This window comes from Prinia subflava, chromosome 1 (genome assembly GCF_021018805.1).
Source record: "Prinia subflava isolate CZ2003 ecotype Zambia chromosome 1, Cam_Psub_1.2, whole genome shotgun sequence".
Taxonomy (NCBI): domain Eukaryota; kingdom Metazoa; phylum Chordata; class Aves; order Passeriformes; family Cisticolidae; genus Prinia; species Prinia subflava.
This window is the reverse complement of record NC_086247.1, coordinates 136,127,539-136,271,717: the sequence shown is the minus strand read 5'-3', so window position 1 is coordinate 136,271,717 and position 144,179 is coordinate 136,127,539. Positions and strand designations below refer to the sequence as shown.

General features: G+C 42.6%; 3 protein-coding genes across 8 annotated transcripts; all 3 read right to left on the bottom strand.

The window, feature by feature from the left end:
- Nucleotides 1-14,211: 14,211 nt before the first annotated feature.
- PTF1A (pancreas associated transcription factor 1a) lies at nucleotides 14,212-16,249 on the bottom strand. Its single transcript, XM_063421011.1, has 2 exons — nucleotides 15,490-16,249; nucleotides 14,212-15,374 (listed from the first exon to the last, which is right to left on the bottom strand). Exons 1-2 carry the CDS (start codon nucleotides 16,112-16,114, stop codon nucleotides 15,172-15,174), a joined length of 828 nt encoding a protein of 275 aa, XP_063277081.1. The 5' UTR covers nucleotides 16,115-16,249; the 3' UTR covers nucleotides 14,212-15,171.
- A 22,784-nt stretch (nucleotides 16,250-39,033) lies between these two features.
- MSRB2 (methionine sulfoxide reductase B2) lies at nucleotides 39,034-49,189 on the bottom strand. 2 transcript variants are annotated; one of them, XM_063413784.1, is made up of 6 exons: nucleotides 48,947-49,189; nucleotides 48,704-48,854; nucleotides 47,642-47,748; nucleotides 46,593-46,669; nucleotides 42,532-42,679; nucleotides 39,034-40,073 (listed from the first exon to the last, which is right to left on the bottom strand). In XM_063413784.1, exons 1-6 carry the CDS (start codon nucleotides 49,028-49,030, stop codon nucleotides 39,966-39,968), a joined length of 675 nt encoding a protein of 224 aa, XP_063269854.1. In that variant the 5' UTR covers nucleotides 49,031-49,189; the 3' UTR covers nucleotides 39,034-39,965. The 2 variants fall into 2 exon arrangements, with proteins under 2 accessions (XP_063269854.1, XP_063269864.1); XM_063413794.1 differs by having other exon boundaries at nucleotides 48,704-48,868; nucleotides 48,947-49,105.
- A 10,869-nt stretch (nucleotides 49,190-60,058) lies between these two features.
- Nucleotides 60,059-125,575, bottom strand: ARMC3 (armadillo repeat containing 3). 5 transcript variants are annotated; one of them, XM_063413772.1, is made up of 19 exons: nucleotides 124,226-125,575; nucleotides 113,082-113,127; nucleotides 104,911-105,028; nucleotides 102,807-102,932; nucleotides 101,678-101,746; nucleotides 101,169-101,344; nucleotides 99,638-99,832; nucleotides 98,838-99,021; nucleotides 93,431-93,583; nucleotides 93,201-93,306; nucleotides 81,255-81,504; nucleotides 79,980-80,116; nucleotides 76,434-76,602; nucleotides 75,481-75,581; nucleotides 71,339-71,407; nucleotides 65,902-66,099; nucleotides 63,366-63,528; nucleotides 61,781-61,906; nucleotides 60,059-60,369 (listed from the first exon to the last, which is right to left on the bottom strand). In XM_063413772.1, exons 2-19 carry the CDS (start codon nucleotides 113,124-113,126, stop codon nucleotides 60,259-60,261), a joined length of 2,496 nt encoding a protein of 831 aa, XP_063269842.1. In that variant the 5' UTR covers nucleotide 113,127; nucleotides 124,226-125,575; the 3' UTR covers nucleotides 60,059-60,258. The 5 variants fall into 5 exon arrangements, with proteins under 5 accessions (XP_063269842.1, XP_063269807.1, XP_063269815.1 ...); XM_063413737.1 differs by lacking the exon at nucleotides 60,059-60,369 and having other exon boundaries at nucleotides 61,665-61,906; nucleotides 124,226-125,560; XM_063413745.1 differs by lacking the exons at nucleotides 60,059-60,369; nucleotides 124,226-125,575 and adding an exon at nucleotides 117,699-117,753 and having other exon boundaries at nucleotides 61,665-61,906.
- Between the last annotated feature and the right edge of the window lie 18,604 nt (nucleotides 125,576-144,179).

The window sequence follows — 144,179 nt, the reverse complement described above, 5'->3', positions numbered from 1 at the left end:
TGCCAGCTTATGGAACTATTATGGACATCACTTCAGAAATTTTCACATAGTGAACTTAATGTGAATTTCCTTCCTAAAAGGGTGAAATTCATCACTTTGGTGACACTTGCAAACAGTGAGGAAGTGAGAACAGTTTTGGTGCTTCATGTCAAAGCATCAGTGAAATCATCTCTTGGTTGTATCCAGATAGATCCCATAGATAAATCCAGAGACTTCTGTATACCAATTAATTGTAGTACAATTAATTGCAGTAAATCCCAGGAATGTTAATTGCTTAGAATTGTTTTCAGCTTGGGAAAATATTCTTAAAATGAGAAAATAACAGTGTTTTAATGCATAAGGGTTTTTTCTGTGAATAAGTTTGCTGATGTTTAATGAAATAAATAATTACTTAAGCAAAGAAATGAAAAAACAGAGGCTTAGGAATGTATGATAATATAAATCAAGTAATTTTAGGAAGTGAATTGTTTCTTTTATCTATTCTTGAAGTTCCTGAAATTAGTATTCAAGTGGTGCATCACTTCCCCCAATTGTCTACCTCAACATCCCTGTTTAATAATACATAAGATTTATAGTAAAGATAATTGACTTTATCAGCTTCAATATAGGTTCTTTGTTTCCATACAAATATATTTTTATTTAAAATGTAGTATGTAGCACCTTAAACCTTTTAAAGGTATAGGAGAAAATCATATGCTAACATCCTGTAAACTAGAATACTTTATAAATGCTTAGAAAACATATTTAACCCCTTTATCTTAGACAGGTTCCAGCTTGTACACGTGCCCCCACCTTATCTATAGGGGTTTTTTTCCAATAGAACTTTCTCAATTCTTTGCTCCTTTTGTAAAGCAGTTACAAATATGAGCTGTAAGCACAGCCCTGCTGGGCACACGTACCCAGGTGTAAGGTTCTGCTGTGGAGGAGGCTCTTTCAGGGCTCCCAGGAGTTACTGCTCGCTGGAAAAGCACAATACACCTGAGTGGGTGGTGCATGACAATAGCAGAGGCAGGGAAAGTTAAATCAGCAGAAATAAATGAGGTGCCAACTATAAAACATGGTCTTAAAGTTTCCTACCTCGCTCCCGTCCCGAAGTTAACTTCGTGTCAGGGAATTCGCCAGGCCTACCCTGCTGCTGGGCAAAGCGGGACGTGGTGATTGCACCTTGCTCTGAAAGTTTCAGCACGAAAAACTGAGTTGTAAAGATGTGGTGGGGGCCATTGGCAGCAGCGGGAAGAAGACGCTGGTGGGCTGCGACCCTCGTTCAACCCTGCTTGCGGCCCCGGCCCGGCACGGCCACCCGGCACCGCGGAGCCACTGTGGGCACGGAATGGGCACAGCGCTGGCACGGAGCAGGCATGGAGCAGGCTTGGAGCGGGCACAGAGCGGGCACAGCAAGGGCACAGCAAGGGCACAGAGTAGGCACGGAGCGGGCGCGGAGCGGGCACAGGCGGGCACGGAGTGGGCACAGCACGGGCACAGCGCAGGCACAGAGCGGGCACAGCGCGGGCACAGTGCGGGCACGGAGCGGGCACAGAGCGGGCACGGAGCGGGCACAGAGCGGGCACGGAGCGGGCACAGCGCGGACACAGAGCGGGCACAGAGCGGGCACGGAGCGGGCACAGCACGGGCACAGCGCAGGCACAGAGCGGGCACAGAGCGGGCACAGCGCGGGCACAGCGCAGGCACAGAGCGGGCACGGAGCGGGCACAGAGCGGGCACAGAGCGGGCACGGAGCGGGCACGGAGCGGGCACAGATGGGCACGGAGCGGGCACGGAGCGAGCACAGTGTGGGCACAGAGCAGGCACGGAGCGGGCACAGAGCGGGCACGGAGCGGGCACAGGCGGGCACAGAGCGGGCACAGAGCGGGCACAGAGCAGGCACAGAGCAGGCACGGAGCGGGCACGGAGCGGGCACGGAGCGGGCACAGAGCAGGCACAGAGCAGGCACAGAGCAGGCACGGAGCGGGCACGGAGCGGGCACGGAGCGGGCACGGAGCGGGCACAGGCGGGCACGGAGCGGGCACAGAGCGGGCACAGAATGGGCACAGATGGGCACGGAACGGGCACAGAGCGGGCACGCAGCGGGCACAGAGCAGGCATGGAGTGGACACAGAGGGGAGGGCAGCCGGCTCCTCTCGGGCTGTGCCACTGCAGAGCTGCTGGGACCCACAGCAAGCTCGAGAAATCACTGTGGGATTTTGCCAGCTTTTGAGGGTGGCCCCAAACATTTCTTGTAGCTATTTAAAAGTGTTATTGACAGTAATATTCCGTTACTAATAGCTTGATAAATCTATCGGACTCTGTGCTTCAGCTTCCTCATACATAATTTCCTCCTCATGGGTTTAAGCTGAGAGTTTGTCTGTGGATTTTTTTTTTTACTCTGATTGCATACATTGCAGCATTTTTTAAAAAATGTACATAGAGTAACTTGGATTCCATAGCCTAGGAAATTCTGAAAATCTGCCCCTCAAAGCACCTCTCGAGGTGAGATCCTTCAGTCTTGTAGGATGGGAAAGAGCTCCACTAGATTCCATCATACCTTTACATGATAATCCATAAAAGTAGCTGTAAAGTTATTCTGTCCAGGCCCACTACCTGTAAATTGGATTCATAATCAGCACTGTAACTATGAGTAGAAAACTCAAAGCAGCTGTAAACTATCTTTCATTTAAACTTACATCTGCCATTTCAAAATGATGCTGCAGAGAGATCCACCTTTAGGAATGGCAGAAGGAAGAGAGGTGAAGTTTTGCCACAGTATTTACTCTCTTCCTTGTTTAAAGATGATAAAACCGAACACCTACAAACATCTATGCTTGCCTTTGTATAGCATCCAGTGCTGTTGATTTTTATGTACTCAGGGAGAGTTTTCTCACAGTCTGGTGTTTGCATCTATTGACTTTGTAATCTATAGACGGACTCTTAATGAGCAGAAAAGACAAGAATCTCAGATATAAAGCCTTAGAATAACAGTGGGCCTTTACAGCTTGTCAGTAGGAGAAAGCTCAAACATAAATATCTGATTTACAGAAGTAACACAACTTATTTTGATAGATTACATTGTTTCTGTTTCAAATTACTCTGTCAATCGAGAAGGAAGAGGTTAAGAGGTCATATTTTTAAAAAAATGTTTGAAAGGGTTCTTTCAAGGGATTTTTCATAAATTGCACCTCCGTAATTAATTGCTTATTTGTGATATTTCAGAACTTCTTTGTCTCACAAACATGCTGATTTTATAAAATGTTGCTTTACAAATCCCCTCAACAGACAGGAACAGGACCAAACCCCCTACGTGGACTGAAATGTCATGATTTGCACCACACAGTAGTTCCTGACATGTCATCGTCACATCTTCATTTCAAGTTTGATCTTTTTCCCTTGTTGGGTGAGGCTTTGTTGCTGTTTTGACCTGTTTCGCTTGGGAATGGATCATGCGAAAACGACACGGGCTTTTTAAGCAGAAGTGAGATCAAGGCTGAGAACGGCCTGTGTTGAAAACTTTTAGATCAGTGGTTCGACAGCAAGAGATAGGGAAGGAGAAAGGTTAGGGTGTAAAGTGGTGAAGCAAAGATCCCCCTGGCTACAGTGGGGCTTAACTTCATTCTTGAGTATCCACTCAACGCCCTGGGCGAGCCTATCTGCTGAAGACGGAGCCTTTTTTTTCTCCCGTGCCCTTTCCGCGTCACCGTCCCCGCGGTGGCACCCACGGCCGGGGAGGACACCGGGGGGACACACTCAGCGCCCAAGGGTGCTCGCCCTCCCTGCCGCCCCTGGGCTGGGGTGCGCTCCGTGGGGATGCGGAGGGGCCCCGCTGAGCCTCTGGCCGTGCCGTGGGCCGGGACACCGAGCCCAGGCGGGGCGCAGAGCCGGGTCACACGGGCACCTCCTGCCTCGGGGAGAGCGCTCGGGGGTCCGTGGGCGGCTTTGCCCGGAGAGGAGGCGCCGGGGGCCGTGGCCGGTCCCTCGTCCGCCCCGTCCAGCGCAGCGCGGGAGGCGGCGGCGCTGGTGCCGCGACACGGCGGCGGGGTTTGTCCGCAGGGTGGGGTGAGTTTGTCCTAGCGTGGGGTGAGTTTGTCCTAGCGTGGGGTGAGTTTGTCCGTGGCGTGTGACACGAGCAGCGCCCTCCACACGCGTGGGGCGGCGAGGCCTGAGAGGAGCGGCCGCTTGGCCCCGGAGCTGGCCCTGCCCGCTGCACCTTCGCTTTTCCAAGGGCTCCATTCCCCGGCAGCCGGCAACAGGAATAAATTACAAAGCCGCACTTAATGTTAGTGACTCTTTAAATGGAATTTTTCATTCAAACTTTGTCATTAAAATAGAAAGGCCTTTTGGTTGTGACCATACAGGCATAATAAATTGTATATGTTTGCGATACTGAATGAATCTTGCCCATATGCTGCACTGCAAGGCTACATGAATGAAGCATTTACCAAATCAGGCCCACCACATTAAACAGAAAAACAATCTTTATTCATGGTAACTTATCAGTTTCAATTAATCAACCTCAACAATAGAAATTCTGATGTGTTCAAGCAACTTGAAAGCAATAGGTCATCTCCAGGGCAGCCATGTTGTGTCTTTGTGCCTATGGCTTCAAACAAAGCAACATCTCCAATAAATGTACATCCCCACACACAGATGTGTGACTATATCTGTATAAACATCCAGGCGCGCTGAAGGCCCTGGTGTACGTACGGCTGTACGTAGAAGTGTTTCGCTTTTTGTCATACAAAAAGTAATTGTTTTCCAGTATTTTTTCTCTTTTTTTGGAGCTCCACAAGTTTAAACAAAAGAAAAGAAATTTCCATTGGATGACCATCCTTTCAGTTTCTCTGCTGCTATGTGAATAGCATTGTGCAAACCATTCCAATGGTATTGAAAAGGGGTAACCATTGGTTTGATTTGGTTACACGGTTTCGTAAAGAGCTCCCTCCCACTGCCTTAGGGTCTGTGAAAGGTCTGTGACCTGTTTAGAACTGCCAAGTGAAATGTCATGTCGCCCCTCCCAAATGGGAGTATCTGCATTCATTTGATCAGTATAAAAAATGATTGGGGATGGCGAGATCAGGGCTTTTGAATTGCAATTTATAGCAGTTTACAAAAATGCACATTGTTGGAAAAGAAAACATGGAAGTGTTTCTTTCTAAATTGCATTACCTGTGAAATGTCATTAGTCTTTTTAGGATATTGCATCCTATTTTTTATGATCTCAGAGAGATATTTAAATGAAGAACTTGAGTGTTTGCTTGAGATACGAAGGCACAGCGCACTACCTACAGCACCTGCTAAGTTTTGCCATCAGCAGCTGGAGGAAATGTTTCCCCATTCCTCTCCAGCTTGCGTCCATAGTTCTGCTGTCATCACTTGGTGGTACCGTGTATTTCGTCAGATCTTGTCATTTTAGTGCAATGACAGGAGGCTGCTGCTTTCTGGGAGGGTGGTTTGTTCATGTCCAGGGCTCAGCATCCTCCTACCTCCCGCCGGGCTCTTTGACCACCGCCGCCTTGTCCGGAGACGGCTCCGCCGAGCGCTTAATTTGTTCCTCTTGCGATTGCCCGCACCTGAAAAGAAGCAAAACCAAAGCAAACGAAATAGCAACGAAAAACGAAGGGTCGGTTGCATTAATTCAAAACTACCCTTCCTTCAATGTGTCGTCTCTCACGCCACCCCCGGGGGCTGCGCCCTTAGTGCGCCCAGCCCGGTGCTTGGGGGCGCGCTCCGGAGCAGCGCCGTGGGCTGGGGCTGGGCACGGTCCCTTCTCCGCGCCGTGCCCGTCACAGGCCCCACAGCCCCAGCACTGCCAGGGGAATGTCAGCGCTGCTGCCACGGGGCACAGAAGGGACCAGACGGGTGGGGCTGCTCTGCCAGCGGAGTGGGACAGAGAGAGGTGCGGGGGCAGAGGGCAGCGGGGGACACGGCTGTGTCGGAGGCAAAGGCGAGGGGTGAAGGACCCGGGTCTGCCCGGGACGGCGGGTGCCCTTGGCTGTGCTCCAGCCAGGCCCCGGGGGCGGGGGCGGGCAGGGATGCTGGGGCAGGAGCCGGGGGCTGCTCCTTCTCCTGCAGGTGCCGAGTCGAAGGGTGAAGCTCTCCCTCATGAGCTCTACCTCTCACCTTCCAGGTGCTCCGCTGCCAGCAGCGCAGGGGGTGGCGGCTTGCTCTGAAAAGAGTACCCCGCCCTCCAGGCCAGCGGCCGGGTCACCCTGGGACTCCTCTTCCCTGGCCCAGACCGAGCTAAACGCTGAGCGAGCCAAACCGAGCTAAAGGTGATACCTCAGTACCACTGAGCGAGCTAAACCGAGCTAAAGGTGATACCTCAGTACCACTGAGCGAGCCAAACCGAGCTAAAGGTGATACCTCAGTACCACCGAGAGCCTCGGAGCGGCGGCGGCCGGACGCCACGTTGCCGTGAGAAGCCCTGGCAGGTGGTGGCAGGCACAGAGTGCTGCCAGAGCAGTGTCCCTGTGTCTTCTTGGGCCGATCCGGCCCCGGGGACGAGGGGAGATGGAGTGTCCTCGCCCAAGGACAGTTGGACGTCAAGTTCCGCAGCCAGGGAAGGAAGTGGTTAGGGCACCAAACCTGCCAGAGTTCAACAAGCGTTTGGACAATGGCGTCAGGCACATGATGTGATTTTTGGGGTTGCCCTGTTCAGAGGCAGGAGGTGGACTTCTATGACCTTTGTGGGTCCCTTCCAATACAGTATTTTCTATGATTGTATGACCATGTTCACTGGGTCCTGCACAGATGCTCTTTGTAGCTGTCACCCAAGGCCAAAACGTTAAAACGGGACTGATAAATTATTAGGAGTAAAAGCCTTGAGCGGCTTAATTGGGAAAAGCAGTCCTGGTTCCAACCAATGTCCGTACAATTGCACACTGCAGTCCACCATTATTCGAGCTTCATCTACTATGCACTATATACCACCGTCTCCAAAGGATTGTTGCCCTAGAAACTTGTTTTAAATCTCCAGCTATATATCAACACCTTGTTTTAGCAGTCCTTGGCTGAATTACAGTTACACAGTTTGGCGCTTCTTTCAAATTTCCTCCCATCAGTTTGGCCAAAGAAAGGAATTTTTCTCCTTTAGAAATGAATTGGCTTAATTAGTAAGTAGATTAATGGCAATTGCTGGTGAGTTGGTTTCCAGCAGAGTTTCACCAGAGAGGGTTAATCGGAGTCAGGTCTGGAATCTTTCCCAGAACTGGCTGCCAGCCATTTCCGTCAACCAATCAACCCCGTAAACAAACGCGCCATCCGCTGAAATAGAGTTTATTTCTTAATGTCATCCCGCTGGAGTCATTTCCCTAAACAGCCGCCACCTCGCCATGGGTTTGAAATGGATCGCCCTGAACTCGGGTCTTCTAATTTTTAGTGATTTCCTTAAATACTTGGAAGCGTTTCTCAGGCGAAAAAAAAAAATTTGTCGGGCGCATCGGCATTCAATAAACAAGTAAACTGCTTTCAACAGCCTATGGCTGAGATTTTTCCCTTCTAGGAAGCTTATAATTCGAGGCAAAACCAGTTAACATAACAGGGCGATTCAAAACTCTTTTCCAAAGCCACTGTCTCAAACGTGGGGCAAGCAAGAAAAACATCAGCATTGACTTTGACATCTTTTTCAGCCTTTCCACTTATTTTTTTTCTATACCGATACAAAGTATTCATACTTCGACTTGCAGCTGCATTAGTCTTGCAAAAAAAAAAAAAAAAAAAAAAATCCCTGCTGAGAAATGCATATAATAGGAAAAACAGATCGGCTGGACAGCAGCGTAATTAATGCCAGAAAGGGCTGAGGCCGGTTTCATAGTTTGTCTTTTGAGGATATCAAGACGAGACCTGGTGAAAAATGACGCATGCTTTAACATTTCAGAAAGCTGGCAACTAGCAGCGCTCCCCCCCCTCCACCCCTCCTTTTTTTTAACTTTATGCCTCTGAACAAAAGGGGTCGGCAGAACTAGCTAGGTTGTAATGAGTTCTGTGTCCCTAGCACATTAAGTGCATCATGGAAACATATTGTATCGAAATAGTTTGGAGGAGAATACTGGGGATGAAAGAGAAAGGGTGCTTTGATCAGCTCCCTGGGGTCCTGAGTGCGCGCAGACCGACTTGCAAGGACTTATTCAGCTCCAGCGAGACACACTTACAACGCCATTCAAAGAAATTTGCATATCTGTAATTTATCACATTTGTCCCTAACATTTTTGCAAGGTAAATAAAAGTTGGCTGAATAAAAAATATCAATCATCACAGGGCGAGGGAGAGAGGGAGCCGGGAGCAGGGCGAAGTGTTTGTTTAACCAGACGCAGTTTGGAAAACTTTTGCTGAACGCGGGGTAAAAGTCACCCCGAAGCGTTTTGCAGTTTATTTCAAGGCGGTGACCGAGCTTGTGACCGCAACCGCAGCTCCGCGCCCCGGCCCAGCCCGGCACGGCTCGACCCGGACCCCCAGGGCCCGGAGCTCCGGCATCCGCGCCGCCACCAGCCCTGGCGCAGCACCGAGCAGCACCCCGGTCCCCGGGCCCGCGCCTCGGCCCCGCGGGTCCCCGGAGAGAGGGCTGGCAGAGGGGAAGGGGCGAGGCACAAACAGAACGCCGCAAAGGGTCCCAGCGAGGGCCTTGTTCAGCTTCGGCCGGCGGCGACCGCACCGCCACCGGCATCTTCAACTTGACCTTGGCGAGGGGTCCGCGCCTTCGCCTCATCTGTCACCCGCGCCCGGTGACAGTGATGCATTTCATGCATTGTCGGGCAGGGCACGGCGAGAGCCGTCGGGGACGGGACGGGACGGGCTGGCTGCGGAGCGGGTGCGGTCTGTCCGGGAGGTGGCGGGGAACAAAAGTTATAGCGAGACGTCTGCGCGGCTAATTCCGTGAAAGGCGCGTCCCGGTCCCCCCGCGGGAAGGTCAGTGTCGCGGGCTGCGCTCCGCCGAGGGGGGGCCACAGTGCTCCGCGCATCCCCGACCCCGTACTCCCCACGCCGGCCGGCACGATCGGTCCAAGCACGTCCCGAGGGCCCCGTGTTTTCCCCTGTTTCCCAAAACTGTCATTCCGAGCCCACCGGAGCCGGTCGGGCACGAGAGATGCTCTCCGAGCCGCTTTCAGACTACAGGGGCTCCCCCCACTCGCCCCAACGCGCCTCGAGGCGCTTCTCGCTTCAGCGGCAAGGGGCAGTTCCCCGTGGGATGGCCTGAGTGGGGGTCGGCGCCGTCGGGGGTGCCCACCTCGCCCTGGGGTGTCCCCGCCCGCCAGGGTCCGAGCCGCGGCTCCTGCCCGGGACATCTTTCTGCCCATGGCCGGAGCGCGGGGGCTGGCGCCGTGAGCGGCGGCTCTGAATCGGTCTCGGCCCCCGGTGAACTCGGCGGCCTGTGCAGCCGTCGGAGCGCTCGGCGGAGATATTTCCCAGGACGGGAAGCCGCCTTCATCCGCCCGGGGGGTGCGGAGCTCCTCCACAGAGGCGTCCCCTCCGCCCGGTCCTCTGCCCGCGCCCCGGAACGGCGGAGGGCTCGCTGCCCCGCCGGGGCGCGGGGCGCTGGAGGCGGATGCTCCCGCCCGTGCGACCCCGCCGCGTTGCCAGTCCTCGGGGAGCGGACAGCCTCCGCCCGGCGGGGTCGGAGGCTCGGTCCGCGCCGTTCCAACTGAAAATCCCGGGGCGGCGAGGATCAGGGGGACCGGGGCTGCCGTGGTCAGTCCGGGCAGGACCGGGAAGAGCCTCTTGGCACCCCGGTAATGTCCTGCGGGGCGCCGCAGCGGGGCTGGCGCGGAGGGGCCGGGCCTCCCCTGCCTTCTCCAAGCCGCTCGGCGCTCCAGGTTGCGCAGAGCGGGTGCACGGGGAAAGCGGGGATCCGCGCCCATCCGGGGCGGCAGGCGGAGGCTGGGGACGCGGGGACCTGGGCGGGCAGGGGGCGGGCGCTCCCGCGGGTCCCCCGGGCGCCGGCTCCCGGCCGCCCGGTCGGGTATCGCGCCCGCAGACGCAGAGTGGAGCGCTGCCTCCGGAGCCGGCGCCGCCGCCCCAGGGGCCGCCCGGGGGGAGCCCTGCTCCTTCCGGCGTGGCCGCCGCCAGACGTGGCCCCGCGGCGCGACGCGACGGCTCCTGGCGGGGCTCCCCCCGGGGCCGCCCCCGGCGCGGCCGCCGCACAGGGGCGGCGCCGCCCTCGCCCGCGAGGGCGCCCGACAGCCGGGCCCCCTCTTGGAGACCTCCATGCGCAACGCGGGCCGGCGGGCAGGAGAGCCACGCCGCCGCCGTCCGCCGCCGCTCGCCGGAGCCCCGACGGCGGCGGGTCCGCACCGGGGGCCGCGGCCGGGAGCCTCCCCCGGCCCGGGGCCGCCCCGCCCGCCCCGTCCCGGCCGCGGCGGCGGCGCGGGGAGCGGCGGGGCGCACGTGCGCCCGCGCGGGGCCGGCCCGCGGCGAGGCGCGCGGCGGCGCGGGGCGCGGGGGCGGCGCGGGCCCGGGGCGGGCGCGCGGGGGGAGCGGCGCGGGGGGCGCGCGGCGGCGCGCGGGGCACGGACACCCCCCCGAGCCCCGGGACCGGCCCCGGGCGCGGCGGCGGCGGCGCGCTCGTCCCCGCCGGGCGGTCTCCGGAGAGGCCAGCGGCGGCCGGGCGCGCCTCGCCTGCAGCCGGAGCCATTCATTCCCCGCCCCTTTGTTCGCCCTGAGAGTAACGCTGTGAATTAAAAGAAATGACAATATTTCGTATCTGCTCGCCCGGCCAGGAGAAGGGCCCTTGAGCCTGGCAAAAATCAGGCGGATCATTCATCGTGCCACCCCGCACCTGTGGGCTTGGCATTGAAAACCCCGCGGACCTCTTCCTATTCAACTTAATTATTCCCCTAAGACGCACAATGGTTGAAATGGAGCAGGTTGGAGTCTGTTTATTGGTCGTAAATGTTTTTCTGAAGATCTTCTGAATCTCATTGTTAGCTCGTTGTTTGAGGCTGCCCTCTTTCTTTCAGACGAGAGTAGCCTTGGACTTTTCAATTTTCAATCGTAACATCTGCTTAATCGTACGGATCAAAATATGGAGACACAAAACATATGTAATGGTTGATTTGTTAAATCCTGGTAATGAGTTATTAACAAGGGAAAACAATAGGGCAGGATGGTGAGAGCCTTATGGTAACAGAGTCACTTTATGCAACGCCTGACGTTTCCCTTCTTGATAAATGGAACTAAGGTCTGAGCGCCAGGTGATAGCAAGAAAATCAATGTCTTTAAGGGCCGGCACTGAGACTTTTTTTCTATGTGAAAAATTAGGAGACATAAAATTTAATTGGCTGATCAGGGGAAAGCAGTGGTCTTAAGTTTAATTGCCAGTAGGCTTAGCGAGGGAGACAAAACAAGATTTGGGCCTGTTTGTTTGCTTGCATCCCAGCGCCGAGTCCAAGTGTATCGTTGAAAATGTGTTTTATTATAACACATGTCATGCTTTACAGTTCCCATATTGTGTAAAGACAATAGTTAATGGTACATTAAAGACAAGCAAACCATGCCAACACGTCTTGGACACATTGTAAGGGCCTCTCTCTTTGCTCGCTTTAGGCAGCTGCAGTCCAGGACCCAGAAGCACAAAAAGAACAAGTTTGAAATACCAGGTGCATCCGAGAGAACCACGACAGGGATTGATATGTTATAGCCCAGGACATGAACCTAGCAATAAAGATATCATTGCGATTGTTTGCGGCTTCCACGCCATGTAAAGCCGGAGGCGCCGGAGCAGGCTGCTTTCTGGCAGCAGAGGCTCTGCCTCCCCGGGCTCCCCCGGCGCCCTCCGCCAAACCCGAGCACCTGTTGGCCAGACCCCGGCCCCGTCGTGGGAATCGCCTCCCGCCCACGCTTCCAGGTCTCGGCAGCGCGGTTTGTTGTGGAGTTATTTAGGACCATTCCCACCGGCTGCGGGATGCTTTGGAAAGCGGGAGGTTTACCAGGGGACACTCAACTGGTGTTTGTTCGACCTCGCAGCTGGTACTCGGTGCCAGCGAGAGATGCGTGAATGAAAGAGGGATGAGATCCCGGGCTCGGGAGGCTTCACGCCCCGCGCCTCGCAGGGCGCTCACCCGACTGCCGGCAGATGAGAGGCCCTGGGAACCGCGGCGGGACGGGTTCACAGTGCCCACGGCAGCCCCTGCCTGCGCACAGCTCTGCCTAGAAGTCACGCACGCCTTCCCATCCCTTTGCTGCCTGTGCAGGGGAGCGGTCTGATCCTTCCCTTCCTTTGGGTGGGGGGCTTGTTGGTTTTTGGGTTTTGTTTGTTGTTTTGGTTTTTCGGGTTTGGTTTTTATGTTGTTGTTGTTGGGGTTTAGGGTTTTTGTTTTGCGGTTTCTTTGTTTTTGGAGGGGTTTTTGTGGAGGATGGTCGGTTTCGGTAATTAGGTTATCTTTACACCTGAGGCATCCCGAGTGATGCTGGTTCGGGAAGCACAGCATCAGCCCGTACACCAAGAATCCGCACCTCCCTCCTGTGACACTGCGGGAAGGGAACTGCCTGAAAGTGCCTCTGACACTCCCTCTTACCCCAAGCGGGGCTGGGGGATTCCCCCCCCCCCTTTGTTCCCTTCCACCCTGCTTTCCAGCTCCTGCGGGGCTCCGGGGAGCGGCGGAGGGAGGCGGGACAGTCCCGGCTCCCGAGCGGGCCTCGCCCGCCCCCCCCGGGGCGCCGTCGGGGCAGCGCGGGCGCGGAGGGCTGGCCCCACAGGAGCCGCCAGGGGTTCCAGGAGTGCAGCGGGGGCTCTGGGAGCGGGGCAGGGAGGCGGGGAGCCGCTGCCCACGGGGCCTCGGGGGGCAGCGCTAGAGGGGGCAGCTCACGGCCGCGGGGAGGGGGGGCAGGCGGCTGGGAACGGGGTTGCGTGGCTGTCAGTCACGCCTTCCCCACGCTGGGCCGTACCGCGCTGAGCCGTGCTCCCCACCAGCAAATCCCCCAAAGCTGCCGCAAAAGCTGCGAGCCGGCGTTGTGGGAGCCGTCGGGTCCCGCCGGGTCCCTCTGGGCCGGGGGACCTGCACAGGCGGTTCCCTCCTGCCCTGTGCGGCGGATTTTGTCGCAGGAGCGCGGCGCTGGGGTGAATGGATGATGAGTCAGTCAAAAGGAGCTGTCAGTCTCTTTGAAGATTGCGTTTAAAGGGACTTGCCAAGTCAAGACGGGAGAGTGACAAGATAGAGACCCTGGTGCTTTACATGCGAAGGCCGGCTCTTCCGCTTCATCTGCACCATACTAAAGGATGTGTTGAAGCATTGAATCACAAAAAAGTGGCACGCCAAAGAAAAGGTGCCACATAACAATGATTGTAGTGTTTTAATTGTGGAGGATCGCATCACCAAAGCCAATTGAGACGAACGAGACTATACACAGAAGGAAACGGTACAACACTTCCATAACTTATAATTAAACTGAAGTCCGACTAACATTTGACTTTCTAATGAGTGTAATGAGATTACATGCCTGATGGAAGCATTTGTGAAAAAGCGACTTTCTGTGTTTAATGAGGTCCTAATACAGGACAAGATCGAATTATAGGTCGGCTCTTTTTCTCTCAAAGAGCCCCGTTTAAGTTCAATGACACCGGTGCCGCCCTCCTGCCGCCGGACGGGGCGAGGCTTGCTGCCGGTCAGCCCCGCTGCAGTCCGGAATCGCACGAAAAGTGAGCAAATAAATAAGCAATGACACCCCCACTCAGCTCCCGCCCCGGCCCAGCCTCGGCGTGTTTGTGTGTGTAAGTAGCTCCTCTAATTGCTATTGGAATAGATCCATGCCATCCGCGCTAGGGAACTAAATGTGTTTAACTAGGTTAATGCAATTAGCATGCATGCAACATATTGCTCCCACTTCGCGGCAGTTTTGGGAAAAAAAAAAAAAAAAAAAAAAAAAAAAGGAGAGGGAGAGATGTACAGTATATGATGAGTTATAATTATACTTCGGCTCACCCGGGCCGTTCCCATCCGCCTGAGCACCGCGCGGGGACAGCTCCGCTCCGGCCGCGGGCCGGGCTGGGCATCTGGGACTCTGCCGGGGGCTGAGCCGTCGGGGTTGAGCCGCGGGTGCCACGGGAAAATCAGCACCTGCGGCGTCGGGCCGAGCCCCCCGCCCCAGCCCCGGGCCGCCCCCCCGCTCCCACCGAGAGCACTTGCAGCCCCCGGCCCGACCGGCCCCTGCCGCCCCCACCCCTCGCCCCCGGGCAGGTGCAGCCCAGCCGTCCCTTCCGCAGCCGGGCACGCTGAGCTGGGGCTACCAGAGCGATTCTACCACCAGTTGCACGATGGCTTTGCCATCCCCCTATCCCCGCCCCCAGCGGCAGCCCCGGGGCGAAGAGCACGGGGGCTCTTTCCCAGCCGTGGCTGCTGAGAGAACCGCGGAAGGGTAGGGGCAGCCGGCAGAGCCCCAAGCCTGGCCGGTCCCCAGCCTCGTCCTTCCCTCCCTGGCAACTTTCAGGAACAGCTCTGTGCGGCCCCGGATAGCGCACCCATTCCCAGGGCGGCGGGATGGGGGCAACAAGGCTGGCGACACAGCCAGCAAGGTTTGTGTTTGGGGGCTCGGAGCTTCCAGCTGGAAACCACAAGCAATGCTGAGACACTGAAAGGAGGGGACCTTCTAGAGATAGACAAAGACATCAGTTGGAAGCACTTCAGGAGAGGACGTCAAAAGGGGTGGAGAGAAGGCGAAAGTGTCTCCTCGCCCGTCGCCGTCCCCCCGGCGCTGTAAGAGCACCCGCGAACCTGCGATGGGGCAGAGTGGGGCCAGCATCTGGGACGAGGGTCTCACCCCGCCTGGGGACCAGTCCAGGCGTTCATTGCAAGGCTTCCTCGGGATGTGGCGGGGCTCTCGGAAGCCGCTTCCCACAAATACACTGCTCCACAACGTACAATTCGGGTTTATTATTAACAAACACAAGGAGAGTCCACGTGCGGCAATAAATTATTTTCACAGGTTCTGGCATATTTCCCTCATTATTAAAAAAGAAAAAAAAAGTGCTGGTGAAATAAACCTATTGCATATCTTAAAAAAAATCAAGATAAATTATATAAATTATACATTCAAAACAGACCATTCTACCTCATTGTCACTACTCCGTAATAAATAGATAAATAAAGTTGATTGCCCTTAGAGTCTGAATCTTAAATTACATTTATAATATAGGTCTCTACATACAGCATGTACAGAGCGGGCAGGGGCGGGGACCACCCGCGCGGCGCCTCACGCCACGTAGTCGAAGGGGGGCTCGTTCTCTATGTCGTTGACGGAGGGTTTGTTGTTCACCTTCCGCGGGTCCTCGGGGGTCCACACTTTGGCTGTCCGGATGATGTTTTGTTCCTTGAGCTGCTTTTCATCAGTCCACGACAGCGAGTGACCGGCCAGAGGGGGGAGTCCGTAGTCGGGGTCGCTCGGAGAGGGAGATCCTGGAGGGCAGGAGGGAAAAGGAAGGCAAGGGGTTATTGCTGGGGCCGGCATTCCTGCGGAGCGCGGTGCCGGGCCGCGCCGGGACGTACCGGGCGGTGCCGGCCCGCCACTTACTTGTGCCGCGGTGACAGATGATGATTTTCTTGGGCTGGCTGGGGCTCTCGCTGCTGGCGCTGCGCAGCGGCAGGTCGGACTGCACCAGTTCGCTGAGGAAGTTGATGTAGCCGATGGCCAGGCGCAGCGTGTCCACCTTGGAGAGGCGCTTCTCGTAGGGCAGGGTGGGGATGTGCGAGCGCAGCCCCTCGAAGGCGTCGTTGATGGACTGCATCCGCCGCCGCTCCCGCACGTTGGCGGCCTGGCGGAGCTGCTGCAGCTCCGCCTCGGAGCGCACCCGCCGCCGCCTCTTGGCCGAGCCCAGCGCCTGGAGCCGCCCCCCGGGGGACAGCAGCGCCGCGCCCGCCGCCCCGCAGCACTCGTAGGCGAAGCCGGGCGAGGCGGGGGACGGCGGGAAGGCGGCGGCCGGCGGCGGGCAGCGGTAGCCGCCCTCGGGGTCGCCGCCGTCGCGGTAGTACTCCTGCAGCTGCCGGCTGAGGAAATCCACGTCCGGCTCCAGCAGCCCGTCCGCGGCCAGCACGTCCCGCGGGGGCGGCTCGGAGAAAAAGTCCTCCTCGTCGAAGTAGGGGGGCGAGGAGAAGGAGTCCAGCCCCCCGGGGAAGTGCTCCAGCAGCACGGTCTCCATGCTGCTCCGGGTCCCGGCGCTGACGGGACGGGGCAGGAGGGCAGCCCCGCCGGGACGCGCCCGCAGCCGCAGTGGCCGGCGGGCTGGCCGAGCCGCCCGGCGGTGGCGGTGGCGGTGGCGGTGGCGGGCCCCGCCCGGCCCTGCCCTGCCCTGCCCTGCCCGCCGCGGTGTGGCGGGAGGCCGGGCCGCGCCGCCGCTCTCCGGGGAGGGCCCGGAGCCGCTGGCGCCGCGGGCCGGCACGCGAGGGGTCTTATAACGACATCCCCGGGCGCGTGCCGCCGGCCGCCGCCGCCAGCCAATCAGGGCGCGCCGGGGGGGCCGGGCCGCCCGCAGCGGGACCCCGCGGGGCGGGGGGGCGGGCGGGAGCCGCACGTCGGGAGCGGGGCCCGGAGCGCCTCGGCACCTGTCCGCCACCCAAACGCGCCCCTCGGCTTGGCACAGCCTCGCTCGCCGCACCGGGAAGCGTCGCCCCTGCGCAGCTTACCCCCGGCGCTTTTCTCGCTCCGCCGGGACCGCCAGTCCCCGGCGCCAGCAGAGCTGCTGTCAGAGCGGGCATAGCGGGAATCGATGGCGCGGGTTTTTTCCTGGCGTTCGAACTGAAGGCGATTCTATCGCAACATCAAAATACATCACGTCAGCTCTTGAGCCCGGCAGTGCATCGATTTTGACCTCATCGGTCCGCGTTGCGTTCTCCCTTTTCCCATTCCCGTTGCCCCTCTCCGGAGGAGCTCGCTCGACGGAGGCTCTGTTAATAATTCCCTAACAGACTCTCACTGATTAAAGCCTTAAAAATTCTCACTGGAGTGAAATGGATTACCCGCCAGATTAGGAGAGGATTATCTCTGTCATTAGCGCTGCAATAGTTTGTCCGGCAGAGTCTGTGGAGGTTTATCGAAAGTGACTTTCCAGCGTGCCACCAGCGCGGGCAGAGATCAAACTGCGCTTGGAAATGTACCCGGGTCTATCAGCAGGGCAAGACAGGGGCAGCTCCGGGAAGGTAATAAATGACCCGACTTCAAAGCCGCTGACATCGCCGTGATAACGCCAGGGAAACGCGTGAGTCACGGGAGGGAACAAAGAGCTTTGCAGGAACCACTTCTTGGAAAGTCCCACCTGCAGATAGACCACGCGAAAAAAACGAGAAGGGAAGGCGGAGACCTCTGCGCGAAGTCAGGAACGCTCCCACGCGTGGCTGTGGGGCTGCTCCCATCGTCCCGGGAAGGGGAAACTGAGGGGGTGTCCCGTTAGAGGGGCGATGCGACGGTAACGCCGTTCCAGGTTCAAGGCCACCCGCGGGGCTGGACCGGGGACCTCGGAAGCGACCGGGATAAGTGCGTCCGGACTCCTGTTTCTATTCACGCCCGCCATCCCTCAATCTCTCACCACGCACCTCTGTCAAGAGCCAGGCTTCTTGATACCCATCCCCTCAGCGCTGCGGGGTGCCCCCGACACTGCCGCTGCCCCAGGCTGAGCCAGCCCCGCTCCACGGGAGCCTTCCCGCCCCAGGCAGCTGCTCCAGCTTCCTCTGCCTCGTCAGCCCTTTGCCCCTCACGACTGTTTTCTGCACAGGCTGCCCCAAAACCGCCCGCAAGTCTTAGATGCGGTCTCACGAGCGCCGAGTGCGGGCAATAACTCCTTCCCTCGGTCCCCTGGGCTGTGATCGTGTTCACAGCGCTCAGAGCTGCTGCTGGCATTCGGTGCTCCCGGGGCACACGGCTGGCTTCCCCCCTGCTCGCTGCGCACCGTCGGCTGGTGGGGACCGCTCCGAGTGGCACCGAGCACGGCGGCCAGGAGCCCCCTCGGCTTTCCCAGCCGCAGCTTGGCAGAGGCATCGCTCTCCCTCGCATCAGCCTTCCCGAGCAGCCCTGTCCCGCTGAGCCGAAAGACCCACCTGGGAGAGTAAACACAGCTTCGGCATCACATGAACAGAGATGTTTTCCTTTCCCCGCCCCGGGGCTCCCCGGGGGATCACGCTGCCCTCTTACACTGCGACCATCCCTGTCCCTCCTTTGCCCTCCTCAGCGCTGGATGGGTTAAATGCTTGGCGACCCCACGGCAGCTTGGTGTGAGGCCCCGGTGGGAAGGCAGGGACTTGTGTCCAGCCCTGGAGAGACGGTGTAGTCCGGGAGAGCCCACGGCCACCCCTGCAGCCCCACGGCCCCCAGGAGCCGCCAGCTCATCCACAGCCGGTCCCACAGCCGTGCTTCTCTGTGGAGGTGCGATCCCCGCGCCCCGGTTTGTGTCACCTCCAGCAGCCCGGGCTCCAGGCCTGTGCAGACCAGAGGAACGCGGGCTCAGCTCGCATCCCTCTTGTTCCGCTGGGACATGACTGAACGCGAGGAGCCTGGTCCTTCCCCACCTTGCAACGCAGAAGAATCCCCTCTTTCGAAAGCAAATGGACTTGCGTGCAGCCGGGGAATGAGGGCTACAGGTGGAGCATCATAGCCAGAAGCACAAGTATCAATCTAACACATACCGTGCATCCCTCTCAAATCCACGTCACACCTACCTCAAAACACAGGGAAAATTAAGAAAGCAAACCCCTAGCAACGCTGAGGTGATTTCGGGAGAATTTGCTGGCTCTGTTTCCTCCTTTACATGCCCAAGGGGTCATCACCCCTTGGCGATTGTGCTTGCGAGTCCTTGCTCCTGCCACATTCTGGCTGCAGCCGGACACTCGAAAGCCGATGAGCAAACTGTGTCGGGTGGCCCCTGACACCACTGCTCCCGCTGGAGACCCGCAGCCCACTTTGCAAGGTTTCCCCCAGGTCAGACAGGCTAAGTGCCGCCACGTCCTGAGGGGGAGTACCACCCCCAAACAGGCTCTTTCCCCTAAAACCTCTGCCACCAGCCTTCTCCCAGGGCAGCATTGTGACCACGGCGTGTCCCTGTTCTCGAGAGCATGACAAGGCGTCAGGGTACCGGCACCTCGTTAACGCAGTGGTGAGTGGTTCCCGACAGCCTTAACTGAAGGTCTTGAGGGGTAAGAAAGTGGAGAAGAGGATCTCTCCTATTGATCCAAGAACAGCATATGCCCAGGGAGGTTGGGGAGCCCAGTTCATTTACCGTGCTAGTGTTCCCCCCTTTCCCAGGGCTGCCGGTGCCTGTTCAGTTCTGGCACACGATAGTACTACCCAGCCGGGGTGAGCCCTGCAGCACTAGGACACAAATGTCACACTGTGGAGGTGGCACGACACCACCGGGCCACAAAACACAGGCAGGTAGTCTGCGAAGTCAGTCTGTGCGGTCTGTCTGTCCCTGAGACGCAGGTCCGTCGGGACCGACGGCGAAGGGAGGGCGCTGCAAAGGGAAGCGGAGGGATATATTGAGAACCTACAGTTTCCAAAGTGCTGGGGGATCGGAGCTTGTCGTGAAACCGGTCAGACATAGCAGATCATTGGAAAATTTGGGAGCAGTGCCCTAGGGAGGAAAGCGATGCAGGGAGAACCCCACGACAGGCACGGCTAGCGCTCTGCCTGTGCGCTGGGGTGCGCAGGCAATGCAGCACCGCTCCCCGGCTCCTGAGCGCTCGGTGCGACACCCAGCAGAAGAGATTCCCTCGCTGTGCCGGACTCAGCCCTCGCCCCTGCGGCTGTGATGGCTTTAAAGATGAACGATTCCAATTTTGTACATTTGCCTTTGGAAAACGAGTACCGTCCTCGAAGGAACCATCTGAAATGCAGGAAGGTTCCTCTCGGGTCGCCTACGATATTACAAAAGGAAATCTGCAAAAACCAGGAACAAGTACAAGCAGAGCCTGGGCCGCGGCTTGGGCCGCACTTGGGCCACCACTGCCTGTGTCGCAGACTGTCTCCTTTCAATACTTGTCCAGCACGGATGTCTCACCTGGCCCCGGTTTGCTTTCGGGGGGACACCTCCCTGCACCGCTCTCCGGCAAGGAAAATGCGTGAACAGCATTTGACGCTTCGTTATTCCTGTTCATCGAGGGCAGTAACAAGTGTTAAGGGGGAGGGGGGAGGGGGAAGAGGCCGAGGGGCAACGAACGACACGCCAAAAGGCGCATCGCCCTTCCCTCAGAGACGATGACCACACGACAAATCTAGCTGGCAGCCACCTTCAAGGGAACCAGGACCCTCCAAAGGTCCAGAGGTAGGGCGGGACATGGGGCCGTGCCGGGCTGCCTAAGGAGTCTGGCCCACCAGCACCCGCTCCCGACACTCCGCGGGACCGCGCAAAGCCCCTCGCCGGGGGAATAAGGAGAGGGCGAGAACCTTACACTGAAGGTGTAAGGAGCACGCTCGGCTCTGACTCTGCTGGGGTGCTCGGCCCTGTGCGCGCCCCGGCCCAGTAAACCGAGCCCTCATCAAGAGATGGGGCCCGACCATGGCTCGAGAAGACCGTGAAGATCCCCTCCGTGGGCGGCGGTCCCCAGCACCACCGAGAGTCCACGGAGGCTCCTCTTCTACAGGGCAAGCAGCGCGCCTGGCCCGCCGCCACCGATCACTTCCCGTCGATAGATAGGCTTCCCCTCGAGGTCTCCTGGGGCTGGAACTGGGAAGGGAAGTGGGGGCAGCTGCTCGCCCCGGAGGTGCTGCAAAGGGCACGGCCTCCTGCTGTGTTCTGCACTTAGCACGACAGGATGCCAGACCCTGCTCACCGCCTGTCCCAGCGCCTGCCGCGCTGCGCACGTCGGGCCGGGCCCGAGGGTTCGGGTCCTGGCGGGCTTTGCGCCTCCCAAGGGCCTGCCCCGGGCCCCACGAACACCTTCGCACACCCATGTCCTGGCCGTCTTGGCGACGAGAGTCCCCCTTCGGGCACCCACGCAGGGACGCGGCGCGGGGCGCTGCTCCCGAGCCCCTCGGCGGGGGCTGAGCCGAACGGGAGAGGCGGCAGAGCTCGCCCTCGGTGCCTTTCCGCGCACCCGGAGCCCCGCGGGTGCTCCGGGAGGGGCGCGGGCCATGGCGGGAAGAGGCTGCCGGGCCCCCGCTGCCTCCGGGCCGCCCCAGCCGCAGGTGCCTCAGCTTTCACCTTCTGCCACTTCCACTCAGCAGCTGGGACATGGAAAATGGATAACAGGTGGAATTAAAGGGGCAGCAGTCCGAGGTGAAGGGGAGACACAGGTGAGGGGCGAAATCCGCACCCTTCACATCGCCTTTGAGTCCAGAGTCTTGTGAAGGAGCTCCAAACTCATGTGATATTCCAGAGTAACTAATCCTGTTAGCTAAAGCTGAGGCAAAACCTCAGGTACCCAGAAGTGCCTAGGTGTGTTTGGTTTCCCATCCAACTATTATTCCTATATTAACTGCATCATTTTCCTGGCTTCTTTTGTTGGTCCAATACCCTTCAAGGGGGTCATACCGCTGGAATGGGAAGACAAGTCAGGAGAGTTCCACCTTCATCCACGCAGGCTCTACCCAATATTCTTCCCAAATCTTCATACCCGCACTGTCAGTGTTTGGTTAAACAAGAAGTCTGGAGTCCATAAAGCCTCAGTGGAGCAAATTCCGAGTATGATCATTTTTCCCTCGAAATTATAAAACTCAGCAGCTCACCTGCTGGGATTCCTTGGCGTTCTGCACTTATTCAGAGTTGCAATGTTTGGTGGAGAAAGGAAGCCAGAGTATTTTAGAAGACGGGACCAGAGTTTGCCCAGTGTCCGCGCAAACGATATTTACCATGGAGGAAAAAAAAAAAAAAAAAAAAAAAAAAAAAAAAAAAAAAAAAAAAAAAAGCGCCCTCCTGAAATTCACGATTAAAAGTGGCACTTTATTGAGCAACTTCTAGGAATTTTTTACCACTGAAAGCATGATTGAAATCAAACATTGTTCAGTGCAGCCTTGGGGCATTGTGTTTTTCATGGTAATAAACTTTTACACAACTTTCCTGGTCCGAAGACGAGGCGAGGAGTCCCGCACGCCAGGCCCCAGGCAGGTCTGAGCTGCCAGGTACTGGAGACCCAAAACCACTTTGCAGAGACGCCTGCGGGAGCTGGTTTGCTTCCCGCGGGCCAGCAGAATCTCACCAGCCCACAGCATCCCCAGAGGCAGGTGCCCGGGACCCGGGCTGCTTTCCCGGCGCAGGGACCGGCGCAGGGGGTGCGGAGGGAGCAGAGCAGGCCGCGCCGAGCCCGCCCCTTCCCCCTCCACCACGTGAGGCCCACAAGTACGGCGGGGAAGGGCTCTCCCCCCTCGGCGTCGCTACCGGGGCGAGCGCGGCGCGGCGGGGCGGCGGCCCCACAAAGGCGGCGGGGCGGCCCCGGGCCCTGGCCCGCCCGGCGGAGGAGGCGGCACCTGCAGCCGGGGTCGGCCCGGCTGCGCGCCCTCCCCTCCGAGCCGGTACCTGGGCGCTGGGCTCGTAATGCACCATAGCGGGCCGCCTTTCAGGCTCTTTCAAACCGAGATCGCGGAGGTCACCGTGTCTACAAACCCCCCTCCTCCGGCCGCTCGGGCCGGGGTGCCAGTGCGGCAAGCTGGAGAGCAGGCACAGCCCATGGGAATCCCAACACTTGTGCCGCCGGCTCCCCCGGTCCGCCCTGCTCCCCCCTCCCCGTCCCGAGGAACCGCCGAATGTATCAAATGAGCTGCAATCGATCTGCGGGCACGGGGGAAAATCAAATTATATGGTGCGGCTGGGCGGCCGCGGCAGGCAAAAGGTGTGGGCGGGCTGCCGGCTTCCCTCCGCCGGAGAGCAGAGGGGCTGCCAGCGCCAGCCGCGCTCCCATCTCCTGCCTCTCCGTGCGGGGCCCTGAAAGAGCTCTCCGGCTGCGAGGGGCTCGCCCCAGCCCCGCTGAACGCCGTTCCCCTGCCGTACCTCCGTGCCCCGAGGGGCGCGGCAGCCCTTGGGCCGCGCTGCCGGCCTGCGCGCAGGTTCCGCGCCGTGCGGAAGCGCGACCGACTCCGGCAAAGCGCTGCGGGGAAACGGGATGGGGCGGGCGCAGCGAGGTTGTGTGTGAAAGGTCTTCCCTTCCCCTCCCTTCTCTTCTGGTGCCGGTTTCGGGTCTCTCCGAACTCCTCTCCCGGGCCTGGCAAAGGGAATCAGCCCCTCCCGCCATCGCTGCCACCGGGCCCGTCCCGCACCTGCGGATCCCGGGCATCGCCGCCCGCGGGAAGCCGCGCCCCGGCGAGGGGCGAGCCGGGCACCAGCCTGGACGGGCAGCACCTGCCGAAGCCGCGGGCTGTGAGCAGAGGGGCTTCAGACAGCGAGCTCGTACCTGAGCCCTCTTCTCGCCCTCCAGACGTGCGCAGGGGGACGGCTCCTCTTGGGAAAAGCCCCGCGCGGGCCCGGCGGTTGTCTGCGGGTCCATGGGAATCTGGCCACTTGTGCCGGCCGCAGCCGGGAGGGGGCTGTGCTTCCTTTACAAAAAGAGACACAATTAAGCAAAATGCTCAATGAACATTATAAATGATGTGCAATCGCCTCGCAGATTGCTTAGCAAATCAAATTATATGGTTGCTCACGGATGATTTCCATGTTCTTTTAAAACGCAAACAGGTACTTTCTGATTCGGGGGGGAGGAGTGTTGGTAGTTTTTTTTCCTAGACAAAACAACAACAAAAAAGCGCAGCGCTTTAAAATTGCGAAGCAATGCCACACGCTGAAAGGCGGCTGTGTGAATATTCACGTTCTTCTTTGTTCGCCCCTGAATTTCACAATAGCCCGGGAAGGGCACGTTCACCGCGCTCTTGTAAATTTACCAATCCTTGACTAAAACCGCCAGGCACCTGCTTGGCAAAGCACAAAGCTGCCTACGTTTCCACCAACAATTTACTGTTTCATCAGCTTCTAAACTGACCTATCAATAGCAAGGCTTAAAGTTAATATCATGTACGCCAGCGGAGATGGCCGGGCTGCTCCGCGGCTCTGCCGGCTCCTCCTGCGGGAGCTGCTCAGGTGCGAGCGGGGCGGCCCTGCCGGGCCCGGGGCTCCGGGAAGCCGGAGGAAAAGGCAGCCACGGAGCAGGGTGGGGGATGCCGGGCGGGTGCTGCGTTTGCAGGCGCGGGGACTCATTTAGTGCAGGGCACGGGCTCCTCTAAGGGGCCGTGACCGGCCAGAAGGCGTGGGCAGGCTGGGAGCAGGGGCTGGCTTCCCGGGCTGCCCAGAGCCCCGGTAGAACTCTCCCTGGTGCCCCTGCCCGCCCCCCGTCCGGGCTCTGTGGTGTCCCTCCCGTTCCCCCGTGGGGAATGTGTACAACAGGGCCACTGGAGGAAAGCAGTGTGTAAAAAGCACGTTTGATAAGGAGTCTCTTATCTTCCAAGATACAAAACCACGCAAGAGAAGGAGAAAGTGTTCCTTGAGACCGGGTCCTGACAACCCTGCTCTGACGCAGGATCCCTCATTTGAAACACTACACTAGACTGTGCTCACAAGAGCAAAAGGGTTCACTGAAACACAGCAGAGCAGGGCACAGCCGACGGAACGCCAGCGACTTGCGTTATGGTGTAAAAAAGGCAGTAAAGCTTCCCAACACCAGCTGGCAGGAGGCGCTGTGATTTGGCTTTAATTTTTTATTCCTGACAATTCCCAACAACTAAGAGTCCTATCCCAATGGATAACAGGGCACTTCTTCATTCTGTTAAGCACCTGTGTTATATCTCTTCCTAAACAAATCTCTTCATAAATAAAACCAGCTCTAGATTAAATAGAAATGAAGCTTTTCAGTCATTGAACTTTTGTGTTGGTTAGAGACTCCACTAATTTTCTATCCTTCTCCCTTGAATTCCTCATCCCTGGTTTATGCCCGTCTGTTCTGGTGTGGATGTTGGTTCCCATGAAAGATCTCAATCTCCATGGGATTTTCCCTTAGGTCTATATACACAGGTTCCTTCCCAGCTCTCACTTTGCCAGGGCAAGCAAAGCAAGCTCAGGATTGGACTCCCACTTTCTTTATCACCTTTCTCTGCCCTTTTCTTCATGTAAGTTAAAGTCCTGGGATGACCAGATCTGTAATGGTACACAGCTTCCAGGAGAGCTCTCACAGCTCCTTGGAGAATTGATGCCTTGGGAAGGTTGTCTTGAAACAGAGACTGAACAGAGCTAAAAAGTAAAGTAGGTATTTATTGAAAGGTTTTTAGGATCCACCTTGGGCAGGACAGGAGCCTGACTAGGGCTACACCCGAGGTGGACTAATAATGGTCACAAAATGGCTGACTGGTTACGAGATTTTACATTTTTATACGTTTTGGTTTTTTTGCATATCGGAGTTTAATTGTCCAATTACAGCTTCAGGTTGAGAGGTCTCGTCTTCCTTGTTTTTTCTCTTCAGTCCACCTTTGTTTATGTTGTTGGGCTGAAAGTTGTCCTTGGTCCTTAGCAGGAAAAGGATTTGTTTTGCCTACCTACTCTATGAAGAGAGCTTACCAGCACTTAATATGAGGCTTAGAACTACACCTGTAGGCAGCACCGAATCTGAAAATATGAAAGCTAAAGCCTAAGGCATCAGAATTATGTCGGAATTTGCCTTTCTGCCAAAATCCCTCACTTTGTACTGCAAGGGTTGTATTTACCGTTTTCATGGCCATGTTCCTTCAGTGGCTCATGACCACTTGGTCATTAACTAGTGACTCAAGGTCTTTTTCCTCCTCTTCCTGGCAAGGACTATCAAGACACAGCCCAGCACATGTTCTTAACATACGTCCCTAAAGGGCGACTTCTTAACACTGGATTTCTTTCCTTCTTTACCACTTTAATATTCACAGTCCTAGGCTTATTCTGATGATTTTTCAAGCCCCTTCCACACTGGGATGCCTTTCCTGCTCCATGACTGACAAATATTGTTTTCAATCCTTCTTTTGTTCTACAGTTCTTCCTGAAAATTTTTATGTTTTGTCCATAAGAACATTGAGATTACTATCCTGGGTCATGGCATAGATCCATGTATCCAAGAGTTCTTGATTTGTTACCCTCTCTCTCCCTTCCATGATCTTGTCTAATGGCTTTTAAAACTAAAATAATTTTATTAAAAATATTAGGTACTATTTAGTGGAGCTGAGTTTTAAATTGATGATTCCTGTCTTGGAAAGAGATACGGCTTAGAGATGCAGGAAAAACCAAAGGCTTAAAAGCACCTTAAGAGTCCATGTTCCTTAGGAATCTCCTGTCAGCTACCATCTAGCCTCACAAGTGCCTCTCACAAAAAATACTCTACATTGTTGACGTTTTGTTGAATAGTCTTGGCTGTAATATGATGTTAAAACCATTTTGATGACTTTTGACAAGAATGGCTGACCTGCCATGGTTGTTCAGTTCCAGGAAAGGATTTCTGCTGCAGATCCCTCAACCCCCACTTCTAAATGCAGTCATGTTTTTGTCCAGCCCAGATTTAGACATTTTTTTGGCTCCCTACTGAGCCTGCTGGGTCTCTCCTACATTCTTTGTTGATTACCTGCCTTTCACTCTACCGGGAGCCTTGGGGCTGTGTGCCCAACACCTACAGTTTAGGCATTGCAAAACCACATCTCTGCATCCATTTAGCCCTGAGGCTTTTATCTTTGGGGCAAATTATTAACCAAGTCAGGGACATGACAAACACCTACACAAGGAGATGCTGCATTTCCTTTGGAAGTTGTCCACACATTGAAAGTACTGCTTTACTTAGCCTGGTAGCTCTTCTCCAGTGCTCACTTTCCAGGAGGCATGGGAGAACATTGTTCATTCCACTCTATGAAAAACTTTCTCACAACAAGGATTGTTTTCTTGTCTCCTCTGAACAACCTTTTCCCAAGATTAAGCAAGTCCATATCCCTTCAAGCGTGCACTTTTTAAACATATTAACATTTTTATGATGTTTGCTGCTAATTTTCCTGTAGCATTTCTTCAAGTGTAGTGTTCAAAACAGGACACTGCCTCACCAGTGCCAAGTAGAGCAGAATAATTACCTCAGTGTTTTACCCAAAACACTGCTGTTAGTGCACCCTCGAATGACATTTGTTTTTCTGCATCTCCCATTTTGCCCAGTGCATGGTTCCCAACAGCCAGCTGATCCATTCCTGCACTACTGCTGCCCTATCAGTTATTCTTCATTTCACAAATCATGCATTTGATCTGTCTTTTCTCCCAAGGTTGCATTTTGTACTTGTCTTATTACAGTGCAGCTTATTGATTTCAGGCAAGCTCTCCAATCTGTGAAGATCAATGTGAGTCCCAATCCTGTTCTCCAAATCAACCTCTCCCAGCCAGTGCTCTCAGGATTTGAATTAAGTGCTCTCTTACCCTGTAGCCTATTTATTGTTGCAAACACTGGAGCTGCAACAGACACCTGAAGGATTGTACTTGGCACGTCCAGCTTTGGCAGTGAACTGTGGATGAGCACTTTTGTATGATTCAAACATTATATGCTCGCTCCAAGCCCTATTTTATTTAGATCTCATTAAATGGTTTTGTTTGTAAGAAGAGTAAAGGCTTTGGACACTAACGAAGTTGACATATATTGCATCTATGTCTTTATACACTTGGCTAGTTAGTCCTTCAAATAAGGACACTGAATTAATTTGAAGTGATATGTTGTTGATTAATCCATGCCAATATGTTTCACTGCCTTCTTATCACTTATGTGCTTACAAATTGATTAATAATTGACTCTCATTATCATGGTTACGCTGATGGATTTATACTTCCCAGGACCCTCTTTGCTCTTTTTTAGGCTTGTAAACACATGCCTCTGGCATCAATGTCCTCAAACGAGTCACTTAGGGTGTGAGTCCTCATTAACTTCATCGAGTCAAGAGCTGGACACTAATTAGGAGAGAGATTCAGTCCCTCACACTGAGCAATGACATACGAGGTTCAGTACTATGTTAAGTACTACAGTATCCAAAACTTGGGGCTTGCAAATAGGACACAGGATCAACAGGAGACCTGCCCCTTTCTGGGGGCTCAGCTGGAATTCCATGCAGGTTATCCATGTGGGATACCTGAGAACATTCAGAACAGAATGGGGCATCTGCATCTATGTTAAAGTAACTGCCCTTCTAAGTATAAGATGTTCATTAATAGTCAAGGGGAAAAGATGGGTACAACAAACCATGCTCAGGAGGGAACTTTTTTAAGGTGGGGTCTGGTGGCCATTGAAGATGACACTCTTGGTTCACTGGCAACAACAGGAACTGAAACAATTAACCTGCAAGTTAAAGGACTAGTATTTAGGCAGATACATGTTTCTCAAGGCATTCTGCCATTTAAATGATTCAGAAGCCTAGCAGGAGTTTTGCAGTATTCAAGCACCTTGCACTCAGTCTGGCCCATACTTAGTCTGGCTCATTTTTCAGCACTACTGAAGATATGCCATGTAGGAAGCTAATTACTTCAAAATACTTCTAGACCATCTTTACATGCTCATAGGTCTCTAACAACTACAAAGAGAATCTGCACTGTTTAGCTTGGGTGTTTTTGTTGGTTCAGAGGAGTCCAGGGTTTTATATCTCAGCCCTACCTACTGAGTGCAGAAAACAGCCTTTCACTCCCTGTCAGGTGAGGATAACCAGAGGAAAGCTTGCAGGGCACTCCGGTCTTTGGTGACAGAGCCACATGCACTCCAGGCAGATGCATTAAATAGTTCAGACTGTGAAACTGGGAATTTGCATGAGCTGGGGTAACACCTGCCTCCAAATCTACAGACAGGACACCGGTGGCAAGACATGCCTAACACAACAATATACAATACACATATGCAATAAATTTGAACACAGTAAATATCACAGCAGATGGCAGTTTAATTTTTTTTTTATAATATTTTTTTGTTACCGAAACTCTCAAGACCTCCTCTGGACATAGCAAGTCCCAAAGGTGTGTGAGCACTGCAAATGCCCTACATGGATACAGTCAGGCTCATCTGATGTACAAGGTCTTTATTATCAATTATAGCTTAATGAATGAATGAATAAATGATGCAGAATATGTGTGAGAAAGGGATAGCTTGAGAAAACAGCTTCTCCATCATCTGTGCCTTTATTTGCAAGCTGTCAGAAACCTGTAGGAAAAGTTCCACTGCCTGTATCTTACAGGCTGTTTGATTTAATCCATGCCTCCATTGGCTTCCCAATCAACAGAGCCAGCAAGGAGTTATCAGATCCATATGAGCTGCTGCAATTTCCCACCGCCACATGGGGACTGAACCTGAATTACCCTGGGCCACCTGTCCTCCCTCACCACTGCAATGTACAGTGGAGGGATTTAGGCCGTATTTGCAATCTTTTGTCTGCAGCCCCGTTGTTTGGGTGGGGCTGCACCTGTTCATGGTGATGGGAATCCCTTAATTACGGCTGTGGGACTGGGCAGCGAGAGCTGGCCCTGCCCACTGGCACACAAAGGCTCAGGGCAACGCGTGTGAATTCAGTGCCCTCTTTCTGCCGTGCCAGCATTCATTGCAAATCCTCCCTGGGTCTTCACGGCTCAGCTGCATTCCCAGGGCTTCTGCCTGGTGTTTCACACACCAGATTGTCCCCTCTTTAGAGGGCAGAGATGCTGCCTCCATTTTTTTTTTTTGATCCCTGGGGACTGCAATTATTTAGGAATAGCAGCCAAGAGACAATGACACATTTTAAGGTGTACTTTTGGTCATAACACTGCCAGGTCTTTACTGTTATCAGATGCAAATGGAGTTTACCTGTTGAACACATTCCCATTTCTTTGAAGGGTCGTGTATGTAACAATAGCTTGAGCCACCAGACACATCTAGGTTACACACTGTAAGGAGTCCTCAGAGATACTGTCATCCACGGTGTCAAAAGGGCTGGGGATGAACAGACCAAGAGCAGCCCTGCCCAGAAGGGCTTGGGGGTTCTGCTGGGTGAGAGGCTGGACACAATCCAGCCACCTGCAGTCACAGTCCAGAAAGCCAAACGTGTCCTGGGCTGCATCAAAAGCAGCGTGGGAAGCTGGCTGAGGGAGGGGATTCTGCCCCTCTATCCCGCTCTGGTGGGACCCCACCTGGGCTGCTGCATCCAGCTCTGGAGCCCCCAGCACAGGTAGGACATGGACCTGTTGGAGCCAGTCCAGAGGAGGCCACGAAGTGGATTAGAGGGATGGAGCACTTCTCCTATGAGCAAAGGCTAAGAAAATTTGGATTCTTCAGGCTGGAAAAGAGAAGACTGACTTAATTGTCACCTTCCAGTACCTAAAGGGAGCCTACAAGAAAGATGGAGAGAGAATCTTTACAGGGGCACCTAGTGCTAGGACAAGAGAGAATGGCTTTGAGAGTAGGTTTAGATTAACTTTATGAAGAAATTATTTACTGTAATCTAGTGAGGCACTGGAACAGGTTGCCCAGAGAAGTTGTGGATGCCCCATCTCTTGATGTGTACAAGGCTGAATGGGGCTTAGAACAACCTGGTGTAGTGAAGGGTGTTCCTGCCCATGACAGGAGAGTTGGATCCTTTAGGTCCCTTCAAACCCAAACCATTCTATGATTCTACGACCCTGATCTCTTCCTTCACTCATTCCAGTTATCCGCTGAAACCCCTGTGTGTGCCACCTGACTTCAGGGGGTACCTCATCCCCTTTCTCCCACGCCCTGTGCCTAGAATCACCATCTTTTGCTCCTTCTTCTCCTTCCCCGCCCAAGATTCGCCCCTGCTCATTTCAAATGTTACTGTCTCTCACCAAATGCCAGCAGAAAATATACTGATGGCATGGCCAGCCTCCGCTTTTTAATTCCAGAGGCAAATGCCCCACAGAGCTCTCAAGACTATAAATAAATTTGTACCTGGATTGCACTCCGGGGTAGAAGTGTGACCTGTTCAGAAGGAAACTATGATGTGCCTGACTGCAAAAATCGACCCAGCTTCCGTCAAGCGTGAGCACAGACATCCCCAAAACTCATAACACCGTGGTTTATTCCACCTTTTTCCAGGCCAGCTCCCCAAATTTCCCCAGGAGAAGCCGGCAGGGAGCGGAGCCTCGGGGCTCTGCCGCCACCTGGCGACGCGGCCGGAGCGGGGCGGGAGCGGCGCTGGGACGGCCCCGCCGCCCGGAGCCCCGCGGTACGGCCGGAGCAGCCCTGAGGAGCAGACAGAGGTTCTCTTCCTCTCTGGTTCTCACCGAGAAGGGCCTTTCATGTGCTGTGCTGCTGCCCGGGAGCCGCACGCCCGCGGCCGCAGCCCGGCTCGGCGGTGCCGCTCAGCCCCGCTGGTCCGGGGGGAGCCCGGGGCCGGACCCCAGTGAAGAGAAAAAGGGCCGGACCCCAGTGAAGAGAAAAAGGGCTGAAGGGGCGCTCCCTCCTTCTCATCACAGCACCCGGGCACCCCCTGCTCCCCTTGCTCCTTGGCAACGTGCAGATAAGGGAGCATCCCATCCCTCCACACCTTCTTTGAACCTGCTGTAACAGCCACGAGGATAACTAGGGTTGAGAGCCAGCTGTTGCGAGGCTTATATGACAAATGAGAGATTCAGATGTAAGATTGATAGTAATTAGATTGCCACCTGCTATCGCTTTAATCCGTATCCCGGATTTTTAATTGTTAAGGGGGGGGCAGTTGGCACATGAATACATGAGGACTATCTTGTAAGGCACAAAGCAATAGGATTGTATCCCAGACATCAAAATTAGGGCTGCCCATTTTTTGGGTTTAGCCTTCACTGTGAATTTTGACCTAATTTTTCAACATTTTCCTCCTGAGTTTTCTAGGATTTATGCACTCTGTCCTTCCATCCATCAATTTGTTCCTTTGTTTGTTTGTTGCAAATGCAGACAATTTCATTTTAGGCTTGGACAGCACTTTCCCATTTGGCTTCCTGACAACCTTCTGCATCAAGTGGGCTGCATTCACTGGCACTGTCTGATTTTCATCAGGTTCCTCTCTGAGGCCTGTTCCTCCTGGCTGTTACCCAGGTGAGCAGTTCTGCTGCAGTCTGTGATAATAGCTGTCAGTAATTAGTACTTAAACAGATTTGTAGGGTTGGGGCTTACTTCTCCTCCCCTGCTTTGGATAGCACCAATCTACTTTCAAGTCACGCTTCATCAGAAAAAGAGAACACCAAGAATTTTGAAAGGTTTGCTATCAGGTTCCACAAAGGGATATGCCTGGGAGGAACACATTGGTTTTGTTGGAGACAAACACAAAATAGACTATGATTTGCATAAGGAGCTGAGAGAGAACTGAATGAGGGGTCGAGGGAAGGGATTTCATTGACTTCAAAGAGTACTGGATCAGATTCATGCAGACCATCTGCAAGTTCTTTTGATGCACCAGCAAACTGGAGATAACAAGCCTCTCTTCTCTACATGCCCTGTGTAGCGCATTATGTGAAGAAGGACTTTGAGCCTGGCAATGGCACAAGCCACTCTTAGAAGACAAAGTAGGTCCATATAATGTTTGGGGAAGTTGTTTTTTTGGAGGTGATTGAATGCTGCAGCAGGTTTGAAAGCAAACATACCCTAGAGGTCACTGCAGAGCAGCCATTTGAGTGGCAACGTGTTTCCAGGGAAAATGATCAAAACACTTTGGAATATTAGATTTATTTGACGTGACTCTCAGTAGTTGTTGCTCATCTCTTTCCAAAACCACCCAGCCGTGTGCCCTACCTCCATGGAGCAGGATCCCCAAACTCTACCCTGATACCTTTCTCAGGCAGAATGTCATCTCCTTCATGCTACAGCTCCCACCTCATATTGCAGCCTACTCCTTCTACCACACCTCACCCCGTGGGGTCTTCCTGCAGAGGAGTGGCCCAATCTCATCATCCTGTCTGCCTCACATCTCCACAGCATGCACAGGCTGCCCCCCTCACCCTGCCATGGTTCCATCAAACAGCTTTGTTTGCCTTCCTCCATCCAGAAGAGTGGAGAAAGGTGGATCTATCCCTATCTGGTGGCAGATAGGGATAGGTCCTTGCAGCAGTTGCCACAGGCTGGGAAGTCATCACAAGGACAGCTGTACATCTCTGATCAGCTGTAGTTATCTGTAGAGAGGTGCTTAAGGGACTTTATTAAATACTATGGTGTGGGTGGAGTTTTATTGCCTCTTTGGAGAAGTTCATCTACTTCCTCCATTTGGGCAACACTTATCAATTGGCAATTTCTGGCTATTCCTGAGGCAGGTGTAGAGCAAGAGGGTGAAATTTTGCAGAAAAGATAAATGGGCACAGGGGTAATAAAAATAACAACAGGATCAAAATAATAAGCAATCATAAGTATTTCTACAGCCCTTTTCATCTGTGCATGTCAAACAATTTTCAAGAGCTAAAAGAATCAAACCTCTCAGCAGTGCTCATATGTCAGAAATACGCAATTTCTTTCACCTATTGCTTAACTGCTTTCACCCCTGAATTAGGAGAGAGAAGCTGTTCATTGCTCAAGGCAATGATGCCTCGTGATTTAGGGTAAGAGAGGCTAACTCAAACTGTAAGACAAGGCAGAATTTAGAGAGTTGGCCAGGCCACTGCCTTACAAAAAAAGCCATGGATCTTTAACACCAAGTGGTCAGGCCCTCAGTTTGACGTCTCAGCTGATAAAACAGGAAAGGTGAAAGCAGGGGCAGAACCAATCTTTTAACAGCTGGCTGTAGGAGAAGACAAATTTGTAAACTGTAAGACAGACAAAGGAAAAACATTTACCCCCCGCTTTTAATAGAGATTCATTCATAAAACTTAAGTGAAGGCTACAAGGTCATAGAAAGTTACATGTGATCCAGTTTTGGAAAATGCCCTTCTTACAGACTAAGCCCAGAGGCAGAGGCTATTTGAGCTATTGCCAAGGAGAAGTGTCATGGAGGCCCCTTTCTCCTTCTGTGGGGCCTAAGGAAACTCCAGCCAGACATATTGTACATGACAAGGTCTAACGATCTTTGTTCATAATGGATCCAAGCGTGAATACCCAAGTGCATTCAGGAGAGGCCCAGGACTAAGAGGTAAAATGTAAAGCCTGAAATAGGGAGGGAACATTTTCTGGATTGGGATAGGGTCATTCCTGGGGCAGTGAACGTATGCGGGTTCATTTTGCACCTGGTATTCTGATTAACAGTGCGGTCAATCTCCTGAATTTCCCAAGCATGAACACCTGCTTCTAGCACTGCTCATATCCTAGCCCTTCACAAAGCTTTCTCCTTCAGTAATCCCAGGAAATGCATAGGCATCCCATGTGTCTGTCAGAACTATCCCCAAGAGACTTTCACACCAGGGAGGATTGATCTCAGCTCTCCCATTTCTTAGAGCTCACAGACAGTTCTTCAGTGACATCCACCAGCTGTGCCATCAACCTTCAGTGCTGACTCTCCTGAAAAGGAAAACATGAATTCTTGTTGTCCCTGACTCCAGTACCTTCCTCTGTGCTGCCTTTGCCTCTTCCTTAGAAGCTGGGCAACAGTTGCTGTTCCTTCCTGTTCCTTTTCCTGCTATTACAAGATGGTCTGGATCCATCGTTTGGTCTTCCACAAATGACACCTGAGCAAAGATGACCTGGCTGTGGTCCACATTTCTACATCTCATGCATCAGTAGTACAACAGGGCAGTACAGCCTTTGTTTCCTGAATGAAGCATGCTGTGCAAGAATTCCTCATGAGGTTTTTTGCCATCTTTTTCCAATTTCTGTGGCAACTCCTCTGCCCCAGGTGAGATTTTCTGGAAGTCGCTTTGTAAATGTTGTCAAACTGTGCGTGCAAAGCAGGCGAGCAGGATGAGCACAGCCGACGTTTGCTCTGGCAGGGGATCCAAGCCCCGGAGCTGCAGGGGATCCAAGCCCCGGAGCTGCGGGGGATCCAAGCCCCGGAGCTGCAGGGGATCCCGGAGCTGCAGGGGATCCAAGCCCCGGAGCTGCAGGGAATCCCGGAGCTGCAGGGGATCCAAGCCCCGGAGCTGAAGGGAATCCCGGAGCTGCGGGGGATCCAAGCCCCGGAGTTACAGGGGATCCAAGCCCCGGAGCTGCAGGGGATCCCGGAGCTGCAGGGGATCCCGGAGCTGCAGGGGATCCAAGCCCCGGAGCTGCGGGGGATCCAAGCCCCGGAGCTGCAGGGGATCCCGGAGCTGCAGGGGATCCCGGAGCTGCAGGGGATCCAAGCCCCGGAGCTGCAGGGGATCCCGGAGCTGCAGGGGATCCAAGCCCCGGAGCTGCAGGGGATCCCGGAGCTGCAGGGGATCCAAGCCCCGGAGCTGCAGGGAATCCCGGAGCTGCGGGGGATTCAAGCCCCGGAGCTGCAGGGGATCCAAGCCCCGGAGCTGCGGGGGATCCTGGAGCTGCAGGGAATCCCGGAGCTGCAGGGGATCCAAGCCCCGGAGCTGCAGGGGATCCAAGCCCCGGAGCTGCCGGCATGGTCCCCGCAGACAGGATCACCCCCGGCACAGGCAGGGAGCTGCGGCTCGGACGCGGCTGCAGGAGCATGTGCTTGCTCATCTCTCGGGCACCGAGGGGAGCTAGGAGGGTTCGGGCACAAGGTAAGGGTGAGTGCAGTCAAGAAAGCCAGAGTCCAGGGAGGAGGAGCGAGGAAGGATACCACAGAGCAACAGAAAAAAAAAAAAAAAAAATAACACCACAACAAAAGAGAATACAGTAAAAGGGAGCGCAATAATGGGCATGCATTTCTCTTTCTTCTGCCCCGTGGCAAGCTGCCAATCTCTTCCACACAAATTCCTCAGTGCTACTAAAACCAGTCCCCATGGACACACCTGCCTTGAGACAAATTCTTTTAGTCTTGAAAAAATCTGGGCACTTCTTCAATAAAGCGCTTTGCTTTTAAACTGCTTTGCCTTTGTGAATTTTGGCAGCAGCTCACACTTGGAAAGCTTTTGAGAACCCTTTCTGTAATCACATTTCCCTGCCCTGCCCCGGGGGACTATGGGCGAGTCACTTGCCACAGCTGTCCCTCAGCTTCCAATTCTGTGACGTGTGGCTCGCCACCACCTCAAAGGGCTGGGGCGAGGCATCATTTGTGTGTGAAGAGCTGTGAAATCCGTGAGGGTGACGGGTGCTGAGCAGTCCATGACACGCTGTGAGCGCAGTTACCATCAGCTCATCACTCGGGTATGGCAGGAGGTGGGGCAGGCACAGGAGTATGGCTTAAAACACTTCACTGCCCAGAGCAAAACATCACAAAGTGAATGAAAGAGGAGGCAGTGGAGCCATGTGACAGGACTTATTTCTTCTACACAGTTGGGCCAAGGCTTAAGACCGGAAAATATGAACATGCTTAGGAGTACTAAGTAAATATTCAGAAAAAAAGAAACGCTCGAGCTGAGGCTTTTCCAGTTCCTTCTCATGCAGGCTATCTCCTGAGCCACCTCAGGCTGGAGGTGCTTAGGGGTGGCAAAAGTCCTGTCTTTGCACTGACAGTAGTCTCCCTTCTTTTCCTGTACTGACCAAAATCAGACTAGGCTGTCCACATGCATTAAAAAGAATCCAAATAATTTGCAGCATGGTGCAACAGAAAAGAGCATCATTACAATTCTGTGGATACATGACTAAAATAATGGGCATTATGATTTCTGCCCATTTCTGTCCATTTCTGCCCATTCTGATTTTCTTCTGAGTGAAGTTTCTGGTAATATAAGAGTAACCTGCTCCTTCTTTCCTATTTTCTCTGTTTTTTTTCTATAATTTCTAACCAAGCTCTTACGAAGTTTGCTCTGTTTGCTCTGAGAAAGAGGTCAAGTATGGCTCTTTATCAGCCGAGTTGCCTGTGTTGGCTTAGATTTGGGTTTAATACCACAGCTGGAAAACATATGCTAAGTTTACCTCCTCTTCTTTGGCAGTTTACACTCTCTGCCCCCTAAACAATTGATTACCAAGACAAGTTTTGAAAAAGTAGGATCTGAAGATATGGATCCTGTCATGAGCCATGCAGAGTCTAATTCTTCTAATTTGCAAATTTAATTTGAAGTCTCAAGCAAGTCAATTAAATTTTCCTCATCAAGTCTTCCCTCAGCAAAAGAGGGAATAGTTACTTGCCTTGTAGAGATGTTGTAAAGACTAGGAAAGTCATTAAATAGTTTATTTAAGATGTAAAAAAATCTCTTTAAGAATTATGTAGAAACCTCAACTAGGATTTATAAAAAGGCTATTGAAAAACACAATGAGATAAAAAGTCACCATTGAAACTAATTAAAGAAATAACCATGATAAAAACTCCTCAGATACGAAGAATAGAACATAAATCTGGCAGAGTATATTCCACTCAAAAAAGCAACTGCTCTTTATTCACTATGGTGGAACAAAATAATTGCAGATACATGAGGAAATTCTTGTAACCTATGATACTCCTTGATAATGCCTTCCATTATTATTGGTCTTTATTTTTCATGATCCTTTAACAGTTTGGGCCTTTAGTTGGGATCTGTCCTGGTGTGGCTGGTACCACAGACACAGAAGATAATGAAGTGCCCTGTCCCAAAGATCTTTTGGTCAGAGATCTCAAATGTCCAACAACTTACATTGCACTGGAAGGTGATGTGCCATTACTCTGATTTTGCACATGTTGTCAAATTTTCTCCTTTTCCCCTGTTTAATACGAAGCAGAACAAGGCTGCTTATCTCAGTGTCTGGTTTCCCCCTCAGTGGGGGTTTGCTCTGTCTGCTTGGTGACATGGCAGTGTAGTGCCGGCCAGGTGCTGTTCTGAGAGCTTTGGATCTGTTTGTGTGATTGTGTATCAGTCACACTGCACAAGCTGAACTGGGGCCTTCCAGGACTCTTTCCTCAGGTCATTCTGCTCTGGGAGCGAGGAGGCACCAACTGCTGCTTACCCCAAACATCCAGTTGTACACAGTGATCTTTGTAGGAGTGAAATAAATGTGCTCTTTGCTCTGGCAAGCTCCCTCTGTCAGAAGTAGGAACTAACTTTACTAAGAGCTGATCTCCACCAGCCGTGTCCATCCCTCCAAGGTACTGAGAGTGGTTTGCACACAGGTCTGTGTGGATAATTGTTTTGTCAGCCTCACAGTCTGTTTTGTTTGTATGGCCCTTTCATTGATAAAGGTGTCAGTGAGACCTGGAATCTCTGGGGACAGGAAAGAAACAGGTATTTTGCCAGTTCTGTTCTACTTCAGGCCACTTGGAGAAATGAGGAGCATTTCCATTGGTATCCCAGCCAAAAGTCACTCTTCTAAGGCAGGTGCTGGCTTCACCCACCTGCACTTGGCTAAACATCAGAGTTCTCATGGGAACACCTTCCCCCTTTCTGAGAGAATCCTCTCCTGTTAGGAAATGCAAGGAAAGAAGGCTGCCTGACTAACAAATGCCTTTAAAGCTCAAATAACGTTTTCAGTAGCTGTGCAATAGATTTTAAGACAAACAAACATACATTGAATGAAAGTATATCAGGATAAGGGGGCACATGAATTCAGTTAGTGCAAAGACAGTGATTTCTGTACAATCTGTGAAGGCTTTTGAGAGCAGAGACCTGAGCAGGCTGGGCATGCACAGCCTGGTCACAGCAGACAGAAAAAACAGTGAGTGATGCAATGGCAACCTGAGAGGCAGAGCATGATGCAGCACAGGCACAGCAAGCAGCGTGTTAGTGCTGCTAACAGACACCTCTGATGGCAATGGGACTGTCACCAACTGTGACACAAAATAAAATCAGTAGCACCAAGTGTTGGCTTAGCTCATGCAGCTTCACACCTCTGGTGGGCTTTGTGCTGTTCTGGTTTAGGTTGGCTGCAGTGATCATTGTTTCTATGATGTTTTTGGATTTGTAGTTATGATGTCAAGGAATTGTAAAATTCTCTGTAGAATGCAGAGGAGAATGAAAAACCACAGACTGAAGGAGCAGAAGTAAATTCAGTGCAGAAGACATCCATTTTCTGACAACATTAAACAGCTTTAAGACTACACTAGTAAATGAACACACCCTTTTTATCACTGAGGCAACCAAAGTGGGGAGAGTGGAAACAGGCTGTTATAGGTAAAGCCAAATGAGATGTTGCCTAGTAACTCTCAGCAGGGAAGCATTTAAACCCAGCCAGTTTAGTGAAGCTGATGTTCTGAATCAGAGATTATTTTCTCTGGAAAAAACTGTGAAGGAAGGAAAGCTCAGTTTAACAGACATAGGATTTATTTTGCTGTTAGGGTAAACTGTAATGACAATGCTTGGGAGAATGCAGAAGTATTTACAAACTTGTACAAGGAAGAACAGACAAGGCATCCAGAGCAACACTTTACCAAGCCTGGTTTTTGATGCTGATTTATTTCCCCCAAATACAGTAAATGCCATATTCATTTCTATTTTTAGATTCTGAAATACACAACTGATAAGAGAAGTCTGAAAATATTACACATATCATTATGTTATCATATAATTGCCATAAGAGAAGTTTCTGGAGCAAACCCTATTTCAACTCTGCTATTGGACACAGAATCAAAATAATTGATTTATAAGAAGAAAGACTCCATGTCTCCACTGGTTCCATTGCCTGAAATAGTTTTAATTAGGTCCTCCTTCAGGACTTTGCCTTTATGGGTTCACAGAGAAGTCACTTGTCTCAGCTAAAGGTCTCTCACATCGGGGGAAAAAAACCCCTCAGACCTTATTTGAAGATTCACGTTATTTTTGCTTTCCTTTAGAAGAATATGATGATTTTACAGAAGTATAAGCTTTGCCATGATCAGCCATGTACATCTGTGTTCCTGCATACCAAAACTACTGCTCTGAACAGGTATCAGGTTCAGAACACCTCATTTCAGCAGCCTCAATACAGTTAATGATGATAGCTGTGAATGTGAACTATTGCACAGATTTTTTTTTAATTAAATAATTCAACAAGCAGATCAACACACCACAGTAACCATGAAAAGACAGACTGCCAAAGAGATATAACAAAATATGTATTTTATCAACAACAGTAGCAGCTGGAAAACAAAGCTACTACAGGATAGATACCAAAATTTGAGTTATATATTAAAAGCATGAGTTTTTCACAAGCATGCTGTACAAGCAGAACAAGAATGTTCTGCAAGCCAGAGAGAGCCACTTCTCACTGACCAGAGCTTGGTTTGAAGTTTAATGAAACGCTGTTGATACAGAACCTCTGTCCAGAGGGTGTGGGTCCATCATCAAACACATGGCCTAGATGGGCGTGACACTGCAACAGAAATGATTACCATTTTGTTATTGTATTGCTACAGAATGACAGAATAATTTCAGTTGGAAAAGACCTCTCATTCATAGAGCCCATCTTTGACTGATCACCACCACGGCACTGCCATGTCCAGTTGTTTCTAGAACACCTCCAGGGATGGTGACCTCACCACCTCCCTCAACAGTCCATTCCAATGCTTAACAACCCTTTTCATGAAGAAATTTCCGCTGATGTCTAGTCTTAACCTCCCTGGTACAGCCTGAGGCCATGTCCTGTCTCCAGATGCCTGGGAGAAGAGGCCAACCTGGCTGCACTCTTCTTTCAGGCAGTTGTAGAGAGCAACAAAATCACCTCTGAGCCTCCTTTTCTCCAGGCTCAACACGCCCATCTCCCTCAGCTGCTCCTCCTCAGACTTGTGCTCCAGACCCTTCCCCAGCTCCACTGCCCTTCTCTGGGCTCTCTCCAGCACCTCAATGTCCTTCCTGAACTGAGGGGCCCAGAGCTGACCCCAGGATTTGAGGTGTGGCCTCAGCAGTGCCCAGTGCAGGGGTTGGTCACTGCCCTGCTCCTGCTGGCCACGCTGTTGCTGCTCCAGGCCAGGATGCCTTTGGCCTCTTGGCCCCTGGGCACAGCTGCCTCCTGTTCAGCTGCTGCTGAGCAGCAGCCCCAAGTCCCTTTCCAGCCTGGCTCTTTCCAGCCACTCTGGCCCAGGCTGTGGCACTGCAGGGGCTGCTGTGAGCCAAGGGCAGGAGCAGGCACAGGCTCTGGGCCTTGTTGAACCTCAGAGCTCTGGGCTCTCCCCATCAGTGCAGCCTGTGCAGATCCCCCTGCAGAGCCTTCCTGCCTCCAGCAGATCAGCACTGCCACCCAACTTGCTGTGTGTGCAGAGTGACTGAGGGGCCCTGGATCCCTCCTGGGGATCATGGATAAGATATTAAAGTGAGCTGGTGGCAGCACTGAGCCCTGGGGAGCACTGCTGGTGACCAGAAACCATTGTCATTGCATTATTACCACTGGAATTACAGACAACATTATGCTGGCACCTACTCTGCTATCCTGAATTAAGAAACTACATGAATAAATCACTGCGGAGTTGTGAGAGTGGGACAGCCCTGGGGAGTGACAAGGAATCACATTTTGTCTGTGAGCACGTGTCTGCCCCCAAACAAGCAAATCCCAAAAGAGAAAGTTAAAAGGTATTAATGTCAGAAAGCATAGGAAATAAATGAGAGGATCTAGACATCTCAATATATCATGAAAATTTCAAGTTAATTAATAAATCACTGCAGATCATTTTCACAGGGTTCAGCTCTCAAATTACTGAGGTGAAAAAATTAGACACAGTACAGCTACCAGTGACATTACAAAATTGGAAGGTCTTCAGCTGGGTTCTTGAAGGTACTTGCTGCATATGGCTGCAAATGTGAACTCTTCCAAGATAATGGACTGCAGGAAATTCTTGTTACATTTGCAGATGTACCTGAGCCTTCTGCAAGTACACTGAAGGACAGCATTAACAATCTTAACAGTTTACAAAAACAGACATAAAAAACCACAACCAAATCCAAGATGCAATTAATTAAATTCAATTGCATACTTTTATACCTTAACAAAAGTAAGAAACAGATTCGAGCTTGGGAAGAAATGGTTGAGGGTGGCAGTTCTTTAGAAAAAGAACCTGGATTTGGGACAGCAGGTCCCAAAATAAATATATGTCTGTGTAATATGGTTTGTGTAAAGGTAAAAGGGTAAGGACAGGAACTCCATTTCTAACACACCTGAACAGCCTCTAACCCCTGCTGCAGTGCTATGTCCAACCTTGCACTCTGCTACAAGAAGGAAAAGGGTCAGTTGGGAAAAATGCAAAACAGCAATAGGATAATGAGCACACTAAAAAGCACTGTATAAAAAGGAACTGTTGAAGGAACCAGACCTTTCTAGTCCAGAAAAGAGATGACTGAGGAAGTCAAAATAGCTAGAAAAAAATAAAAGGGTGGCTTCTGAGAAACAAGAGAATCCACAGAAAACAGCTGTGGAGATGCAGGGCACAGCCACTACCCTGCAGGCCAAATAGTAATGGCTGCAAATGCTTTCAATCGCTGGTGTCTCAATCTGTGCAAATTTTAAGAACATTTACAGCAAATATTTAGCAAGAGAGAATGAGGAAGAACTGTCCCTGTGCTGGGCCAAATACACGGACCATATCTTAGAGTCTCTTCTACCATCTCTTGACACACCTTGCAGCATACATTGAGTATTCTGTCTAAACTCCAGCCTTTGGCTACACACACACAATTGCTTTCCCCAGTCACATACTTTCCTTCACTCTAGACTGATAAAGAATGGCTCCAGTGATACTGTAATTCTCACTGCTGTATTTAGGTAGATTCATTCATGGGCACAAATAAAACTTTTCTGCAAAGTTTTGTGTTTTAGTGTACCATCTCCAAAACAAACATACCTGTTTGCAGACAACTTCAGTTCTAGTCAACCCCAGTGAGTTATCTGGTCGTCTCAGGATATTGGTTTTACTTTCATCTCTGCCACGCGTGCCATAAGCCTCAGAAAAAGATGGCCATCCAGTCCCAGAATTGTACTTCTTCTCTGAGCTATAGTGGAAAGCAGATCTTGTTAATTAATAAAAGAGATGTTACAAAAGAGTCTACTTCTATTAAGAACATTGGCTTTTCCCCTCACTCCTCTGTTGTACCACTATTAATAATATTTGGCATAGTAGAAGTTTTCTCATAGACATCAAACTGTGCTGGAAACTCTCTTCCAAGGGGAATTCTCAATCAGCTCACAACAGGAGATTTTGCCTCACTGTTTCCATTTCAATGACAGGTTGGTATTTTATAAAGCTTAGAAAAGGTTTTTTTCCGACAACTATGCTATACTAACATTATGCTATAGTGTTTAGCTGAATTACACCTACAGAGTTGCAGTTTGAAGCTTTGCCCAATCCAGCAATCTCAGAGAAGGGAGTTCACAAGAGGAAACGAAGAACGGGCAAAGGCCGGACTGGCCCACCCGACCAGGCTCGTGCCTGATGGTGATAGAGGCTTTGTCTTGCAGTCAGTCCTCAAGCTGGTTTGGAAAATCAAACAGAGCCTTGCTCAAACCATCAGTCAACCAATGACAAACCCTCACAGCATAAAGGTCTCCTTTTCCCAAAAGATAATTGCTGCTGTAAGAAACAGCACAACAGACTGTCAGCTTGGGGATGCCTCCTGCTAACATCAGGGGTGACCAACACTGTTTAGCTGCATATTAAAACCTAGAGCATATTGACAAATATGATCAGAAGATATTTTAGGGGTTTGGTACAGAAATTAGATAATCTCTCCTGTTTAAAATTGTGCAAGATTTGACAGCAATACGAACCTTCTCTTATCAAAGAGGGACCTAGCAAGAGCTAGAACAAGACATGAAGATAGGTTCACATACTTCTCAGAGGAGTGGTCTGGAGACTCACCACAACCATTTCCTCACGATTTCTCATGGTTTTTTCCCAGTTTCACAAACCCAATGCTCTTACTGGCATCTAGTGGTGAATGGAGACATCAGCACCACTAGCAGCTCTTGATCAAGGGGAATGAAACTTTAGTTAGGACAGAATTTAAAACAAAGTGTGTAATATATGTACACCATGTATATTTTAGTGGGTTATTCACATGGTGAAGAAAAAATCTGAAAATCTTAATTCTTAAAGTGCCTTTTAGAAAGATAAGGCAAACAAACTGGACAAAAATGCTTAAAAAATCCAACCAAAGAAGAGTGCAAGAATCAGCATTTTTATAATCATCTGCACAGGGCTGTCGTTGAGTAATGCAGCTGTGGAAACAACAGAGGATTTGCTAGCACAGAATGACCAGAGGGTAGTTTTTGTGTGGGCTGTTGCTTAGTCATTTACATCAATGAAGAAACAGCCATGAGATATGCTCCCCTTCCCCTCCTCTCCATAAAACTGGAGAGGAATAGGACACAGCACAGGAGCAGCCTGCTCTGAAGCAAATGCAGTTTGCAGACTCTGTGTTTGTACATCAAGGTCCTTAGGGCTCCAGGCCTGTTTCTTTCCAGCCAAAGAAGGCTCCCTGCTTTCCCTGCCACAAAACCACATGAACACACTCCCTACCAGCCACAGAGTCCCAGGAAGGACCTGGGGGACACATATCCAACATGACTTCTGAGCTTCCCTGACATACATCTGCTTCTTTTTTATCAAAACTTTATTTTTTGACACAGGAATCCTTATGTTTATTCACACATAGATACGAAGATCCTCTTTGAAAACCACAGAGTCAAGGAAGGTCTTTAACACTGTGTAGGTTTTGTATCTGATCCTGACTGACACTGTCCCTTACATGCTGCTCACAATACTTAAGTTTATTGTAGATGTTTTCCACTGCTAAAGGAACAATCTTTAGAGCTGTTAAACTAGCTTTCAACAGCAATGGTCCCTGTGTGGTTTTATTAACAGTAATGTCACTTAGATTCCCTAATAGAAACATTTTAGTACCCAAAAATATTGCTGTTCGAGACCATATTTGTCCTTTGAAGTATTTCACCACTTAATTTATGGATAAATGGACTTTCCTTAAACATATGCATTAGATTAGACCTCGACACACCATTCCTCCAGCACATGTCATTTACTTTGATCCCTATTTCAGTTGTCCTGGATGGAATCCAGATAATTCTAAAAAGTGCTTTTTGCTGTATGAATCTCAGCTGTACGTTTATGGTTTGATAAAGGTTTGAGATTTCATTAAAGCACCACAATTTGCTATCTTTAAAGGTTAGGGGTTTGTTCCATATATTTCCAACTCTTTCAAATGTATGTTTGGTAGCAGAAGGTAATAAATTCTGGTATAAATGTATATACACATGTTTAAAAGACAGGAAGAAATACTTCATGTTTACCTATAGCTAATGAGCTAATGCATTTGAAAACAAAACAAAACATTTTTAATGGACTAGGAAGTAAATATGATGAATGAATATAATCTTATCCAATACCATTTCTCCCCCTCATTGCTTGTGTTCTCCATGGCATAATATCTCCATGGAAAAATATCTTTTCAGACGATTTTTCACATTTAATAGTTTCCAATTTTCTTACAAGGCTTTTTCCTTTTCTCAAAAGTTTGGCCTTTTTTGTCTGTGAGGCTTAGCATTATCTTGTGCTGTAAAGAAAAGTGCTTATATTCTCTAAGAGCTGGATAGTGCAAAGGGCAGCCTGACTGTTTGGTTATATTGCTGGTTTGTTACTGGTTTAACAACAGAAGCCGTTCCCTCCAGTGTTTGTCTCTCTTCATGTTGGCCTGTCAATATCAATTGTCTAATACAAAAGATGCCAAAACTGAAGGAAAATCTGAAGGAATGGAAGGGATTCTTCCACAGCTTAGTAATTTATCTGAATTTTCCAGAGGTGTTTTTAGGTTTTATACTTATCTTCAGAATATTTTGTGATGCTGAGCTAACATCAGAAATTAATTTATTTAGAAGTGTTCATTAGCAAATGAACAGAAAATTATACATTTACGCAAATGCATGTTTGCATTACAATAGTTTTTGTACTTGGCCAAAGGAAAGCTAATTGTACATAATTATAATTTAATTGATTAGTTTAGGTTTATTTTCAATACATCTATTACATTTCTCCCTCCTTTCTTACTATCCAGATCTCTTGATCCTTAGTGTCCCATTTGAAGTTCTGATCTGTGATTCATCCTTTAAATCAGCCACATTTCATTCAATTCTCAATTGTGAATAAATAAGGGCTATTTTCTAGACCAAAAATATGAGAAACCATTTTGCCTGGTTCTGTTACAGAGAACAGAACACCCTTTGCACATCCCTACTCCAAGGCACTCTATTTCCTTTTACTTAGACATTAATGAAGTTGCAAAATATATAGTATTGTAAAGAGCACAGAGGTTAACTGTGCAATCATTTGCAGCCAGGCTTTAAAAAGTAGACATAACTAAAAAGGCAAGAATAGTGGAATTTAATTTAGGGAACAAGGAGGGAGTGGGGGTGAAGAGAAGGTCTCAGCTGCAGTGTGAAGGACCCAGCAATAAGAACATCACAAGAGCAGACAAAGGCAGACCAAGGTCTCTCCAGCCCAGCAGCATGAGTGGCAGAAGATGAGTGTGGAGGAGCACAAGAACAGAGCAAACACACAGATACTCGTGCATAAATACATGTATATGCAGCAGCCTGTGGCTTAAGGGCCCCTTAAACAGAGAATTACTACCAATGAAAAAGAAGTGTGTCAGGAGAAACAGGCAGACCACAGCATGACAGCTGTGTGCTTGGCCACTGGCAATCCTCAACAGCTCAAGGAAAAGCCATACCATGTATCTGTGTCACCACAGGCATCCTGGAACTCTTACAGCACCTGGGCACCAAGGGATTGCTCTTCTGACCAACACCTTCCATGCCATTCATGAAAAGACCCTGCCCTTTCCTGCCACAATAGTACATGTTAAGGACGCTGTCAAATCCAGGGGATGTTACCTGAAGAGGGGGGCATTGCAGCACACACAGCAGTATATTCCTGCTTCTGTGTTATTCAGATAGATCCCACTGAATGGCTTTTAAAATAGGAAGGAAAAAGGAGAAGTTAATAATGCAGGTCTTTAGAAGCTCACCATCTGGAAGAAGCATGTAGGAATCAGATTCAAAACAGGAGAAACACCATAAAAAGAAGGCTTCACAGGGGGGCTTTGAAGAACAAACATTAGCAGCCTGGAGAAATGAAGGGGAGGATGCCTTTGGATTAATAGTGAAGACTACCCCCTACCCCCACAAACTTTGAGACCAGTCAGATACATAAATCATCCAGGTACCAAGGATGGAGTCGTGACCTCCAAGAAAATGGTGAAATGTGCAGGATCCCAAAGGCCAGGGCTCTTCTATGGGCTGCCACAACTTAAAAGTGGCTTTACAAAGGGACTCTCCTCCTTCCTACATGATCCAGTACTGAGGTCTTTATTTTACAGATATGGATTTGGGCACAGTTCACATGGTACGTGCTCCATGTGTGCAGAAATCCTGGCTCTGGGCAGGCTCTCCAGCCAGCACTCCACCCACAATGCTGCATGGCTTCCTTCACAGAAGGAGGGAACATGGGGACTTGTGGGTGGGTGAGCTGGCACCTGAGGAAGAACCCATCTCCTGAAGGGAGCGCTATTTTTAAGATTTCCATGGCTAATCTACATATGGTCATAAAAAGGAGACTGCAAGATAAAAGTATGATCTCCCTGTCTTCTGGAGGGGCCTCTACTCCCATCACACAAACAGTTGATCTGGCAGCAAAGCATTCCAGAAAAAAAATCCCAATAAAATATGAAAAGAATGCAGAATGTTTTTTTCATCTGCAAAACAGTCTGGGTCAGAACAGAATCCACCCTGTTCCGTATGCTGAGTCTAACTTTCATCCACAGGAAGGCGGGGGAAATCCTGTGAAGAAACAGAGTGGTGACAGCTCCCCAAGGCAAGTTTTTTTGTGCCCAGCAGGAAGAGGAGATGGCTCACCCTTGGACAGCATTAGCGCTTTTGCTCACCGGTTCAGTTCCTTTTTCTCGTGTCACATGGAATTGCTCCGGAGTCAATTTTTTTTTCCAGTCTGTAGCAGCAGCTGCTTCAGCTTGTTTAGTGAGGGAGCCAGTGTCTTCAATTAGATATAGAAATATAATTTAGTAAGATAGCTTAGATTCCATTGATGCTTTCCATCATCACCTCAGTTCTCCCAGCGTTTCTATAGGTACAGACCAAGCACAGAGGGCAGGTCAGGGACATGAGCAGGTGTAAGTGCAGGACTTTGCACCTGCTTTCCATTTGGTGTGCTACCTCCAGAGAGCAGCTCCAGCAAACCACTTGGGAAGGCTTGTAAAGGAAACGGGCACCTATGACCCAAGATACCATCCCCTCTTCTAGCACAGCTCTCTGCCCTGGCTCAGGATAACTGCTGGTGCTCCCTCTTCATCCCTGGGTATCACTAAAAGGTTTGGCAAACCTCTTGGAAACCCTCAGAAACCAGAAGTAGTGTTCATCTGTGGGCTGTGGAACACTGGCAACTTCCACAGGCCCCAGTGAAAAGTGGTGCTAAGAAGGAGGACTCAGAAAGCAACACCTACTGCCCAAGAGAAAGGGGGCCATAGTTAAGTGAGGGACACACAACAGCAGAGCAGAAGTCACCCATCATGGTGCAAACCTCCAGCAACATGTCCTGTGAGTCTGTACACACCAAGAACACCTACAGTGGTATGGAACTGGCAAAGAATTAATAGACTGGCTGAAAAACAGCGAGTAAAATAGTTTAATACCTTCCTAATCAAAAAGTCTGAGGCGGGAAACTACCTCCCAGCCTATCTCCCATCAGCACGGGATCCTTGAAAAACAATCAGCTCCTAAGGGATGAACGCTTGCCTGCATTAATCTCTTGCAAGGTGGAGTTAACATTAGGGGGGGAGGGCAGAGGGAAATTAATTTGAAAAAGATAGTTTAACTAAAAAACTCAGAGTTTAGCCTGCCAGTTCAGTACAAAATGCTCAGGCGGCCCTTCCTAAGCGGCGAGCAGGCGGCGAGCACGGGGTGCCGGTTCCCCTCCCGCGCACGGGCGGTACCTGCGGCTCTGTGCGCGGCGCGGGCGGCGCTGGGCGGGCGCAGCAGCAGCAGCAGCAGGCGGCGGCTCCCGAGCATCCTCCCGAGCGGGCCGGGCGCCATCGCGGGGCCGGGGACACCCGGGGCCGGCCCCGTGCAACCCCCGCGTTCCACCTGCAGAACCAGACCTCATAAACGCAATGAGTAAAGCACCCGCTTAAACGCCGATGCGGCATTTGCAGGTAAAGGTTCCGATCACTTCTTACCGAGAAGCAAAGAGACCAGCTTAAAAATGAACCCTCGCTGCAGCCGTAAACATTAGAAAATCCTCTTGAGACATTTGCTTGCATCCATTCGAGGTTGTTTCTAAGGAGAACAGGTCTGGTACTTGAATACAAAAGCGCTCTTGCTGTCCTGGCTGCGTGTTACAGGCACGGCTGTCGGCGCTGTCGCTGGAGGAATGGCGAAGGGGCTGTGCCAGCCGAGGGTTTCCTGTTTTCGTGGCGTGACTTGGCAGTCACAGCTGCCTTGGCTTGGCCTATAAATACACCTGTAATAGGACACCAGTGTTAGTCTGGCAGTCCGTCGTCCTTAAAAGGTAGACCTGAACACGAGTTAGTTTTCCAGGGTAAAGCCTTAATGCTACTGCCTGCATTTCTTCCAGTAGTTACATTTCTGATTTGGAATTAGTTCATCATTTGAGAAGGATGTGGAAGGAAGTGTTTTGATTACATTGGATAACTAATAATAAGTAATAAAGCTAATAATGATGTTTCTTACAGATTTACTTTCTTTTAGTCTAATTCTTCTAGCCTAATTCTAAAAGCTAAAAAATAGTCTTGTGTCATCAGCCCTGTATATACACGTTTTTATTGAACTGTCCTTATGCCCAAGACAGTGCATTCCATGGCAGCTGAGGACATCCAACACAGCATCTGGTCACTACCTGGCTACGTCTGGCTGTAATCAATGCCTCTGCTGGGATCTACAGAGCACCGAAGGATGGGTATCAGCAAGGCTCCTGCGTGGTGCATTCACTGTCTGCAGTGGCAGGGGGGAGCGGGGCACACAGCTGATTTATGGCTTTGTCCTTTGTAATAAGACAGGTGGAGTACCTGAATAAAAATCCTGGAGTGTGATGTCTGTGAGTCCTCAGGACTGTGATTCAGGATGTTAGGAAAGCAGTGCTGCTGGCAGGGTGGAGAGGGCTTTGCCACCCCACTTTGGTGCTGGCAGAAGGCAGCATCCATGCTCTAGGCAGAGGGACAACATTTTTCCTTGTTCAGCCACTTTGGGAAGTGGTGATCCTGTGATGTTTGCCAACACTTTCTAGCTTACCCCTATGGGATCTTATATCAGTCATTTAGCCACGGTATAGGAGGAAGCTGGAACATTTAGGAAGCCTTTGGTGAGGAGAGACCAAATCTGACACTTCCCCAGTTCAGGCAGGTGGTTTAGGGCTAGAAAGTGGCAGCAGGTGATGGTGTCACTCCTGGCCTCTGTCTCCAGTTCAACTGTAGAAAAGAGGCATTTCCTTCACATTCCTGGTCTTAATCTCACTCAGATGGTGTTTGCTCCTGAGGAGGACAGGTAATCAATAGAGTTCTCCCTGAATTATCTGAGAAATGAAGGAGGGTGAGAGAAAGTGGTTAGTCCTGAAACTTCCATGTTTTTATGTAATTGACATCGATCTAACTGGTGCTTTTTTATGAAGACAAAATTAAATAAAAATGAACTGTCAGTATCTTTCTTGCAGGTCTCTGCTACTGGCACCATCCTAAAATGCAGCAGTTTTTAGGCAGTGGGAACTGAACCAGCACAGGTCTGCTGCTGTACCATTTTCCTCAGGTTCTGGAGGAGGGAAGTGGGTACCTGGGGGGCAGTGGGAGCAGAAAGAGCACAAGGCATCAAGCTCATGAGCACAAGCCTCATCATCCTCTCAGTTACCCAGTTCACTACAAGCCCCCCCTTGATTAAAATAAGGGGGGTGGTGGAAGAGGCAGATCCCATTCATCCCAGCAGCTGTGATCCACATTTGAGGTTATGCATGGCAGAGAAGGAGAAAATCCTCCATTTTCCCCTCCAACAGAAGCCTGACCTGCAGTCATCCAAACCAGCATGACAGGTCTTCCTCAAGTGGAAAACAACCCCCCCAGCTGGAGGCAATTCATTTTTCAGATCTTCAGTGCTGAAAAACCAAATCATTGTCCTGTCATGCCTATAATGTTGCTTCCCATGGTTACAGCACACACTGTGTAGCTAGGCAGACATCCGGCCTGCCTTTCTCCCCATAGACTGTTCTGAAAGCCAATTAAGCTGTTACTTAATTTTCCTCCTGTTTTTTTCCTCCCTCATGCACAAGGGGAAGCATTTGAAAATCTCCCCTAGCTACATTATGTAAATTTTCAAGTAAATTCTCCCTGAGTTGTAATTCAGCAGATTTATTGTTAAAAATGTCACCTGTCTCCAGCATGAACACAAGCTGCAGCCGGGGAAGGGTCACTCTCCAAAGCAGTGTCCCCTTAGACACGTGTAGATGGGGAGAAGCTCCTCAGCTCCTCCCGTCGTGTGGCTCTGTGCCAAGGCAGCAGCAGCATCACACGTGTAGGCGAGAGCAGGAGGGAAGAGGGAAGCAGTCACAGTCCAGACTATCCTGCTAATATTTATTCAGGCCCCAGCCATTTCCCAGCTCAGGCTCTGTCTTGACTGACGGCTGTGGGGACAAGCAGAGCATCACGTACTGCCTACGCTGGCAGATACAGAGCAGTCAGCCAGGAAGCAACGAGGTGCAGAAGTGAAAAAAAACCCTGTTCAAATTCAAACCTCTGCTTATGCAGCTTTTGTTAATAAAGCCCCTTGACATTACCAGGTATGGAAGAAAACACTGAAATTGTGGTGGTTTTATTTTGTATGCATTTGCATGCAATCAGTTTTCCTCTGCTCACTTTGTCAGACCTAATGTCCCCTCCTTTGGTGTGGTTCCACTGAAATATGTGGGAGTTCACCATGCAGCAATTTGTCTTGGGCCTGTCATATGTAGGAGTGCTGTGTGCCCAGGTGCCTGGGAGAGAAAAACAGGGCTCTGGCATAAGCCCTTCAGTGGTGGGTTGTGTCTGTGAGGGGCTCTGTTTCTCCCATGAAAACCCTCAATGCTTTGTAGCAGATACTGCAGGAACTCCACATCCTTCCTCAGCAGAGTCTCCTCTCTCCTCAACAGACTTGATACAGCTCCACAGCCAGCCTCTAGCCACTCAAGTGTGAGGAAACTATGAGCTCTTGGTATATGGAGATACTGTTTCCACATGGAAACACTACTTAAAGATATGTGGTGGTGCTCTGGGGCTGAATTCTGGTGATGGAAAGGGATTTTAGCAAAATTTATTAGAAGCAGAAGTATCAAACTACCTTGGAAAAGGGTACTTCTATTTTCCAGACACACACAGAGACTGAATGCAGATCTGAAACCTCCCTCAAGATGATATATGGATTCTGCTTAGGTTCATTTATGGAGCAGCCTGATGTGATTCAGGTCAAAGACATCATCAGAAATAATGAACACACAACTTCTTGCTTTGTTTGCTTTATGTTTTAATATCTCTTTTTGCTAATCATAAGCTACAGGATACCTGATTATTCTAACCCTTGTTTTTGGAAAGAAATAGGTCATATTTGTGAGCTAGCTTAAGTGGGAGCCTTCTTTTGGAGTCTAAGGGTGGAATTTGAAAAGAACAGAACAGAACAGAACAGAACAGAACAGAACAGAACAGGACAGAATAGAATAGAATAGAATAGAATAGAATAGAATAGAATAGAATAGAATAGAATAGAATAGAATAGAATAGAATAGAATAGAATAGAATAGAATAGAATAGAATAGAATAGAATAGAATAGAATAGAATAGAATAGAATAGAATAGAATAGAATAGTTCCAGGTGGAAGAGATCTACGGGTTTGATCCACTGTGTCAAATGCTGTGAGTTGGATTAGACCAAACGCCCTCCATAGGTTCTGCCCAGTATAAATTATTCCAGGATTCTAAATGCTTTGAGAAATTCCTTGCATAACAAGTGAAGGCATGAATTCAAAGTTAAATGGGTAGTTTGCAATCATTCCTTGACAGAAAACTCAACTCTGCAATTGAGCCATTGATTCAGCTAAAAGTAGACATGCAGTCTGGTATGGAGTATGTATATCTTCAGGGGCAGCTATTGGGAAGGAACAAATCCAGTTTATTTCCCTGCATTGCTCTGTGCATCCCCCATATCACACCATCCAAGTTCCTTGAGCCATAAAGACAGCAACAATACATTTCACAAATTTGTGTGTGATTTCTTATCCCTTTTATCCCAAGGTAGTGAAAAACTGAGATGGTTCTTCCACACAGTACCCAAAGCCTGAAGAGAAAATTGAATGAACACTTATTTGGCAACAACTGCCATAGCAACAACTTTCTGTAGGTTTTCTTAATGGATTTATCACCCTGAACTAAGCCCTGACCATCTGTTCTATTCTCTCATTACAAATACAGAAAAAGCTAATTCATGATTGCATCATAAAAAAGTAAAATATAAATGATTTAAGAGTAGGGCATACTTCACACTCTGATTGGGAAAATGGCTCTCTTCCATAGAGTGACTTCCTTGATAACAGTTTGCCTTTTTCCCAGCAAACGGGAATTACTGAGGAATGGGGCTTACTAGAACAAGTTTTCTTCCCACTCATTAATCTTAGATGTAATTTTAAATTTGGGATTCATGTAAATGAAGTTATGAATCTTCTTTCCTTTTCCCTTAGATGAGCTCCCCAAGATTTATTTTTGTTGGAAAAACTAGCATTCTGTTCTCAAGGCATGAGCTAGTTTTCCATTTCATGAAAATGAAGTGCTGGGTGGCAGTCTGGTCCAGCACGTCCTGCTCTCACTGGAACAGGAGTTGGGGTTTCTTTCCCAGGATCTATCTGAGCAACTCCGAGCTGAGCAAAAACTTCTCCAGCTTCATGTGATACAAAATCTGGCCAGATCTGTGGGGACAGCCTACTTATGTGGGAACCTTAGGTGAGGAACTTTTTAAAAGGCAGAGGGTACTGAGTCAGTGCTGCTGTGGTAAATGTTTTTGTCCATATCTACTTTGTAGGAAGAGGGTAGAAAGGATCAGAGAAGCCTCTAGGTTTCACATGGACCTCTTATTTCTACACTGTACTGCCATTCATCTAGCAAGAAAAAAAAGCTGGTAGGCCAGGTATTGTTAGCCCATTTGTTAGTGAATTGCTTTAATTTCTGAGTGCCAAGCAAAGATACCTTCCCACCATAGCTAATGTTCAGCAGTATTTCAGTATCAAAACTGAGCATGGACCTAACTGAAACCTGTGCTACTCTTTACAACTGAATTTCTGTGGTCAGCAAATACACAGCAAATGGCAACAATGCACTGAATCAGTGGCAGCCCCTGGATGAGGCACAGGAAGATTCCCCTGAGAAGCTGTGGATGTCCCATGCCTGAAAGTGTCCAAGGTCAGGCTGGATGGGGCTTGGGACAACTTGGTATAGTGGAAGGTGTCACTTCCCACTGTGGGGGTTGGAATGAGATGATCTTTAGGAGCCCTCCTAATTCAAACCATTCTATGATTCTATGTTTCTGTGACTCCATCCCTCCTCTATCCCATGGTAACAAACACTACAGACTAATCCCTGTGTAAATAACTCCAGATTTCTGACCAGAGGTTTTGCTCTGAAAAAGGTGCCCTGAGCATTGTACCAGTGTGATCCTTGGCACATGGAACGCTGCATCCTGAGCTCACTCTGCATTTCATGTTATTTGTGTTTTAGACCTGTACCACATGCCACACAGCTCTTGGCTTGTGGAAACTGGAGTGAGCTACTTAGACCCAACATGAAATTTGGCCCAGTGCTGCAAAGTCCAAATCTCTGTCAGTTCCTGATACTGTCTTGTCATTGGGAGTTCCTGGAGAAATTCAGTACCTGAATAGCCCAATATTTGGACTTACAGTCCCTGACTTTTTTGCACATATTTATACCTAGGAGCCAGCATTTAGTCACCTAGTTCTCTCTTTGGTAATGCAGCTCTCATTAATAGCAGGTGGATCTAGGATTAAACCCCCTTACATTAGAAGTCTGCAGCAAAAAATAGTATAATGAAAAGAAACTGGCACTCACAGCATGTGATTCTTCTGTATGATCTACCACAGATAAACTGTGTTTTAAGAGTGTCCATTTGTCAGAGAATTCTCCAACTTTGGAAATTAGGTATCATTACCAACATCTGTTATATCTTGGGACACTGAGCAGACCTTCAGTCTTTCATAATATGTTCCCTAATGCCAATTAAAACTAATGACTTGACATTTTGAAAAGCCTTTTGACTCTTTAATATCTTTTTGACACCTGGCCTTTAAGGAATCTTCTTTCAGACTGTGTCACTAAAAGCACCTTGTTCAGAGGAGCTCATACTAAAAAGGAATTAAAAACATGCTATAGTGTTGTTGTGGGTTTTGTTCAAATCCTTCTTATAACTAGGAAGCACTGCTGTTCTGCAGAAAAAGGTGTGCTGAATGGGATAGAGTTAATTTACTTCACAGCAGCTGGTATGGGGCTGTGTTTTGGTTTTGTGCTGGAAACATTCTTGATAACTCTGGGATGTGTTTTTTATTGCTGAGCAGCTCTTACACATCACTAAGGCATTTTCTGCTCCTTACTGCACCTGTGAGTGGACTGGGGGACTGGGGTTGCACAAGAACCTGTGAGGGGACAGAGCCAGGGCACTGACCCCAAGTGACCAGAGGGATATTCCATAGCACACAGCATCTGGGGGGAGAAGAAGGAAGGGGGAGGACATTCTGAGTGCTGTCCTTTATGGTGTTTGTGGAGGTCTACTCTCTGCAGTGTTCAGAAAAGACTGGACATGGTACTTAGAACCATGGTCTAACTGACTTGGTGGTGTCTGGTCAAAGGTTGGACTCAGTGGTCTCAGAGGTCTTTTCCAATCCAGTTGGTTCTGTGACTCTGTTTGTCTTACCGAGTCAGTCACTGCTAACACGTGATGCAGCCCTGTTTCCTGGGGATGGCTGAATACTTGCCTGGCCATGGGAAGTGGCAAATGAATTCCTAGTGTTGCTTTGTGTAGCTTTTGTTTTACCTATTACACTGAATTTTCTGATTCTCTCCCCCCACTTACAGGAGGAGGAGTACATGAGAGGCCGTGTAGGGCTGATGGCTGACGTTAAACCACAACAGGATGTAGATAAGAAAATACAAGAGATGAGTATCAGGCACAGTAAGACAATCTAGGGATGTCTCCTGGAAACATCAAGAGAAAGCAACGAAGAAATGGGGAACAGCAAGACTGCAAGCCATGGGAGCAGCATGCACAGAGGTCTCTGGTTGGGTGGTTAGCTCAACCTTATTTGCAACAAAAGAACGAGGTGATTTTGGTGAAGTTTCTGCTTCACAAGGACTTGGCACCATGTTTTACAGCAAACTTGCACAACACTGGCACCACAAAAAGGAAAGCTGTTGCACACTGTGGAGCCTAGGGAGAGTTTTGTTACTTTTATGCAGCATGGATGAGGGAGTGAAAACCAGAAGTGAACAGCTCTTGCTGAAGAGCTTTTTTCATCTCTTATTCTAAAATAAGCAAAGAGATCCTGTGGAGCCCAAGCATTTGGTCTGCTGGAAGACAGGGTCTGCTGTGCTCACTTGCAAACTAGGACCAGCATGAGGAGAGCTGGCTGTGGACAGCATTTGAGTAGGTGGGTGTAGCCTGGACAAAGAGCTGCAAGAGCAACAGGATCTGCTGCCTACTTTGATATGATCGCTCTTCTCATCTTGCTGTATCCCCCCCAACATCTATCCAACTTCAAGTAAGAACTGGCTTCTATCATGCTTTGTACAAGGCTTCCGTAGATAGCATTTTAGCATATCAGTGAAACATCAATGAGCTGGAAGAACTAGCTGGTTCATTACCATGCAAATAAGCTCACTCTTCATGAAAGAAAATCTTTTACTAGCTCCTTACAGTCTCCAATACTCCAATTTCTTCCATGTCCTACAAATAACATTTCTATAGGTCAAAGACATGTGTGTGTATATATGTGTATGTGTCTTCCCCACTGTGTTTCACTCATTCCTGTGCATTCTCTACCTGTACATGAATTCTAAATTCTGCCTGGGTGACAGTGGACAAGGAAGGCCAGATCAAGTTATTCCACTATTGCTAATATGTGTCAGAGACAGTGCTTGTGTAATAGAAAAATAATAAGCTCATTAAGAGGGCTAAAGAGCTGTTAATTTATCTGCAAAGGTCTGCTGTAGTAGCAGTTCTTGTGACTGAAATATCATGCCCCATACACACAGTTGTAGTGAAGGCCACAGGCAGTGCTAGAGCAGAACCCTTTGGTTGTTTCCCTCTGTGCCATTTGGGAAGGGGTTCAGCTGCCTGGGAGGAGAGGAGGTGCAGTGGCACAGCTGTGGCATTAGAGGATTTGTGTACTGGAAGTGCCGGTGGGTGGTTGTATCTGTGCTGTGTTTTACCTCTGTGTAAATGTGTTATCAAATCCCTTGACACACAGAAATCCCCTCAGTTGTGAAGTGCTGAACCTAGCAGAGTAGTCTGGAAATGCAGAAATGTATTTGAGCCATGCTCTTTAATTTTTCTATACTGACCATTGTTGGAGATGGGTTACTTGCTTGGATAGACTTCTGGGCTTGAGCCCGTCTGTCCATTCTTATGCTTTCTTCTTCTACTTTGTTGCAATGTGTTTGGGCTTTTAATTACGTGGGGATATTTTTTCTTTTTTGTCAGTCTTCTGAAGGAAATCAGGTAGTGCCAAAGAGTTGTTGGGAAGAAGACCCTTGTATAAACCAGCAAGGGGGCTACGAATATAATAAATGTTTCAGTGCACTTTTCTATCTTAACTAAGTTGACACGCTGGCCAGTAAATGACTACTGTCTCTGCAGTTTCCATTCTGACACTCTGTGTCAATAATGAGTTGGATTTACAGAGAAATGAATCATGTAGTAGAAGAAGTGAAGATCCAAACAAAGAAGCTGGAGATGAAATAATATGTCACCATTCAAAGCCCACGTTTACTAATAAAAGATTTGTTTTTCTCTGAAGACAAGTTCAGTGAGAAAAGTAACAGAAAAAAGTTCCTCTTGGATCTGAAAATAAATATGTATTTTTTTCTGAGAGCTCTGGATTCTTTTCAGGATCTAGAGTTAATCAGCAACAGAGATTTCCTGGAGGAAGAGTTAATTTCAATTTCTACATGCACTGGAGTGCATGGTTTGAGGGAGCGATGTCCTGTCAATGCTCTAGTTAGCAGTGGGTAATCAGAAACTATTTGAAATGTCTCAAATCTATAAATGACACTGCAGTTTTTCCCTGCTAGCATAAAGATAAACCAAATGTAAGTTAACCTCAGTGTTCCAGCTGCTCAGGGATTAAGGGCAATAGAGAAGAAGCATGGAAGAGCTGGTACTGCTGCTGCCTGCAATCTGTACTGCTCCAGCACCCGCTGGGGGAAGAGTCCACTTCTGCAGCGAGGTATTTATCAAAAAACCCTCAGAAACAGGTCTCAGCCAAAAACTTGTCTACAGAGCCTGGAACTACTCCCTTAGCCACAGTGGTCCCAGATACACAGAACAAGCAAAAGCAGAGGTTCGCAGGGCCAAAGCATTAGACTCTCTCATATCAAAACCTCTACTGGAACTTGCAATCCCACTGATACCACCATCAGTTTGGTCTGGTGCTTTACCGACTCACATTCATCAGACAGGTGGGAATAATACCTGACCTTTTCTCAACGCAGTCCAGATTTGTATTTCTTGATATGCAGATGCACTGTATATTAAGCATTGTGCTTTTCAATGCCAAATCAAAACCGAAATGCTTTTTAATGAGTAGTGAGGGCAGCAGGGTGTGTATGTGTGTGCATGTGTGGTGTGTCACTTGCAGATGCCTTGGAAGAGACCATGCAGGAAGCTGAGCAGGGCACTTCATCATTTCTGCAGTCAGTACTAAGTTGGGCAGTTCCTATGAACAGGAGGAAAGAGTTTTCAGCTTCTCTCAGAGGCACAGATACCACAGTGAGGATGACTTGGGGGTGCCTGGTTCAAATCAGGATCTTCAATCTCCATCACTGTCCTGGGATAACCATCTACATGCCCTCTCTTTCAAGAAGCTGAACACATCTCATTTGGTTTTCATTCTGCACAGCTGCTGGCCATGAGGCTCATTTCTGTGTCATTGCCTGGTGGTGGAGGAATGAACCTTGTCTCAGTTCTTACCTTTGCTTAAAACAGCTTTTCACCTTGCAGGAGAGCACCTAATTATGAGGGTCTTGTTCTAGGCAGGGTACAGTTTCTACATTTTACAGTAGAAATTTACATGTCCAGGCAGTAAAATATAAGAATATTTCTGAAAGTGGGTACTGGAGTCCCAGACTATTTTTTCCCAAAAGAAAAGCCTAATTGCTACTCCCAAATATTAAGTTGAAGAGGTTGCTCAACTTTACTGTTTCTGTAGTCTATTAATCTTGCATTCTTTTCTTCATGACAGCAGATCTTCAAAAAGGGATGCAGAGAGCTTAGTGGCCAGAACAGATCCTGCAAAGAGGTAGCTGCAGACCTTTTTGTTTGTGCTTAGGAAGGCATCAAGCCTGACTCTTTCTGTGTGACTGATCTGCCCAGTGAACTATTAATGTAAAAGGAAATATGAGCCCTTCCCCATGTGCTCCTTAAATGAAGGTAGGCAATCAATTCCCCCAGGCACAGCTCAAGCCAAATGATGTGTGCTGGGCATGTCCTGGGAATATTCACCCAGCTGAGCCCTGCAGAAATGTTTAAACATTTTGCTTTCTGATTCAGTTCTGGAATGAGTGTGAGCTGAGCTGCTCTTATCAAGGGTGGGGGAATTCTTCACCAGGCCATGGACACAACTACAGGTCCCTGATTAACATCAAATAAAAAAGTGTGGCATCTCGTGACTTACTGGACAACTAAAGTGCAGTTTTCAAAGTAACAATTATAGATTGAAGTGTTTATATTCTACCTAGATCTTAATTCTGACATCCAAGTGTATTACAATTCTGAAGTGACAGCACTCAGACAGTACAAAGTTCAAAACTGTGAAAGACATAAAAAATTTTTGGATCCTACATTTCTGGATCAACAAATTCTGCATTATACAATGCAGGGTATAGTATTTGGTTTTATTTGTTTAGATAATTATTTTATGTAAAATAAGCTCATATGTCTAGAAATTTCCCAATTTTTATTTTGAAAAACTGCATTTTGTCTATTTTTTTAATATCAATTTTTATTAGAAACAACAGAAATTGCTTTCTTTTCAAGACCTCCTCCAACACAGTAATTCATACTTTAATGTTATGGTTCCAATACAAAATAATGAAATTCCAAGATAAGAAAACTATACAAAATGATAGCTAGCAGGAAATTAATTCTTATTTTACGTCAATTTACTGGACTTTCAAAGTTTCTATGTGGGTTTCTATACCAAATCATACCTGTCAGTGAGAGCATATGACTTCCCATCAGTCTCCTACCTGCTACATAGCAATGATAAGAAACACGTCCTCACCCTTCTCTCACTTCTGCCAGCACATCCTGCATTTTGTTTCCAGATTTCTTTTTTATTCTGATGGCTAGAGGACTGCTGAACATAAGGTAAAAAAAATGAACACAAGGCTATATAAGCAAATTTACAACATAAAGATAAAATGTTCCCGTAAGGGCTGCCAGGAAATCATGCTGCATGTCAGAGGAGGAAGGAGAGGGAGTGGTGGGATCGTGCTCATGAGCAGTAATCAATACAACAGATACAAACCTCCTCCTCAACCCAAAGCAGTCAAAGCAAGTGACTGTGCTTATACAAACATTAAAAAGCTAAAAGAACACAGACCCCAAATTTTTTAATCACATTTGTGGTAGGCAGGAAGTCAATACCTTGTTGTAGGTGTTCTGGTCTTCTGAAATTCAGTTCTGTACAACATTGCCTGCACTGGCCTACCTGCTGTACAGTACATTCTCATAGTATTCCACCGTGAACTCAATTGATAGTGGTGCTCTCTGAAATACTCCAGTACATTCCTGACAGTTTCACCAGGAAGTGTTTACCAGAGTGTTCTAGCCAGTATTTTACCTCTCTTAAAAGCACCACCACTCTTCAGCAACACCACATTACCCAAGGCTGCAAGAAATAAAAACTCCCTGGCTAAAACTGCTGCCTTCTCAGAATCCATTTTATCTTCAAGTCAAAAATAAGGAACTTAAACAGATCACAAGCACTCACTTACCAATCATCTGTCTTTCCTGTGCCAGGACAAACAGTATTTACTTTCATCCAGAGTATCCTATTATCAGTAAATATTAACTCTGCCAAGTTCTAAGAAATAAAATGGGACTTTTTTCTACAGAGGGTGAAAGTATACTGTTATTGTAGTTCTAATTCTCAGTTCTTGGATTATTTCACACAAAAATTGTCCAGTTGTTTTTAGGTGTTATTTCATCAGATGTCACATTCTCTTGTTTTGTGAAATTCCTATATATGTGCATGGTATTTGAAGGAAAACTAAAAAAAAACTAAAAAAAAAACTAAAAAAAAAAAAAAAAAAAAAAAAAAAAAACCTAAAAAAAAAAACCTAAAAAAAAAACCTAAAAAAAAAAAAAAAAAAAAAAAGAGAGAGAGAGAATATGCTGTATTGGAATTTAACCTATTTAATAAGCATTTAATGTTTGCACACACCAAATACTATTGATTACCAAATTTTAATCTGTAGTTTTGCAATTTAGTCTTAAAATAGTACAAAAAAATTAACAACATTTCTAAACACTAAGCTAGATACCAAAACCACACTCAACTAAACCTTTAAGATAACATACCAGATATGCTTCTTTTTGATAGCTGGATATGAACCCCCTCATGTTTCATAAATACAGCACTGCAAACATATTTAAAATATTTATTTTGGTGAAATTCATCAAGGTGATTAAATAAATTTGTATCGATCAGCCTTTGCAGTTCCTTGTTTTAGCAAACAGCCTGGTTTACACATTACATCTACAATATACCCTTGAGGAGGAAGCAGAAGCCCTTTGGGAGAATATTCAACCAATTTAACTTCATTCCAAGCTCTGTAATACTTGCCACGAACTAAACTACAGCCAATGCCAATTCTGTCTGCTATCACCTAAAAAAGGAAGAAAAAGTAGTTAATTGCAGTTCATTCATGTAGCTTCTGTGATATACAGTGAGGCCTTGTGATGCTTAAAAACAAAACAAACACCTGAAAGGCCTAGAGCTTTCTTGAAACAGACTTTATAAATTTCTCAAATGTTCCAAACTTCAAACCTCTATTGTTGGTTTTGCGTAGAAAGTGTAGACTTTTAAACATTATTTCCCACATAGCCTAAGCACAACGTGAAAAACATTCATTTTTACTCTTTTCAAACACTGATTTGTTTGTTTACTAGCCAGTCCTTCAGATCTCAAATGAAGTGCAACACCCACAGTACCCAGCAATGGTTTTTTTCTACTTGGAAGATTAACTGCTGAAGAACATTTTGAAGTCTATTCAAGCAATGAGGTGTAGGCACACTGCACACATATAGTATGAAATACTAAGTGTAAAAATGTAACATTTTTATCAGTGTAAGTTTAGGGTTGTTGCTTCACTCTGAAGCACACTCCTTGCTTTTCAGCCCTGGAAATGTGGGAAGCAATGAAATGCGAGGCAAGTGTCTGCTAGATGAAACACCTGCCTTTCCTCTGTCACAGACACACCTATAATGGTTTCCAGCCACCAAACTGCTTTTTCAACACACATCTGCTGTGAAGGAATGAAATCCTGGAAGATTTTTAACTTGTTACAAATGGACATGGATAGCCATTGCTGAGAGTGCTGGGGCTTTAAGAGAGATAGCCTATCCCTAAAAAGTTTCTTAGGACAGTGAAGCATAATTAAGTTACACCCTCAGAATGTCATAAAATAAGCTGTAAAATTTCTTTCCCTATGGATACCATAAATTTAGGGTTGTACTCTTTCTCCTGTGTACTCTTTCCTAGGTCCTTCCTGCTTAATGTGCTAGGCCCTTGTTTCTCTGTTTCTTTCCATTCAAGAAAGGGAAAAATCCAGCCAAAGAAAAAGGATGGGACAGATAACCAGGCTGCACCAGTATATCTTCATATGAAGAAAGAAGAATTAAAACTTCCCAGTTTCTTCTAAGAAATTAGGACACAGAAGCTGTTACATACTATCACAGAATACTGGATAGATACCAAATAAAAATTGTCCCAACAAGTTTATATTTGCAGCATGGAAAAAGAAGGAAGCTGCATAATTCAATATTTTACAGTTTACAGAAAATGTAAAATGTTTTGACTCCAAATCAAATACTTTGGCTTTCTGCCATTTATCAAGTGTTCTGCTGATATCAGTTAAGACAATTTAGTGACAACAAGAATGTTTACAGAAAGAAGTGATGTTGGCTTTCATTCACTGGGAAATCAACTCTTGCTGTTGAAAAATTATGAAACTGTATACAAAAAATTTTAGATGGATATAAATACTGTATTATACTGATGCAAATATACTTTAGTGTAGATTATCCATTTAACAACGTTATGTTGTAAAATAAATGACAATGTACCTTGAAGAGTAAAGCTCTGTGATAGAATGTCCCTCTTTTGATTTTTCCAATAGGCACAATGTTGCTTTTCAGTTCAAACTCTATTGCACTCATGTCAAGTTCCCAGCAGAAGTTATGTAGTTGCTCTTCTTCAACAGCACCACCCATCTTGTCTGCAACAAACCTGATCCAAATGCATACCAGGATCAATTACATCTATAATTCCTCTTGTATTTATTGCAAAAATGTAGCACAATTAAATGTATACAAGCAACAAGTGAATAACCTTTAAAACTGTAATATTTATGCTTGCTTAATTAATTTCTAAATTCAGTAATTGGTATTTTAAATATGCTTACTGATAAATACAGATAACCATAACTCAGGTCATTCATATTTGTCACAGCCCTAAACCAAGGTGCAAAAGAGATTCTGGAGAGGTATCGTACAGGCACAAATACCTCAGAAAAAGTCATCAATAACAGTGTAATTACTGAGGAAGTAATTACAGATGCTGATGTTCATGTCTACAGGTAACAGATTAGGTGAGTTACATAATACAGTCCCCAGACCTATCATTGGTTTGAAATAGTAATAAAGGTATGAGAATGTGTATGACAAAAATAAAGCCATAGGTAATGATCGTAGGAATGATCATAGGAAAGCAGCTGTATTCATTGAAGGTACTTATCTTCTCCATGTGCTTTCTTATACTGAAGCCAGTATTTTGGGGGTGAGCAATATTTATCTATTAAAACAAATGGCTCAGAAACAGAAACAGATCAGAACTCACCATCAGTGCATGCTCTGCCAAAAGCATTTCTTTTGGGGGACTGTGCACACAGTTTGTAAGTCTCCCCATACACACACACCTTCATCTCTCCTGTGCAGGGCTGCTTTATGTAAAAACCTTCGTTCCCCTCAGTGTCTCAGCTACAGGCACAAAGGTTATTGAAGTCTCTCACTCTGAACATGTTGCAGAGCTGACATGAAAATCCAAGCCATTGCTTCAGACAGGGTGCTAAAACCTGCATTCCCTCCTCTGCAGAAGCTGTGAATGTGTTCCTCTGCCCAGCACAAGCAAGGCAGAGTTAGAGCTGAGGAAGCATTGGTTGCAATAGCATGGGCACAGGGAGCTATCACCAAGCATGTGCTAGGGGATCTTGAAGCTGGGAATTACTGGGTGAAGCTGAGAAAGTGTGGGGCTCGAGGCAGTCCCTTGAGCAGTGTGTGCCCATGGCCAGCCCTCATTAAAGACAGCAATGCCCCAGCCAGCGTGCTCACCAGCACACAAAGGTGTGCTGTGTTTGCTCCAAAGGAGACACCCAGCATTACTGCTGTCCCCTCATCTAGCCTGACCCCCACCCCAATGAGCACAAGAGGAACTCTAGACAGGCTGCTGAGGGATGCTGCAGCTGCCTTCTCCCCCACTCCCTATTCAACACATGCTGTTCAGGCAGCCACCTGAAATGGAACACAGACAAATCTCCACAGAAAACATTCTGCTTAAATTTCTCATGATTGTTTCACTGGGTTGTGTGTCTGCAAGTATTTCACTGGTGTGTTAGAAGAGCAGATTTAAAAGAGAATTTTATGGATTCCACCTTGAGGAAGGCAACATGATTTATACACAGCTGGACAGTTAAGGATGAATATCTGTCCTGTCAAATTCTGCAGTCAATGGAAAATTCATTCCTCATATCACATTAGAAGACTTCATTAAAAATGAGAGTTAGTAAAAGTAACAATTTTTGTGAGAGTAAGTAGGATCTGACACCAAACTCTCCAGATTCAGAAGGCAGCCAGGAAACTGCTAAGATATAAAGGTTTAACTAAGGAGAAGATGAAAACAGACACACCGCTTGGAGGTGACAGTGACTGGTGCCCAGGCTGAGCAGTGAGTGTAACTAATGAATCACACGTCGATACCAACAGTCTATACTTGCACTGTTGCAATAATCTGGCACTATTAAATCATCAGGATATTAATTACAAGAGCACTTAAAGGCTCTGTTAGAAAACCTGTCTTATGCTTTTGGCTCTACAGAAAAAAAAAATACAATAGAGCTGTTGTCCCAAGGGGGTTCCAAAACCAAGCAGGCAGGAAAGATGGTAGGAGAAAGAACAGACATGATACATGTAGCTTGCAACCATCTTGACTATTAGATTTGGGTTCTAACAATGCTTTTAGGCTTTGCAAAACCTGGGTCTCTGGGGCTCCTTGATTATGTAGATGCTATATGCAGCTGATATGGTCACTGGAAAGAATCAGTACAGATGTAAATGTGAAAAAGAACCTGAAATAGTCTATAATATTTTTTTAAACGAGAAATGGATACTCTTTTGTTGCAGGTGATACTTTATTTTAAAGTATATTAAATTAATTGCAACAAAATAAGAAACAAGATGCTTAAAATCTAAATGTATCAGCATTCCGGGCCAAAGCTGATTTTGAATCTTTAAGCATGGGGAAATAACTATTTTGAAAAAATTTGCCTTGGATAAGAAAACAGTTATTTTACCAATTCAGCTTATGGAAATACGATTTGGTACTCACTGTGCAAGAGCCACAACCTGTTCCCGGGTAGTAGTTAGTGGTAGAATTGTTTTGGAAGCATCATTAATGTAATCCATTAAAATGAAGTCAGGTGGTGGTAGCCAATGGGAATTTTCTAGATTTATTTCCTCCTGGACTCCAGGTGTAATTTGAATAACTTCTTTTGGTTTTTCCTCCTCTTTTTTCCCCTTCCCTTTCCTTACATAGAAAAAAAGAATTATATATTTATCTAGAATACTGTAATCTCTAAAGTTCAAAGTCAAATATATTAGTTCTCCAACAGGACATTCAGACAAATTGGCTAGGGAGAGGTGGAAGGTAGGAGACTTCTTTTCTCTTGATAACAAATATCCAAAATCTACAAAGCTGTAGAGAACACTTGTGAAACATGCCCTCAGGAGATGGTCAGGAACAAATGCCACTAGCTCCATATTAACAGTGTTGTCAATTCTCATTTTATTTTCAGTTAATGGCTCTGATGTGCCTTTCCTAGGTATGGATTATATAGAGGAGGAGACACCTACTATATACATATAGGGCCTATTTTTAGTTATGGTTTAGTTCTGTATGGATGTGAACTAAAAGTCATGAACTCCAATGAGTTTTTACTTGATAAAAACCTGGTCTTCAAATAAAGGAAAAAATGGTATCAAAAGCACAGGTGAAATCTGGACAGGACATTCCAAAAGACAGCCTGTGTAGTTGCAAGTTCAGGTACTTCAAGCATAATGCCAATTACAGCATGGCTTGTCAGAGAAAGATTTTACAACAAGTCTGTGTTTTTGCTGACTCTTTTTCATTGCACATGCTTCATATTTTACTAATGCTCAGGATCTGAAAAATGACTGTGATCCTAAACAGGAGTCTTAAGCACCCAGCAGAAGTATAAATGAAATTACTGTTCTGCTTAAATTAAATACTGTGCATTTCACAAGTTATGCAGCAACTATAAAATTAGTGTCTTACCAGAGGTATTATTATTAAGGTCTATAAAATCAGACAGTTTGAGATCTTTCATCTGTGGGAACACATGAAACTAGTGTTTTGTAAGTATTATATCTTTTTTCAGCATAGATCCTGAAATTTTTTACTGTGAAATACAATAAAGCTCCTTTCTTTAACAGTTCTGCTTACTTTTAAAAATCTATAATACTTCTGGTGATCTTGGAAGGAAATAAATAAATAAAGGATCACTAAAGTACATGGCTCCAGGACTCACTATCGTTATTGCATGCTCTTCAAATTATCCTTAAAATTTATACCATGAAAGCACTCTTAAGATGGAAGGCATTGAACAAAGCAAAAGGGCATTCACCATTATCAGTAGTTGAATTCAAGCAATTTGTCTTCAGAATACTTTGAAAACTTTTCTTTAACCTTTTGAGATTTACCATATTCACAAAAAGCCCTTTTCATAGGTGTCACAAAGCATATTATTTTAGAAGGATAACCAATTAAGATTTAATCTTAAAATTATAGAAAATTCACCATCCTCTTAAATAAACTGCTCTGGTTATTAATTACACTTACACTTGGAAAAAAGCAGACAAACAGTTTTCTTTATCTAATTTGACTCTATCTAACTAGAGCCAGAGAACCTTATAATGCTAGATTAAAAAGCTATCTAGTTATCCATTTATCAATTTATCCATTTATACATTATGGTTAAAAATACTGTGTTTAAAAAATCCTGAATTATTCCCAACTCTTTCATGTACGGTTTAGGAGGCTTTCAAAAGAAAAACATTTACAAATGCTATAATTCTTGTTTCTTCACCATTTACCCTTTTTCCCCCTTCTTCCCTTCCAACCTCCCAGTACTTTCTTTTCTCTATGAGAAATGCAGCATTAAATTACAGTAGTATTAGGAGAATTTGTTTCCAGTTCCTATCTATTCAAATGACTGCAGAATCAAACTTATTGTCCTCCTTTCAGGAACTCCTCCTCCTCCATTTTCAGGAACAATACACCTGAGAGAAATGGGTTTGAACAGTGATTTGTTTGGGTTTCTTGCTGCTGCTTATTTCTCTCAGGTAACACTATGTTCTGTTCCTTGGTGGAATAGCTGATTTAAGGTTGTCTTCCACACTTGTCTCTACCTTACTCCTCAACTCTTCAGCTCATCATATCTGTCTAATCCTTATCTCACAAGGAACTGTGGAGCTGCTGTCTTACAGCTCAGTGCTATAAAATAACCGGTAACCACTACAGGAGACTTCTACAACCTTTTTTCCTGCCCTCATTTTTTTTTTTTAATCCTCATTTTCTTGCCAGCAGGAATTGTGACATCAGAAAAAAAATCACTCTCATTTCTCAGATCTGTCTTCCTAGTCGTAAGACTGGTTGCTGTGAAAGCAGAGGAATATTGCAAAGGAGAGCTCATGGCACTTTAGTGTCTCCAATAGTCTCCAAGCTGTTTGTGATTCTTTGCAACTTCACTACAAGAGTCCAACAGGTCACCAGAGCATCAGCCAGAGGAAGAAGGCAACCAATACAATACTCTACCATCAAAAAGCAGCCATATTTTCTTTCCCATTTTGCATAGCTTAAATGCCCTGGTTCTCTTTTGAAAAGGAGCAAATGGGCATTGGGAAGTATTTTTTTAAATGCAGTGCTGAAACATAGGATGGAATAAATACACATTTGTTAGTCTACATTAAATACAATCTTTTAGCCCAGCCAATGTGTATATCAGATATAAAACTGCCTGATTAAAAATGTTGCCATCAATGAAAGTATATGTCAAACTATCAGCTAGGCACTTCCTCACATCTAATTCAAACATTTCCAGCAGACGATTACAACTGCCCTTTCTCTTGGCTTTCAACTATAGTTTATATAAAGCAGTATCACTTTTTCAAAACAATGGCTTTAAGCAGTGTTCAGTAGTACTTTGCAAAATAATGATGAACAGAAACATATGATCAAAGGAAAAAATATGTAGGAAAATGTCTAAGCATGTTTGAGACTTGGAGTCAGCTACTGACCTTCAAGTAACTCCCATATATCTCACAAATTAATAATAATAATGATGTATGAATTATGGATTCAAAATGAATGACAATGGGGTTATAAATCATACAACTTGATCATGACATTCAAAAGCAATTATTTCATACTTGAAGAAAGAAGTCCTTGTACTCCTGCAAGGTTTACTATGGGAAATTGAGGCAGGTATTTGTTTTTTCCTAATTTTTTTTTTTGCTTTTCAAAAGAGTTATGGTTGCAAACAGAACAGTCATTTACACATTGACATAAATTACATTAAAAAGCAACTATCCAAGTGTATCCTCATCACACACTGTAATAAATATATTATCTTGTCAGAACAGGTCTCCCAGCTCCTGAGTCTACACAAAATGGCCTCTGACTCTAGAGCATCTTCCAAGGTGACGGAATTCCCCGCTGGAGCAGAGAAAACATAACTGGGGTCAGTACCTCCCCTTGCCTCTGCTCCCTTTGAGTAAACTGGCATAGGCACAGTGGGTTATGAGCAGGGCACGCAGGGCAGCAGGAGGGCTGCAAGGAGCAGAAGCTGGGACAGGCCTCCTAAGGCACTCAAGCTGCTTAATCTACTCTGGTGCATCCTGAAACAGGAACCTTCCACAATGCAATTCATACAATCCATTTCAGATATCTACTATACTATGACTTAAACTGAATTTCAAAAGTGCTTGCAGTCCTAATAACTAGTCAAATGGGAATGTCTTGTAAGTCATTAACTTTTGGATAAACTAGTCTGGCAATTTGGGTCCTGATTTAAGTCAGAACCTCAAACATTCACAGTCAGTAGCTATTATCTGTCAGTAATTTGCATGTCTGTTCTAAACAAGTTGATATAATTCAAACATATTCAAATATAACTCAAAGTATAATACTTTAAGCCTTTTTTTCTAGTGCTGCATTTGCTGAGTGAACACCATTGTCCAGGTAACTTCTGTTTTTCCTCTATTGGAGATACTACTGAACTATTGAGATCAAAAGCAAGTTTCAGTTTTGTCTTGATTTTTTACTGCACATTTCATTTCTCAAGCGCAGATACAAACACACAGAGAAATATACATGCAGTGTCAGAAATCAGCCATTCTCTCTGTCAATAAAACACCTGTACAGACAGTCGGGTATCACAGTTCATGAATGAGCTCCAAAATAAAAACTGGAAACACAGTACATCAGCTCCTAGAGCAGACACACCATTTCTCCTTTTTTCCCAGCCACTTAGCATTTTGAAATGTCCATCACTGACCTTAGAACTCACAGCCCTTAGTCAATGCCAAGGCTCCCTTTGCCACAGAGAAAGGAAAAATAGGAAGTCAGGAATGGGACCCACAGAAACCAGCATGATAAATGGTCAGCTCAGTAAGTTAGCTAACAGAAAAGCTGAGGATGGTTGTAGGTTGTATCACACTTCTGTCAGGGACTAGAGACCGTTCCATTGATGGCAAGGAGGCTCTATTTGGACTGCTTTTGGATTCCCCTGGAATCAGGCATGTACACCTGTCTTCTCCAGAAGCCACCACTGTGGTAGTGACTGTGCTGCTGTTTTACAGGAAGGACAGCTGGGAGACCATGGCTCAGTTTCCTTCCACAGGAACAAACTACAGGTTAAGTATTTTATATTAGACAAGCACTAGAAGCCTGGTCTTGGTGAGAGTAAGGAGAGTTAAGTACCTGCACAGCTCAAGTAAAAAGCCCTGCTCATTGCACCTCATCGTTACTGCTCAGCTACAACAAACCACAAAGAGACTGCTAAGCCCCAAATATCTTGTGGTCAGCTATATATATCTGCAGGTGTGAGGGACAGACTCAAATCCTCTTTCTGTGAAAGAAGGAAATTAATTTTCCACTACAAGAGTAGAGGTTCTGATCTGCTTGGTATGAAGAGACAGACTGCAGCACTGTATGTGGTGTATTATACAGATCAGGACATGTGCAGCAAGACTGAAGCATTTTTAGGCTAGTTGCCTAAAAATAAGGACAGCTCTGAGCACACCCTTCTCAGCTTTTAGTCATCTGTCAACTGCACTGGAAGAGATTTAATCTAGAAATAAGGAAGCATGTAGGCAGTGTAGGAACATTTTATGGGTTTAGGTTCTAAACTGAGAAAGAACTGCTACTGTAATTTCCCTGTGTCTTGGTTGTCAAGTTGTAAAATAACAGTATTTCACTGTTTCCAAGGGATAATGAAGAAAAAAAAGAGCAAATAAGTGTGAGCTGTTCAAATACAGCATGGGAAGAGAGGACAAATAATCACTAAGATAGACAAAGTAATATTACTGCAAATAGGAGATGAAAGAAAGACTCCAAAATTATATTTAACATTGCGTTTAGGTATTTTTACTCCATTCAGAAACTGTCACTATTTTCAGTCAGATTTCTATTTCTAGCGTTAGAACAGTAACAGAACATTGACAACAAGTCAATCTGAGAACCATACCTTAGTTTTTCTCTGCTGCTTTTTCTTGAAACAGGTGGTGATGCATCTTGTACCTTTTCTACTACAACACTGAAACAGAAGAAGTTATTTTTTTGCATGTTATTTGCAGAGTTAGTATTTGTATTTAAAGCTATGAAAATGGAGTTTGGATTTTAAAGGACAATAAATATATTCATAGGTGGTATATAAGTGAAAGAAATAACATAGCTACTAATAAACCAGACATTAATTCAGGGATCAAAAATGAAGTATGGAATCACAGAATAACAGAATATGCTGAGATGGAAGGGACCCATCAAGATCATTATATCCAACTCCTGGCTCTGCACAGCCCCATCCCCAAGAGTCATGCCATGTGCCTGAGAGCATTGTCCAAATCCTTCTTGAACTCTGTCAGGCTTGGTGCTGTGACCAGTTACCTGGGGTGCTGTTCTATGCTCAGTCACCCTCTGAGGGAAGAACCTTTTCCTAATATCCAACCTAAACCTCCCCTGACACAACCTCAGGCCTTTCCCTCAGGTTCTGTCACTGGTCACCAGAGAGGAGATCAGTGTCTGACCCTCTTATTCCTCTCATGAAGAAGTTGTAGATTGCCATGAGATCTCCTCTCAGTTTCCTCTTCTCCAGGCTGAACAGACCAAGTGGCCTCAGTCACTCCTCACATGGCTTCACCTCAAGGCCCTTCACCATCCTTGTGACCCTCCTTTGGACAGTCTCTAGTATTTTTTTTCTCACATTGTGGCACCCAGAACTGCCCCCAGCACTCGAGGTGAGGCTGCCCCAGTGCAGAGCAGAGGGGACAATCCCGTCCCTTGCCTGGCTGGCCCTGCTGTGCCTGATGCCCCCAGGACACACGTGGCCCTTCTGGCTGCCAGGGCACTGCTGCCTCATGTTCAAACTTGCCATCATGAGGACCAGGACCCCCAGGTCCCTTTCCATGGCACTGCTTCCAAGCCTGTCACTCCCCAGTCTGCCTGTACATCCAGGTCTGCCCCATCCCAGGTGCAGAATCCAGCACTTTCCCTTGTTGAACTTCATGTGGTTGGTGATTGCCCAGCCCTCTGACTTGTTGAGGTGTCTCTGCAGGGCCTTTCTGCCTTCCAGGCAGTGAACAGCTCCTGCCAGTTTTTATCATCTGTGAACTTGCTTAGTGTCCCTTCCAGTCCAGGGTCCAAATCATTTATGAAGATGTTGAAGAGCACAGGGTGGAGGATGGGGCCCTGTGGAACCCCACCAGTGCCAGGTCACCACTCTGATGTCACCCCAGTCACTGCAACCCTTTGTGCCCGACCCGTGAGCCAGTTGCTCACCCATCACATGGTGTGCTTATCCAGCTGTGAGCTGGACATCCTGTGCAGAAGGATACTGGGAGAGAGCACTGAAATCCAAAAATGTCATTACATCACCTGGCTCCCCTTGATCAACCCCATGGGTTACTTTGTTACAGAAGGAAATCAGGTTTGATGAGCAAGAGTTTAGTCTCATGAGGCCATGCTGGCTGTGACCAGTGACTGTGTTGTCTTTTAGATGTTTTCCAATACCTCCCAGAATAATCTTCTCCATAACTTTATCAGGCACTGGGGAAGTGAAATGAACAGGCCTGTAGTTTCTGGGATCCTTCTTCATGCACTGCTTGAAAATCAGGACATTCACCAGCTTCCACTCAGCTGGGACTTCTCCGTATTCCCAAGACTGCTCAAAAATCATCTAGAGGTTGTGCAATAACATCATCCAGCTCTTCAAGGAGTCCTGAATTAATCCCACTAGGCCCCATAGATTTGTAGGGATCCATCTGGAACAGTACATCTGGCACAATTTCATGGTTGACTGGGAGCTGATCATTCCTGCAGTCATGGTCCTCCAGCTCAGGGCACCCTTGGTCCATCATCCTTGTTGAAGACAGAGGCAAAGAATGTGTTAAACACCTCAGCCTTGTCTCTGTCCCTGTGAGGAGATCATGTTCAGCCTGTAATGGGACAAAGTTATTTTTACACTTCCTGATGCTATTAATATATTTGAAAACACTCATTTTCTTGTCCCACGCAGTTCTGGCTGGCTGGCTGGCAGCTCAGCCCCAGCTGAGCTTTGACTACATGAATTTTCTTCCTACAGCGGCCATCAGTGGCTCTGTGTTCTTCTCATGTCACCTGACCTTGCTTCCACTGGTCATACAATCCTTCCTTGTTTGCCTGTTTTTTTAAGAGAAGAATCCTGTTCTGCCAAGATGGCATTCTGCCTCACCTGCTTGACTTCTGACATTTGGGAATTGCCTGCTCTTGTGCCCTTAGGAGGTGATGTTCAGACCAACACTGATGGATGCCAGCATCTGCAAAAACATGTTCCCAGAGGATCTCACTCACTAATTCCCTGAGCAGTCTGAGTTCTGCTCTCCTCGGGTCCAGAGTTGAGATTTTTGCATTTTTCCTTCTGTTAACAGACTTAAAACTTGATCACTTTGTGGTTACTGTGGCCAGGATGGCTTCCAGTCTCCACCTGCTCACAAGACCCACCCTGTTGACAAGCAGTAGATCAAGGAGGGCATCTTTCCAAGTGTGGTCCATAAAGTTGTCATTCAGGTTTTTAGGAATGCTCTGGCCTGGGTTGTGCCAGGTATGTGATGTTCCCAGTTAATTTCTGGCAAGTTGAAGTCTCCCATAAGGACAAGAGCAGTTGACTTGGAAGAGTCCCTTAGTTCCTCAAAGAATAATTCATCAGTGTCCTGTCCAGGTCTATAGTGGAGTCCCATGATGGCACCTGCATTCTTTGTTTGTCCCTTGATTCTCATCCAGAGGCTCTCGACTGTGCCACTGCCAGCTGTGAGCTCCATACATTCTACCCCTTCTATTCCATGCAGTGCCACCCCTGCACCTCTCCTGCCCTGCCTGTCCCTCCTGAAGAGCCTGGAACCATCCAACAGGGCACTCCAGGCACAGGATCCATCCCACCAGGTTTCACTTATGCCAGCAATGTCAAATCTCTGGGACTGGGCCAAAGCCTGGATTCCCCTTGTCTGTCCCTCAGGCTGGGTGCATTAATGCAGAGATATTTCAGGCATGGTACATTGCAGCCAACATCTCCTGAGGCAGATGGAGGGATCCCATTAGTGCTCCTTTCCTCAAGTTTTGACACACCATCCCACCACTCATCACTGGCCAGCCTGGCTTTGTCCCTTTCCCCCTTCCAGGCTGGTTTCAAGCTCTGCCAATGAGCCTCACCAGCTCCTGTGCCAGAGCTCTTTTTTCCTTCTGAGATTGGTGAATGCCCAATGATGAACACAAACGTAACTGGGGAGTAAGGCTCCTGCCAATGTGCAAAAGTAAGAAGCTGTATCAAAGTCAAAGAATGAAGACCTGATAGTTAAAGACAGCTCTAGGGATCAACAAAGAGCATGGAAGTCTAATTTGTCATTGATATTTCCAGACATCTTTATGGTGTCATATGCAAGCTTAAAAGGGAAGCTAATGATACTGTAACCCAAATATGTGATGTGTTGACAGAGAAGAAATTTTTGGACTTGGAAAATATTGGTAGAGTGATCTTTGATCTGTGAGACTGTTTACAGGAAAGGGTTCCCAGTTAAACAAGCCCAATACCAACTTCCTGCATTCAATCTAAGAAGATTTGTTAGGCTGGCTTCAACTTAAACAGAGAAATGGACACAGGTTCTTTATCAAGCCTGAGAGCTTAATGCTTGGCTTTGGAATGATGTGCTTAAAATTCCATGCATTTGTCTGTACAAGAGGACCATCAAATCATAGGTTCTTGTCGAATGTTGACATTCAGCTCAGATGACATAATTATTCCAGCAGATGACAAGCTTTGTTATAACTAAAAAAACACTGGGTGTCCCATCATCAGGAATCAAAGAGTGTTAAATGAATGAGTCTTCAAGGCTAAGATAAATAAAGCAACTCAACTGAATAAGTTATTTTCCAAATTCTTATTTTATAAAATAGAAATGTTTTGCCTCCTAGGACATAAAAGCACTGTGCTGAGAATAAAATAGATGTCTCTATTTATATTTGTGTGTGTATGTATGTATAGATAGATAGCTAGAATGAAGTTTGTAGTGGAAACATCGAAAACTATTAAAAAGATGAGCTATTACAACAAATAGATCTAGTAGATCTAACATGACTCACTTTTCTTGGGGTTTAGCATTAATAAAGATTATTTCCCGACGGTCAGTAAGCTCTTGTTTACTTAGTTCTTCCAAAGACAAAAATTTCCCTCCATGTTTTACCTACAAGAAAATTAGCATAAAATATAAGGTGGTCTGTTCAATTAAAGATGCAGAGAAAATATACATTTAAAAGATACCTAAACAGCAATTTAAAATTCATAATCTTAAACCAAAGACTGTGTAGGAACTTATAAAGCCATTCAAAATATCTGCATTATTTTCTTCAAAAATTTTTCTTAGGAAAGATTGTTTATAAATATTTTAGCTTGTAGTTATTGGTTTGAAGCATTCCAAACACTTCCAGAATAAAGAAATGTTCCTGCCTCTGAAGGCTTTACAACACAAGATGGAATTTTCAAAAGCAACTAAGTGCTTTAGGAGCAGGTTTTTCACTGATTGTCAGTAAGACTGGTATTTCTAACTCTTCTGGGTATTTTGAAAAGTCCTTCTCAGATTTAAATTGAGCAGAGCACTAGTAAGTGATACTGGAGTAAGTCTTTATATACAAACACTTCTTTTGTGAGAGGAAGGGTCATGACCAAGGTGAAAATATGAACTCTTTGCTTCCTTATGTAAAAATAAACAAACAAACCGCCCATAGGTCATACAATGTCAAGTTAGCATTAAGTATAGTGCAGGGAAAGAGACCAGAAGAACTAAAGTTTGAGAAAGGATCTGGAAAGGTCTGAACAGCTCAGACAGGATTGGGAAGATCATAAGTAGAGAATACCATGAAGATGATTTCATCCATTAAGATAATCAAAAGATATCTGTATAACAGCTGTGAAATTTCAGGACAAGAAAATGAAGTATTTTCTGTAGCCAGATTTTGGCTGTTGCTACAGTACTTTTTCTTATTAAGAGGAAATTTTTACTCTTTCTAAATAGAGTCATTTGTTTAGAATAGCTTACCTGACCACAATCATAGAATCCATTAGTAATGATATTACTTGATGATAAATATCCCATCCGGCTGTACTTTTGGGGAAGATTGTTATCAAGTAGCTTTTCCAGAGCAGCTTCACTAAACTTATTTCTACGCCTTGTTGACAGATTAATTTCTTCTAGGATGTCCAAAGCACTGATAAATAAAATACAAAGTCTAATTCATCATTAAATACTAATTAAATGTCATTATACAGCTCAGAGTTAATTTTCAGCATTACCAAGGCCCAGATAGATTCACTTCCAAGGGCTGATCCTGTGCCCTCTGGGCCAGCAAGGAATGGCTGTGCTGCACAGAATTCCTTCTATAGAGAAGGAAAACACCGTGCAGTGCTCAAAAGCAAAAGCAATTCCTTTAGGTAGTTAAATGTCACCTAAAGAAATGCAGACAGAAGGACGTTATGTACCTTTATCTAGAAGGATGTTATGCACCATAGAGAACTTGGGAGAAAAAAAGATGTAAAAGGAATAATGATCAGATCTGACCATATGATACAGTCTAGGCAAGCTCTCTCCCTCTCTCTCTCTCTTTTCAGCTGCAAGGCAATTTGCAGATCCACTTGTGCATTATGCATTGTGTGAATCCTTCTGGTCTAGGACTGCTACTGTGTTTGGGGGAGCACAGCTGGCAGATATTTGCTAAACATGAACAAGCACGGAAACACAAGGAGCTGTATCAACACCACCAGAATGGCAGGATTTTTGCAGCACAGAGACAGAAACAAATAGTAATGTGAGGACATGGGAGGACAGGAATAAATTTCCTAAGCTTCTTCTAGTGCGGAAACACAAACTGACAACTTTTGACCTGAAAAACTTTGGAAAACCTCACTAATAAAATAAAGGAAATCAGGAGAACATTGCATACTGCAGTTCTAAGACTGCTCAGGAATGAAAGAAAAACAGGAAAAAAGGATGATATCTTCATATGTTTGTGTAAGAGTGCATATTCAAATTTCTATCTGTATGTGTGTGACTATGCACACATACAGATATTCTTCATGTCTCAAGGAAACAATTTTATATATACACTATATATATTTTTTTTTTTCCTGTGAACTACACAGGCAGCCTCAGCTGTGGACATCTACAATGTAGACTTCTGAAGGGATGAATTCAGTTGAATTCCAGGGAACAAATTTTTCAGGCAAAGCAAATGACATTTTTCTTACAGAAGAGAGCAGTGGGAGAAGATAGCGGAAGAGTAGTTCAGGCTGTATGTCTACTCCATATTGCAGATAATCAGCAAGTAACACAGGGAACAATTTTAAAGGCAAAAATGAATAAAGAAAGGCTAATCTGTACAGCAGGGTCTAAATCAAATGACATTACAGGCACAATGGCACATTGTCCTTGTATGGAAGAAAGATAAGCCAAAACCAGACAAATAAAACAGCTGCACCCAAAATTCCGTAAAGAAATGAAAGCCAAAAAATGCCAGGAATCACATAGAAATGGAAACACTGATACTTCCAACAGAATAGAAAAAGTAAGGGACAAACCTGAAAAATGCAGAGGCAAAGTTAGACACAACTATTCAGGGACCGAAACAAAAGGAAATGTTTCATATGTTACAAGTCAGAGAGGAAAATGTAGGTCTCTCTTACTCAACGTGGGAAGAAAACTCGTAACAGATGGCACAGAAAAGACTGAAGTGTCTGATGCCTTTTTTGCTTCAGTTTTTATAGAAAGCTTTCAAGCAGATGCCTGGCAGTAATATTAACAAGAAGGTAGAAACAGTAGTCTTAAAATGTCTAGGATAAGTTTGCGGAGACAAGGTTAGCAGTCCCTGAGGACACTTACCTCATGGACACTATGAATTTGCAAAAGCAACATTGGAATTATTTATAATTGTATTGGAAAATTCTAGGCTAGATGGCTGGAAAGTGGTGAAGGGCAAAGACAGTTTTGAAAAAACTATGAACAAGAAAATTATAATAGAGATCATTCAGCCAAATTTCAGTGTCCGAAGAACACCATACCAAATTATTAAACCATCAGTTGGCAAGCAACAAGAGATGAGAAATAGCCATTATGTATTTGTCAGGAATCCATCATGAAAAGTCAATCTAGTCCTTGCTGCAATAGGGTAATTGACTTAACATATAGGCAGAAGAAGAAGATGTGAGATATGAGCTGAATTTGAGATACGTTTTGACTTTTATAAGCCTTTTCACTTATTCCTACTTGGATGCTCATGACCAAGTCAGGGAAATAGCATCTACATGAAAATAAAATGAAGTGGTGCCTGACTAGTTGAAAAACTATGCTTAATGTATTATTATCAATAATATGCTGTCCAATTCGAAGGACACATGAATTAGAGTCCTGCTTCGACACTGTCACAAAAAGGAATTAAATAAGAACAGTGCCATATGCAAGATAGAGAAAATAATTACTAAGCTTCTCCTGATGGTGGTATGACCTCACCCGAAGTACCTCCTCCAGGCTGTGAGATGGTACTTCAAAATGGCATAAGAAATTAGAGAAATTCAGAGAAGTATGATGAAATGACACAAACAAAACTTGTCTAACATTTTTACTTTGTCATCAAAAGAAAGAGAGAGGGACATGAAAAATGAGAAAAATCAGTGAGTTAAACTCCAATTACTATAAAAAGTCATTATTCAATCTCACTGAAAGCAGGACAACATGATTTGTTTTAAAGGATATTTAAAACTGAGAAACCCCTTCTAAGTGAAAGGATGTTCCAGCACTGGAACAGGTTACCTCAGAAAGCTGTGAACCTCCTGCAGGATCAGTATTTACCCAAGCCAAAATATGTCAGTGTACCTTATTCAGTCTTACACTAGGATAGGTGGATAATATCACCTTTGAGGTCCCCTCCTGATCTGAATGGATTCAAAGTATCTGCAGTCACCAGAGAAGTGCCCAGCAGAGGGAGCAGGGCCATTACATATATTTTAATTTAACAGTAACTAAAAGAGTCTCCTTGTCTGAGAAGTCCCGTGTCATAATTCTTATAATCTAAACCAGCTTTTGTAATTCAGATATATATATATATAGATATATAGATAGATATATATATATGGAACTGGGAGTTCCTAAGAAAAAATAAAATAGAGCCACTTTTCTGTGACACTTCAGCACACCTGCAGCTAACCAGAGCTTGTAAATCAAATCTAGCCTGTGTGTAGTAAGTACAATTTACTGCACATTAAACTTAATCTGAAACCTTTCAGTTTCAAATGTATGGGGCACTGTAGTTCCTGATATTGACTGATATAAGTTATCGTCAATATAAAGCCTAATTCAGTCACAGAAACAATAAATGTTTCATAATTCTAGACAGTTCTCTCTGTAGGCTTATATTTTGTCAGAAGATTCTGTTTCTTAAAATCAATACCATTTCATCTGTAACATCTGTGGTGCAAAAGTAGTTTCAGCTTATCAGAAAGCTTTGTTATTCTGCTATAAATATATAAAGACTGACTTCAATTGAGTTCTCTCATCAAAAATTTTCTTTTGACTTTTGATATTATTTCTACTCACCCTAGCCTGCACAGTTCAACAGCAGTTGGTTCATCACTTCCACAGACCATAACAGCCCAACAGGCATTTCTTCTGACTTCTTCATTCTTAGAATGCAGCAATTCAACGAGTGGTCCCAGCCCGCCTACATTTCTTAACTATTAAAAAAGTGAAAACATTGCCACTTACGTATTTCATCTATCCCAACAAGAACAGCTTGTGAAATTCACCTCCTAAAACATTCAAGCTTTGTATAAAAGCTATGCTGTGCTGAAAAAAAATCATTTATGGGGGTTCTGTGAACTCAGCATAGGTGGGAGCTTTACAGTGGTACAAGGCAGACATCCTTTCTGGCTCTGCCCTGCTTTTCAGTTATTAGGCTGTGGTGTGGAACCTGAAGAGACTACGCAACCCAAGACTGCCACAGAGAGTTACACAGCTTTTTCTGTGTTCTGGTGCCTCCTAGAAACTAATTTACATCACAATACATTTGAATTTGTATTGTATGTATGACAATCTTATTAACATCCTATTCTCTTGTGTGTTACAGTATCTTTCCTATACACGCTGGAGGAAATATTGCTCATTTGGATTTTTGAAGAGAAAGACATTTTAAGGACACTGAAAGAGGTAAATTAATTATCTATGCCCCTTATTCATGTCCTAATTAATAGCCTTGACCCATGAGAAAACCCCAGCTTATGATTTATGAATGCACATAGCATCATTCTTATTTATGAGAAGAAAATACTATGACCAATTCATAAACAGCAAAGAGTTCAACTTGCTGGATGTCACTGATCAAAGGATTAATTATATTTTGAGTTTTGTCTGAAATACATTTACTCCATGCACATCCAGTATCTCATTAATCAAGGTCAGACATTGCCGTTCAGGCCTTGAAAATGGGCAACAGAACACTGAGGGAGAGTAAAGAGGGCTGACTGAACTTCTCATCTTCAAAATTCAGCCAACAGTTGCAGCTGAAAGAAACTTTGGTGTTTAATGCTCCTAAATAAACAGATCAAGATATAGCCCTGTTAAAGTTCATTGAAGTCACTGAAAAGCTGCAAAGCATTAATTTGGTGCAAGCAAACACAGTCATGAAAATTCAAGTTAATGAAAACCCATTCCAGAATCTCCTAAAACTGAGCTAAATTCAGCAGAACGAGTATCACAAAAAATAAGTAACTACCTAGAAAGCTCAGGACTTCTAGGTCAGACAGATTCCTGGTTAACTCCCACCTCTGATCCAGAAGCATTATCAATAAACACAGGCTCAAAGAGCAGTTTTACCTCAGTCCGTGCATGTGCATCACAGCCGAAGGCAGCCACAGCAAGCGCTGCTCTGCTCTGCACTTGGCTGTTGGTTGAGCGCAGTGGCCCCACAAGGGCACTCATGATGCCACGGCTCTGGATTCGGATGTGGCATGGCTCTTGCAGGGACAGATTTGTTAGAACTGCAATGGCATTGGAAATGGCTCCATCTCTCTGGGCATTCAAGGTGCTCATTAATGGCTCAATTCCTTCAGCCTGAGCAACAACACTAGCAAAACGAAAAAGGGGAAAAATATTTGTTATTTTAGGATCATTTTTTCTTCTTTGCTGTTTCTACCAACTAAACTAGTATTATAATTCAAGGTTTACATATATACATTTGTAGGTGTCTGTACATATAAATGTGTGTGTGCATGATTTCTATGTGACTCACAGCAAGAAGTTCAAGAGGTACAACCTCAGCAGACAAACCAAGTCACAGTCTTGTGGACTCTAACTTACAAGGACATGAATTCTCTCTGAGGATTGAACAAGTCAATTAAACCCTGCATCTTTTCAAAGGTGCAGAATTTCTGTATCTTTAGTTCCAGGCAAATGCTTCTGCAACCTCTTATCACCTCTCCCCATAAACATTCTAGCTGTACTAAAAGGATTACAGTGAACAGAGAATCCAGATCAACTAGTCTAGGAACAGCAGATCCAGTTTACATATTTCCTCTGTTACAAGATGATATTGCATCCACGACTGGATGGTGCTGCCCCTCAGTAATGTAGTAATGCTCCTGTGGCCAAGACCTAAGACAGACATGCAAAATAATCTATTATTTTATTGTTATTTCAATATATTTTATGTTATTTCAAATAACATTGGGGAAGATGGTTGGGATTTTTTTCTAAGGAGAATCTCATAGATTCAGGTTAAAGAACAGTCAAGGAAAAAAATCAGCTGATGGAGCATTATTAATGATATTGCAACTTTGAGCACAAGACAGCAGAAGGTGTAAGGAGCTGCACTACTAGAGGATATATAATTCTACTTAAAGCTTATCTGTTTGTTAAACAAAAGTTGGCAATATTGTTAGCAATGGGAATGCACAGATGGCAAGTTGAATTTTCATTGCAGCTGCTTTTTATACCCTCTACTAATATATGTTGTCTACATCAAAACCATAAAAAACTCTTCAAAAAGAGTTTACACTTTTTATAAGTTTTGCTGAATTTCTGTGAACACAGTAATACAGGAGATCTATATGTGAAAATCTTGTACTGTAACAGTACTTTACCAAAATTTGACTAATATTTGGATAACTTTCACAGTTACAAAATGAACCAAGCTCAGAAGTATCACATAAAAAAGAAATCGCTATACTACCAAAGACTGTTGGCATTGATAACAAACAAAAAAAAAAAATCATGAGGAAAGCTGACAGCCACACTTCTATGCAAACAGGACAGAAAGTAGAATACATGCCAACTTGTGCCACTAATAATAAAATAATTATTAAAATAATCCCAGTACATGGGCAACATGACGTAGGTCTTACTGTGAACTCATCTTGGTGCAAGTATCTCCACACGGTCAGAGAGGGGGATACAGATGCTCCTGAGCATATCTGGAATGAATGGACAGAGCCTAATGGAATCTGTTACTCTCATCTCTGCCTCAGGGTACAAGGCAGTGGCAGCTCTCAAGCAGTGCTGGTGCATGGATCTAACAGTATCTGGCACACAGACAACAGTTACTTGTTTGGAAAACCCAGGAAAAAGCAGCAATCTAGGGACTGAAGGTGCAGCATTAAGATACAGGGTCAGTGTGGTGCTGCCTAATTAACCCTCCTGGAGCACCAGTAGCTTTAATGCAAGTACTTAGGTCTCCATTCAGAAAGTAAATCCCATGTTTTCAGATGTCCCACACCGCACCCCTCTGTCTTCCTTCAAGTACTTTGATTTCATATTGTGTGTCCTCCTTCCCCTTTCCTCCTTGACCAGATGAAAAGAGCTGAAAATGTTTTATTTGTTGCATGGCATTTTTTCTTGTGGTTGTTTTTTAATTAGGTAAGGCCACTATACTTCTTTGGTTAATACTGTCTTATCTTGCCCATGAAAATGTTATCCAAATTTTCAGCTTCAAGACTATCCAGGCTGCTGTATGTGAAGAACTTCTGGACATGCTGATTGCACATGTAAGAATGAGCTGTACAACACCTGTATCACAGGCTTGCTGGAAAACATCACACTAACAGCATGTGTACCACAGGCCATGAGGTACCTGCTGGCACAGTGTGGGTGAGACTCACCATACACACCCTGCTGCACACAGCAAGGTGTGTCCACGAGCTATCTGATTCACTGCATCACATAGTGCATACACACACTACCCAGGAAGGAAAAAAAAACAAAACCAAAATCAAGCAGTTTCTCCTTTACAATGGATACACAGAAATTTCAGGATTTCTGGGACAGATTCACTACTCATAAAATGCATTTTGCTGGTGTAGTATATCCAACATTTCTGCAGTAAGTACAAGACTTATCATTCCTATACTACACCCAAGAATATACATATTCTCCCACAGGAGCTCCTAGAAAACAGACTGGCTACAGAATGATACACAGCACTGAATGACGTAGCCAATCACATCATAAGCAGATTTACTATAATTTCCATAAAACCAGCAAGCACTTAACAAAAGAGCAAGGTGACGGCTCCTCATATGTTCAGAGCTGACCTCAGCAAGGTACAGAGCACAGCCAATTTTCTCAAGTGCCACTCAACTTCAAAAAGGTTGAGAACCACTGATTTAGAAGATCATAGGTATTTATTTCTATCCTGCGTTCTCCTTCTGCGCAGACTCGTTTTGAATCACAATTTCATGCATATCATTTAATCAAGTAGCACAACTGAGCACAAGGCAAAAAGAATTTGTTCGAAGTGACAATGGCTAGTAACAAGAGTTGAAGGTAGCCAACACCTTTGGGAGTAAGTTTTTAAGAGGGTGTGAACATCTAAGGCCTTGCTGTGTCCTGGTAAAGAGAGATGCACACAGAAGGAGGAATGGGGAATCTATAGTTCAACTCACTCCTTCTCCACAGGCCTCTGGAGAACACAGAAATAGAACTGTCACCCTGGGCCACAGAACCTGACCTCAGAAGGGAGCTGAGAGGATGAACGTGGTAAAGTTTAGGGTGCTAAACTAACATACACTAAGTATGGAGGTCTTTGTTCCCTTTTATCTTGGGTAGAGACATGCACTGTGTAACTTTTTTACTATGAGGCAACTAAAGACAGAGAATGCTTATACCAGCTCTGCCTTTGCTTAATGCAGATCAGCACTAGAGTCTCCCTGCCTCCAAAACACTCTCCTTCAGACACATCCTACTGAGACTGTGCAATTTATCAGTGCTTCTGCTACAGAACTATATCCTCAAGAAAGAAGGGAGCTTTGGTTTAGCTGAAAAGAAATATACACTTTTTGATGTGGAAAGGGAGTAAATTAAATAAATCCACAAGCTTTTTCCTCCATGTTTTGTATATATTCAAAATATATACTTTCCTAAATGAGGAGAAAAAGGGTTAGGGAAAAGGAAAGAAGACAACAACAAGAGAAGGAAAAAAAAAGCACATTGTATTGACTATATTACCATTTTTTTCTCAAAAGTGGGAGCTACCTATCTGAGCTACAAACAGGAAGAAAAAAAAGACAAGACAGGTGTAGCAATTGCAGAGCTTAAATTAAAGTTAAAATAATTGAAATGTTATGAATTACAAGCACATATTATGATCCTTGGAATGCCTAACCTAACAGGGTTAGGCATTTACCTTAATCAAGGTATACACAGTCCCAGTACTCTAAGGATCCTAAGCTCTTTAGTGAAACAGTAAAATTCTGATTACAATTGGATTCAAATTACCATATTCAAAAATAGCTACTTTTTTTTTCAGCTGTCATTGGGAAGACAAATATAAAAAGGTCATATAATAAATATTTGATTTATTCATTTAAAATAGACATTGTAATGCTAAGACATTTTCTTGAAAATTCTCTCAAAGATAATTCAAGACTTAAAGAATAAATGCTGAGAGACTGAGGGAAAACAAACATTTTCTTTACTATATTTACTGCAAAAATAAATTAAAATTTGACAATAAAATCATGACCAAAAACTTCACAATACAAACTTTTTTTTAACAGACATTTTGGAGATGTGTATGAATGTCACTGCAGTGAGTATTTTGTTGATTTAGTTGTCTGGAGTGCAATAGGAAAGCTCAGATAGTGGGAGTGTGTTGTGAAAACAACAAGCAGTAAAAATTTGATGAAAATCCTGGGCAGTTTTTATACTTTATTTTATTTTTAGTATTATAAGCAAGAATCTGTGGCAAGAATCACCTCTTTGTTGGCATCACAGGAGCCTAAAAGCTCTGGTCTGTGACCAAACCTTCTAGCCATGGCAAGAAAAATAGCAGATTATTTACTTAGAGCATCAGGAATGGTCCAGCTAGATTTTCTTCCTGAAGAGATAGTCTAGCCTAAGGGAGAAAGCAACTAAGAGTGTTCAAAGAGCTGCCAGAAAGCACTGAGATTGCTCCTCACTAAACAACCTCTGGGGGAGGGGAGATAGAAGAGCAGTGGTACAGCCTGACACCACTGTTTACTCAGGATTGTACTAAATTTACACTATTGAGATTGACACTTCATAAAAATGGTAAAGTATGTTTGGTTTTGTTTCTTCTACCATGACTGAACATAAACTGGTTTATATTCAATTATATTTTTATTCACTTCTATGCTGTTTATTAACCCCCTCCTGGCTGAGGATTTAACACAATTTCTGCTCAGAAAAAAATCAGATTTTTCCTCCTCACTGGACTTCATTTTCTTCAAATGTGTTTCCAACTGCATGCTTAATTTCTGTGCAAAATTACTGTGATTGTGTGTGAGGTGCTTAGCTAGCCATTTATGCCTGTGCATAGCTCATTTTCATACATAATTGCATGTAAATTATGCATAAGAATTATGCATTTAATTACACACATTTTTTAAAATCAACTCTATCTGTGTTAAATCGCATGACTTCTTTTTCACACAAGGCATTTTTGATCCAGCTCTCTTATGCAATTTCTGTCTAAAAAAGAATATCATAACCAGAAGTTTGAAAAAGCCTCAAGAAATAGCTTCCTTTTTATTCCTTAAATGTATTAGTATTCTTCATTAGCCTTGTTATGCCATCAGAATAATCACATCCAATAAATGTCTTCTGCACTTACCAAAATTTTCAGTTTGTGATTTAATTATTTTCAAAAGCAATTGACTGTTGTAAACAGTCACTCGTATTTTATTTAAAGACTAGTATTACTTCAGTTTTCTTCACTATACATGGGAAATTAATGTCACTATGTTTTTCTAAGTAAGGGAATCTAGCACAAGAGACTCTGATCTACAATCTGGGGGCCCTTTGTGCTCCAATAAAATTATTGATGATATCAACAAACCATATTTATTTTTCATTTCAGGAACTGAACCCTCTATTCCTCTTTTCTAATGATGAGCATCTTGTTAAAACTGCAACAAAACCAAAACTCAATAAACCTCACAGTCTGGACATAATAAAATCTCAAACTGTCTGGGTTAGACAGAGACTGTAATACCTGACTCTCATTTAGCAATTCACAGAGATCTAATGTCTATCATTGAACTCATCTGACAAAGTTACACGGATCTCAGTTCTAAAACTGTAGTATACCTAATTTAAAATATGACAGGAGCATTGGTAATGAACTGTATGTTCATGATGCCTCAGACTATAATACTATTTGCAACCATTGTAAAGAATTTCTGATGTTTCCGCTACTAAGTGGAAGGCTTGAAATTCAACAATAGAAACCCTTTTTTGCTCCTGAGACATCCCATGTGTCTTCAGCCAGGATAAGTTCATTAAAACAACACAATTCTCATCTGTCTTTTTTCTGACTCAAGATGTAGTGCGTGCAAAAATCAGTAACTAAGCACAAATATTCAGAGTCTGGAATCCACATTGTTACAAAAGCAAAGTAAGAGGGAACATGCATGTGCTGCCACAGCAGCCTTCATGGAGATGGAAGGAAAGAAAAAGCCAAATCTGTCCCCAGAATTCCTTTGAATGCAGGAGCAAGGAGACCATGGTTCTTCTTCATGTTTGGAAGCACCAGCCCAGGAAGGATAAAAGGGCTGAGCCAAGTCAGTCGCTACACACAGTACTTTGGATTGTGAACTTCAGCTTTCTCTTCTGGATAACTCTTTTCTGGACAACTCTGGACACATCTCAAATGGCAGTAGTCTGTTTTGCCTTGGTACAAGCTCAAGCTCTTATGATGATTTAGAGTGCAGAAATTTATGTTTTTAGCTTTCTGTCTTTAAATTATATCTCTAAGAAAATAAACATAAACTACTATGTTACAATAAAATTGCTATGGTTGATTGTCAAAATGTTCAGGTTACTTGTGAAAGCTTACCTTTGTCGGATGACAGTCCAAGTGGACAACATGCCATAGTCAGTGCATAGTTAAATTCACAGCAGGGCAGAATTAAGTTTGCAGGATCAGTCATAACTCTGAAATTTCCTTACAGACATTTCAAATAAACAACTTCACACTATACTCAAATAACATACACTTAAATAATTTAGTTTAGAAATCTACAGTACAGCTGGCTGTATGAAAGATTTTTTGACTGCCAGCAGGGCACAGCCCCATGTCCATGGGTTGTGTATCAATCATCTGATGTGATGTTAAAGTCTTAGTGGGAACCCATTTCTGAGTGACATCCCAGACACAGGACTTAACTCAGCTTTTCTGCCAAGGCAGAAATTTATCATAAAACATTTTTCAGTTTTCAATGGAAGTCAAGATGTAACTTGCAAGGAAAATCTTGTGAGCTCTTAGGTAGTGGGTAATGACTTTGTTGTCTTTTTCTTTTTTTAAAACAGTACCTCTCACAATATGGTCATACAGTAAGAGAAAGAAAAAAGAAGAACCTGTTTGTGGCCTGAGATAACTGTATTTTCCAGGGCGTAGATGTGGATGCTAATGTAAAAAAGTAACAGCACAACCCGCAAAACTCAAAAATATCCCTTTACCTTGAGCACATTAGCTCAAAAATATAATTCTATCACTAGGGGTCAGTATTAAAACATATTACATCTACACAATACAGCTAGCATTCTATTGTTGATTTCCTCCTTCAGAAAAACAAACTTATGTCATAAAGAACATTAAACCACAAAAAAGACAAAACCTACAGTGAATCATCACCTTTTTATGCGATTAAATATAGCCCTTGTTCTAGAAATTTCTGTTTCAGTTCTCATAAATTAACACGTATATTCATGCAAATGTAATATCTTACATAATATTGACAATTTAATATTTATGTGAATTAGATTCCATCTACAGTCTTGAAAGAGAAAAGCTGTTTCCCATTTTCTAATAGAGAAGATTACTACCTAGTGATATTACTACATAATGGTGATAATCACTACTTCCTAATAATAACAATATTTAGAATGTAAGAAAAACTGGACGTTCTTCAAATTTATTCCTTGACAACCATACTTGTCTTATAAACAATAAAAAAATCTGTTGTGTACTGAAAATCTCAGTTGAAAAAGGTGAAATACTCTCACTACAGGTGAAACAGATTGAGGTTGTATTTTGAGGCATTAGATCAGGGTATAAATTTCAGTTTGAAATAATAGATATAACATCCTCTAAAGTCAAGGGAACAACTCACTTTTTTCCTCACTGGGCACTGTCCATAACCAATGAGTTCCCAGCCTCTCCTCCTATCCCAAACTACTCTCAAATCTTGACAATCTTGATACAAAGCATACATTCAGATGCTGCACTAATGCCTGGAACCGCCTATATGGATATAATCTTCACAAATTCAAATTCACAGGTTCTGTGATTCCTGTGAAGGATTTAAGAATTAGAAAATTAAATAGCATAAAGCTTGCTAATTTTGTAAATTTTGGGGTGATATTTTACTATCTTAAATCCAGATATAAAACAGAAGTTTGTCACATGACAGTTGTTATAAACCCCAGGAGAAATATTCTGTCGTAAGTCTGTCACGTACCACAACTTCCTGCAGCCCTTGGTACAGATGAAGAAAAAACATCCTTTTCCTTCTTCCCCCAGACCAAATTCTAACTGAAAGCTATAAATTTTGCACTTAAAATAAACAATTTAGGACAAATATTATTGAGGCTATTAATTAGTTTTCATGTCCAGTACAGAGTTCTAAATTCCCGAGCATATGTTTTCCTTTAGTGGCAAATCCATTAGGTGCCCAGAATTCAGACATTGCCAGATTTATGAAGGCAGCTATTAGAAATGGCATTTGTGCTACAACAATACTGAAGAAAAGAGCTGGTCAAACTAATGTCTGACTAACTGGTATATGTGAGAGCTTATTTCTGTGGGCTACTTCTAATATCATGTTTATATTTAACATAATTATCTTATCCTAAATACATGAAAAGCTAAAATAATTTATTATACTTTAAATGAAAAAAAAAATAGGCAGAGGCTGAGGTAAGCCATTTGTTCCAGGACTAGATGTGTGGCACAGAATCACTTATTTTCCTGCCCAACAGATGACGCTGCTGTTTCTTTGTTCGCTGCAATTGTTCCATTTATGCATCACATCCATTACTGAAGTGACTGCGCCCACACTGCCCCACGCTTGGACACAGCAAAACCAGAGAGCTTCAGGGATTCTTTAAATGGCATTTTGCTGTCCAAACAACTGTATACAGCTTTCAATAAAGCAAGTTATTGCTCTGGATTAAAAAAAAAAAAAATTATTGAGAAGATGGATGCAAATACCCAGCTGAAAATAATTCTCTTTTTTTCCAGAAGCAGACCACAGAAACAAATTCTGACATATATATCAAGAATGACCTCGGAGCTATGCACACATAGTAACACAACATGTTAGAATAAGCACATGGGATTTTAAACTGCAATGCACTTTGCAATTTTATTTTTACTGAGCCTAATTATTAACAAGTTTACAAGGATTTATCACCAATATTGATCAGCATTAAAACCCTGTCCTTATGGCAAAATTCTTATAAAAGCATATTCTGAGGGTGTCAGTCTGTAAACTAATGACGCATTTGAGCACGGTATTTTTTCCTACGTGCTATTGAAGTGGGACACAACATCAGCTCTGCAGCAAAAACTTAAATGCTGAAATATTTTAGAAGTTATTTATATCAATTGCTATGTGTTCTGGTAGAAATACTATTGAAAATCCATGTTCTTCAGTAAACCTGAAAACTCAAACCACTTGTATGGGACTCACGTCCTCTTCTGGTCTAGATTTTTGGTTAAAATACTATGGGAAGCAGAGTAATTCATTAATTTCTTTATTTTTTGCCAAATCATGGTTGCTTGAGGACTTGTGTCAAATGACAAGCCGGTCTCTGTCCCATCCATTGTGAACGGTGTTCTAATTACCAAACCTCCACCATATCTGACACCTTTCTTGGCTGTCTCAGTGGAGAAACAAAGGATTGATTGGGTAGGGGTACAGAACGAGGCTTTCGTTGCTGTGGGGAAGCACCTAAAGGTCAAGGTTAATACACATTAGTGGGGGGTAGTATTGACCATTGCCTATGCTGTTCTTGTGCTATTAATCAATGGAAGACTTTATGAGCTACCTATGGTGGGAGTTTTCGTAACACAATTCCTTTAGTTTGTTTTTTTTTTCATATTATATGAAAAGCTGCCAGCACTTTTTGATATTCCTAAAAAGAACAACAAATCTCCAGCAAAAATAGCAACATTTTATATCCTCGAATATATACTGTACCAAATAAAAGAGCAAGGTACACATCCTTCAATCAACATAACATAGAAAAGTGCTCATGAAATCAAATACAGCAGAATGCATGCATATGAGTTCAACAAGGTTGAATATTTAACTGGCCAGTAAAAAGTGAAAGCACAGCAAATAGTCTTCCCTATCACTGGACCCATTTTGCTCTTGCCAAATAAGGTCCACCTGCTGCTACTGCCTTTCTGATTTTATATTCTTGGAGGGTTTATAACAAGAATCTAATACATAACTGATAAAAGGGCACTAGTCTCATCAGTTTCATTTGAGATCAGAATATTGTCAACATAATCACACAGCAAAGTTACATTATTATCAAAGTGCATCAGCATCTTCATTATTTATACACTGATTTTCAATGTCTACAGGACATACAAATGAAACATTCTAGTATGAAATATGATTATGGTAACTCAATCTGGAATTAATTTTCTCCAAACTATTTTTTTCCCTATTATGAGAATGTAAAATAAATATGGGCCTGATAGTCAGTCAGTGAGCTGGAACTATACCAATTTGTATCAGCTAAGGGTTCAACACTATATATTCATTTATAGATCCTAGTCACACTCAGACCCTTCTATGACTTATTAATGGTTTTGATTTAGAAATGAAGCTTTGAAGTAATTATATAGTCACATGGAATTCATCCAATATACATATTTAATGTAAATTATTGCTTCCTGATTTTCACAGAAGACCTCTGATTAGATTATCTGGTGCTTCCATATTGTATTTGAAGCTGGACTGTGAGGAGAGAGAAGTATATGTAAGCCACCTTTACAATTTCCTGATTCTGCCCAGCAAGAAGCAAACACGGCCTTCATTATAATGCAGAGGAACAGAGACAGCTATTTTCCTGCCTGAGGTCTCGGAGAATTGTTCCAGCAGTTGAGCTAAACAATGTCCTGACTACCTCCTTAGCAAAAGGAAGTGGAATGAGTTGGCATAAGCTGCTATACCAACTCAAAACTCTCCAGAGATTCCCCTTTTCACGATGTGAAACCTCAAAGGGCTGCACTACGAAAACCAGCTGTAGTGGAGCTGAAAGTTTGACCTCTGGACTCCAGAACTGTGCTCGTTTTATGTGTGTGTGACTCCCACTGACACCAACTGAAGAGTCCAGCACATGAGGAGAGCAGAATATCAGGCAAAAAAAAAATGTACTATGTGAATCTGAGAAGAGAGTATTATTCTCTTGTGTCAAATTATTGTTCCATCTGGTAACATAAAGTGAATACTAGTGACTATTAGAGATGAATCAACAAATTGAAACAATTTATTTTGTGAGTTATTTTACTTTTTCACTTCAAAGAATGCCTGTGACTTGATTACAACTTCTTAAAGTATATTCCAGGAAACTTTTAAGGATTTTTTGTTTGTTTGTTTGTAAGTTACATGTGACTGTTCATATACATCACACTGCTCTGTTACTTTCCCCTGAACAGGACTTCTAACAGAGGCATAGAAGAATGCTGCAGCTGACAGCAGAACTTGGTTGATACAATTGTTTTGGAACATACAGTGAGCTAACCATTGTTACCTTTGTTAGGAATTTTGGATTCTGAAGGGACACTTCTTTCAGACAATGCACTATAACCATTCCCTACTATTTGGGAAATAATAAAAAAAGGAAGAGCAAAACAATGCCAATCAGGAGATCTCTCTCCCTCAAGGAATGGATTTAGATGAGTCAAAAAGGTTGTACGAACCATCAAGTTTTAAAATATATCAGTGATTTTGGATTTAAAAAAAGAACTCCACATCAAATGCTTTAAATTATAAGGCATATTTTGCTCATATGTTCTCTTCAAAACATGATTTATATCTCTGTTTTCATTACATCTGCTTCATACCTTTCTTTGATGAAGCTAACGTTAGTAGAGACAGCACAACTCTTGTAACACTGATGAGAACCAAGCTATTTCAAGTGACTCATATACACCAAAAAGTGCCTTATAGTCAAATTCAAACAGACCTGCCTTGTAGGATAAGGACAAGATGAGGCATTCTTTAAAAATCAAAATATTATCACTTCAGATTAGTGTTTTAAATAATAATTTAATTATTGCAGACTTACCTTGTATTTCTAGGATTGGCTGTTGTCAAATTAGTTAATGCTGTCACTACAGCTTCTTTTACCTCTTCATTATCACTGCTTAGCAACTGTAATAGCTGGGGAATCCCTTTGAAAAAATAATTGTATATATGAACATTTAAATAAACCATGGCAGTCTGAAAAACTTTAATATTCTCCTTATAAACAGAAAAAAACCAAATTCACATTTCATCCTTTCCCACCTTACTTACCCTGGAGTCCAAGGACACGTTTACTGTCTATATTCTCACACATGGCAGAAATGGCTTGGCAAGCAGCAACTTTAACTCCATCATTGTTAGTATCCAAAAGGCTTAGGAGAAATTTCTCAACTTCTTTGCAATGTAAGATTTTTCGTATTTCAGCTTTAAATGAGAAATAACAATAGCATTAATCTGCATGTTTTCCTAATCAGTGAAAGGACATGAATTTGATTTCATTTTGTTGTTGGAAATATTTTGGTAACAGAGGCACCAGCCATTAAGAAATGTGCACAAAGGACCTGAGCCAAATTCCAGCACAGAACATCCTGAGCTGGAAGAGACCCGCAAAGATCATCCAAATCCAGCTCCTGGATTAGGCTTCACTGAACTCTGAACCAAGCCCAAATAATGACTATTAAACACAGTATAAACATAAATACCCCAACAGAATGCAAAGTTTGTTCTCTGCAAGACTTTAAAACCACAGAATGAAGACAGACTTGATGGAAACAACTTTTCCAATGCAACAGATCATACTTACTCAAGATTATGCCGAATTTTATTTTATGCTAACAAAATCCAAATGCATGAAAGTCATAAACATACCAGTAAATGTACAATTAAACTTGGTGAAATATCAGTCAGTGTATTAAAATAGCCCCCCAAAAAAGGCAAGGAGCATTACAAAAGAAAATTTTTAATTCTGCACAGCTTGTACTTCTTTATTAATGCCCACTTTGCAGAGAATTTGAATTTTGTTGTCTAGCACAGTGTCCACTTCTGAGCCTACACTGGCTGGCAGCAGCTGCAGCAGGACAGAGAGGCTCCTTCCTCTGCACAAATAGCAACACACAGCACCAAAGTATCCACAGACATCTGTATGTAGACACCAATTAACTGATAAACTCCCTCAGCCCAAAACTGGTGAGATCAGAAATGCATCTTAGAAAGAAACACCTGAAAGAAACCTGCTCATGCAGAAAGGCACTAGACATCACAGAAGCTCTACAATGATGAGAATCAATAAACATTTAACCATTAACCATATGCATAATTTAAAGCAGACTATTTACATGCTGGAAGCTGTATCTGCATAGTAGAATTTTGGAATGTATTAAAGAATTTCAGGAACTGAGAAGTAAGTGGGACTTCAAAATATTTAGAAATTTTACCAGGGCTTCCTACTGTTCTGAGGGATCATTCCCTTGTTTGGATTGTTGTAGTCCAAATAATAAAAAATTAAAAGGAAAAAAAAATCGTAAATATTCTTTTAGATAAATCTGAATCTGACAGTAGTAATTAAAAGTAAACAAAAAAAGTAAAAAAAAGTCAATGAAAAGCAAGTTTGATCAAAAATGTAATTAGAGCAGAAATGACTCAAACCACAGAGATGAGACAGGTGCAGTCAATTTCTCCTCTTCAGCTCAGTTTTAAACTTTGTTAGAATCCTCAGATACACAAAGGAAATCACAAAACAAAGATGCAACAAATAAAATAGAGAGGATTTTAAGTGTCAGAATTTTGGCCACAACCTTGATACATATCAGCCAGCTCTCAGGAGAATGCCTCAGTTGGGATGAGAGACTATTTTGACAAGTTATCAAGTATGTCGCTGGCCTGTTGCTTGCCAAGGTAGTCCATAATCCCTAATAATGATCTCTAGAGGTTCTTCATGCCTCAGTAATTTGTTCATTGCACAGCAAGTTATATAATTGTTTACAGATTTTCTTAAAAAATGATCTTGCTTTTAAAAGCAGCTATGATGATGGGTAAGCATTTCTTTTAAAGATATTTTATAAAGTAATAATATAAATTAATTATTTGAATGAGTGAAATTAGTAATTTAAAATATTTTAAACAGAAAAATAATTTTATAATAATGTGGAAAAACAGATCATGAATTTGAACTTATAATAAAGAGTATGCAAGTACATTTAGGTAGCTAGATCAATAAAAATTATTAATATTTCAATATCCAGGTGCCAATTCTATTTAAGGGATGAACATTTTCTGCTGATCTCTCTGTGCATATGAGTTGTTTCCTTTGTGTCCTTTACCAGAGACTAGAAAGAATGCACAACTGAAGAACATCATTTACACTGAAGTACTTCATATGTCAGTGCCAACATCATTTTTACAGTGATTAATTTCTTGACCCCTAAGTAATTTGAATACGTTGATTTAACATGAAGGAAAATCAAGCACACACAACTAAAAGAGTATCAACCGTTCTGTCCAGATTTTCATGCATTGACCCCATGGTGAGACAACCTTTATTTTTCAATATATCTACCTATTTCACCTTCTTGCCCAAAAATCATGATCTGAGTTCTACTGATGACTATTCAGGTCACTGTCACCACCTTATGGAATTATTTGTACCAATTTCAAACGAAAAAAGTTAATGTTAAATAGTATCATGACCTCGCATTGACCTTGAGATAACACAGATAAACAAAGATTTGTATTATGAAATGCTTTTGTTAATCAGGCTACAGAGCATGTTTAGTGTGCTTCTCTTTGAGCATGAGATACATTGAGATAGACAGAAAGAATGTGGAGAGCTTCAAACCAAAGTTTGGCAGAGCAAGTGTGATCATCACTTTCTCCATAAACACTGCACAGCATTTTGTTGTTGCTGGTGTGTCTGGCATTGTCAGGGGAAAATCAGGCTCTCCTTAATCAACAGTCCAGATAATCCACTCACAGACATTCAATAATTTATAGCATTAGATTATATTTACCATTCTAAAATGACTGCATTATTTGGTGGGCAAGGCAGGAATCACAGTATAATTCACCACTGTAATTCTGAGCATACAGAACTAAATCATCAACAAATTAATATATTAAATTCATTATAATACAGAACAAAAAAATTTCAGGGACAAAGGCATAATGATTATGTATAGAAATATGGTCCGTTTTAATGTACTTAAACAGAGCAGCATCCTAGAGATGCTATTTAAAGTTGAATATCATGTTTATATCATGTAATTTATTCTGATACTGAGAATAACTCTTAAGGGATAAATATATCTTATAACAACAACACCAAGTTACAGGAGTCCCTTTCCAAAGGGCTGGAAAACATAAAACAAAACTGCTTGCTATGATCACATCTATCAGGAAAAAAAAACCAAATTCCATCTGTCAACAATAATAATTTCAAAACCAGATACTGTGCTATATCAGCTGCCAGGATTAAAAAACCAGCTAGATACATGTTCTGTCATAGCAGAAGTAGGTTTTTCATTCCAATGAAAAGCAGTATTTTTTTTCCCAAGTATACAGGAAATATTGGTAAATTGCAACCATGATTAGCAAACCTGAAGCATGTGGGTATAGCTATTGCAAATTTAATGAAAAAGTCACTACAGAACTAAGAGCTGTGTTGTACTGTACTGGATTCACATCAAGGCAAGTATAGTATACATCAGTGTTGCATTTTGAATAGGCTGTTTAGTATGCTTACAACCAAACTCCAATCAAACAAACAAAACATGAAAATATTTCTGTTTTATTTTTGCACTTTGGCTATTTCTTATAATGGCCTTTTTTTTATACTGCAAGGCTGACTTTATTCCAGTATCTCTACGTAGCTTAAAAATTCAGTGCTTTTTGCAATGCCTTACATTGAGCAGCAAGTTTACTGGACTGTGTTTTCCACTGCAATAGGATAACAAGTTTCCTTTTGTCTAGCTGGGTGTCACCAAAATTCAACAGCTTGAAAGCAAATATTTTAGATCTTCTTTTGATATATTTTCCCAGCTTGCTGCATCCATACTAACTGTCATAGGCTGAAGAAGAGAGCAAACCTCTATAATGAAACCTCATTGACTCCATTTGTAAAGAAGCATGACAAGAAGATGCATCTTCACTGACGGTAACATCCCATGATATAATATCATAGGCAGTGCTGTAATATATTATGTGTGGTTCTTGCAACTGTGCTTTAAAAATGTGCTCAGACATGCTTCTACTAACAGCTGCTAAAATATTAGGCCACAAAAACTGAAAAAAAAGTGTGAAAGAGGCCAAGAAGGCTATGCTTATTTGAAAATAAATATGATAAAGGAGTAAGATGCAGCAGAAACCAGTAGGCGCAAATATAAATCTGCTTAGCATACAACTTACAAGCCTGTCACAGGACTATAAAAATGATACTGACAGTCCTAAGTAGCATAATAAAATAACAACACAGGAAAATACACAAAGAAAATACTGACATAAGAAAGTCCCTTCCTATCTTTGATACCTGAACATTAATGAAAACAATTTTCAGTGACTTGCCAAGCTTCCAACAGATAATGACAAAAGCACAGAAAAACCCACAGAATACTCGGACACTCTTTCTGTGTATCATTTTCAACCCAAATAATTACAAATATTCAGGATATCAAACTAAGCAAGATGAGAAAAGAATCAGAAAGATAGCATGGGGAGAGATGAAAAGAGGTCTGAAATACGGCAGAAAGGAGAGATTAGTTTATCCATGTATTAAATTAAATGACATCTTTTTAAAATACACATAAAGCCACGATTCAATCACAAGGTGCCAGAATTATGAATGAAATATTTAAATTCTACGGTCATAAAAACCCCTTGACACAAGCAAAACCTATAGTCAGTAGTATTAGTTACACTGCATTTTGTTACACAACACTACCAGGCACATGTTGCAACTCAGTAGCCAACGTATGGAAGGAATTTCAAATGTAGTTTGATTAAAAGAGCATCCTTGTGGGCATAAACCATGAGCATGTTCAGCCTAATTCGGAATTCCTCGGTGAATTAAAAAAAAGTATATTAAAAAGTACTATAGGATGAATAATTATAAAAAGATTACAATGAAACTATTTAACTCCCCTGGGAATATTAATCTGCAAGCCATTTGAAAGGTTTCCTTTCATGCCTCTGTTAAAGGAATTTGTATTTGAAATTGCCTGACATTTAGACAAGCAGCTGAATGCAAAAGGAAGTCAGCTTGCAATGAAGTCTTAACAGAGAGAGGCAGAAACAGTGCCAGCAAAGGTGGCTTAAGATGGCAGTCAGCTGGTATCACTAAACAAAAGACAAGGATCATGTTTTCAGAGCTCTGTTCTCCTTTGAGGACAGCATTTTACAAGACTATATTAAAATAAAATAATAAATATTAATTAAAAATAAATGGAGGCAAAACCATAACATATTCAAATTTATATATATATATACATATATATATATATATATATATATAAAATCTCCTAGCATCCAATTGCTGCTCTGATTGGCAAGACTCATTACTGTAATTAATTCTTGCCAGTGCTTTCCTCAGCCTAAGTACTACCCTCAACCAGAGAAGATTGCCTTGTTCTGGACAAAAATTTATTTCATAAACAATTTCATGTCCACGGATTACGGAAAAGTCACATACAGTCATAAGCTGCCTTGGTAATTGCCTTTGCTGCATTCTTCTGAATATCAGGAACAGTAGAGACTTCTAAAAATGAAAGTAGTTTTTCAAGGCCTCCTGTCAGCTGAATCTGTTGCAGAATATGCACATCTTCGAGGCAATTTCCCAACACAGCAAGAGTTTCAATATGTAGATCACTGAGCTCCTAATAAAAAATTTTAAAAAGCCAGAAACAAACAAAGAACCTTGAAATCAGGACTAAAATATCTTAGCCTTTTAAGTTTGTAGGACAATTGTTGTAACTTTCTTTTGGGCAGTATATTCATACTGCAAAGTACATATTTACAAATTCATATTTTCATATAATTTATTTGGATTCAACACAATTTATTAAAATAGCAAAACCCATAGAAGTTTTTCATTTACATCGAAGCAGGTTAGACAGGTACTAAGAATGGGCCTGTGATCTTAAAAAACTTCATTAATATCTCTATGCATTATATTTCCCATTGTGACACCTGAACTCAAGAAGCACTAAACTGAGTCTCATAATAATATAAACAACGATAGGAAATTGTGTCTAAAGCCATTATATAAAGTAAACTCAATTCAAAAATTGAACAATAAACACTTTAGGAAATGTCTTTGCTTCTTTTCTTAGCAAACTAGATATTCTAGCTCATCCTATTTCTATAGTTCCCTCCAAGTAAGTCACTCTTTGTCCTTATATCTCTCTTACGTAAAATAAGTAATATTACTCATTAGTCATACAAACATCAGCACCACAAACAAAAAAAACTTTTAAAGCAAGTAAACCGTACATTGTTTTCCAGTATATTCAGAAGACAATCTAATCCCTTATTTTCTCCCAGCAATATCCTGGTTTCTCTGTCTTTGCTAATTACTCCCAAGGTTTGAAGGGCCAACAGCTGAATGACCGGATATTCAGATTCCAGAAGTCCCAGCAAGGGTGGAATTACATTCAGTTCACGAACCGCAGCACGGTTTTGAAAATCCTGCAGTAAAATATTCCAACCAAGAATGTTAGTGATAGAGAATATAACAATAGATCAATTTCTCACTTTACAGAAAGAACATCAAAAATCTAATTTCAGACATTAAAAAAAGAGTCAATACCCCAGAGCTTCCAGTTCTGCAGATTTCTTTCTTTTAAGCTAAGAATCAAACTGAATATAATCAAGTTCCACAAACCTTAAATTCTAGGGGTTTCTTGCATGTCTGAAGTACACACTACGAAATCTAGTCCTGTATAAAGAAGCCTATTCATTCTTGATTTTACCATGTTTGCCTCAACACAAATGTTTCTTTGAGAAAGTTTTTTTAAATTTAGTTTCACCATTTTTATTTACCTCAGTGGGAGGAAAACAGTTTTTGCACTCTGCTGTGGTTGCCTGGTTATATCTTCTTTTGTTTTAGTAATTATAAAATGACAATTTAAAAATTCAACTTTAAACAGTGAATGTGCAGCTTAATAAAAAGACAGTAGTTGATTATATTAAAAAAGAAAATAAATAAATAAATAAATTACAATTTGCTTTTAAATAGCTTATTGCACATGTGCAGCATGCAATTATCCTTATCAATATAAGCAAGCACCAGGTGCAGTTATCCAGATATACCCTGCAACAAAGACAGTGAGATAGTAAAAAAAGAGAAAGAGTAAAATGTGATTCTGAATAGACATGCTCTGATGCCCCAAAAGAGATAGAGTTATAAACTAAATTCATTACTGAATTGATTCGCTTAAGCCATGGGAGAGAACTGCCACACAAATGCACCATTCTTTTGCTAAGCAGCATATGGATGACATTAGTGAAAGTAGCCAATAACGAATCTATTCCTCCCAGTATGGAAAGGAGCTGTTGACAGCATTCACCCATCATTAAAAAGATGTTCAAAATTGTGCTAGGGACTTGCTGGTCAAAACAAGAAACAATGCAATTGGTAGTTCTTTAATTTACAGGATAATTCCAACCTTTTGGATAGACAGATTACAACTCTCATTACTAAGATTAACATTTTTCAACTCAGAAGGCAAATTATTATTTAGTTTTAAAAATCTGAACCTCATGCTGACTGTACTTTTACTGCAGTACAGCACAGACAACTGCACTAAGTTCAACAGAATTAAAACCCAGTTATATTCATGACTAATTTAACATTCAGGGCCTCAGTTGCAAGGACTCAATGTTTCAAAAACATACATGAACACTATGGAGTAAAGGAAACAAATATTTTAAAATTACTAATCCCACAGTGAATGTCAGGGGTAGGGGTGCAAATGATTATCTGCCTCTGTAATTTAGGGCAACAAAAAAGAGCAAACTTTACCTGTACCAAAAGATAGATACACTCAAGTGAGTTCTTCTGAACATCAGGATCAAGGCTATCTAGCAGTCTGATGAGTGGTTCTAACCCACCTTGCTTGAATATTTTTACTTTAGTAGTATATTCAACAGCCATATGTGCTAGACAAAGAGTAGCAAACTCATGGATAACTACATCTTCTGTGGAGAAAAAAGAGAAACATTCTGATCAAGTCTTATTCAGCACAGAATATTATTCGCTAATCCAATAGTTTAAAGGATTATTTGAATTCAATAAATAATAGCTGTTAACCATACCTGATGTATTCACAAACATCTTTTTCCATCTGTACAACATAACACTACCCAATGAGCTACAGAGCTACTCCTATAAAAGCATTTACCTATTTAACATGCACTAGGAAAAATCACAAGTTACAGGGTAGATTTTATTAAATTGTCTGATAAAATGGCAATTGTAAATTATTTCTGATTGTACTTTTGCACAAGGAATGAATACTGTAAGGTAGGTACCTTCTGGCGCTAGCTGTGATATAAGTGCATTTGTGACATCCAGTTCCCTCAGTAACTTCTTGACATCATCTACAATGAAGTAAATTCAAATATGAAGTCTTTTGTCAGGCAATGTTGGCTGAGTAAAGAAATAGAAACTGCTCCAAGCAAAATGTACTTATGGTTACTCCCTGAGTGACAAAAAGATCTGACTGAGAAAGACACACAACTAAAGTTAGACCAAAATCATAATGGGCCCAGGAAAAAAAGAAACAGAGACTTTCAAGTAGCAGATGCCATTATTTGACATTTGATACATATGAAGTTCCTCTATATTTCATTGAAATTTTATTCAAAATACTTGCATCTAGCAGGTTCTGATTAAATATTGCACGATTTTAATTGCCAAAGAAGTCATACTCCAATAGCTAAAATCATTTGTGGTTAAAATTATCAAATTAAAAGCAATCCTTCTGTTATTTAGTTTTCAAGCCGTCATTTTGCAATTTTATGCTAACGCCAGCCCACACAGCAAATGGAAAACATGAATTACACAGGTCTTACTAAAATCACAGCAAAAACTTTCAGATTGCATTTTAACGTTGTCAATGGCAAACTAGCAAAACCTCAACCCTTGGATAGAAAACTCAAATCATATTCTTTGGGACAGACTTCATTCTACAGGGCTGTGTTGTTATTATCAATATATTCAACAATTTGAAATTGTTAAAATTTAAGAAAAATATATGAGTTTAATTTACTTTTAAATAAAAAACCAATTAAGATGTGAATATAAATGGGAGGTATTTGTTCATTCAAGTCCTTGTTTGTGCAGCACCACTGAAGATATGCTAAGAGGGTAAGGTCCAGTGTAGCATCACAAGCAGGTAGAGGTTGATGAAAAGATTTTGAGTGTGGTTGGAATATCCTCATGGAAGACAACTGGGTAAAAAATTCACTAAATTAAGACCTGTTTAATTACATTAATCAGATATAGGTCTATAAAGCATTATAAAAGCAACAGCCACTGAAACTCAACCTTACAGCACTTCCTCTTTATTCTGGGCCATTAATATAGGACTTTGTGACATGATCAACCTCTTGTTTTGATGACACACAGTGAAAAACAGTAAAACCTTGAGACTCTTACTATTAGAAGCCATGATGCCAAATACCATGACGGCATTTCTGCGTACAAGTGGATCTTCGTGTGAGAGGAGTTTATACAGGTGTTCCAATGCTCCAAGACCAAGAAGTGTCACTTTGTTTTCATCACCTGAAAAGGAACTGGGTTAAAGCCCAAATAACAGGCCAGCAACCTCACAGTTCTAATGAATTAAGGTAAAACCACTACCAGTCTTTTACTGGACAGTAGAATCAAAGAACAGAGGCCTGGCAGGTCCTTTGGAGATCATGTAATTTACACCTCAAATAAATATGTGTCAAATAGTTTCAAGAATTAATAGTATCTCAGATTAATCCACATTTTTAAAGCAAAGGACGCTTCTGTCTATTGGACACTCCACTCATTTGTTAGAGACTGCAGTGGAAGTACAAACGAAAGCTTTCTACTTAGCAAAGTACAGGTGAACAGTATCAGGTGAATGTATTTTATTTTCCTCTTCTCTTGCCTCCCAATTTAATTTTCCTCAAAATAACAGTTCACTAATTCTGTGGATCTTTACTATCCCTCAAGGAAAGCAACTACGAGGATTTGTATCATTAATTCCTACCTGAGATTTCTACCACCTGATAATGAAGTGCTTTGTAGCTGAACAGGTGCTGGACATGCAAAGAACAGAGGAGTTTAGTGTGATTACAGCCTTCTGTTCCCGCTCATGCAAAACATACCCAAACCCAAGAAACAAAATCCCAATGTTATTCCTATTCTCAGTTCCCACAACAGCTTTATAATTCATTTTCTAATGAACCATGCCTCCCCTTTCTGGTTAAAAGTGAGCAGGATGAGAGGAAACTGGAAGTCTATGCTCATTCTCAGACCAAGACATGATTAAAATGGAGGAAGTATTTTTTATTGAGGGATGGGACTTAATTTACTAGCAACACTCTAAAAATAGATTAACTGCAATTAATTAACTGAAAACAACTCCTTCTCTTGTGCCACACAACCCTTCTCTTGTGCACAGTTACAGTCTAGTCTTCTGGAACATTACAGGAACATCCACATTATTAACTTAAAGGATTATTCTTTTAGTATAAACATAAAAGACATAAACAACTATTTTCCTGCATTGTGACATATTTTACTGAGGTCAGGAGGGAAGGAGCCAGCAAGACTTTATGGTTCATAGCTGTCTCCCAACAGTCCACATTCTCTCTTCACATATTTAGAATGTGATCTCATGCCCTCAGCCAAGCTTGCCATATTAAGCACAACCTAAACATCTTTCAGAACCCAGTGACTTCCAGCCAGCTGTCAAAGCCTTCAGGTCTTCTCTCACAACTTCAGCAGTGTTGGTAATTTACATCAGTATAATAATCAGCATATAAATGTGTAATTTTTAAAGAAAACATAAATTAAATGGAAATTAAACCAGATTAATCAGAGCAAGAATACTACCAGTGTATACCAATTTGATTGACTAACATAGAATAACATGGAATAAATAGGAGACAACTTAGGAAAACGTGTTACATAAATTTGAGTCTTTGTTATACAGTTATTTGTCTCCTGAGTACCTCGAACATGGTGTTTAGCTATAGATTATACAGTGACTTTTGGAAGATTTGGAATCTTGGAGACTTGTTAGATTCCCAACTCATACAGAAATAAGCTTGAAAAAGGAGGCTGAGCAGTCTCCAACAAATCACCTGCACAGAAATACTGACACAACAACTTTGTGTAAAAATAACAGGAAAAAATCTAAGAAGTTATTTTCATTTAAAACTGAAGCTTAAAATGACTATACTGGTACAGAGGTTTCAAACTGTAACATAAAAAAAATAATTCTTTCCCAACTGCATATCTGTTGCTCATAAAAAAACTTATATTTAAAACAAACTCTATTAAACAGCGAATATAAAATTCTCCAACAAAATTATAAAAGTTTCCTTCATGCCAAACAACACGACTTCTTTATTACTGCAAGTGCAGATATTTCAGAAAACCCTCCAAAACTTCAACAGACACCTTTGAGAAGAAAGTAAAATTTCAATGCTAGGAAACCAAAGAATTGTGAACTACTATCAAAATCTAAGCAGTGCAAAACAAAGCTCATTGCAAAAAGACTAACCTTTTGATGCATATTTATATAGAGCATCACATGCTTTGGCCAGAACTTCATTTTCAGGAGAACTAAGCATTAGCACAACAGTTGCTGGTGTTTTGCTTTCAATCAATAAAGGATCAAACTAAAACAAAACAAAAAAAAGGGAAAGTAAAGTTTGATTTATACTGAGTCTTCCTGTGTGCTGCAGTAGACTCCCACATTTCATTAAAAATAAAATAAAATTTTGTTTGATACCTACATGAATTAGAAATTAGTTGCTGTTTCCTTGGAAAAGTCTGACTTTTTTCATAACAATTAGAGACATTGTTGAAAAATTAGAAAGAATAATTGACTTTCAAATAAACATATCCACAACATCATCACGTATGAAGATTTTGTGAAAACCTTCATGCTTCCCTGCAAATCTAGAAAGCTTTGAAGGTAACAAACTATGTAGTTGTTATAGATGTAAGAGCATTCTGAGACTTAGAAGCAGACATGAGAAGTTTCTTTTGAGCAGCTGTACACAGAGCCCGTGGATTCAGGGGGTGTACAAGGAGGAGGATTTGGTTACTCAGTGGCAATATCACTTTGTGGCTGCTTAAAAAAGAAAAGAACGCTTTCTGTGCCTTTGTCAATTTAGTTCACCATGGTCCTGTACCAGATGAAGTATTTCCAAGAACAATTCCTGCTCACCCAGCTAGAAATGATACAAAGGTTTCATTTCCATTTCTGAGCTCTTTCATGCAGAAAGAAATCTTCCAACAAATCAGACAATTTTCCCCCTCTTAATAGACTCCTTAGGACTAACATCACTTGAGCAAGGGAATCTTCTAAAAAAGCCTTTGTTTCTTAAGAAGACTCAAGGAATTCTGAAAATTCTACTCTTTATTAAAAAGTTCCAAGCTTCTTTTGTTTTAAACTAATTGGTTAGTATGGAGAAACAGTCTTCCATCCTCACACTTCAGGCCTATACCATATCTGTGTTACATACAGAAACTGCTAGATACTGGAGTCATGCTGTTTCTCAAAAACAACATATTTATCTTTAAAATATAGCAGATTATAAGACAGCAATACAAATTAATAAAAAATCTTATTACAATATATATATATACATATATATTGACAAATGCTAATTATTTTTTTTACTTCATTAAAAAAACTAATAGCTACATCAGAGGCACATGTTGTCGAACAATCAAGGTATAAAGATACATAAAAATCAGTTGTCAACGAAGGAAATTATGAGAGACAATCTTAAAAAACACTCTGAGTGTGCTAGAAGAAAAATGAACACAGGGAAGAGTTTTTTCTCCCTTTTCTGACTTGCTCAAAAATAAGGCAAAATATTATACTAGTACCAAGAATTTTAAATTCATATTTTCGATCAGTTTTTAAATCTAAGTGACCTTCCATGAGACAGATCACACAATTTAGTAGGCAGCAAGGTCAACATACATGTTCCATTAAGAGGTGGCCTGCCTAATGTGCTTAACTGGTCTACCTAGCTTCAATCAAGTCTAAAATCTGAAGAAACTGTCCAATTTCACTCCAACTGTGCCAAGCTGGAGGCATGGGCTAAGTCACGGAACAAAGACCCTTTCTAAAACAAATATAATCGCCTTACTGTACCATAAGTCATTTTGCCTAATAATGACTCCTCAATGGGAATTAAATCAAAATAACAGCACAGAGGTGCAAGTTACATCTTAAGGACAGGGCTAAAATGATGGAGTTATTTATGGAAATTTTCTTTTTGGATTGTAACGAGGCAAACCAATTCAGCTTATCACAGCTCATTCTACCTATGGGAAAATTTAGAGGTGACTGGAAGTCCCTTTAGCTGCTTCATACTTCTCTACTTCTGCACATTTGGGTCTTTGCATGGACAGAACATGATCCTCAGGTAAGTCCTATTATTTAAACACAGACATTGCTCCTGAGTTTGATCAAATACTTGGTGATGGGATAAAACTCCAAGTTTTAGAAAAGGCTGGTAGTTCTTCAGAGAAAAATAAAAAATACTGATCTCAGATGAAGTTCAATAAGAAATGAAAGATGAAATAAGAGTTTTAAATCTCAGTTATTTATACATTGATCTAATACCAAAGTCACAATTGCATCGCTCTATTTTCAGTGTTTCTCAAGTTAACAAGTAACTGTATAAACCCCAACTCAATGAAAATTTCTAGGAATTAATGACAGGCTGGCACATGAGCAGAGTGAAATTAGTCTCCTTTCTATCCATTTGATTAGACATTAGATTTGCTATTACTCTATGAAATATTCAATAGGCACTTTCCTATTAAAAGTACTTTTGTGCTTAAAACACAGTAAAAATAGTCACTGAAATCAATGTATCTTTAAGAATCAGAGGCCTGAGCAAGTGATTGAGAAAGAATTTCTTTACTGTGTGGTGATTGTGTACTGGAACAGGTTGTGGAGTATCCCTCACTGGAAATACCCAAGACCCATCTGGATGCAGTCCTGTGCAATGTGCTCTGGGACAACCCTGCTTCAGCAGGGAGGTTGGACCAGATGACCACTGTGGTGCCTTCCAACCTGACCCCTTCTGTGATTTGCTGGGAGGTAAAGCTGTTCATGAAAGCTATCATAGAACTGGTTATGACTTCTCCTTATCATAATGTCAGCATAGCTAGTGTTCCACCTTTTTTTTTTTTAGTTTTTTTTTAATCCAAGGCTTGCATCTAAATCTTCATACATCATTGCAGATTCTTCCTGTAGTGGCACATACAGGACATCATGTGCTAAAATAATATACTTGAAGTTACAAGCAAACTTGAATTAACCACAGAAATTTAATTAATTTATAAGCAACATTTCCATCATTCAGTTTGTATTAAGAAAATAGCAAGTTAAATGAAAAAGAAAGATATAACATGTCTTTGATCTTGACTTTTGTGTGCATTTGACCTCAAGGCCATTAGAAACTGAAGAGTATTTGGGGTTTGGTTTTGGTTTGGGTTTTTTTGGTGTTTGTTGTTTGTTTGTTTGTTTGTTTGTTTCTGTTAGGGTTTTTTTGGGGGGGGTTGTTTTGGTTTCAGTGCTTTGTTTCTTGGTGGGTTTTTTTTCTTCCATAAACTTATTTTAGTTGAAATTGACTGTAATATAAAATATGTTTCCAGTCAGACCAAAGACCCACGTAGTCCAGCATCTTGTTTCTGACAAGGGCTGGGTAACAGGTGTGGGGAAGCAGACTATTAAATTTTATTTATGTTCCCTCTCAGATACCAGCTCTGCAATCTAGAGAGCTGGAGAGCCCAGTGAATTTATCTCTGTGTTCAAAAAGTGCAAGAAAAATTTGCTACATTATTTTTGAAGCCATCTATATTTTAACACCCTTAATATTCTGAGACACACATATTACAGTTAAAGAGTCATAAAATAACTGTGCCTCTTCTTTGTTTTAGAAATACCACCTGATAATTTTATTTATCCTCCACAGTTCTTACACTATAAGGAAAAGTGAAATAAACTACGCTCATTTGCCTTCCCTGTATATTCATAATTTTCCAAGTTTCTATGATATTCCTCTTCACAGTGATTCCTTCTGGGAATGAAGAAACCTACTCCCTTTGATCTTTCCTCAAATAAAGGCCATCCTGTCTGTTCTAGCTGCGTTTCTTAGGTCATTCTTCATTCATTCTGTTGTCTCTCTATAGTTCAGCTGTACCTTTTTGAGATGGAAACACCAAAACTGTTAATGGCATTCATGTGAATGTATAAGGCATTTGCTAGTAACACACTGTTTTGTCTTTTATTTCTGGAATTTGAAATTTTGCACTTTTCCCCTTTCTCCTACTTAAGAACTGGATGTCATTTTCATAAATATCCACATTAATTCTGATACACTGGATGACACAGCTGCAGAATAAAAATCTCATGACTGGCAACTTCTCTCAGTTATGAAATCTGAACAATAACTTGTTTTCTCACCTTTGCTTTCTATTTTATAACCAGACATTATTGCTAGGAGAGGAATTTCTTTTTACCTGTCCATGTTTATGTGAGTAAAAAGCCTGGTCTGAAAACCTTTGAAAAAGCTAAGTAACTGTATCAATCAGAACACTATTATCTACTTGCTCACTGACTCCTCCAAAGAACTCAAGTAGATTTCACAGCTCAAATTTTCCTTTATACAAGCACTATTGATTCTTCCCCATTACTATCATATTTATCCATGGGTTTGGTTTTGTTTTTTTCAAGAACTATTTCTTCCAATTAACACAGCACAGAAGACAAACTTCCTGTAATTATTGCTGTATTCCCTTTCAAAAATTAAATTTTCTACCAATCATTCTTCTAGTACCACATTTTCAGATGTTAGCTATTTCTCATTTAGCACAAGACCTGGGCAAATACTATTTATTCTTACTTGGGCAATTTTATCACATTTATTTTAGTGATTACCACATTGCTTTGTCTTTTGACACAAAAATAAGTAATTTTGCTTTTCTTTCATGACTGCAATCACTTAACAGTGTCTCCCTTAAGAAGCTTTTTGCATCTAGTCAGTTGGAAAAAGCTTTACTGCTAGTTAGTTTATCTTTGCTAGTTCTCTCCCAAAATATTTTGATGCAAGGTGACATAGTGCTTTTACTTCTCATTTGGGAGTGGAAACATTTTTTGATTTTCCCATTTAGATGAAAATCCCACTTTTTGAAGGATGCATTTATCTGCTATTATTCTATCGTTTAATCATGCTGGGTTGGGGTTTTTTTATCCCTCAAATTTGATTTAAGATCAGTTTTAACCTTTCACCTCTCACAGACTCTTCAGAAGCACTACAGATATCTTTGCTATTCTTAATCCCTTTTCCTTTACCTAGAAAAACCGATTTAGTAGATACCTGGACATGCTAATTATTTTGGTTCTGTGAGTGTCTGATCTCCTGTACTAACAATAAAACCCAAGATATTCCACTGAATCACAAATAGTTGATATTAGAAGGCACCTTCAAACATGATCTGATCCAACCACTCTGTTCAGAGCAAGGTGAACTAGAGCTCAGGGCTAGTGCACAGTCTGATTTTATGTATCCCCAAGGATGGAGACTCCATAAGCTCCCTGGACAACCTATGCCATGCTCCATCATTGTTATGGTAAAAGAGGATGTTTTTTCTTATGCTTAAATGGAAACCTCCTGCACTTCCATTTGTGCCTACTGCCTCTCATCTTTTCACAGGGCACCAGAGAAGAGCCTGGCCTGTTTTCTTTAGTTCTTCCCACCAGCAATTTTGACACTGACAAGCCCCTCCAAGCCTTCTCTCAAGACCAAGCAGACCAAGCAGTCCTAACTGTCCCTCTCTCCTCCTATGACAAATGCTCCAAGACTTTGTTCCAGTAAGGCTTTGTCTCTCTTGTACCAGAGAACCCAGAACAGGACACAGCACTCCAGTGTTGTGTCCAACACTGAGTGAAAGACGAGAGTCCCTTCTCTCAAGTTGCTGGCAACACTCTGCCTAATGCCTTGGATTTTGTTAGCTTCCTTTGTCCCAAGCTCACATTGCTGGTGCACATCCACCAGAATCACCAGGTTCTTCCCTGTATAGCTGCTTTCCAGCTGGTCATCACCCAGTCTGTACCGGATATTCTTCCCCCAGGTGCAGGACTTCGCCATTTCCCTTTCTTGAACTTAATTAAATTCCCAATTTCCTATTTCTCTAGAAAACTGTTGAGGTCCCCCTGAATGGCTGCATCATCATCTGGTCTAAGTCAATCACTTCCCTTAATTTCATATCTTCTGCAAACTTGCTGAGGGTGCACCCTGTCCCATCATTCAGGTCATTAAGGAAGAGGTCTGCTCCAGGATCAGCCCCTGCAGCACACACAGCACGAGTGCCTGACCTCTAACAGGATCTCATGCTGCTGATCACCACCCTCTAAGCCTGTCAGTCCAGCCACCTTGTGGTTCATTTAAACTGTCCGTTCATCTTGTCTGTACTTCACCAGTCTACCTATGAGGATGTTACAAGAGGCAGTATTGAAAGCCTCACTAAAGTCATGTCAAGCTAAATTAATATTTAGAAATTAATCAAAACAAAGTGGAGACAATTTTAGGAGCTGACAGTGCCAATTCATACATTCCATTCTTTTTTGACATCAGTCTTGTGAATAAAGCCATTTTCAAAAATACTCAGGTATCTATAACTTTCTTTATGTGATAACATTTCAGCATTTTCTCTAGGGATAACCTTAGGCTCCCCTTTCAACGTCCATGACCTAGCTGATGATCAAATAATAATAATATTGTCCAGGCAAAACTTAATGTAGATATCACGTGAAAAGTTCCTATCAATCTGTGTCAAAGCTAGCATATTTTATCTGCCTGAATTACTGTCTTTGGTCATGCATATAGAGGTAGAGGCTCAAAGCAATGTTCTTCCTCTTGGAGACCAATTCTCAGAACAGAGAATAGGAAAAGACAAATTGTGAAAGGCAGTGAAAACAGAGTCCTCAGGAATACTTTCTGAAACATAAGCAGTGGCTAGGCTAAGAGATGTGTTTCCCACCTGTTCCTAGAAATCTATAAAAAATCAGTGGTCATCTGCAGTACCATATATTCTCAGAGCATTCCAGATGCACAAAGGCCTTCTTTTATAAGCCCATCTACATTATCTCAGGGCTTCTTTTCTTGGAGTTGACATTTTCATAAACAGATTATCAATCACAAGATAATAGCTAATACATATTTTATTTTGTCTGCATCTCATTTCCTGCCATCTGAAATACCCAGGTGAAATTTAAAGTTTTCAGATTAGATTTCACACAATCATTATTAACAAAATTCTCCTTATGGTAAAATTTTCTTCATTAATAGTTACAATTATCTATTTTCATGTTTAATAATATCGTGATATGCAGCATTTCTCCTGCTGTGCCAGTCAGAATAGACATGCTAGCCTGAAGTACGATAAGGGTAAAAACTAAGCCAAAAGCCATCTGGAATTCACTCTTTCCAATTCATTCCTTTTGATAGTTTTACTGACTTTTTCTGTGTATTCACAGGTTATTGTAGTACCTAGTACACTGTAGCACTATTTTCTCTAGAAAATCTAATTATATCTTTACATTTGTAATACCCACCTTTCCACAGAGCTGGGTAAACCTGATGTCAACTGCTATGTCTCAGTGACATCACAGCTATTGGATATTACTGTCTTAGTCAAAACTATTTATACTTATTTAATATTGAAATTACAATATAGATTTTGCTGACTACATTTTCTGTGACCTTTGAAAAAGCTCTTGGAGTGCTACAACTCTTTACATATAAATCCATTGTTTTTTTAAAAACAGTGCACTGAACATTGCATTTAGTGGGATGTATCGAGGCAGTGGGACTCCCTCTGTGGGACTTGTTGAGGTTCCTCTTTTCATTAATTTGGTTGGGTTTTGACACAGAATTTGTACTGTACTCTTTTCCATGTTTCCGTGTTTCCTCTACTTGTTTCTGAAGAAAACAATTAAACTTTAAAAAATAGTTATACTTTGAACAATTACCTTTTGGGGGGCCTCTTCATACCATGTGAATTTATAGAAACTCTTGAAAAGTGTGCTAGTGTCAGACCCTTAACCTCCACCTTTTGAAAAAAAAGTCTCACTATCACCGTTATTCTATATTTGGCTTCAGCTCTTGTACTTTTCACTGTACTTCCAATGACAACAGAAAAACCTAAATTGCCTCTTAAGACTGTATATATTCACAAAAGAGACACAGTATGTAGTATTATTCAAAATATTTGTCAAATTTTGTATTCAGTAAAAAACTGCAGCTCCATCTAGGCTTTTAACTCTTTCATCCTTAAAGAGAGAGAATGTCTTCACAGTTGAAAAGACAGGCAGATTTCAGGTTGCTCTTCTCCTTTCTCCTTTGATTTTTACGAAGAGAAAGCTAACACTGTTCTTCAAATAAAAAGAAGCCTGGATTGTTTCATACATAACTGTTTGCAATGCCTGCCAAAGACAACAATCTCTACAAAGAACTACACATGCCCAGTCACTCTGGTTTGTATGCTGTCCAAGAAAAGCAGAAACAGAATCATCTTTAAAAGCCATTTTTAGAATAATGTGGGTACACTAGGAGAATAAGGAACTATGTAAGGACGGTAGAGCTGGGCCTGTAATTGTGCAATGTTTATTTTATAGCACATAGCAGTTTATAAACTTACCACATCCTTGGGTGGAGACTCTTCCTTCTTTACTTTTTTACCCATTCTAAAAACAAACAAACAAACAAAAATAAACACAGACAAACAAACTCCCTTCTATGTTTTAGGAACCAGTTTACTGGTGATTTAGGGAAGCTTGTATGACAGACATTCTTATTTATTTGACCCACCTAATCAGTCTGAAAATTTCTTTGACATGGTAATTTCTATATAGAAAGTAGTCCCTCTTTCTAACATTTCCACACATTTAGTAAAATACATCTGTCAACAGCATACATAGGTAAAAAGGTCTGAGACATCACAGGCTCAGGTTGTAATGTGGTACAAATACATAGAACATCCCTTTCTGTTAATTAGTTTTATCTGCATCTATAAATCATATTTGAACTTGAAAGTCCTTTTAGGGTATTTCCCCATTTGTCTATACATTCTACGTTGGCAAACATTCCATACACTGCAGAGTGTATAAATAAGTTCTACCTTGAAAACATGGTTCATACACAATTTGAATACTCTGCTCATATTTTACAGGAGACAAAAATCATGTCTGCAATTATTAAGAAACTGTTCTGCACAGTATAAATTTCATTGATTTTAGAAAGTTACATTTATTTACACAAAGTCCGGCTTGTCTTATTACTTTTTCTTTTTCTTTTTCTTTTTTCTTTTTCTTTTTTTCTTTTTCTTTTTCTTTTTCTTTTTCTTTTTCTTTTTCTTTTTCTTTTTCTTTTTCTTTCTCTTTCTCTTTTTCCTTTTCTTTTATTTCTTTTTCTATTAGCACACATGCACATAACCAAGAAGACCTCAGCTGCACCTAATAGCAGCTTCTGAAGCATATGGATGTAATACCTCATGTGGACCTAATTTCATGTGGTTTGCAAAACTTCAGCAGAGCCTTCCAGTTAAGGTACAGGCAAAAGTAAATGGCAACATGAGCCACTAGCACTAGCTATACATAGAACATAACCCATTATGCCAAACTCAAGTTTGTTTTAACACTGTGTAAAAGTGAAATGTGCACCGTTAGTACCCCTTGTTAATTCCTCGGTTAGTTCTCAAAGAGAGACCACACATTCACCCTCAGCCAGAGTTTACTGAGAGCCTACTTCTGGTATAAAAGATTGTTCTCTAGTGCAACATGAGCTGCAGCTTGGCTGGTTACAAAAGTCAAGGCTGTTGTTTGTTGTGTTTAACAAAAATTTGGAGCTCTTCTTGAATTTTCCAGGTACTGCTCCTCTATCAATCTCTACAAATAAATTGTAACACAGCACTAATGAAAGCACATCTTAAAAACAGATCTGAAAATTAAAACTTCATAGGTAGGTCACTAATTATAGTTTTAAGAGGAAGACCCATACAGCCAACAATTTTTCAGCTCCAACCTGCTTTACCCTTTTGCTTCTGTACACACATATGAACCACACACAAACAAATTCAGTGTTTCAGAAAGCACAGCTTTGGCCAGAGACAAATTAATTTATATAAGAAAAAACACAAGGACAAACTACTGACAGTACATTCAAAAAGTGTGATGGACATATACAATACTACCTTCTGATTTATGCAGTCACTGTAGAAAGTAAGAATCATGCACACATGCAAGAATCAGATTTAGACAGACTTTCATGAAATCTAGGTTATTTAAATTGTGCTAAATCCTGGTATGGAGATATGGACACTTATTCAGAATTATTCAGTTCAGCTCAATTCATTTCAGATGTAAATTAAGCTGCAGTCATAAAAGGCAATTTTAATTCTGAGTGAGTTTAATTAAGTTTAAACCAACTAATTTTAAAAGTTAATTAATGTAAAATTATTTATAGTGTTATATAATTAATGTTCTCAGATTCAGATTATATATATTTCAAGACCAAGAATAACTAAGGCTTTTAATGGCAAATATTTCTTCATTCTGTATAAATACAACCAACTTCTGAGCACATTTTAAAGAAACTTTTTCATATTTCTAAGTGTTCAGAAATATTTGGTTCCTTAAAAAATTACATTAAGAAAGCAATGTGATCCGTAGCAACAAGCAGAGAGAACAGGTCAATTATTTTACCATGGGTTATGCCCCTCAGTCTATTTCTTTGCTGCAGCTACTAATATAGAATACATTCTGCTATCAAATGTTGGTGTAAGTTTTGTTTTCATAAAGTTCTCTGTATTCAGTGGTCATTCTCTGACTTGAGGGAATGACGGACATGGAATTCTCTGGCTTACTGATAATTAAAAATGTGTCTCCTGCACTGAACTGTAATTATCCCAGACAATCAATGTGTACAGGTATTAAAAGGCTACTGACCCATAAAAGAGCTTCTTTATTCAAATCCCTTTCTCTCCAAGATAACTGCATGCTGTCTTTTTCTCAGTAGGTTTACAGTATGCCTATTTCGGATTCTCAGTTTAGCAATCTAAATATTTAGAATTTGGAAAACAATTGTAGTAGGGCTTAAATTTTTATATCTATTAAATGCTGGGTTAATGTCACTTGAAGAAATTTATTTTAAAAATGGAAATTAGTAATTAGCAAATTACTAGTGAAAATTCACTAGTAATTACATGCAATTAAATTAATTAATTCCTGGACAAACTGGCTGCTCATGGCTTGGATGGGTTAACACTGCCTGGAGGAGACTCAGGGGGACCTTCCTGCTCTCTGCAACTGCCTGAAGGGAGGGAGTACCGAGGTGGGGGCTGGTTTCTTCCTCCACATAACAAATAATACAGCAAGAGGAAATGGCCTCAAGTTGTGCCAGGGGTGGTTTAGATTAAATATTAGGAAATATTGCTTCACCAAAAGGGTTGTCAAACATTTGAACAGGCTGCCCAGGGAAGTGCTTGAGCCATCAGTCCTGGAGGTATTTAAGACATTTGGTGCCTAGGGACGTGGCTTAGTAGTGGGCTGGGCAGTGTTAGGATAACAGTTGGACTTGTTGATCTTAAAGGTCTTTTCCAAACCAAACAATTCTATGTTTCTAAATCTTAAAGACAAAATAATATTCTCTTTTGAGTAATATCCTCTACTTCATGTCCTGCATATTTCTAGAATCATAGGAAGCATGCCTTTTCTACATATGTTTCTTGAGATTAAAGGGTTGATTGTTTTAAATCATGTAGAGCTAGAGGTAATAAAGTACTTTGACCTAACAGATGTAGCCAATACATAGCCAAGCAACCCATGAAGTTATCATTCTATGCTACTTCCTGTCCTTCACCTGGAATTTATTGCCCCAGCAGTAGACAAACTAGCCTGCTTTACTTTCCTCCGACCCAGTTTTAGTGCAGTGGTGCAATCAGGTGTTGTCTACCAAGCAGCAGGACAGTCATTATGTCTAACTAAATCCTCATTCCAAACCACAATCCCCAAAGCTGTCCCTCAGGTCTGGCTATTCTTAGTGCCTTAGCTCAGTAGGCGCTTCCCTGTTTCCCTCTGAACTTCATTAGGACCTCCTGCTTTCCCACAGGACTAGAACCACTCCAGTGTGAGCATCCCAAGTTAAACCCGAATCTGGAATCTATGAGTAGTGTCCATCAAACTAAACTAAGTATCAGCACTAAAGTTAATCACTCTGCTTGATAATTGATGGCAATTTAGTCAACATATTCAATAGCTCTTCAGTTAGATTCACCCTAAAGGAGGTATCTAAAATGGAATAGCACCTTAAATATAACTACTTTTTCTTTGGACCAAGACCAGAGTCTGGACTTGTTAGCTCATGTTAGTTACATTGATAACTAAGTTTGTGAGATAAGTTTATTACCCCATTTCTCCACATGAATTCACACACCAGGCTAGGTCTGTCAGACACTATCATAGCAGACTGAACACCAGCAGAACCAGGCACATGAAAAAACACAGCCACCATGTCTTTTTTGCAATGGCTGCAGGAACAGGCACATCTCCAGTAACATCTCTATGACCAGAACATTCTGCCTGGGAGTGGAAAATGATTTTGCGGAATGTCACAAATGCGGATTTCTTGGTTCAAAGTGGGAACCTCTAACTTCTTAACTATTTTATCAGGAACTGGCATCTCTACCATGTCAAATAAAATACGGAAAATTTATTTAGTTTTTGAAAGAGTTGCTGCAAATGCCTGCTCAGAGGAGCAGACTCCAAGTACCAGATCATAAGATACTGATGGCGCTGATCCCTGTACTTATTTATTTTTACTGTCATGCTTTAATGTGAATTGTTGCTTTTCTCAGTGTGAATAGTTTCTTAGACTGTAAATCTGAGATACCTATTTATTTCTAGTCATTACACTTAAAAAAAAAAAAAAGAGATGATGGCTAGCAAGCCAGCTTTAACAAAGAAAAAAAATTTATAAATGGTACTTTGAAATATGACAAATGTTTTCTGATTGTTTTTCTGACTGAAATACTAAAGTCTTATAAATACTTCCTTTAACCTATTAGAGTCCTGCTGCATACAGTTAAAGAATATAATATTTCCTGGGTTTAAATCAGACAATGCATTTAGAAAACGCTACTAATCTTCTATTTTCTAAAATCTCAAATAAAAGATGCAATAACCTAGGACCCTGCACATACTGACAGAGCTGAGATGAAGAACAGGAATAATTCAAAGGCACAGCCAGCTGTGGAACTTACCTCTTAGCCAAGGAACCAAAGGTCTCTTCGGAGAGCAACTACCCCAATGGAAAAGCAGTGCAAAGAGAAGGATTCAGAAATAGCTTCTAACCAGTTGTTTATTACATGATCCACTTCTCAGATTAACAGTCCAATGCTTTAAGACAGTCTTAAATCATGTAACTACAACCTAGCCACAATTTTCAGGTCCTTACTGAAAATTATACAAAAGTGAGATTCTTTTTGCCTTACAGGTGATAATTACAGAATGTCAAGTTAATTGAGCAAGTTTAAGTGAACTTAAGTTTATTTTTGTCTCATATAAACTATTTTTTCTTGGGGTAACAGTGAAAATTGCTTATAAATAAGTCATTATCACTGATTCTTTCAATTGATTTTTGTATGGACATTCTGGTACTGCTGCCTTCCAATGCAATCAAAAGATAATCATATCATCAGCAGAAAATTTCACTTATTTCTTGAGTCCAAAACCAGTATGTCCTCTGTATGCCAGCTTAAATGTCCTCACTGTTCTTGAATAACTTCATCTTAGTTAAGAGAACAATGTGGAATAGTCTTCAAACTCCTTTCTTTCTCCTGAATTCTTCTCTCATTTTTTTCTGCCCATCTCCTTAAATATTAAAAAGCTTGGCTTCATATAATAAGAGAGTTTAAAAGCGACAGGAGGTCCAATTCAATTTTCAATTCCTGCAAATATAGATATATGTGCCATATGAAAACAATACATTATATGAGAGACCAATTAAATCAAGGCCTTTGAATTTGTCCACTTTTATCTGTGTGCATGTGTATATTTGTCAAAAAAATGATGAGGAAGTTCCACCTGAATATGAGCAAAAGCTTCTTTACTCTGCAGGTGATCAAGCAGTGGGACAGATTGTCCAGAGAGGATTGTGGAGTCTCCCTCACTGGAGAGATTCAAGAACCATCTGGACATAATCCTGTGCTGTGTGCTCTGGGATGGCCCTGCTGGAGCAGGGAGGTCGGAACAATGGCCCACTGCAGCCCCTTCCAACCTGACCCACTCTGGGATTCTGTGAACAAGAACAGCCTTCCACATGGCTGATCAGTATCCAGCCTCCAGAATGACAACAGACAAATGTTTCTGATAAATGCATGAAACTAATCCCAAAAGTCAGATTTCTTCCATCTGTTACAGGGTTTCTATTTCCCTAAAGTACCGAGGTTTAGACATCCTAAAGTTTTTATGTTCTTCCTAACAATGGTAGCTATTTTTACTGTCCACATAAATGCCTAATCCTTTTACTCTTCCTTCTTACTCAGACATGCTACAGCACAGGTACAATTGTCAAGTGTACCATACAAGGAACTACTCCTTAAATTTTATTTATTTATGTAAATAGTTTATATGTATTATTCAATTCAACGCAATAACCCTTCATTCTTATATTACAACTTTACTTAACAGATGCTTTGCTTTGATCTTTTTTACCTTCCTTTATAAGTCACTGTACATTCTGATTTACCTCCTTCCTAAGCTGTCTTAATTATTTTTTCCATATAGCTTTTCCAGACATGTATGTTTCCTGTCTCAGAGTCCCTCTGTGACTGTAAAACCCTTCTCAGATATGACATACCTAACGAGGAATACCATGATCAATTCTAGAACACTACTGACTTATTCAAGTGACATTGTAACTTTCAGGGTATTTATTTTTACCCAGTTTCCTCAATGAAGATTTTCACTAAGTTATCCACATATGGTAGACAGTTCATTTTCTCAGTCAATCACAATTGTTTAGATTTATTACTGAAGAGTATATTGTTCCAAGTTTTCCTGACAGTATAAATTATACTGCTTTCATCAACATGAATTTTATTTGTCATGGTATTACCAGTTCATTCAACTGCAGAAGAGTTCCCAGAAGGTTCTACAAGTCTTCTTTAGTTGTAATAAAATTATTTTAATCTTACCAGAATTTTTTTATTTCTCTATGTTGTTTCTAATTTCCAAATTGTAATCAACATATTAAAAAACATCAGACCTAGGATCTATCCTTGGAGAAGCTGTGACAAGCTGAATCGAGGGGATTTTCATGTGTGATTCTAAATGTCAGAGATGCATAGTGAAATACTTCTTCCCATGAGAAACAGACTAAAGAAAAATTGACTTAATCTAAACCAAATGAGAGGCAGTAGTTACCAATCATTATCTGAGCTATAATAGCAGGACACTTTCCATTCAGAAGGCAAAGATGGTCTGACTTAGGAAGAAGTACTAGTAAAAAAATCAAAGACGCTCCTAAGATTTTAGCCAGCTGTGAAAATCTACATGAATTAAAATGAATGCTTCCTCCTGTCACTTTCACGGGGACATCGGGGAAAGGGACATTCTGAACGAGTGGCCTTGCCTCTTTCCCCATCGCAGTCACTGCATCATGTTAACCCCACCAATCACACTATATCTTAAAAACCTTAGATATTTTTTCCCATCTCTCATTAAACGTTCTTTAAAAAAAAGTTTTTAATTACTGCAATTACTTTCTTTTCTGGCATGTATGAAAACATTCTTTATAGTAAATATTTATACTATCCAATATATATTTACTATATTCTATACATACTATATAGTATATTATATAAATTCCACATATATTTCCACATATAAGAATCAGAATACATTTAGAATCTAGAATGGTTTGGTTGGAAGGGCCCTTAAAGATCATCTCATTCCAATCCCGCTGCCATGGGCAAGGATACCCTGCACTAGACGAGGTTGCTCAAAACCCCCATCCAAGCAGGCCTTGAACACTTCCAGTGATGGATCCACAACTTCTCTGGGAAACTTGTTCCAATGTCTCACCACCCCCTGAGTGACTATTTAACCTAAACCTACCCTCTTACAGCCATTTCCCCATGCCCCATCCCTACATGCCCTTGTAAAAAGTCCCTCTCCAGCTCTCTTGTGGGCCCATTTTAGGTACTGGAAGGTGCTCTAAGGTCTCCCCAGAGCCTTCTCTTCTCCAGGCTAAAAACCAACAATTCTCTCAGCCTGTCTGCATAGGACAGGTGCTCCAGCCTTCTGATCATGCCCTTCCTCTACCTGAAGGTAACAAACATATCCCCACTGAAAAACAGTTTTCATTTTGTTAGCCTAAAGAATTCTTTCTCCAAAAAATGATTTCCCACATAGACTCATAGAATCCTCTGAGTGGGAAAGGACTCATCAGGATCATCAAGTCCAACTCCTGGCCCTGCACAGCCCCATCCCCAAAAGTCACACCATGTGCCAGAGAGTGTTGTCCAAATGCTTCTTGAACTCTGTCAGCCTTCATGCTGTGACCACTTCCCTGGGGACCTGTTCCAGTGCTCAACCACCCTCTGGGTGAAGAAACTTTTCCAGTTATCCAGTCGAAATCTCCCTTGACACTCCAGGACGCCATTCCCTCACGTCCTGTCCCTGGTAACCACAGAGCAGAGATGAGTGTCTGACCCTTCACTTCTCCCTGTGAGGGCCAGGGAAGGTCCTCTTGGTCTCCTCCAGGGCGAACAAGAGTGACCTTGGCTGCTTCTCGCATGGCTTCTTCTCCAGAGCCTTTACCACCCTCATGTTGGATACTCCAACAGTTTAATGTCCTTTTTATATTGTAGCTCCCAGAACTGCCCCCGGCACTTGAGGTGAGGCCACCCCAGTGCAGGGCAGAGCAGAGGGGACAATCCCCTGCCTTGCTGGGCTGTGCCTGACGCCCCCAGGACAGGGTTGGCTCTCCTGGCTGCCAGGGCACTGCTGGCTCAGGTTCAACTCGCCATGGACCAGGACCCCCAGGGCCCTTTCCTGTGCATTCATCCAGGGCCGTCCTGTCCCTGACACTTGACCTTGTTAAATTTCACGTGTGGTAATTGCCCAGTCTCCTAATTAGTCAAGGTATTTCCACAGGGCCTCTTTTAATTTAAATAACTACAGAAATATGCATCTAAATTAAACCAGGATGTTTAAAGACTTATCTACATAAAAAGATATTCAAAAATGGGCCTTGCAAATTTTCTGAAGATGCATGCTGCTAACTGAAATGTTCAGATTGCTTTAGAAAGAAAAATCATGTCCCAGCAGCATGTTATTCATTGAATAATGTTTTAATAAAAATTGTAAAACTTTGTAATGATTATATCTTATAGTAAAATTTTATTGATTAGTCAGGCTTTTAACCAATAAAAATCCTAAATGGAACACAAAAAGAATTTTTATTCTCATCTTTATTTCAATTCATAATATATATATATATAAAGTATTATAATATAATATTATCTATAATAATATTTTTTTCACATATGTATATAAAAAATATACAATAGTCTCTGTCTATTGTAAGGATGCAAAACTGCAACCTTAATCAAAAGATTTCTCACACTGCACATACCGAAATCCTAAATTCTTTCCTTTCTTGGTAAAAAAGTTTACCACTGCAAATATGTAGTTTATGCATGTACAAGCAAAAGAGCAAGAAGAGACATGGCCATGTGTCACCATCTGGCTAACTAAAGTATAGTTGAAGAGCATGAAGTATTTTTCAGAAAATGAAGTTATTTTAAACACTATAAATAGGTTCTGAAAAATGGCTGTGACACAATGTAGCAAAGGCAACAAAACAGTTTCTACAGGCTGTTAACGGGACTCGGTTTCAAAAAATGAGACAGCAACCATGAAACACACACACACAGAGACACGAATTATGAGTAAAGAAGACCACAACATAAGTAGAACCCCAGGAAATGAGATAAACTCTAAGTTTAGCCCTTACTTTTCCGAGACCCGGTAAGAATATAGGCATATGGAAACTGCTTCTATTAATAATTTTCTCTTCAAAGAAATGTATTGGCTGTTTCCTTTTCTGAATTTTTGCTTTAGAGAGATCATCCTCATAAGTGTTTTTTCAGTCCTTTTGAAAACATGGATGACCTCTACTGAACATCCCAGATGAAGCCTCTCCTGTCATGTACAAAATTGTGCTCATACTTCTTTGTCGACACGGGAAGTGTCTCAGATGTGTTACCATCACGTTCATGATTTTGATGGTTATGTCTGCAAGGGTAGCCCTATTGTTTAATCTTAACTGCTCATTTACCAGGATCTATTACATTAAGAGTAAAAAAAAGAAAAAAAAAAGACATTTGTTGCAGTTTAAGAAAAATATGCAGCTAGCAGATTTGCAAACTTAAGGACAGCAGTGGATACATAAGCCCATGTTGGCATTCATTGTGTTAGAGGAGTATTAGATACTCAGAAAATGGCAGCATGATAAAAATCACAAAAATGAAAAGAAGTCAAAAAAGGAAATGTTGCTTCCTTCAAGAAACGTGAAAGTGATCTTGCTCACTGTCAATGAACAATAGAAAGCAGATGTCTTTACCTTGCACAAGTATCAGACTATCTCATATAGATGATAATTTCAGATAACCAAAAAGATTTAAAAGAGTTCTGTACTACAGACGATGCTTCTCTACCAGCTGATCCATATTTTGCTTTGAAATTCCTGTCTACAAAAATCCCAAAACCTTTGACATATTAATAAATGAGGTGAGGTTTTCCACCTAATAGCCTAATCACCTGTTAGTGTTCTTTCAGAGAAAACTTCTGTATCCAATTGGCGTTTTTTTATTCTCATCTGCAACCCATAGAATTTTAGGTTTCATGTTTCTGTCACACAAAAATTCCTCATCTCACCTGAAGTGAACTTCTTTTCTTTTTCCATATTATCTATCTAGATTTTTAAAATAAAATTCTTTTTCCCCTACCATCTAAGTTTCCTTATGGCAAGTCTTTCCTTAGTGCAGTTTCTTGCTTCCCAGTTCACATCTAAAAATGCTGGTACAGTTATCTGCTGAATGCATCCACCCATTGCTGACAGCAATTCCTAAACTCCCAGTTTCCACTATGAAATACTGTGAGGAGCCCTTCAGTGCAGGATATTCCCTGTCTGGGTTTAAATTTTATTTACGTTCACATTGATACACTTCAGCTGTTATTAAACACCACATTTTTCATGTAAATCTTGCAATTGTCACCGCTTTTCTTAAAGGGGTAGATACTCTTATCATGCAGGCAGTAAGTTTTTAGTGGGCTTTTTGGTTGTGCTTGGAAGAAACTTCAATGTATGCCTTTAAAAATTATAGACTCTTAGAATGATGGTTTTGAAATTTATACAATCTTAGAATGATAGTTGGAAGGTGATCTTGATGATCATCTGGTTCCAATGCCCCTGCCGTGGGCAGAGAACACTTTCAACTAGACCAGGTTTCTCAGAGCCCATCCAAACTGGCCTTGGACACTTCCAAGGAAGGGGCACCCACAACTTCCCTGGGCAACCAGTTCCAGTGCCTCAGCACCCCCACAGTAAAGAAATTTTCCCAAAACCTAATCTAAACCTACTCTCAATTCAAACCCAGTCCCCCTTGTCCTGTCACTATACGCCCTCGTAAACAGTCTTGCTCCATCCTTTCTGTACTTTCTAGTCTGATACGTGGAGGGATAGTAAAAAAAAAAAAATGTTTTAAAACTTTTAACTTACTTTGGAGATCTACAGACAGTGGCCCTCAGCCCACTGACAAGCGCCGAGGAGCCAGACCCACCGGGAGCCGGGGCACGGCCCGAGGGCTCCGGCCGCTAACGCACCGCCCGCCCGGTACCGCCGCGACCCCGCGGCCGTACCCAGGGATTTGTGAGGACACCGCCCGGGCCCAGCTGCCCTCAGCGCCGCCGCCGCTCCCTGCCCTGCCCCGCAGCCCGCCCGGGGGCGATCGCGCAGCGCCGCCCGCGCCGCGGTTCCGCCGTTGCCGGGAGACGGCGGCGGCCGCGCCTGAGGGAGGCCGCGCCTGAGGGCGGCCGGGCCCGCCGCCCCCGCGCCTCCTTCCCGCCCCTCTCCCGGCTGGCCCTGGGCAACGGCTTCGAGCGTCTCGTGTGAATTCCCAGAAGTCTTCGGGGAAGCGTTTCGCCGTGACACATGCGTACGATCCATTTCTTCACGGTTTATCCCGACTCCGAGGTGCTGCTGGTGACACTGCTTTGAGGGAAACTTCAAGTGGTTAATGCTGATGGGCCCTGCGCAGTGATGGAAAAAGGAATCAGTTCTTTCTGCAGACTAAAGGAAAAGGTTACTTACTTACCCAAAGACACAGTTTCTGAAAATTAACAAACGTGTACAGTCAGTCTGAAAACTGCAAGTTGCTGTGTTCACACCTTCCTTTTGTGCATTTTCTCGATCCTGTTTCACTATTTTCAGATCATTCATGGGGGAAAAAAAGAAAAGAAAAAAACCCCAAGCCCCAGAAAAGTGGAAGCCAACATTTTTCAGGAGAAATGGGTAGAACCTCTCCAGGAGCAGGCAAACCTGTGCCAGAGCGCCGTGGGCAGAACACCAGCACAGAGGCACATCGGGGGCCGAGGGGCGACCTCCTCTCTCGGCAGCTCCGGGCTGCTGGTGGAGAACTGTGCTAGTCTCAGGAGAATAATTCATTCCAGTGTTCTCTTTGGCCAGCCGGGGCTGTTTTGGAAGGAATCCTAAGCTGAATTCTGAAATCGAATAGCATTTCTACTTGAAATGCAGTATAATTGCTATCAGTAGCTGCAAAAGTAACAGAAGACAGGCAAATACAATAATTTTGGGGCCTCAAAGTCGGGTAGTAATAGGTAAAGAAATAACAGCGGCTATCATCTCTCTCTTGTGATTCCTTTTAATCACAAATGTCATTGCTTTCTCCCCAGATTTCTTACAATGTTACACTGCAAGTATAAATTTAGTTCTATTTTTATAAGCCATATCCTTCCATTGAGATCATGGCAGGAACATGTCCTGGCCTCACACTGTGACAAATGTGTACCATCATAACAGAAGAGCCAGTGGGTCATTTTCAGCCATAGGCAAGACATGTGTGAGGGCAGTCTTTTATTATCATAACTCCTATGGAACATTTATGGAGTTTATAGTCATCTTCCTTGGAAAGCAAATGCAATGACAGGTCAAGAACAATTTATACTGACTGGTACCTCTGGAGACAGAAGAAATCACACTTTGTTTTCACAAACTTTGTGACTGACTGACTGACTTCCCATTAAGCCTGACCAATGTCTCAGGTTTACAATGGTTAGAGTCTCACCCTGGCAGGAAAGGAAGAAAAAAACTTTTGGTAGAGGCAAGTCACCAGCTTGCCTAACTTCTTCATGGACTGTTCTCTAAACAGTCAGGCACCACAGTGACAGGTAGGTGATATAAATGTAAGAGATGAATGTAAATAGTAAAGGCAAAAATTTGGGTTTAACTCTGTGCTGGGTGTGGCTGGACTGCAGATACTTTTCTTCATAGCAGTTTGTATGTTGCCATGTTTGTAGGTTTGTAACCAAAAATGTGTTAATAACACTCTTGCTGAGCAGTGCTAGCACAATGTCAAGGCTACCTCTGTTTCTCACGCTGCCCTGCCAGGGGGTCGGCTGGGGGTGGGCAGGAGTTTGGGAAGGGGACACAGCTGGGAGAGCTGACCCCAGCTAACCAAAGGGTGATTTTGTGCCTGATCACGTTAGGCTCAGCAATAAAGCTGGAGGCTGCTTCCCAAGGTAGTTGCTGCTTGGGGACTGGCTGGGCACTTACGTGCTGGTGGGAGGTGCTAAGTCTTTGCAGGTCATTGGGGTTTTTTAAAACGTTTTCTTCATTTATTCAGCAGTCTTTATCTTGAGCCATTTGTTGTTTTCTCACTTCTCTTTTTCTAATTCTGTCCCACATCCTGCTGTGGCTGTAAAGATACAGTGATCAAGAAGTCCGCTGGTACTTAGTTGCTGCTGGGATCTCCTTATCCCAAACACAGCAATATCCATTACTGAGAAAGGTTATCTTTTGCTTGTCATCAATAATGGTAGTTCCTACTGCTATTTCAAACGTAATTCTGGCCAAATGCTAGGTGGTTAGATATTTCCCTTATTTCACATGAATGATCACATAACAGACATACAAGGATGTATGTCCATGTGAGAGAAGGGGACCGTGGTAATCAGGTGCGTGTTCACCCCGTATTTCAATGCACTCACGTGGTACAATGGGCTTGGTTGTCCTTGAAGACTCAAGTGTCTTCTACAGGTAGGAAACGCACAGGTAGTGTCAGACTCGTAGCCAGGACTTTTCACAAATTTTGTGAAGAGTGTGCATCTGTTCTGTGAAACAGAAAAAAAGATGGACAAGAGCAGATGACCAGGAGAAAGTTGAGCCTGCAGAGACAGAATGAAGACTTGGTGTTTTTACTTTCATCTGTGTTTGCCATGAGAAGTGCCAATCAAACACTATGTGACAGACATATAATTGCTGCATTTTTACCTGTGTTTTGGCAAAATTATATAAATACATCAAGAAAAATATTTTTAAATTTAATTTTGTGAAAATTCTGAATGTGTCATTAAGTATCAACTTACTAATAAGGAAGCAAAGGGAGAGAACAAATGAGGAGAACAGCTACAAAATGTCATGAAAACTCACAAGAGACCAATAGTCAGAAAAGACAGAATCCAAAGAATATTCTGAGTTGAAGGGATTCACAAGGATAATTGAGTCCAACTCTTGACTCTGCACAACACATCCTCAAGGATAACAGCATGGACCTAAGAGCATTGTCCAAACACTTCTTGAACTCAATATTTTATTGAAATATAATTTATTTTAACACTAAAATATATAGACCAAAATAATACATATTGCATTAAAGATAGGAGATTATGAAATAAATAACTTCCTAGAGACTCAATGCCTAATAAAGTGAAAAAGGACTTTTAACTACAAGAACTTAATTAACTGCACATTTTAATGAAATTTTGTGACTAAACTTTTGATAAAACCACTATAGAATTCGTGTGCAGTCCTATGAAGGGACAGGGCTAATCAGTTTGATTAATTTTAAGCTTCTGAAAAAAAAAGAATCAAGTATGAATTAGGAACATATTTGAAAGAATATTGGGGAACAACATTTTGAAACATTTTAATTATTTCATTTCAAAAAGGATTTAAATGAATAAGCTACTGCCAAATCAAAGTACTTGTTGAATTTAAGTGTTGGAAATTTGCATATTGAAGTGTTCAAAATTATCGTTCTGCTTTTACTGGGAGTGCCACTGGGGGAGTCATTTCTCATTCCTGAAACATCAGGAGTGGAATTACTATTTGCTGGATTGCTTGTATGAAATAATTCTTTTAAAAAATAAAATCATAATTTATGCTTTAAGAAATACCTGATGACATACAGTACAAACAGTCTTGTCATAAAACTTGTTTTATGTCAGTCTCAAAAGACACTTGAAAGGAACTTCCCTTTTCTGACAAGAAGCAGCTGGCTTAAAGAGTGATGAATTTACAACACATCATCTTGGCATTTCAGTTTTCTGTATTGCTTCACACATTAAATTACTCAGTATCAATGTAACTGGACCTCTTTCTCTAGGGAAAAAAAAAGAAATCAAAACGGAATACAAGCCTTTCCTTCTTCTGATTTGCAAGTGAGATTTGTAAGTCTTCATTTTTCACAGGCACCCTACCTGAACAAGTATATAGTATGGGAGTATTGATAAATGTTCCCCCAATGTAGTTGTATTCTTTTCTATAAAACAATAAAATTAAATTCATGAATTATCACGTTTTAGCAAATCATTTAGGAATGATGACCTGCAGCCACAGCTTGTACCTAGTGCTGGTCATGCTATGTCACATCAGTGCACGTGTGTGTGTGTCCTTAATAGCTTGAGACTCTCAGAAGGAGACAAGTGGTTCAGCAGTGAAAGCTTTAAGCCAGGAGCTGACACCACAAAACTTTCTGTTTTAATAATCCTGAATAAACTGCATAAAATGAAACCAATTTAGTTATTTAACAGAAATTACCAAATACTTTAGTATTTCTGTAGGTGAATTTCTGCCTGTTAAACTGGGGACTTCTGAAGTTCTCATCATACACAGTGTTTTGAGACAAAATTCATCAAGGTCCTCAAAAATTGTTGTTGTAGCACATAAACAAAATCAGGAAGGGGATGGTTGAGCAGTACCTGGAAAATCAAGGTACACGTGTTTCCCAGGGCATATGTATCCCAAGAAAATGAGGTTGTGTTTTATGTCGCCATGACTATGACATTTTTTGTTTTTTAAAAAATGTAGTTTAGGAGTGACCACTATCAGCTAATATGAATGAACATATACAGGTATGGTTTTCATCTAAAGTGGTATTTGAAAACTGTAGATATTATCAGAGATGTTGAAGGATGACTGAGAGGAAGGACTAAAGAAAGGGAAGAAATGAAAGAAATTTTTTACCCTATATCTAACACAGGTCAGATAGTTCTGCATAAATATTTTCACATCTCTTAGCAAATGTATTTTAAACCCTGCTTTCCCAAGACATAGATCCTTTTAAAGGCTAAACTGAATCAATTCTCAGGGATACTGTTAAGTGTCATCCTGGACAGATTGTTTGATATCGGGTCTTCTCAGAAACCACAATCTCCTGTGCCAATGAAAAAATACAGATTGTGTTTTAAAAACCCAAGACTTTTCTTGCCCAAATTTCAATGTACAGCTTCATTCTTCAAAGATGAAATATTCTGTAGTGTCCTCAGGACAAATTGTGCTGCATTGTTTCCATTCTTGTAGCAGCACCAATCCTCTGAAGCCTTGCCAAAGGCTGTGTTTCAGCAAGGAATGACAACTCTGTTCTTATCTTGCATTTGAAGGCTAGAATCACAAAATATAGAAATAGTTTGATGAATATTTTAAAGTTGATTCAATACTGCAGCATTCAAAATCAAATTTATTTTTTATCAAAGTCTTTGCTTTTAATTAGAGATATAGAATTCTCAGAGTCTGAGGGTTTAGTCCCTTTCTTTTTCTCCCTATGTTTCTTTCAGATTCATAGGGGAAATTGAGCAATTTCATCACTTTTCTTCAGTTCTTCTTCATTAATCTACTCCATAATTTACAAAAACAGTGCAGAGTACACAATTACAGTTGCATTTTACTTTTTCTTACTGTACAACTTTTAAAATCTTAAGGCAAAATAACACTGCAGCTGAGAGGAAAAAAATCCCTTGTATAGGGTCTGGGGTTTTTTTAATTCAGAAAACAGGAAAGAAATTAACATTTAAAAGCTTGAGGTTATGCACATGAGTCATAAAAATGAATTTTCCTGAGAAAGATGCTAGTTTGTATGAAAGTCTCATTGTGTTGTTTTGGTTTGGTTTTTTTTAACTGGAAATTCCCTTTGTGTCTAGAAAATGGGTTCAGAAATTACCCAATATTATTTAAAATATTTTGAGGTTTCAGTGTATATATGACTTAATTATTATTTATTACATTCTTTTACCTAGGATAGATCTCTCTGTTGTCCTTTCTGATGTTGTGAGAGTATGTCAATAGCCTGTTACTATTGCAAAAAGTCATATATGTGTATTTGGGGATATCTAAATATCTTCAAGCTTCTTTCTTCTTTTTTCCTGTCACAGTTAGGGGAACTTTTGTAAGATTCAGTGCACCTATTTGTTCCCACACCCCACAAATGCTTGGAGTGCTTTTGCCAGACTCACACCAGATAGGAGAATCCAGCATCTTGCAGCCAACTGCTTAACAAAGCCATGGGTAACCTGGAAGGAGCCAGCACTGCTCTCTCTCTGAAGCCTGGTTGCAGTGTCAGGCCTTACAGTTAAAATAGTGTAATTCACATTTTCAATTAGATCTAGATCTAGATCTATCAGCCAAGATCTTCTTATATTTTTGCTCCTGAAAATGCTAGACAAAGTGGAAGAGAAGCACAAAAAGCAAGATAAGCCATGCTTTAGTCAGTGGTCTTGCACTGCATGGAAATAAATGAGACTCTTGTTTTCACTTGAAATTATTTTGAATTTTACACATTTCCCATGTTAATCACTGTCCAGTTTTGGTTTCACATTATTTGTGCTGAAAATTACCTTGGCATATTGTCAAGCCTACCAAAATGCTGTGTATTTCTGAATGTTAAGAAATTGGTCATCCGCGCAGTCATTTCAGGAGTTTTGGTAGGATTTCTGCACAGAATTGTTTCAGAGCTGCATTTAGTTTAGGATATTGAATAATTGCCTTTGTTGTGATGCGTGAGATACACCCAGATGGAACAAGATGTGTCTTTGTGGTACCCCAGGACCTTGTTCTTTTTACCATTCACATTCAGGACCTGTCTTGCAGAATAAAGCAAGAGTGAGAAGGGGAAGGATGCAAGTCAGAGAGTTCATGTGTTTTAGTTCCTGACACAAGACACAGGAAGCTGAGCACACCCAAACCAGGGTACCCAGAAGCATTCTTTTTTTTTTTTTTTTTTTTAATTTTTTTTTTTTTTATTCTGAGCTCTCTTTATAAAGATGACTGATTTGAAGATGTGCTGGATTTATGATTATTTGCTTTCTAAACTTTTAAATCTGTACACTAGCACTGCTTTTCATTCCTTGCTGGTTTATTGTAGTAGTGTTTTAAACTGAGCAGGTAGGGGAGAAGCTTGCTTGCTTGCTTGCTTGCAAAGGGAAATCAGATTTTAAAAGCATTTACCAAATGATGGCTGGTGTCTGCTTGCAGACTTGCTGGCACAATTTAAATTTAGCCTTCATAAAATTCTATTGGACATTTTTTAGTCTACTGATACCAAATTGTGTCTTTAATAGCTTCTCACATCAAATTAGGAAAAGATTAATGTGGTCATTTTTTCTTGTTCAGCCCAACTTTTGAAACATTTTTGGTTGCACTAGCTGGTCATGCAGCCCATGCAGTTAAGCAATGGGTTAACTGTTTCCTTGTGACAGTTCCTCAGTTGCTATAGATTAGCAGAGCTGACTTCAGCAGAACCAGACCTATTTCCAGCAGCTCAGGATATGGTCTCTTGAGCTATATTACAATTAAACAAACTTGTTCAATTAGCAACAATTACTTTTGACAGTGAAAGGATAATAGAGGATTTTGCTTACAGGTGTCTCCCTTTGATCTTAGTTCATTGAACCATTTAATGATTCTGTTTTGTTTGGTGCTGCAAGCTAGCAACTAGACAAAAAAAAAATAGTTCTATCATTTTCAAAGGCCTTTGCCATTAAATGTTCACGACTAAATCTATTTGTGTGTGACTTGGGAGGCAGTAGCAGCAAGAAGAGCTGCAGTGAAAAACAGCGAAATGAGAAGAGAGGTGAGGGGCACTGAGAAGGCTGAAATGGATTGCTTGATGACAAAGCTGGAGCATGAACACTCAGAGAAATAAATCAAAGAATGGTTTTGCCTTTTCTGTTGGATTTTCCTATATTTGTGCAGGGGGCAGGGCCATATGCTCAGGATTACAGCTAATGTGTCTTTCAAGCAAAAAAAGTTGTTCTCTGGGGTTTATATTTTCTGTTCTCAGAACTTGTGAATTCAGTGTTGAAGTCATTAGTGATTTACGGGAGAAGATAAATCTCCCTTCAGGTTTCCATGACTGGACCTGAAGCATCTAGATGCAATATTTCCCCAAATGACAGCTTGGTGCCAATCTTTATCTCTAGCTACCTCAGCCTGGCTGCATGCTATATTAAAAAAAGGCTGAGAGTAACATAGTTACTGAAGACCAACACAGACATGTTGACATTCTTTAGAACAAGTATTTTATATTAGGCAGAACTGTAGATAGCTACAGCTTTTTTAAAATTTTCAGGAATACTCTGTGCCCCTGTCTGTTGTCTTACTTCACTGTCACAAATTGTAAACCTGTGTATAGTAAGTCATAATGAATTGTGCTTATTAGTAATTAGTATCTGATAAAATTTCAAGTTTATTAGAAAATTGAATCCACTGGTTAAGATTTATATATTCATATAAATTACATTTAGCATTATTCATAATATTCAGTTCTATCTTTCCCAGAATAATATGGAAACCCTATCACAATGATTAACTATATGTGTTTCTGTCATTATTCTGACAGGTTTATCAGAACAGTGTATTTCAGATTTCTGTAAATTATAATAAGATATGACAGGCAGGCTAGATAAGAAAGGATAAACATCTTCAAGAAGGAAAATTGGAATAGTTATATATTGTATTTGGCAAGACAGAGATCTCATTGGAAAGAAAGAGGGGGGGAAAATATAACTATTTCAAGGTCATAGACAATTTTAACAACAGATTATACTTATTTTCCATTTGGCAACCATTATACGAGCTATGGTATAGGGAGATCAAATATAACTAGAAAACAGGAAGCTCTTTCACTTGCAGGCGACTGTAATGGGTACTGCAAACAAAATCTAGTCATTTTTATTTGTCCCTTTCATTGTGCTAATGAGACTCTTGCTTATAAAAGGGTTTCACTTGGCTATTGAGCTTTCTGCCAGTTTAGAAATTGGCTAGTACTATATAGTTGTATTGTATGTTTTAGCACCTGTTGTTATGGTCATTACTCAGGGATAGTGACAATTGCCCTTTGGTCTTTTGTACATGTTGTTCTTTCTAGCCTCTCTATGGCTTGTTGTTTTTCGGGCTCTGAACCTGTCATCTTCCCAGCCTGAATAATTTTCTCGCTGTAGGACAGTCAGTGTCTCATCAGTCAAATACTTCACTCTGGAACTGATTTATTCAAAGCTGTGGGGTTTTGCAAAACTATCCAGATCACTTTCCTGAATGACACAAATGATACCATTACTAAATATAATACAGAGGGATTTATTGCACTGTCTGCTTCATAATAAACTGCAAGTTCTGTGCATTGCACGGTATCAGATATCGGTGCTTTCAGTGCTGTTTATTTCAGAGAATGCTGTGTGAGGCCAGGGGACAGAGGGAGCACTGAGTGATGGGCTAATATGCAGCTGGAAAATAGGCTGCACCCAGAGAGTACATTCCCTAGCGAGACCTCTGTGAGCAGAAGGCTCATTTAAGATGGCATGGGTTTGAGACAGCTTCATTCCTGCTCTGTGATCTCATGTACCAAATCAAAGGATCTGTGTAAGTGCTGAATACATGTGTGTGTGCTGGATCCCCAGCTGCAAAAGAAGGCCAGGCAGGAGCCAACTGCAGGAGCCCTGCAAGCAGTGTGAAATACTTGGCAGGTCTGCAGTCTAAATTCAGTTATGTAATGGATGTGATTACCACAGACTAGCATCTTGTACATTCACTCACATCTTTTAGGTAAAAGAGATAGAAGGCTGTAACCACATTTTGCTTATTATGCCAGAAGCAATATACAGCAAGAAAATGAACACCATCAGATATTTTTAATTTCTCTTCCAAGGAATGAGAGAATATGGTAATAATATTTAAAAAAATATAGAAACTCTTATAACTAGTCACCTAAATCCAGAAAAGAATTCCTTACTATGAGTAAAATGAGAGGTTACACTTCATGTCAGAATGCTTTTATGAAACAGGTCATAGCTGTCAAGTTCAATCTATAATGAATATATTGTTCTGAATAATGATTATGTGGGTGCATTTGGGGGTATTTTAGTAAAATTAATGTGCAAATATTTTGACTAATGTAGACAGTATTATTAAAGATTTTTCCCATAGTTACATTCACAGAGTTATGCAATTATTTATGGACCTTATAGTTGTCTGATGGACAAGGCTTTCTATAGTTTTGATGAGCACTACATTCATTTTTTGAAACCCTAAGTTTGTTGTCCTCCTCCTTTACATTATTTTGAACTTTCCAGTGAAGAGTTTCAAGAAAAAAGATGACCAAAAATATGGGAAGTTAGCATTGCTCCCTTCCTTTGTGAAAAGAATCAAATCCACATCTCAGTTCTAGTCAGTGGGTTTGAGTTCTGTTGACTGTGTAGTTAGAGGTCCAGCCACAAATGCTTCTGACTTCCCATTTGGCAGAGAGTTCAGTAAAATCCTAATTTATTAGTTGCATTACTAATCTTCCCTTACTGAAGCTGTTGTTTGTTAGACCACTTTGAAAATGAGGAATTTGTTCTTCTGTGTTGATCTGTTCTGAATTTATTTATTCTCTTTTTATATGGAATAATACAAACCAAACATCGGTTTTTAGACAGCTGATTGTCTGTCCAAAATGGACAGAGGCAGTATAAAAGGAGATATCATTATTTGTAGTTTTATCCTAAAGACATGAAAAATACAGGATTGTTGTCTAGTAAGTACTTCCACTTTTTCTCAGAATATTGTAGCCAGATAGTTGGAGACAAGTATTCCATAACTTGCAGCTTGATAACCAGCTTGACAATTCTTTAAAATCATGGTCTAAACTCACTCCAAAAGAATGGAGAGAGTGTGAGAAACAATCAAAATGTAGATCTTTCCAGGAAAATATGACCCATATTTGTATCACATCTATCTAGGGGTTATGACTGATTACCAGGTTGGCTGTTAGCTGGCAGAGCAGGTGATATGTGTTCAAGGACAAAACTTGTGGCTCTGGAGAGGATTATAGGTTGTGCCAACGAGGGCAGGGACCACACTCACCTGCACTGAAAGCACTTTCCATTCCAGCGTGCCAAGTGCTGATACACCCAGCATTTGAAACTGAATACCTGATGGTGATTTTTTTTCCATTGGGGTTCTTACAATTTTCTTTTAACAATTTCAGTGTATTTTGTAAAATTGTTTCCTTTGTTATTCTATTATTTTACCTGTTACATACAAACTAGGGGACTAGGGCCTCCAACTTAGTTGCCTGTATTTGAAGGTGCTCCATATCTTTTTGGACATCCCAGAGGATCTCACGAACCCTCAGGTAGCTGCCAAATGTAGTGTAGGATTAATCCTCTCTCTGTAGTGCCCAGAGAGGGGCCATGGTGGTTTTGCAAGAAACTAGGACATCTCAGAGATCACCAGGTGCCTGTGTACAAGTATGTGAATCAGACCTTTGTGATGGACTTCATTTTGCAGAATTATGTATTTATAGAGAGCACAACATCCCACAGTCTTCTCTAAAAACACAAGCATCAAAATGCCTAAAGAATACTGGACTGAAATTGAACTTAGATTAATTAAGAGCTTTTGCAGTATTTTTATTGTTGATACCTAGACTTGCAAACAGGTCCCATATCTGTGGGAATTCATATACTTTGAAAACTGCTGGGATTATTTATATTGTTATCTAGACCTGTGTAATTATTTAATTGAATTTAATTTCTGACATAGCATATTCGGCATATACCCTAATCTTCTAATCCGTATCACGTCATTTTAAAGAAAGATACTGACAAACACCAAGACCCTTCCAGTTACACATCATCTGGAGCTTGTTTGAAAAATCACAATAATTGCACTCTGAGCAGAAGAATGTGGAAGGCTGGAAGGCGTTCATACACCAGTTCAGTGAACTGGTCACTGCCTACGATTTGCCATGCAGATCTGCCAGCACAGGCAGAAGCCAGTGGCAGGATCTGACAAATGGGTGAGCAAATCTGCCGTGCTGTGGGGGGAGATAAGCTATACTCTGATGAGACACAAAAATGCACTAGTGTCAGAATTGTGGTCAGGGAATATCATAATCACTGTATCTCGTCTATACTCAGTGGAGGGGGGGAGGGGTCAAGAAAGACTATGTATAACAGATGGCCTGAAAGCAGCAGTTTTAAATTAATCAGGATGCAGGATTATGAGGATCTAGATGACAGATTTAGTGTATAGATGCAGATATAGAAGCTAGATATGAGAAGTATTACTGTGGTAGGAGTAGCAAACCACGCACATAGGCTTAGAATTTAGTTGGAAAAGACTACTGGAGGTCACCACATGCAGCCCCTTGCTGAAAGCAGAATCGGCTTTCAAGTTGCAGTGGGGAGTCCTGCTGAAGTCTGAGTATCTTCAAGTATGGATTCCTGCTCTTTCTGGGCAACCTGTTCCTGTCCTTTAGTACTCTCACAGAGGAATTTTTTCTGTATCCACTCAAAATTCCCTTTATTGCGACCTGACTATCGTCTTTTTCTTGTGCAGCTCTGAGAAGAGTTTGGTTTCATCTTTCCTGTAAACCCAGTTAGGCAGCTGAAAGCGGAAAACTGGATTCCCACTTAGTCATCTCTCCTCCAGACTGAACAAACCCAGATAGCTCAGCTTCTTCTTGTCTGTTGTGTTTCTGGTCCCTCAAACCTCGTGGTGTCTGTCTGCAGGACTTGGACCAGTATGCCGGTGTTGTTCTTGTTCTGTGGTTGCCAAAACCGGACCTGAGTGTCAAAGAGAAGGGCCCACTCTGTTCTGTGAGCCAGGCAGCTGTGCTGCCTCTCATGCAGCCGCTGTGGCGTCAGCGCTGCTGCTGCACTGACAGCCAGGGCCTGGAAACCGGGAGCTGCAGAAAAGTGGTCTTTGTAACTCTAGTTTCTGGAACCATTAAAAAAAACCAGAACCCATTACAACCCTTTTATATCTATCATGATGTTGGATAACTCATTTAAAAAGACAACTGAGACTTGTCCTAGCATGGGTGAGTTGCCTAAATTGTATAAAGGAAGCTGTAACTGCAGTGCTCAAGGATAATATGTGGTGGTTATCAATTATTTTTTTTTGCTAACAAAACCTGAAGTTAGGGAAATTCACCAAGCCATACAATGCGAGGACTTTGTGAAATCTGAATAATAAGAGAAAAGCTATACAAACCAACAAAACCAGTGAATTTCATATCCAGTGAAAAAAATAAAAAGCCGTATGTATTTTAAATCCAGTTTATCTGAAGTCTAGCGTATGAAAATTGAGTAGGTCCATTCTTAAAAAGAAACAAATAGTTTGTTTTATAAAGTTCTCCATAAAATGGTATAACAAATTTATCTGTAAATATTATGACTGGAGATTATTCTTTTTAACTTACAGGATATGAATGTAAAATATGTGACTAGCACAGTATAACTAATGGTGTTTATTTTTACAGGATTCAGGCAAGAATCATAGAAATTAGGCTAGTTCTCCATTTACAGTGCTATTTTGAGATTGAATGTCTCTTGAGAGATGCTGAGAGCCCTCAGTTTCCACTGTTGGACTTTGACTTTAATTTCAATATATATTTTAAAGGACTATGTGAGCTCTTAAGATGCTTAGTATATTGAAAGAAACGTGCCTTAAAATATTATTCTTTTTCAATACAAAACAGATGGTGCAGATCCCTGATGTAATTTAATCTAAAGCAGCCTTGGTCTTTGTCTGTAGTTCTGTCATAATTTATTTTCTTTTGTACATTGATTCTATTGCACACTGAAATCACAAGGCAGAAGTCAGAGGTATGTGGAAACCTTCATTTCCACTTTTTAAATCCTGACCAATGGTTGAATCTTTCATGTTACCTTTTGACAATTATCATGGAGGATCTCTCTTGGCTTTGCATCAGATTAATTTTAGGGTCCATCATTATTTCCTACTTAGTTTAGTATTTGCAATCTGCAACAGCAGAAGTCACTCTGCTGCTAGATGACAACCTTCTGATTCTGCAAGCTGCACTAGTACCAGTCCAGGAAGTATATCACTCTGAATTTTTTTCAGTTGTTTTAGTTCTGATTAATGCTAGCATAAAATCAGAATCAGACCCGCAGAATTATGGCGGATTTGATTTCACTTATGTATTTATTTATATTTCAGTGACTCCACTTCTAATTCTAGGTGATATACAGAGCTGAAAAAAAAATCCACGCAAAATTTAATCTGATATACAGTACATTAATAAAATAAAACTGCATTTGCAGGATTTAAATAAACCATCAGTAAAAGCTGCATGATGGAATTTTAGTCTTAACTAAGCAGAGATATGAAAACCAATCTCCTCAACCCATTTCAGGGTCTTTATGATGGCAGTCTCCCATCTCTCCTTACTTGCAATCTTACTGTCAGTAGTGCCATAGAGTTAAAGCAACAGAGAGAGGAGCATAAGGTTCAGGTGTAAAAATTGTGATAAAACTGTATATATTTTTTCATCTATATATATAAAAATATATATATTCTATATTTTATATAGAATTATACATTTTATATAGAATTATATATTTATTATATATAAAATATATAATATAAATCCATTAATAGCTGCAGTGCCCTAGGTGAAACTGAGATACATTTCCTAGTTTAGTTTTACCTACAAGGAATCCAGTTTAGGCTCTCCGAGGCTCCTCTGCAGTGCACATCAAAGAGGGGGGCAGCGAGGAGATCTGCTCCAAACACACACTTGTGATGGAACTGGCTCTCTGCAATGTCATCGTGCTCTGGAGCAGCCAGAGCTGTCACAGTCTCACGTGCCCCCAGCAGGACTGAAGTGAAACTGGTGGCCATGGGGAGCACCAGCATCAGGTTAGACACCCCTGAAAGGAAACCTGGTTTGTGTAAACCCTGTTCTGTGGACTGCACCAGTGTGCCGTAATTGCATTGCCTCAAAACACAGCACTAATAGAGATGCAGTTGTAGCCTGGATTTTGTGTCAGAACATTCAATTCTTGGCATCTAAAATGGAACTGAAGCAGACCAAGCATCTGCACTGGGGACTTGGGAGGCAAGGATGAGAAGGATTTCTGGAGATGGGTTTGAAAATTAATCTGTATGCAAATGTGACAATGCAGTGCCTTGACACAGTCCTAGGCATTTAATGAGATTGTACACCATGAATTTTTCCCTCTGTAGAATAATACTGATGGAAGAACTTCCTGGGTTTCTGAGCCCCTTCTAGCCCCTTTCTAGCCCCTTCTTCTTCTGAAAGAACAGAGGCAGTGCCTCCTGGATGCAGGGCATTGCTTCAATCCAGAATTTTGGGTACAGGGGGTTTTTTTGGTTGCTTTTGTTGGTTTTGCTGGTTTTTGATTTGAGTTGTTTTCTTTTGACAACACAGTTGCCATTAGGTAAAGATTCACTATGAAAGTTCTTCAGCTGATGGTGGGAGGTCACGGATGTATAATGGCTACAGCTGAAGTCTAAACAGGTAGCTTTGAGTTTAAGGACTATTACAGCTGTTATGAAGAAGACAAAAGTCTTTAATTACAAATTCTTTTTTTAGTCTGAAAAAGTCTTATTATAAACCACACTCACTTTGGCTTTTTTTCAAGTATTCATCTATCATTCTTTACACATTATAGTTTGTTTCAACAAAATATAACTGGTCTCAAAAATAATAGTAAGTCAATAAGCATAATATTCACTTCATAAGAAAAATACTTATTAATGTATCTAGACCAAATATTAACGTTTAATGCATTATACTTTTTTAGCTAAGTAATGCCATAGGTAAATTAGAATGTGTTCATGTTCTGGGCCTTGTATGAGACATCCGGACAATCCAGTAAAAAACTATTTATAATTATGGAAAGCAATAGGCAAATACAACTGTTGTAGTGTCAGTAATGATTAGTAAGTCATTCTAATTTTATCTAATTGCATTTTCTTGATTTCCAGATAGTTTTTTGAAGTTTAATCTTCAAGTACTAAGAAAGTAACTTATCAGATCCTATTTCCAGTAGTTCCACTGAAACCAACCCAGACAAACATTTATATAACTTTGAACATTTTGGAAGGCTATTTCCACACTAAATTAGCAGTCATTAAGAACTGTTTTAAAAATACAATGATTTTTGGTCCATGCTGCTATTCGAAAATTCTTTATTTTACAAACGTGAACAACAAAACTTAAGAATGGTTTGCAAAAATGCTGTAGCTCAAACAAGATTTTTTAATAGTTAATTCTATCTCTTGAAGTATTTTGTTTTGTTTGAGATGAATCTACACACCTGCCCTAATGTTTGCTATGTAATAATTCTGTTATCTTCTTTAGTGGCATAGACCTGACCCATTAAAAGAAAGTCATTAGAACACATTCACCCTGTTAGAAATGGGGCAAAAATTTTTGTACAAGTATTAATTTGGGGCAAGAGTATGCATAGAAATGCTAAAGCCAGAAACTAAAGTTCTTCAAAACTATAATCACACAGACATCTGATTTGCTTATATACGGTGCTTTATAAAGCACCGTATATAAGTTTTTTATAGAGATCCTAGTGTTTTTCCTGTGTAAATTAATGGCATGATATCTGTTGATTTATGGAATTTCAGGATTAGATCTAAGTCCTAAGGTAATTATAATAAAGACATGTAGGCTTACAGTAAAACAAAGACATTTCTAATCTGTTGATTGATACATTGTGGCAAGTGTTTAACCAGCTTGCTTATTAATGGCTGTCAGCTAATAAACCCCACTTTAATTAGTTTAAACAAGTACCTTATTGAGCAGTGATAGCTGAAATTGTCAAGTGCTGTACAAGCATACAGAATATGCCAGAGCCCTCCTGGACACCCAGAGTGTGACTGAGGTCAGGCCAAGTAAATCTCTGACTCATGAGGTATATTTATTTATCTTTGTTTGTTTGTTTGTTACCCCTCACTTCTCATCCCCTCAGAGAACTCAACATGGCACAACTTGCTTTTAAACTTTCCAATTATTGTCTTCATAGAAGAAATGTCCTACATCTGAACAGAGACTGTCTTTTTGGCGAGGCAGATGTACCAGAGGGCTAAGGAATGATCAGCTTTTGTACTTGGAAACAGCTTTTGTACAATAGAAATGGTGTTTATGTGCATACACACCAGTGTGCAGTATGTAGGTAGGGCAGATATTTGCAGGGGGGCTGCAGGAGAGATGGGAGTGACTATGCTGCACATCCTTACCTAATGGTGGAGGAAGCGAGGAAGGAGGGATAATCTGCACTTAAAACAATGTGACAGAGACAAAAGAGAGCAATGTTTGGGATCACCACCATAGGATGAAATTCAGAAGCTTTTATCTTTGATGAAATGTTGCATTAATTGTTTCTCTTTGAAATGTGTCTTGTTTCTGATGGCTGTTTGTGTGGAGAAGTAGCAATGTTCAGCGCTTAATGCATTGGAGGGAGAGATCTGGGATTTATCTGTCTCTGATTCCCTGTGTGATCTTCAGTTAATCGTTTCCTCTCCCTGTCTCAGTTTCCTTATCTGTAAAGTGGAGTTAATAATCCTTTCTATCACACAGTGCATAGTGAAGTTAGACAATTCAATTAATAGCTGTAAAACTAATTTAGCTGCTGGGGCAGAAAATGATAAAAAATGTACAGAATTATTCATAAAAATGGTAAGCTATCACTGTCCAAATCTGAGGAACAAATGTTCTGCTTCATATTTTTACCAAATTCTGCTAACTTACTTGCATCACTATTTGCCTTTCTCTTTACTTAACATTGTTGGATTGTACTTGTATTAATATAAGCAAAATCTTTTCATATGGAGTACTATATTAGCTAACTGCTAATATTAAACAAAATTAAAGGTATGGGCTACATATATGTTACCATATGCTACACTAGTGATTTTAAGTTTGAAGTTGAGATCCTATGAGCTATTGGGTGAATTTGGCTTAGTCTTTGGTGCGTGGTGTGGGGGTTTTTTTGTTTTGTTTTTGGTTTTTGGTGGTTTTTTGTTTTTGTTTTTGTTTTGTTTTGTTTTGTTTTTTGCCAAATAAAATACTATCAGACCACGGACTGCAAACAGTATTTCACACTGGTACTAATTTAGAATATTTTGATTTTCCATTGTAATAACCATACATCCTGAAGACTGTCACAGACATTCATATAGCTTAAAGGTTTCTGTTTACTGACTAGCTGTACAGGCTTCCATAGCAGTAGACAAAAATCCATTGCTTCTGTACATGCAGTTGTGTGTATAGGAGGAAGGCTAAAAGCAAGTACAGTGCTCTGTTAGCTGCCTGGCTTCAATATGCATATTCCAATAAGGAGCAATAATTATGTTGAAATTATGAGGCTTTACAAAAGATTAAGATATTGCAGGGTTATGAGGGATGAGAACATAGAATTATAGAATCAAAGAATCAAAGAATCACAGAATATGCTGAGTTGGAAGAGACCCATTAGGATTATTGAGTCCAACTCCTGACCCTGCACAGGGTACTCCAAGAATCACCCGCTGTGCCTGAGAGCATTGTCCAAAGACTTCTTGAACTCTGTCAAGCTGGTGCTGTGACCACTTCCCTGGGGAGCTGTTCCAGTGCTCAACCACCCTCTGAGTGAAGAACTTTTCCTGATATCCAACATAAACCTCCCCTAACTCAGCTTCAGGCCACTCCTTCAGGCCCTGTCACTGGTCACAAGAGGGAAGAGTTCAGTGTCTGCCCCACCTCTTCTCCTTGTGAAGATGCTGAAGACCACTGTGAGGTCTCCCCTCAGCCTCTTCTTCTCCAGGCCTAACAGAATAAGTGACCTCAGCCACTCCTTATAGGGCTTCCCCTGCATACCCTTCACCATGGCTCTCCTTTGGAAACTCTCTAATAGCTTTATATTGTGGTGGTCAAAAAAAGCTCTTCAAAATGCTGGGAGAACAGATTGCAAAATCTGTGATGAAAACCATTATTGAAACTCCCCCTCACTAAAAATGTTTCTGTTATTATCTGTGATACTTTTCCTGGATATTATGCTGCTTCATGACATCAGCACCAACACCAGCTGTCCCTGTCTACCTTTCTGGTCTACACTGGCAGTACATGAGGTGTCTCCTGAGGGAGATGAGGATTGCTGGATCTGCTCCTCCTTGCTTTCAAGGCTGATTTCATATTAGCCCCAGGCTCAGCAAATGATACTCTGTAGGAATGCAGAGTGAGATGCAGCCTCTCATGCATGAAACATCAACTGAAGTGGCCAATATACAAAAACTGCTATGACCAGATCTAAGACTTGAGTGTACCTCCCACATTTCAAGCTGAAGGATGAGCTTGGGGCAAGAGCTTGGACTGCCCAGTGAACGAGACTTGCATCATTCCTGAACTTTGAGTGACCAGGGTAGAAAGAGCAGAGATCATAGGGGATGGCAGGGAAAGTCAAGTTGTTGCATATATCCAATCCTCACAGTGTTAAGAGAAGGAAGTAGGCTAATATGTGTTCCTAGTGTGGTGGTACAACGTTGGTTTTGTCTATAGCAAATGGCTAAACAACATTTCAAGTACCTAATTCATAGTGCTACTAGTGTTGTGCCCTATAGCTCAGCAGATGATTGTGAGGCAGGGCAGAGAGCAGCACAGTTTTCATGGTTCACTGATACTTTCCGTTACAGATTTTTTCTGTTATAGATTTTTTTTCTCCCCAGTCACATGTAGCTTTGCACATCCCCAGCAGTTTTGGCTAAAAAGGTCCATCTTGCACAGAAAAAAATATTCCGACAGTCAATTTTCCCTTCTTATAAGGTTTGTAAATTCTTACAAACTCACAGATTGCTCATGTTCAGTAGAGAAATTTGCATTTTGAAACTAAAAAATGTGCAAATTCCACTTTCCTTAGAGTAGTCATGTGTTTGACAGCTCCCAGGTTTGCCAAGCCTTCACAAGAGCATCTTTGCAACCTGAGGACTCAGAGACACAGCTGAACTTTATGTTAAGCTGTACTTTGAAGGAGATGAAGCTGAACTTGAAGCTGATCCTGTCCTATGTGAAATCCATAAATATACACAATAAATAACAAAACACATTTAGTTCTGGGTTAAGAAGTACTGAGAGCTGAGA

What these genes read in the sequence shown, in the direction of transcription:
- PTF1A (XM_063421011.1), bottom strand. Translation starts at nt 16,114, where the DNA reads ATGGAGACCGTGCTGCTGGAGCACTTCCCCGGGGGGCTGGACTCCTTC. An exon ending in CATCTGTCACCGCGGCACAA is followed by an intron (nt 15,375 to 15,489) that starts GTAAGTGGCGGG and finishes CCTGCCCTCCAG; the next exon opens with GATCTCCCTCTCCGAGCGAC.
- MSRB2 (XM_063413784.1), bottom strand. Translation starts at nt 49,030, where the DNA reads ATGCAAGCAAATGTCTCAAGAGGATTTTCTAATGTTTACGGCTGCAGC. An exon ending in GCTGGTCTCTTTGCTTCTCG is followed by an intron (nt 48,855 to 48,946) that starts GTAAGAAGTGAT and finishes CTGGTTCTGCAG; the next exon opens with GTGGAACGCGGGGGTTGCAC. An exon ending in TGCAATGCCCCCCTCTTCAG is followed by an intron (nt 42,680 to 46,592) that starts GTAACATCCCCT and finishes TTTCCACTATAG; the next exon opens with CTCAGAGAAGAAGTACAATT.
- ARMC3 (XM_063413772.1), bottom strand. Translation starts at nt 113,126, where the DNA reads ATGGGTAAAAAAGTAAAGAAGGAAGAGTCTCCACCCAAGGATGTG. An exon ending in ATCACAGCTAGCGCCAGAAG is followed by an intron (nt 101,345 to 101,677) that starts GTACCTACCTTA and finishes TTTTCTCCACAG; the next exon opens with AAGATGTAGTTATCCATGAG. An exon ending in TTCCTCCTCAAGGGTATATT is followed by an intron (nt 60,370 to 61,780) that starts GTAGATGTAATG and finishes TATGTTCAGCAG; the next exon opens with TCCTCTAGCCATCAGAATAA.